Source organism: Camelus bactrianus, chromosome 2 (genome assembly GCF_048773025.1).
Source record: "Camelus bactrianus isolate YW-2024 breed Bactrian camel chromosome 2, ASM4877302v1, whole genome shotgun sequence".
In the NCBI taxonomy this organism is placed as follows: Eukaryota; Metazoa; Chordata; class Mammalia; order Artiodactyla; family Camelidae; genus Camelus; species Camelus bactrianus.
In genome coordinates, this window is record NC_133540.1 from 15172633 (window position 1) to 15316811 (window position 144179).

Genomic DNA, 144179 nt, shown 5'->3' on the forward strand with positions numbered 1-144179 from the left:
AAGGGTGTGGAGAAAAAAATCGTTGACTCACAAACTGGACGCATTCTGTGGTGCTGTGCAGCTGAAACGGATTTGATTTTGCTTCTGGGTTGTCCTAGGTTTTGGCACATGTGCCTGGAAATGTCTGTCGGGCAAAGATGCTTATTTAAGAAGGTTGTCATTGTAAATGTTCTTAAGAGTATTAAACAAATTCCACAGCAAATAAATGAACATGTTTGGAAGGTTTTCCACCCTCATGTAATTTCCAGAAAACAGACATGATTCACTTGCTAAACCAAACACACAGGTACAGTAATGAGCCTGGCTCACATGACTGGACAGCACGGAGGGAGCCTCATCTATTGGCGTGGGTTACGCTGCAGGAAGCGCAACTGAAATTTTAATTAGAATTTATTTACAGCGAGTGCTGCTTCCGCGTTTTTCTCCCCAAAGTAAGGAAGCGCCCTCAATGCCTGGCCATTAGTCTGCAGAGCCCCGCGGCTCACACACTCCCCTGCTCATCAGGAGGCTGATGGAGCCAGTTTGCTTAGACACACTTAGCTACACTCGCAGCGGGGATCATCAGTCTCTTCTGTGTGTTGATCTCCACGTGCAGGGGAGAAAATCGACTTTTGCTGCCGACAAACGCTAATTGACTACCAGTTGTTTCAGAGGGACTGTGATGTTGAAAACTGGTGTCCCATTCATTTTTATATGTTGGATGCTGACAAATTTCACGGCATCACCTTCACGGTAAGTACACCCACCAGGGAGGGTGTCGGAGTTTGAATCTGTGTGTTTTAGTATTCAGATCCTGGCACTGGTCAGTTTACAGTGTTCTCGCTGGGTTTGGGAGACTGTTTCTGGAGCGATTTCTTTGGCTTCCAATAAATTTGCAAAGCCGTCTCCTTCAGTCGATTTCTGATGAGTTGAGTTGGGAGGGGCATGTGAAATTGGGGCGAGCAGAGAGGTGGAATGAAAACTAGCCACCATCTGGTTACCTTTCATTTTTTGTGGGCCAAAAATGCTTGTCTTCTTTTCTTTTCTCCTCAATTCATCCCTTCAGGTCAGGGAGTCGTCTTCAAGAATTTCTTCCTAAAATGTAAAGTAATGATGAAGGCAGTGTGTTTCTGTGGTTGATTTCATTTGATTTGCTTTCATTGTTAAAGATTTTCTGGTGAGGTTCTTATGAGCTCTTAAAAGCTGGAAGAGCTGCAATACCAAGGAGAGAAAGTCAGAGAAATGAGTCAGCGGCCCCTGTGAGGTCTGGGGGACGAGGGCAGGAGGTGGGGCGGAGGCAGCACCGTGGCCTCACCTGCAGCCCTGAGGGCAACGTGTACATGTAAAGCCAGAGTCTCTTGTCACCATGTGTTCTAACAGGACTCCCACTAAAGGAATGCGAGGAGATTTGGGGAGGCCTTAACTTTTACCCTCTTGCCAAACATCTTTAATGCTGACTGTATTTATTCAAGATGACACAGAGATCACCTGCAGAGTGTGAGGAAGCGGTGCTTGCTTCCTGTCTTGCCCGCCCCAGGCTCACTCATCAGACACCTGATTCTTGCAGGCACTGCAGTGCCCGTGGGGGGAGCTCTGCTCCTCTGGGAGCTGGGCACGGCAGTGCGCACACTGAAGCCGGCCGCACCATCGCTGATCCCACTCCAAATGGTGAGATGAGCCCTTTGTGTAAGTAGTAGAGGTGGGATCCAGAGTCTTCCTGTGTTTAAGGAGTTCTGCAGTAAAGCCAACTAGGAGGAAAGAAAGAAAATGCCTACTGTTCCATGACTGTGTCCTAAGGGTTTAAAGCTCACTGTGGAGCACACGTGAGATCTCATTCAGTAAACACTCTGGGGTCTTGATTCTGACTTGTCTTGAATTTGGCATTCTCATGTTATTTCTCTTAAAATATGTCTAAGCAATCATTTTTGTTTGATGGTTATGTGTGCATAAGGGTCCTGAAGAAACTGTTGTGGATGGAAGTGTGGGTACCAGAAGGGCTGGTGGCCCTGGGGGCTGCCCGAGCTCCACACCATTTGTTACCAGCAGTCTTTCAGATTGCATCTTATTCCAGAGCTCATCGGGGCTCCCATCTCTCACTACGTGTCTTGAGAGAATATTTGTTCAGAGGGGAGGGGACGGGGTGCTTCCAAGTTTGGGTTCTGGGGTTCCCTGTCTAAAGGTGGCACTGGAACAAATCATTTATTCATGGAGTAATGAAGCCCCCCAGTCTCGTGGCTAATTGGGACTCCCTGTCCTTCTTCATTTTAGGAGCTGGAGGGCTTGGGTTAGGCCACCAAACCTGTTTTTTGGTGAGCTTTCAGTCTTATAACTCCACCTGGGTTGTCCCGTTTCAGTCACATGACTTTGATTTTTGCAGGTAGGTGTTAATCCTGGATAGTGCCTGGGACTTCCTGGTTTCCCCTACAGTAGGGACACTGAAGAAAGTTCACCCCATATGGTGTGTTCGGGGGCCTCGAGGACAAGTAGGGACCCACAGACAGATGTCTGGATGGGTGGCGATCAGGCCCAAGTCTTGGAAGAACAGAGATTCCATTACTGTTTTAACAGTGAAATTGAAGGAGTAATTCTGGAAGGTCTGATGCAACTGAGATTAAAATTATTATATGATTTTTATTGTTAGCAGGAGTGGTTTTTAACCCTTAGACCCAGTCCCCCCTATTGACAATAAATATTTTTTAACCTTTCTTTTCTGGTGCCCGGAAGTGAACGTCATAGAAAATGTAAAGTAACTATAAATATGATAAACAAATAGACAGGTAGATGGAAAGATGTTTTGCCTAAATTCTTATATTATGGGATATTTTATATTCTATGCTAATTAGTGACCACTCAGGACAAAAGGCACATACAAAGGGAGTCACTTCTAATAAACTATTTTTCCAACCCTTACCTAACTGGGAAACAAGTGGCTTCAGAATGTTAGAGCACCTCCCAAGTCCCTGGGGAAATCTCCTTGTCAGACTTACACTTGCTGATGGTGTCCTGTGCCAAGTGAAAGCAAATGCGGTTCGGAAGCTGCCCGGAGGCTGACTCCGGGGATTCCTTCTCCGTCGCAGCTGTGAGGGAGCCTTGTCTTTCCTGACCACAATCAAAGAGGCGATTTTGAATCTCTTAAAACTGCCATACCAGTGTATATCACAACCCTCACAAGATACATTGAATAAAGTAGAAAAATTTAAGTGTCTCCTTTAGGATAGAAATAGGGTATAAAAGAAATAAATTAAAAAATTCTAGTGCCCGAATAAGTGCTACATTACACTGGCTGCATTATAAGGTTAGAAAACTTCATTACCGCTTTACATACCACATCTTGTATTTAGATTTTATTTATCTTTTTTTCCCTAAAGAAAAAACAATCATTTGATGAGTTCTTGTGTCAGAGGTGATGAGAAGAGAGCAAGTGTAAAACCGGGAATCGTGGTGCTGGTTAGTCTAAGACCATCTCCGTCACTGCGCAGATCATCTTTACTCATTTTACTGCACTTTTTGGAATCACCTTCTCACTTGGAAAAACTCCCGTGTCAGTTGGATTTGCTAGTAAAACAATTATTTTTCTTACCTAGAACATCAGTGATGTTTTCAAGATGATAAAAAAAATTTGCCCATGGCATTTAAACAGTTGCTTGTTCTCGTAACTCATGGCTCACGGTCTCGTATTTGTCACAATTGGAACTGTGTTTTCTTTCTGCAAATTCTCATTGCTTTGGTGACGCAGGGACACTTGTCCTTACTGGATGGAGTATGATAGTAGTTTTTTGCATTCTCTCCCTAAATCTGGAGTCCTGTGTTATGTTTCCTGTTAACTTAAAAAATAGGAATATTGTTATTTACCTAAATATCTAACCTCACACCAGTGGTGCATATCAAATTGGTCCAAATGGGAATTCCAATATTAAATGAGACAGTAATTTCACAACCCACTTTTCCAAAAATTTGGATTGATGGTTCAATTATACCAGGGATATTAGCTGTTTTAATTGAATCAATCATTGCTTTCTTCAATAAAATTTTCCATTCCATCTGCTCTTTTGGTTTATTGTTCTTCAGTGTTTCATTTGCTTTCTTTCCCAAAAATATATGATTTTGGCTTTTGTCATTGAAAACCCTTACTGGTTTTGCTACCTCTTGCTGGAGAGGAAGGCTTGTGACTGTTTTATAGTCACTGGTTTCATGGTTGTATGAGTGCTTAATGCCACGTTGCAGGGGTGTGGAGACCTAATGAATTGTGTACATAAAAGGCTTAGTCTACACTGAGTAAAGGGTTAGTGTTCGCAGCCCATGTCATCAGTATCATAATTAATCCATTACAATCATCCTCTATTAATCAGTGTTTTCCTTCTAACGTCTCCAGGAGAGGAAATGTAGTAGTCTAAATGCAAATCTTTGCCAAACTTTCAGTCAATTCAAAACCTTTAAAGCTTTGCTGTCAATAGGACTGTGTGCCTTCTATCCCTAATTCTGCTCCTCCTGACCCAGGACGCGGTCTCCACAGCTGATGATCCATGAGACACTGGATTCTTGGTCCCATGGCTCTGTGTGTTCTGGGACTTCTGGGGACTTCAGCACTGTTTTAGGGGCTTTGGGTCCCACCTCTTCATAGCATTGCTGAGATGAGATCTGTGGATTCACCCTCATTCTTGACTGTATGGTGCATTTTTTCTAGAACCAACACACGCCACCGTGGCAGCACTACTTTGAACACGTGCTGGGGCAGAGTGTGCTTGTCATTTCTTGGGTTTAAATTTTCTGTTCTAATTTCTATAATGGGGTATATTGACAGATACACTCCATGTAAACAGAAGCTCTGTGGGGTTTTCAGCAACTTCTAAGAGCATAAATATTCCTGAAGCAGCTAATCTTCCTCCCAACAAGTGAGGAGCAAGCCGGCAAGTCCTGGGTGCCTGTGGCAGCCAAGCTGTGCAGCCCAGGCTGCTCACCGAGGAACAAGGAGAAAATCTTAAAAACCTACTTCCATGCTGTCTTTCACAGAATCTCAGAAATGAACGTTTTAATATCTAAAGAGGGGTGATTTTTTAAAAAACATTTTATTTTTTTCCTTTTTCAGTTTTATCAGGCAGAATTTTTACAGTTCAACTTCACATACACATATTGCATGTAAATACATGCATAGAGCATACTGCAGTTTTTAGTTTACATATATGTACTAATTATTGTTTCATAAGAACAGATTAGAGCTTTAGATTTTTAAAATTAGTTACCAGAGGAATAAGGACATCTACAAAAGAATAAACAGAATATGGTAATCCAATCACAAAGGACAGTCAGATGTGCTTGCATATATTCAAAAAATCAAAACAATATTTAGTTCATTTGTGGTCTTATTATTATTGCTATTAATTTTAGATTCCCCATAAATGAAGTCATATGGCATTTTTCTTTCTCTTTCCACCCCACTTCACTTAGAATGACAGTCTTCAGGTCCATCCATATTGCTGCAAATGGCATCTTTTATGGCTGAGTAGTATTCCATTGTATATATGTATCACCTCGTCTTTATCCAGTCATGTGCTGATGGACATTTGTGTTGTTTACATGTTCCCTGTTCTATGTCCCTTCTGGCAACAATTACGGATTTTAAATATTTTCCACCTTAAAATCCTTCCTGAAGGAGATGTGGTAACTGGAATCAAAAACAGTTACAGCACAGGGTTGTGTGTGATGGGCCCTGGGGGCTTGGTAGGAAGGTTGGCAGAAAGGATTTCAGATTCTGATCAAATGAGTCCTCCTCTTGTAGCCCTGCTGACCGCCTCTCTCACGGCCTGCCCTACAAGTCTGACCAGTCCCTTCTGTGAATCCTACTGTATTGTGCACAAATTTTGTCCAATTGGTGTCATCCAGTAGGGACCTTAAATGAGGCACCCAAGCTCCTGTGTTGGTTTCTTCCATCAGCCCTTACTTCCTTGGGAGCCAGGACTGTCTCATTGCCCCAAGGATCCCTAATGCCTAGTGAGATGCATGATAAAGCTGGTACTTAATGAGCACATGGGTCAAATGGAAAAACCTGATCAAAAAAAGCCCTCATTTTTCAGACATGCCTACTTGAGCACATAGGGTAAAATGACATGTCTTCTTGGATTTGCTGTCAAATACTCCAACAAAGGACAAATAAAAGAACAAAGGTCTGAATAAAGGAAATATGGAAAAGTTTGTGAATTCCTTAATCTGGGTGATTGGCTTATTGTACTATACTTACTCATGTATACTTAAGTTAGTTTATAATTTTACTGTCATTAGCTGAATAGCAAGTATTAATACGTATTAATTGAAATCCTTAGAACTGAACAAACTTACCCCACACAAAATCCTTAATATCCTAGTAGTTTGTCTTTCAGAAATCTTTTCCCACAAAGACAGGAAAAAATGGAAAGGCAGATCCGTGCAGTATTTCCACGTTGTCAAAAGACCAAAGGCCGATACAAAAGAAGAGATTGTAAAAAATATAAAGAGGCTGAAATCAATGTCAGGAAAACCTAGCTAAGGATCCTAAATGGCCCAACTTAACTAACCTCAGCACTGCTGCATCAAGAATGGGGCAAATAGCACCTAGTGGATTTTTTTTAATAAATAAATAATAATCCAGTTCCTACCACAGGCAATTATGATAAGACTGAGTATAATTTCTAACACCAACTAGTGTACAAATCATAATTTCTACTTGATTCAAACTGCTTCTATAAAATTTGAATCTTTTTATTCTTAAGACAGATTTGTGGCCTATGACCAAGTGATAAAATTTTCAACTGGCTTGTATTAAAAAAGTTCACCATAGTGAGAGTTTATTACATCAAGTATTCCTTTTTGGGAAACCCATGTGCCTTGTCACTCTCTTTCATAAGATTTCCTGTGGAAAATTCAATCCTTCATTCAGGAAAAGGCTGAGCAATATACCTCATGGAAAACCTTCATAAACTGCAACACAAGAAAATGAAAATGACAGTGAGCAGCCCGTGAAGCCGGCAGACACGCAGCGCACGGCTGTGTTCCCGCCTCGAATTTCTGTAACCAGCAGGGAAAATGTGCATTTCAAGAAATAGACATAAACAATTTTCAGGACCTGAGCACACAATTTCCCTTTCAGGGTTTAGTGGGCTTCCATTTAATTCTATGAGAAATGTTTAAAACAACAGAACAACAGCTGAGATAGGGTTTAAAGTAACTTTTATGTCTTAGTGAAAATAAAGCCAACTGATAGTTATCATTTTTACTTTATTTGATCTCACTCTCTTACTTTACCTCCCCAACTTCCTCCACAAAATGATTGTGAACATCCCCTCCTGTGTCAGAAGGCTAAGTAGAAAGTACCAATCAAATGGAGGTGTGCTTTGTTGTTTTATTTTTCAAAACAAACAAGTTTCATTCATGTGATTTAATAATTTACATCAGAAACAAAGTCTACTCAATAAATGGTAGCCAACACATGTCATCATAGCTGCTCATCAGGTTTGGCCCCATGTTACACACTTTTACATGGACATGTGCCATGTGCTGTCATGGGAAATGGTGAGTGGGAACAGGGCCTCTGCTCTCACAGGGCAGACAGCCTGGTGGGGGAGGTGGTGTTCAATCATTGCCCTTTTTTTTTTAATATACTTACAAATTATGGGAAATGCTATTTAAAAAGAACAAAATGAGTCAATGAAAGTGAAAAATACAAGGACAGTATTTAGGCTGAGGGAAGACAGGGAACCTCTTTGAAGAGCTGACACTCCACTGAGACCCAAAGGACAACTCCGGTGCTGCAGGTGAAGGGCAGGGACACATTGATAAGGGGCTGATATCCAGAATATACCAAAATCTCTTTAAACTCAACAAGAAGGATGAACAACCTGATTAAAAAATGAGCAAAATTCCTGACACAGATCTCATCAAAGAAGAAATCTACATGCCAAAGAAGTCTATGGAAAGATGCTCCACAGCATCTGTCATCAAGGGGATGCAGACTGAAACAGCGAGGTACCACTGCACACCTGTCAGGACAGCCAAAACGCAGAATGCTGACAGCACCGAATGCTGGTGAGGATGTGGAGCATAAGGAATTCTCATGCATTGCTGGTGGGAATGTAAAATGGCCCAGATACTTTGGAAGACGGTCTGGCAATTTTTTACAAAACTAAACGTACTCCTAACACATGATCCGGCAACTGTGCTCCTTGGTGTTTACTCGACGAAATGGAAACTTATGTCCACACACAAAACTGCATACAGATGTTAATAGCAGCTTTATTCATAATCACCAGAACTCAGAAGCAACTAAGCTGTTCTTCAGTAGGTGAATGGATTAACTGGTCCAGCCAGAAAATGGACTATTATTTGGTGCTAAAATGAAATGAGTTATCAAGGCATGGAAAGACATGGAGGAACCTTAAATGCATATTACTAAGTGAAAGAAGCCAATCTGGGAAGGTTCTGCAACTGTCTGATTCCAACTGTATGGTGTTCTGGGAAAGGGAAAACCACAGAGACTAAAAGATCAGTGGCTGTCAGAGGCTAGAGGGGAAGGAGCAATGAATGAGGTGCAGCCCGGAGCATTTTAAGGTCACTAAGACAGACTACTCTGTATGATGCTGTGACGGTGGATACATGTCATTGCACATCTGTCCAAACCCACAGAGTGCACACCACCAAGTGTAAATCCTAGTGTCAAGTCTGGGCTCTGGGTGATGATGACGTGTCAGTGCAGGTTCACCCAGTGTCGCAAATGCATGCTCTGTTGCAGGCGTCAATAATGAGGAGGCTGTGGGGACAAACTGCAGTTCATACACTGAATCCAGCCCCAGACACAGCTGTTAATAAAGCTCTGTGGGTGTGTGGAATGTCCGGATGCTCTGGCGTCTGAACAGCAGAGCTGAGCAGCTGCACCAGAGATCAGGAGGTTTGCAGACACTGAAATACTTACTCCCAAGCCCTTGACAGAAAAAGTCTGCTGAGCCCTATTCTAAACGAATCAGAATTCACCCTGATGAGACAGGACAGCAGGGCCCAAACCAGGCATGGTTAATGGGACTGAAGCAATGTTTTAGTTCGAACACCTTTGCTGAAGTCCTGCAGATCCAGCGACAGACTGTAGCCAGGTAGCGTCTGCAGAAGGAGTCTGTAGCAGGCCTTCCCGCCAGGCTCCGTAATGCCGGGGGCCACGCGCTGCACGGGGGCCACCCTCTTGAAGAAGGCGGACTTGCGGTGGAAGCCGATCAACTCATAGAGCTCGGAGAGGATGCTGCACTGCTGAATTCTCTCCTAGGAATGCTGAAGCACAGGGAGAAAAGCAACAAGCATTTGAACGAAACATGTAATGGAAAAAATACCCGTAAAAAATTTTCCCTTAAAACAGAGACCCAACGATACAGGAAGGAACAGGAAGGCTGACTTCATGCACTGATGGGACCGGATGCAGAAATGCAGGGAAGCAGCGCTGTGCAGATGCTCCAGACCCACTCTGGGCCCCACCTTTCCACGTTCCGCCTCTCCTTTTACTAGAAAGGTCCGTATTCCCTGAAACAGAGGAATCTGCTACCTAAACATGGGACACAGAGAAGGGAAATAGGAAAAGGACGGGAAAGTAAAGGAACAAAAGTTCATCTACACCCTAGGGTTTGGGCGGGACTTTCACCAAACACACAACCTCTCATAGCACATAGCACACAGTGAGAGGCTGACAGAGTGACTGCGACTTCTGCTCCTTAAACACCAGCTACCTGCCAGCACACGCTGTGACCGTTACTGAATCATTACAATCATTTCAGAAACTATTACTACCCCGGCTCACAGGCAAGGAAATCTGAATCTCGGGGAGGATTTATTATCATCCTGGACAAATTCCCATGGCCCAGAAGTGTCAGAGCCTCCGGCAGACCCTGGACTAAAATGCTCCTCATCACCACGGGCCCTGAGCCCAGGCTGAGGCCACGTTAGGTCTGCACGGGCCCAGAGCATGAGTCTGTGGGACAGGGAGTGGTCCCATTTGAAGTGCCAGGCCAAGGCCCTCAGGAACATATGTAATGAAACCAAATACCCAAACTCATTTCCAACGCACTTCCCTGTCCGGTAGGACTGCTCGGCACATCTGGCTTATCACCTGTGCACAGGCTGTGCAAGGGGCCCAGACAGTGACGTGACGTCCCCATGGAAGTGGCTCAGAGACCGCTTCATCACAGGACAGACTCTCCCGGCTTCCAACGTTAACTCTCCATTCCATTTCCAACTGGAAAGTAAGTTTAGACTTGTTTTCCTCTCCAGAAACAAAGACAGTGGTAACATCAGCGGGAAACTCAAGACTGAGGAAGAGTCTCCTGGACATTTGGAAGGATAGGCTGGGGAGGGAACAGAGATAGGGATCAGAAAGACCCGTGTTCCAGTCCAAAGTCTGCACATCACTCGCTTTGACAGTTTCCTTATTAATACAGGTGATAAAATCTAATTATGATTGTTTTGAAAACTAAAAGAAATAACGTATGCCACTAGCATAGGTGTAAAATCCTCCATGAGTGTTCCAGAAATGGACGTGACCATGGTTAGATACTGTCTGCCAAGTCTTGTTTGCTAAGCTCACATCAGCCAGCCAGAGATGTGCCAGAGAATGCCTCAACAGCCAGCAGCCTTCTCCAACTTGGAAACTCACAGTGTCCGAAGAACAGGCAGTGGTGGATGCTTTGGGACACTGTGGAGGTAGCACTCCAGTGATGACTTTAAAAAGCTGGGGAGAATTTAGGGGACCATACAGTTCAAATACAGTAAACTCATTCCATGTCTACAAATATTCATCTCTAGCCATGATGATTCAGAGAGGAAATACATATTCAAACGTACATCATTTTCCCACATAAGTGCATCAAAACAATTTGGAAAGAATGTAACTTTCTTCTCTAGATCACACAGTGGGGATTACAAGGTTTGTACTGACAGCACTACGTGTAAATCATATGCAAACGTAACTGGGTCCATTATCAGTCATCATCATTTGAAGGGAAGGATGGAAAAGAACAAAGCCAAGCTAATACGCTCCGGTATTTTGTTGGGTTACTATGTCACAGAGGAGACGGACAGGTCATCAAGGAACCACTCTGCCGTGATCACGGAGCCAGGGAACGGGATGGGCGGCAAGAAGTATGGCGCAGCCGTAGCTGTGCCCGCCCTTCTAGGCAGGTACCCAGTCACTTCGACAAGATGTCAAAAGTGTATGCCCACGTCCTCATCACCTGTCATGCATTAAAGAGAAATGGAAACCTATAAACGGCCAATAACCTCGGTGGGTACACCGTCCAAAGAGCAACGTCACAGTTTGACAACTGGCCATCCCGGTTCCCTGGGCTTCATTCTTGGAGAACCTTAAAAACCACTCCTCTGTCCTCAAGAAGTGCTGCCTACTTGTCCTATCTTTGGCTCAGGGATACAGCACGTTCACGTGGACTTTAATGTCTGCACAGATTTGACTGTCTTTCTCCAGGTTCACTTGTCCATTCTGAAGAGGCCTGAGTTAAGTCCAAACTCCATAAGATCAATTCCCTCCAGTGACAACTCAACGAGCCTGCAATTACAAACCAACTGAACAGGACTGTCCTCAGCTAAAAATGTCACCCGCCCTTCACTGCTTTCTTAATCTCCTCTCCTGGCTAATTGCAACAGACTAAAACCACCCTCCACCAAGTTCCCCAACTATGTCAAATAGAAAGTAAGGTCCATAAAAGAGGTGACAACTCCATAGTCACCTCTGAATTCCTAGCATATGTTAATGTTAATAAGTAGAACTATGATTATGGCTTCTTTCCTTTAAAACCTTTCTGGTTATTTAAATGAGACCATGGAAGGGAGGAGTTTGGGTTCAGTATCTTGATCCAGTAGACTCTGGAGACATTTTTCAGAATGGCTGTCCACTGATTCATTCAAAACACAACTTCTCTTTCCGGGAGGAGCTGTGATTTTCTGCCAGGAGCTTGTTGTCACTCTCATGCCAGAACAGATTTAAACTAAATACATACATTGGATATGTTATTTTTCCCCGCTTCCAAAAAATTTAACTTTCCTTACTTCCTTGCCTTGAGGAATGCTTTTTTACTTTTCATTCTAATTCACCCTTTTATAAAGCAGGATTCTCAGGATGTGCTTGGCCTTACATAAGAACAGCCATCCAACTCCCAGTGTGAGAGGCCTTGGGCTCATCTCCTGACCTCCTGTCAAGGCAACTGAAACTCAGTTCAGGAGCCAACTGGCCCCCCAGGGATTCTAAGGCTCGCGTATCTCCCAGAATTACTGCTTTCTGGTTTGACATGTCTTCTGAGGATTTCCCCTCACTTACTTCACAATTAGCTGTGCAGCTTGAAAGATGAGGAAGGAAGGTCTTATTTCTTAATCAGCATTTTAAGGAACTTATGTAATGAAGGTTTTCAAGACTTTCTAGAACCCTCCATTGCCAAGGCAGAAAACACAATAGATATTTTCTAAATTTAGCTATCATGTGCATTTTTTCTTTGCTTTTGTTTTCTTAACTGCTAACAGACATTTTTTAATTAAAAAATAAAATAAGGCCCCAAATAGGATAGAACATTGAAGAGGAAACAAAATTAAAGGGCAAAGACAGAAAAATGATAAGTACTCTACAAAGTTAATAAAAAACATACACTATGGATCAGATCAGCAATTCTCAGTAACAACTAATTGAAACCTGACTATGAGGTAAAATGTCTCTCCTGTCAGGAGACGGCCAACAGAAAGCAGAATTAAATCAACAAACTAAAATTCTAAGTCTGGCGAAGTAGAGAAGTCTACCAGCTAAATGTGTTTTCTTCTGGAAGAGAGGGAGACTCATAAGATCTTTTCTGTGGAGCCTGAGCCCAGGTGAGGATGGTGAAGTGAGCTCTGTAAGTACCCAATTAGCAAAGTGAGTGATGAATAAAGAGACGTGAGCTTTGATGACAGAGATGATACTACTATTCACTTGTCCTGTAAGTATGTCTTCACGTTCAATGATCAATACCTTGGCGTCCTCAGGGATTGAGATTATAGGAAAATGCACAGCCCGGGCCTAGACATCCTCTGTGATTGTGGCACTGCACTTAGATGTTTCAAGGGCACCTCCAACTCCACCTGCAAAGAGCTGACTTCATGGTGCTCCTCCCATGGCCGTCCTGCCCAGGGCCCCTTGTCGGGGTCAAGGTCTGTCTGCCTCTCCCAGCTCAGTCCCATCACTCACAGATGTGACTGGATCCCTCCTTCAGGGCCCAATTTCCTCAGTCAACGAGTCCTACCACCCACACCTCACCTACCAGGTTCTCACTGGCACTCCCTCAGCACTGACTCTGTGCTGGGGACCACACTGCACACTATGAACACGTTATCTCACTGGATCTCCACAGCAGTCCTGGGAAGTCGGTATATCACTGTTTCAATTAATAAGATAAATTGTTTCACTTCCTTGAGTGTGTCATCCAAAGTGACACGGCTACTGAGACACAAACATGGGACTGAAAATCACTTGAAAATTGAACACTGCTACACCTCAAAAACACCCTACTCTGACTTATCACATCACCTCCTGCCGAGCCTTCTAAATGTTTCTAAGCATTCTACAAGACAAAAGTGATCTACGAGAGCACCCTTCTCCCCTACTTAAAATCTGACAATGACGTTCCACTTCCCTTAGGAGAAAGCCCCACCGGGCCTGAGCAAAGCCCAACAGCCCGGCATCCGCGTTCCCTGCGCGGCCGCGCCGCCTCACCCACCACGCAGCGCTACACGTGCCGTGTCCAGGACAGGGATGCTGACTCCCTACAACCCGGGGATCGTCTCAATCGAACAATGATCACCCTCTTCAGTGGTCACCCTATTCATTGCTGACTCTCAGAAAAATATTTTCTCAGGGTGAATCAATATCTTTTTCCTTACAACTTCCCATCATTGATAATGAGCTCCCCCCAAAAGAGAGAAGACCTAATCCTCAGTCTCCTTATCTGCAATGTATGAATAACAAGGAAATATGAGAGGTTTTAAGCGAAATAATATTGATATGAAGCTGAGGGACAATTCCCAACATACAGTAAGCACTCAATATGTGCTTACTTAATATTAATAAAATAGATTCCATTCCAGCAACCTTAAATCAATGTTTTATGGCTTTGTCCAAAAGACTACTGACAAACTATTGGACGAACCCCTTTGAGCAGATCCGCCCAAGCGTACTGGGATAGGTAAGCCTTGACTCCAGTTACAGCTGCAGCCAACCAGCACTACGGGGCAGGGGCAGTTTGCTCAAACTCTTACATGTTGTTTGAGCATTTAGTTGTAGTTATTGAATAAAGACAGGTATTATATAGTCAAAGCTCCTGAAACATAAATCTTCAAAGATTGATTCAAATTAGGTTTCAAGTACAACACTCTCACTAGAAATTATTTGAAAATTATTGTCTTAGCTCCTCTGCACATCAAAAGGTCATGTTCTTAATGTATCTGACTATATACACTGAGAGGATTGTTTAAAAGAAATTAAGATTAAGCCATAATGAATAAGCTTTCATTATAATCTGCACAAAGCCCCACCCAAGGGTCTCACTTCTCACTTCCACATAGGAGTTCAGGTAGCTTAACCTGGGTCTTGGTTTCTTATGACACGGGGGTGGGAAGAATTGTGGATAGATTTATGTAGCAAATATAAATCTAGGGTATTTGCTGTGTAGGAATCCTAGAAATAAATAAATTGATATATAGTCCCACCCTTAGGAAGCTCAGCCTTTCAAATTACAACAGCATAAAAAATGAAATGAGAGATACATTTAAGAAAATTTTACAAGATTTTCACATTGAACATTTTGAAGTGTCACCAAAAAAATAATTAAAAGATCTACATATATGGAAGGCATCCCATGTTCATGGAATGGTAGACACTATTGTTAAAAATGTTAAGACTCCCGAAAGTGATCTACAAATTAAATGGAGTCCCTATCAAAATTCCAGCTGACTTCTTTGCAAAAATTGAAAAACTGATGCCAAAATTCATATGGAAGTGCAAGGGGCCCAGGACAGCCAAAACAATCTTGAAAAAGAAGAGCAAATTTGGAGGACTCACTCAAAGGTTACTACAAATCTATAGTACTAAAGTCATTATGGTACTGGCATAAGTTTGAATGCAAAAATCTATGAGACACAATAAAAAATCCAGGGGGGAAACTTACATTTACAGTCATTTTTCCAGAAATGTGCCAACAACACTCCATTGAAAGAATAGTCTATTCAACAAATGGTGCAGAGACACCTGGGTATCTGAAGGCAAAAGAATGATTCTGGAATCTGGACCCCCGTATTTTATATAACAAATAAAATATTAATTCAAAATGGATCACAGACAGAAACGTAAAAACTAAATGTATAAATTTTCTAAAAGAAGACATAGTTTAAATCTTTGTGGTCCTAGGATAGGCTATGGCTTCCTAGATACAATACCAAGAGCACAAGTGAAAAACAAGAAAGATAAGATGGACTTCATCAAAATTAAAACCATTTGTTACAAAGGACATCATCAAGAAAGTGAAATGAAAGGGGAAGGGGGTAGCTCAAGTGATAGAGTGCATGCTTAGCAAGAAAAATAAAATGAATAAATCTAATTACCTCCCCTAGAAAGAAATTGTTTTAATGTTTAAAAAAAGTAAAGTGAAACGACAATCTGCTGAATAGGAGAAAAATTTTGCAGAGCATATATCTAATAAGAGACTAGTATCCAGGATATAAAACAAATGCTTACAACTGACCAATACAAAGAAAATCGACCCAATTTTTAAATATGCCAAGTATTTAAATAGATACACAATTGGCCAATAAGCATATGAAAAGATGCTCAGCATCACTTGTGAAATCAAAATCAAAATGATATCTGATTTTACACTCACTAGGATGGTTATAATCAAAACATGGACAATAACAAGTGTCGGTCAGGAGGCAGAGAAATGGGAACCCTCAATATGCAGCCGTTGGAAAGGAGCAATGGTGCAGCTTCTTTGGAAAAGCCTGGTGTTTCCTCAAAAGGTTAGAAATATATGGCTCAGCAATTCCACTCCTACATATAGAGTCATCCCTCAGTATCCTCGGGGGGTTCGTTTCAGGAACCCCCCACCCTGGATACCATAATCCAAGGATGTTCGAGTCCCTTTACAACCAGCCATCTGGATCCATGAAGTGGAAACTACAGATATGGCGGGCCAACTGTACAGCCAACAGAATGAAAATATATTCTCACAAAAACTTACACATCAATATTCATGGCAGTATCATTCAGAGTAGCCAAAGGTTACAAACAATATCCATCCATCAATGAATGGGTAAACAAAATTACCAAGAATAGGCCCCCAAATTTTTGGTCATTGAATCTTTGACAAAGGAGGTGAGAACATACAATGGAGTAAAGACAGCCTCTTCAGCAAATGATGTAGGGAAAACTGGACAGCTGCATGTAAATGAATGAAGTTAGACTACTCCCTCACAGCATACACAAAAATGAATTCAAAATGGCTTAAAGACTTAAACATGTAGTCAAGACACTATGAACCTCTTAGAAGAAAACATAGGCAAAACATCTGACATACATCTCAACAATGTTTTCCTAGAGCAGTCTACTCAAGCAATAGAAATACAAGCAAAAATATACAAGTGGGATTTAATTAAACTTGCAAGCTTTAGCACAGAAAAGGAAACAATAAGCAAAACAAAAAGACAATCTATGGAATGGGAGAAAATAGTTGCAATAAATGAGACTGACAAGGGCTTAATTCCCAGAATATGTAAACAGCTTTTACACTTCATAAGAAAGAAAAACAAACAATTCAATCCAAAAATGGTCAGAAGTCCTAAAGAAACATTTCTCCAATGAAGACATACAATTGACCAATAGGCACATGAAAAAATGCTCAATATCATTATCAGAGAAATGCAAATCAAAACTGCAATCAAGTATCAACTCTCACTAGTCAGAATAGCCATCATTCAGAAGTTCACAGACAGTAAATGCTGGAGAGGCTGCGGGGAATTGAAAACCCTCTTACACTGTGGTGGGAATGAAGTTTGGTGGAGCCATTGTGGAAAACAGTATAGAGGTTCCTCAAAAGACTAAAAATTGACCTCTCATATGACCCAGCAATCTCACTCCTGGGCGTATATCCAGAAGGATCCGTAATTCAAAAAGACACCTACACCCCAACTTTCAGAGCAGCACTATTTACAATAGCAAGACATGGAAACAACCTAAATGTCCACTGACAGATGACTGGATAAAGAGTTTGTAGTGTATTTGTACAATAGATTACTATTCACCCATAAAAAAATAATAAAATAATGCCATTTGCAGCAACATGAATGGACCTGGAGAATGTCATTCTAAGTGAAGTAAGCCCGAAAGAGAAAGAAAAATACCATATGAGATCCCTCACATGTGGAATCTAAAACAAACAAACAAACAAAAAAACAAAAAACAAAAAATAAAGCAAAGAAACAAAAAGATAAACTTATCTACAGAACAGAAACAGACACAGAGACATAGAAACCAAACTATGGTTACCAGAGAGGAGAGGGTGTGGGAAGGAATATATTGGGAGTTCAAGATTTGCAGATACAGAGTATGTATAGAATAAACAGCAAGTTTATACTGTATAGCACAGGAGAATATATTTATTATCTTATAGTAACTTATGTTTAAAAAGATTATGAAAATGAATACAGGTATGTTCTTCTTTAACTGAAGTGTTGTGCTGTACAAAAGAAACTGACACATTATAAAGTGACTAGACTTCAATGAAAATGTTTTTAAATAGACCAAAAACGAAAAAAAAGAAAAAGGATATTATCAAACTAAAAGAATAAAGTACTGATTCAGGCTACAACATGGATGAACCTTCAAACTTTATGCTAAAATAAGCCAGACACAAAGGCCAAATAGTGCCCTTTAAGGTGAACTGTATCTGAGTGTTTATTGTACTATTCCTGTAAATTTTCCGGAGGTTTGAAGTCTATCAATATCAAAAAAAAGTTTTATTCATTAAAATCATAAAACGCTTCCTCACAGGAGGGCTTTAATTATTAAATGCAAAAATGCATGTAAAGCTCTTGAAACAACACTTTGCACGTCCACACACAGTCACTGCTTTCACTGCCACTCAGAGGTTGTTACCAGCGCTGATGAGAGCTACCTCCACTCGCTCTCCTGCATACAGGAGTGAGGACCTGAGCTCTAACAGGCAGTGTGAGCGTGAACCTGGGTCAGACACAGCCACATCCCAGACTCTGCGTTACCCAACTTTCTTATACAAACTGCAACATATAATGTAAACACGCTACAGGGATGTATCTTACAATGCAGGGAATACAGCCAATGTTTTACAGTAACTATAAATGGAGCATCTATTGTACACCTGAAATATATCATATTTTAAATCAGCTATATCTTTGTAAAAAATTAAAAATAATTTAAAAATGTTATCACTTTAAAATTCAATTCAGTTTTTAAGTAACTACTAAACAGCTTAGAATGTATAAAAGCATTCAAGTGTGCTGTTTGTTTACATATTTATTTACTTTTAGCCTCCTGCTAAAAGAGAAATTAAACAATTTTTTCAAACACAGCTTAACAACCATAACAACAAAAAGGCAAAACTGAGAGTGAAGAGAAAATGGAGATTCAATACTTAAATGAAACCAGGGGGAGGTAAAGTCATAAAAATGGATTCCATGAAGTCAGGGCAAGTGTTAAAGGCCGACTAGAAATTCAGGTGTAAGATTCTTGACAGATAAAGCAAAAAGAAAAAGATGATGGGGAGGGCGGTACAGCGTGTGCTTAGCGTGCACAGGGTCCTGGGTTCGAACACCAGGGCCTCCACTAACAGATAAATACACCTAATTACCTACCCCCCCAAAGAACCCCAAAGAAAAGAAAAAGAGAAATTTCTTTCCCAAATAATCCTGATATTAAATTTGGATTAAATACTTAAAAAAAAAAAAAAAAAAACAGAAAAGATGAGTGACACTGTGAAGGAAAAGCCCAGCTGGGCTAACAAGCTAAGTCACAAATCTAAGTGTGATAAGTGTCCGTTTACTGATGTAAGTTTTGCTGGGCTAACTCGTAAATCCGATGTCAACAATTGTCAGTAATGTGATCTGTTCCAAATTGATAAGCTTCAGTGTACTGATTCCTTGCTTTTTGTTGTTGGAGCCTTATTGGTTAATAGCCCCATACTTGTAATTAAACCTATAAAACCTCACGTGCAGGTCTTGGAGGTGCTCAGAGCTTCGGAACAGAAGCCCCTCTGAGCCCGCCGAGGTAATAAATCTCAGTACTCCAACCCTCTGTGTGGTGCTTATTTCTTGGCTGGCCTGTTGTTTCCAAAACAACACAAGCGACGATGCCCGTGAGATAGTTCTGCAGTGGGTGCTGGCAGGTCCCCATGTCTCAGGTGGGAAAATCTGAAACATCCTTCTCACCACTCAGAGTCATCATAAGCCCACACCTCACTTCCCGCTGTTAAATGCAGGAGCACAGGCAGGGCCCGGCCTTTGTTCTCTCTGTGTCATCACAGTGAGATAGGATGGAAGGGGGCAGAGCACATCCATTCAAGGAAGGCCACAACAATTAACATCATAATGGTGAAGGATTCAACGCCCAATAGGCCTTGAGGCACAGGATGAAGAGATTTAACTTCTAGCAGATCTTGAGCTTCATTATGCACCCACTGTAATAGTAACATGGTGAATAACATGCCCCAGGCACCATGGCAGTCCCAAGGCTAGCCACAAAAGGTCAAAGGGTGGGAAATGGTCAACTCTCTGGGAATACAAGCCCCTTGCCCTAAGGCTGATCCTTCTACTTATTAGCATATGAAACCACCAAGCCCAAGAAAAAAGAGCAACAAAACACCACCTCGGGGTCACCACTCTCTCTCCCTCTTCAGAGAAGGCCCACACTATGTGGAGTGTGTACCTACTTTTAATCTGAGCATCAAACCCCCACAACTCGTGAAGTTTCTCTTGCCTTTCAATGTATCTCTCTGAATAAATATACCTTTACTCAACACTGGCTTGCTCTTGAATTCTTTACTGCATGAAGCCAAGGAACAAAATCTGGTGGGGCACATCCCAGGGGCTCATCCAAAGCCTGAGACACAGCCCTTCTCATTCGTCACGTTTTTTTTTTCTTGTATCAACAGGACTGGGTTGTGAAGGGAGCTCTGAGGCCCCAGCTAAGGGACAGAAGCAGCCCCCAGGGCTCGAATTGGCGGGCAGCCTCTTCCCCAGCAGGGGCCCTGGGGTCTGCCCAGTTCTGTGTGTTTCCCTGTTGTGCTGACTCCCCAGACTGAGAGCGTTCTCACTAGGCCTGTCCCCACAAAACCCTTCTCTCCAAAATACAAGCACATCATGTCACAGTCCTCTTGTTCAACCAGGAAATGTTCAACCCACTGTTTCCCTCCCCAGTAAAGTACCTAACTGTCCTCCCTCCCATCCCACCACTTCTTTCTTTGTGACAACTCTGCACTCCCCACCCACCATCATGAACGCAGGTGCCTTGCTGGCTGGGACCGAGATGTTTCAGTCTCACACATCCTGCGTCCATTCACTTTCCCCTTGTTACCTTATAAAAGCCTTTCCTGAGTCACCCACGAATCTGATACTGAACATCACAAAGTGCTGAGTTTGCAGTCACTGTGTGCATACCTCCCAGGTTTTGAGTAGGTTTCCTTCACAAGATCTTCATTAAGGAGCTGCATCAAGAAGTTTAAAGAGTCTTTTCTTACATCTGAGCTGAGGGGCCTGCAAAAAATTTAAATGGCTTTGAAGAGAGGGTTAACCAGGGACAGAGGGTTCGCAGGTCCTATTCAACATTGTCATGAGGCAAAATGTTCTTCAAAGGCTCAGAGTGGCTTCTGAACGTGGAGTCAGCAAGGAGGAGGTGACAGGCAGTGAGTAGGGTGGGTGACACTGGGTGCGCTTCCCCAGCTGGGGAAGAATTGGATTTTGTTCTAGTTTTCCAAACAATTTCTTACTACCTTTTTCACCTATTGTCACATACCATTCCCTACGAATTAAGAATATCAATGTCAGTCATTTGGGCCACTTGGGAGAAGCAACACGATGCCATTCACAGGGCTGGGACATGACAGCCACACCAGTCTAGGTTGATAGACCAGTGGGGGTATTTCCAAGGTGATCACGGGCATGCAGCAAACTCCCCAGCTTCAATGACCTCATCTCAAAGGTGGGGCCAATAAAACTACCAAGAAAAGTGCGTGATGATTATGGAAGACATCTGTTTACTAGGTAATTGCCCGTGACAGCTGCAGCTTAATGGGTAATGTGTATGATAACAAGGCCCTGTCTACCTGGCCACACGCTCCCTGCCTTCCTGCCTTGGTGCAGCAGCAGAGTTTGTTTAGCCGATATGAACGCCCCCAGAGCAGCACTGATGGGAAAGCTCGCAGCTCTGCACTGCGAGGTGTGTTCCTTTCCTTCTCAGAGCTGATCACAGTTTGCTGTCATCTGTTTTTATGTTTATCCCTTTTATAACTGCCTCCCCCCGGAGTTTTTGCTCAAGCAGCGCAGGGCCAGTGTGTCTTGCGGCCTGCCAGATATTCTGGGCTGGGAAACAGCTGACCCCACATCTGGCTCTATTGCTGAACAGAGAGGGCAGAAGGCCCTGGGGCACATGCTGAACCGAGGCCACTGCACCCAAAATTATGATCTGACTTTGGGCAAATTACAGTCTTCTTTACCCTGAGATTCCTCATCTGTCCATGAAAATAAATGCCCATGGCACACAGAGTTACAAGGATTAAAGGAAATCACCAAATTCATAACCTAGCCAAGGGGCTACCAGTGCGTCCTCAACAGACAAATGCTGCCTTTACGAATCTGACACACGCGAAGTGGGGCGGCCGCACACAGTGAACACTGATAAATGCCAGTGTGTTAAGTGCTTCATGTGTGCTACAATACTCTTCAGAACTTACAACAATCCCAGGAAGAAACGAATAATATCATGCCCATTTCACAAATTCACCAACAGGTTAAGAGAGGTTACATTCTAGTCCAAGGCCCTATGGTGAGGAAATGGCGATTTAAACCGGATTCTGGGCCCAGGCCTTGTCTCCAACTCTCTCCCAGCCACCTGATCACTTGCCTATGAATTCCACCTGTCCAATACCTAAGTGTGCAGTCGGCCAGCTCTTAAATGCAATGTGTGCTACCGTTTGTCAATGTTGGTTAATTACCATAAACTGTTCTCAGAAACCACTACAGAAAAGAAAGGTGGACTTAAGGAATTCTGCATTGCGTTCTCCTGTAATGTGCAGAAACCCTTCCCTACACCACCAAATCCAAACGTATGCTTCCTCCATGTTTATGTTTGCACACGGCTTATTAAAGTAGAAGTACCTGCAGTAATTCCATCTCGGCTGCTTTCCAAGGTTGCAGATTATCCATAATCATTCCGTGAATGAAAATACTACAATGTGAATGAAAATACTGCAACCATGTCAGTAAGCAAAGAATGCTGAAACCAAGTCATTAGCGGCTGCTGCCACCCCCCAGCGAGGAAAGGCCTGCAGCCCAGCCGCTGCAGCAACTCACAATGGTGCCCTCTGAGCAGACTCAGAATAAGAAAGGACAGGATACTGGCCCTAGATAGCTAGGTGCTTGTCTAAAGAATGAATTCAGTGAGTCCAAAATATTTTCTTCCTCCCATATATAGAAAAGCACTAAATTATTGAACTTGAGATACCTGGCTTTCTTTAGATAACAAGCAATCTTTTATTGTTCCAACAACCTTGTCTTTGTTGTAAAGCTCCTATATATCCTAGCTCATCCCAAACCTCTTGGGAGCAGTCCCTCAGAGAGATCTGAGAGGCTGTCATCCCGGATCGAGTCCTCCCGCAAATAAAACATAACTCTTAAATTTTAGGTGGCACATGTATTTCAGTCAACTGTTTTGGACACCATGAAGGGACCCAGAGCAGACTTTCTCCACCTGAACTCTCCGAGTAACTGGGGCCTTTGTACCAGCAGTGGCCCTTTGTGACCATCCGCCTCCTCGGGGAGTCCAGATGAATTTGGGTGAGTCTCTCCTGGTTCTCGGATCTCATATATTGGTTGATAATCCTGAGTTTTATTTGGCGGTGTTTCCAGGTACCTGGCCCTCCAGTTGAAGGAGACTGGGGGGAATTACCCACCCAGTGAAGACATACTGGGTGGGACCTCGTTGAAAGGTAACGGGAAATACCCACATTGAAGAGACGTCAGAAGTGGGCTGGTGGAAACCTATTAGGAAAATACTCACCCAGTGGAGACGTCCTGAGTGGGTCCAAGTTGAAAACACTGGGTTCAGGACTGAGTGGTTAGGTAAGAGGCTGGTCTAATGTTTTCCTCAATTTGGTTACATCCATTGAATTTTTCAGGATAAAAGTAAAACTCTTACGAGGAACCTTTCAACTCCAAAAATGGGACCATCCTCCTGGCTGGTAACAGCTTTCTCGGGTGACAGAGAATCTTGCAGGAGTGGTAGAGACAAAGACTTCATGCCATAGAGTTGTCCCTGCGGGAAATCTTACTAGCAAATTTATTCTGAGTACCCGACCTTACAATGGGGAATAGAACTTTCAAAAAAAATAAAAAAAAGAAAAGAAAAGAAAAAGAAATGACAGATTGCCAGCCTCCAATTAATACCCCAGCCAGGTTTATGTACATACAAAACTTACAACATTAATTGGGAATTAGAAAAGAAAATCTCAATCTGAAAGTAAATAATCAGGCCTGATAGAAACATTTTTTGGAATTCTGAACTTATAAAAACTAAATCCACTTTAGGGGGAACTTGAATTTCTCTTCCTGTGTCCTTGAAATGTAAACGTTTTATCTTTCTCTGGGTCTTTTAAGTTTGTTTATGTATGTATATGTATGTTTACTTTCTTTTTAAAGGAAACCTTGGACTCTGCCATACAAAAGGTACAAGTATTGCGTACATATGGTGGCCACGTAAATAAATTGGATTCTAAGCAATTCTTTGTACCAATTTTCAGATATTTTGCCATCTTAAACTTTGTTGCATCAGCCTGGACCACAAAGGCCTTTAGCTTTTGGAGAGTAAAGCTTTGAATTTTATTTAGGCAACACCCCCACTCTCATGTGGAAAAGCCTCTTCATCTTATTCATTTAAAATCACTATATATATATATATATAAATTGATGGCCATATGATGGATCCTTTAATTTGGAAAAGCTTTTAAATTTGTGAAAGTTGAAAGAGATCTCATGATAAACAGCTGTTTAATTGGTACCTATTAAAATCAAGTTTAAAGATAGAAAAATATATCTAATTGTTAACCTAAGAACTTAGTTTAAAAAAAAAACTGTTTTGAAAAGCTACATTTGTGTTTTTCCTTTCCAATAAATGGTTCTAGAGATGTTAATAAAAACTTAGAATAATTATTGGTAATTAAGTTGAATAACTGGAAAAAGGATTGTAAAAATGTCAGAAAAAAAAAGATAAGGGCTTATCCCAAATGGATAAATATTTTTATATGGTTATTTTGAATGAGATAAATAAAATGGACATTTTTGGAATAGATACAAGGTTTTGATACTACACTAGTAAAGTTAAAAAAAAGGGCCAAAGAGATCACCTACTGTCCCCCAACATTAAAGTTCAAACAAGTCCATTTTATTTGCCACAGTTTAAAATATATGTATATATAGACTGATATACTTGATTAATGATTGGGACAACAGACCAATTAATCAAATTAAAAATTGAGTAGGACCTAAGCACTTTGGCTGAAACTTGGGCATCCTAGAGACTTTTCTATAAAATTAGATACAATGAACAACAACAACAAAAAGGTTCTGGCAATCCTTCTAGAAATAAAAATTATTGATTAAACCTAATAAATATAAAAATTAAAGGTATAAGATTTAAAAAATTTGAGATAAAAGTTTATAAAATTGGTATATTTAAATGGTCTTTATATAAACCTTTTGCTTAATTATGTTGTGGGATAGATCTGTTTCAATGGAAAAACGCTTCCCCTTCTTGGTATTATAAGGCTGGGCACATATCTGTCCCTCAGAAAATATTAATTGAACAAAGTAAAGGAAACCAATAGAGTTACATGAGCCATCCAATATAACGTAGAACTAAAAACTAATATACAGTGGCTAATAAAAAAAAATAATAAGAGGTTTACCCTGGGTTTAACTTATAACTCAAGGAAAAGAGACATCACTAAATACCTTATGCAAGCTTTGGAAGACATGATAAAGTAAACCTTAAAGTTTTAAAACATTGAATTCTTTGTTTACAGCTCTCCTGATTGATAAAAAAAATGCCAATTAAGGAGATACAATTGGTTCTGGGTGACAGAGCAGTTCTCTGGGGAACTGGAAGCGTGTGTCTTTGTCTTGCAGACCAGAAATGTAAATACAGAAACAGTGACCTAGGACTGAGCCTAGTTAGCTCAATGAGATAAAACTTAGGGCCAATAAATTTTTGGCATTTTAGAACTCAGAACTCTGACGGGTCCTTCAGACTTTGTCAAGAAATCTTAAATATCTGTTTCATAAATAGTAAGCCTTAGTGATTTGAGCAAGCAAATTCAGCCTACTAGAACTATTATTATACCTATATTATAATTAACTTTTAAAGTGAAGCTATGAGATCTCTAGCTTTTGTCTGTTTATAAACCTGCGTACACATTACAGATGTGAGATATTTATACAGCTAAAAAAAAAAATCAAAGTCAAAGATCTCTGCTTAATTGACGTAAAAAATAAGAGCTTACAAATTAAGTATTTTTAAAATAAAAACTGAACAAATTGACTTTCAGCATCACGTGAACTGGAAAAATTCAATATTAAGATAATATTTGATATTGTTTAGTTTAAGTTTGTTCTAATTAATATAGACATCTTTAAAGTCATCAATATTAAGTATAATACCTTTACTGTACCTAGGTTTAATGAAAGTCAAATAAGATTCTGTTATATCTGGTGAAGATTTGTCAAGAAAAAAATAACAGTAATGTGGTGTGGTAAAATTTTAAGTAAATTAAATGCAAATGAGATGAGAGCTTTGGGTAAATTTTTAAAATATATTTTTAAAATGTATGCTTAACATAATCTCTAAATGTTTGGTATCTTTAAATTCTAGAGTTGTGCTAAATTAAGTTAAATGATAGGATTTTATTTAATAGCTATGCCATTTTCAGATAAAATAAGATTGAAATATGAATTACTTAACATTTAACTTACTCTTACAGAGAAACTAAAGGTGTTTAGATATATTAATAAATGGTTGGTGCCACCCTGAAATAGACTCTATTTTTAAGGGAATGATCTCAGTATCCTAGGAAAGTAAGATAAATGTGTAAAGGAAGATATAAGAATGGAATTATATTTTGTTAATGAAAAATAGTGACTTTGTCCTGAAGCTGGTTATTTCTGAATGGAAGAGAAAATAAGGGACACACTAATATGAGAATAGAAAGCTGTGGAAGGCTTTTGGAAGAGGTACCCTAAGGAAAGAGTTTCGTACGTTGTCGGAATTGGCTAAATTTAGAATCAACTTGGGCAAAGTAAATGAATCTTAGAAGTAAGTTGGTACAAGACTAGATTTGGTTTTCTCGCTGTTAAGAGGAAACATGTTTTTTGAAATGTTAATCCACCTTCAGCAACAGATTGTAAACCTTCTTATACCACTTAACTGATCTGTTCTGCCTTTACCTTTGACGTATTTTCTTGTTAATGAATAAGTACTGCTTTACAGTGACCTATATGTTTATCTGACCAAGTGTTCTGAAATCTTTTAAAAAGATCCCCAGATATCAATTTCTAATTAAAGTTCTTTTAATCTCCAGTTAAGTTTGGGAAGTTACAGATGGCCCCTGAAACATCCCAAAGAGAGATTTTAAAAGAGTAAGTTTCAATTGGCGTGTTAAATAACATGATATTGTCAAATGAATAATAAATCTTCTAAGGTTATATTGTATGAGAAAATATTATTAATATAGATATTGTAGAAATTATATGGACTCCCTAAAATTCTGGTATATCTGAAATGTTACCAGTGATAATTCTGGGTATAGTGACCAGGTTTCTTTATCGATTATAGTGTAACGGTGTTTAACCATGATTTTAAATCTTTTGTCATTTATAGACAGTTAATGGTTGTCTTCTGATGGTTTTGCAAAATGCTTGCTCTTCAAGGAGATTTACTGATTTCTAATAAATTTCAAACTATAGCAGTGAACTAAACTGGGTAAGAAATTTTAAATTTCCAATGAAAACTGTGATTAAAAGAATTAGTTACATGGGACTGAGTAAACTGGTGAATATGTTTATAAATTTTGATTTTGTTTAAAATACTACTGGCTTTTAACCTGTTTCCCAGACATAAAGAATCTCTTCTCTTTAAGCTAGCTATGATTCACAGCAATTTGATAAATTATACCTATGTAATCAGACTTGGAACAGTTATCTTTTCTCTCTATCTGATCCCTCAATAGACTAAAAACTCTTAGGTCCCCAGTGGCTCTATCAGACAAATGAGGAAGATCATCTCCTAACAAATATAGGAATCTCAAGGTATTTTAAGGATTTTAAAGAGAAAAGAATTTACCTAAATCTGTAAGGCAGAAATCCATGACAAGCCGTTGACGGGGCTTTCCAGGCGTTAGCAAATCTTATTAACATTCTACCCTGAGACTCCTTATTAAAAGTTCCAACACAGCCAATTTAAAAAAGCCTATATGATCAAATAATCAGACTTGACTTTTAAAGAAATTAATCTTGATTTGGCTTTGAGAAAAATGAGGGTAATTTTAGAGAGAAAAAATCTATATTTTACTGGATATTAAGTTCTAGTTTTGTTAATTGAGGTCTATATTTACTAAGACACTTCCCAGATCATTCCTTGCTTTTATGTCATATTGCTGTACAGTTTAATTTAATTATGAAAAGGATACTCTAGGTTTGTTTCCGAAGCTCAGTAATCTATCCTTGTGTAAATTTCCAATGCTCCATGACCTAAGCCAGGGGATTATACATACTGGAACATGCATGACTTAAAGAACTGTCTCCAACCTGAATGGAAAGACCTTTTATCAAGTACTCTTAACTAGACCATACACACAAAAGCTGAAGGAAACGGAATTTCGGATTCATTTCCTGTCAGAAACAGCCCCTTCAGTGCACTGGCCTATAGAGCACTTGCTCACCTGAAAACAATGCCAAAATGGTGAAAAAGCTACCAGGCCAGGATGAGAAGAAGACGACATCTGAGCTCGACAGCTGACCCAAGACAACGGACCAGGCTTGTATACCAATTACTTTGACAATTTCTCCTACCTTTGATTATGAACTACTCCAATTGTTAAGTTTATGGTAAATTACCTATGTCTAGTACTTCTGTGTTACCTTGGTGGGTTTCCCTACTCCAAGGCTCTAACTAGATAGCCCTCAGAAACGTTATTCTAAAAATAATTTATAGTTCTCTTTAGGCCACTGTTGATCTTACAACGTGGGAGAACTCACCTGGCCAATTAATACCTGCTCGGAGCCTGACCATAAATATGAACTTTCTCATAAGATCACTCAAACTCAATCAGAAATACAAGCAAAATTTTAACCCAAATATACAACTTCTCTACTATTAAATTCTTACTCGTTACTTAAAAACGTTACTAGCTATATTAGTTATATGATCTCTATTTTATTAAATTGTTGTCTGTTACATTTCCCAACGTGTAACTAGGCCTACAAGATTGATGATGGCTAAACATCCTGAAGAAATAGATAAAATTTTTAACCCTGCATAAAATAAATGTAATAGTGTGATTCTAGGTATGGGAATGAGCAACGAAGGGCAAACATTTCCTGGATCATAATAGACTAGTAAGACAGGCGATCCAGAAAACTTTTAGTATCAACAGGCCCTGATAAAAAAACCTAACACCTTGAATGGCAGCTCAGAAAATTCTTCACCTGAAATAGGAATGAGCCATCCTAGCACCGTGGGACAAAATTGGTCATGAAATGTCTCTCAAAATATAGGTCGAATTTAGGACCAAGGGGGAGCACTGTGAATGAAAATACTACAATGTGAGTGAAAATACTACAACCATGTCAGTAAACAAAGAATGCTGAGACCAAGCCCTCAGCAGCTGCTGCCACACCCCAGCGAGGATATGCCTGAAACCCAGCCTTTCAGCCACTCACAGTGGTGCCCTCTGAGCAGACTCAGAATAAGAAAGGACAGGATACTGTCCCTAGATAGCTAGGTGCTTGCCAAAGGAATGAATTCAATAACCCATATGTTTGCTTCATCCCATACATAGAAAAGCACTAAATACTTGAACTAGAGATATCTGGCTTTCTTTAGATAACAAGCAATCTTTTATTGTTCCAAGTACCTGGTCTTTGTTGTAAAGCTCCTATTTATCCAAGCTCCTCCCCTACCTCTTGGGAGCAGTCCCTCAGAGATCTGAGAGGCTGTCATCCAGGCTCGAGCCCTCCCGCCAAATAAAACATAACTCTTAAATTTTAGGCTGAACGATTATTTCAATGAAGTCCCAGAATAGACACAACTCATCAATTCTGTAATGAAACACACTGAGTCAGGAACCAAAAGCATGTTCTAGTCCCGAAAAACTACGGTTTCCTCTTTCTTCCTGTCATTATACAATCCCACCAGAACTCATTAATTTGCTGTCTGCACGCTTGGCAACCAAACTCAGAGAAGATTCAACGTAACAGAGCTCCATGCTGGGAAGAACCCCCCGCAGAAGCACAGCGGTTGGCCTGCCCTCCCGCATGCTCTGCTGACCCCTAGTGTCCTCCGTGGAGACCAGGCCAACAGAACTGCTCCAAACAGCTACAAAGTCCCACAGATTAAATAAAAGCATTTTATTTTATACTATATGTTATGTATATACTCATCTCTGAAAACAGCTTTGCCAGAAGCCCAAATCTTCAACATTAATCTGCAAAGGCAAATCCGGTCCCCAAGGGAAAACAAGTTTTAAGATGATGCTATGGCCTCCAAAGTCCTCTTCAGGACCATCAACCAAACTGCCTGCAGGCCTGCAGCTGCAGGCGGCTACATGTCTGCTTTTAAAGCAACCCCTTCCTGCCCTCGGGCACTACAATGTCCCTCTACGCCCTCCCTTCTCAGGGTAAGAGCAGCTGCTGCAGAACCTTGCAGGGCAGCACTGACAGGACTGGACTAAAGGATCAGAGCTAAACTAAGCCTTCTGATGACACGAGCTGTGTCACTTTACAGATGAAGATATATATAGAGAGGGTTGGGGTGATATTGCTCAAAGTCACACAGCTAATAAGTGGCAAAGTCCATACCTCTGCTCCTCCCTCTGGCGTGATGCCCCAGCTGGGACGCCCACAGGGTTCTCTCGTGCCTGCCTGACCAGTCCTTTACTGTCACTCATAACCCACAACACGGTCTGACCCTAGCCTGCTTTTTCAGCATCTTTTCCTTCCAATCTTGCAGGAACAAGGCTGCTTGGGCCACTTTATGACTTCCGGCTTCCCAAAACCTCCATGCTCAGGCTGGTCTTGCCTGTGCATCCTTCCCCCTGCTCAGAGGCACTTCTTCCCCTGCAGGAGGACTTTTCCACTCTCCACAGGGACACCCCCTCAGGGGAGCCCTCTTCTTGCCCTCAGAAAGGCAGGTGTCCCAGGCCACATCCCGAGCTGCACCATTAGGTCTGCGGGTGCTCAGGTCTGCTAGTCAGACCAGCAGCCTCAGAGCCAGGAATTATGCCAGGGTCACCCTGCAAACCTACTGCCCGCCTCACAGCCCCCAGCCAGCAGGCCACCTGGAAGTCACAGCAAGTGCCCCACCCAATCCAGAAGTCTCTTCATTTGCCAGCACCGCTGATGACTTGTCTCCAACCTTTGGTCAGTTTTGCAAAAAAGAGCACCTTCCACAGTGAACAGGGGGTTTTCGCTTCTGCTCCCATCCTTACTGCAAATGTCAAGGGAAACCAAAAGGCCTTTTCTCAACACTTTTCTGATGACACCCTTCCACCCACTATACTCATATGCTCAAGAAAATTGGGTCCACGTGATTTTGTTTCCCTTACGCTAAGTGGCTCAAAACACTTTGTGATTTTTTTTTCCTTTTTTGAGGGTATTTGTACTCAGTTTCTCGGCTTTAATCTGTTTTCGTCTCTCTCTTCAGTATCCCAAGCAGTTACCACTTCTTAGCCCCTTCAGCAGCCTCCCTCCCAACATCTAGTCTAGGAAATCAGCTGTGATGAGGGGCCTGGAGGCAGTCACAGAAGAAGTAACTAAGGGACAGAGAGGCGACATAGTTTGCCCAAGGTGATCAGCCTCAACCCCCAACAGTGTGTTTCACGTCCCTCTGTTTAACTCTTATGCTAAACAAGCTAACTTTTTGTAGATTATGGTTATAAACAGATGAGGTATCAAAATACATACAAGGACACACATCAACTCTAAGATGTTCATTAACTTCACTATTTTGTTTCTATTTTTTTATTTCTATTAAAAAATAATTAAGAACCTCTGCAGTCAATATAGAAAAATGTTACTGGGTTTTAATCCAGAATATAGAGGTGTTGTGTGTCATTACTCATACTTATTTGTATGTTCACAAGACAAAATGATTTGAAGGTCTCTCTCCCCTCCTCCTACTCAGTACCTGCTCTCACCAGATCTCCCAGTCCACACATCTAACAGTCTTTCACTTCACCCACAGCTGAACTCATCAGTTTTCCCCCAGAGCTCCCTCTGCAGCTTTCCCTCCTCAGAGCACAGCAGGACCATCACTTACCTCATTAATCCACCCAGAAACCTGGGCCTTCCTCCATCCTACCTTCACAGACAGCATTCATCCTTTCATTTTTACCATCTAAACATGCCTTCAATCTGTTCACTTTTACACACTGACCGTCCCACCGCTCAAGTGGAAGCCACCAACACTGCACACCTGGACTCACGAGTCTCCCAAGTGTCCCCACAGCCGCTCTCACGTACTTGAGACAAAAGGGATTGTGTCACTCCCGCGGTTTTAGGACTCTTTTCAAACCCACTCTTCTTAGAAGAAACTCCCAGTTCTTCACCTGATAAAGATCTTTGCCATCAAATTGTCAGCTCAGGGAGGGCAGGACAAGCCCTCTCCCCTCGGCCCCTCCCTCTGGCAGAGCATCAGGTTGGGAGGACCTGCTGAGCTACACCAGCCTGTATTCTAACCCTGGTCTTGAGTTCTTAGCAAACTGCTTCACTTATCCATACAAACCCAAGGTAGATTAGAAAGATTTTAGATGTTGAGCTAGACTATTGATTTGGGGATTTTGCACTAGCAACCTGCAAGTACATGTTCTAATGATTCTGTCTTCTTAAAACCACACCCAGATTTAAGGAGTATTTGTGGAATGTCTTCGGAGTAAAAGGGACTGTACTTTAACAGACTATATGTTTTATAACATGAACAACCCTGACAGGGTCACAAATGGAACCACCTCACAAGTGACAGAAGACAGGTGAGAGGCAAAAAGCAACAGGTCACAGAGATGGTAAGAGCAAAGTTGTTTCTCCAACCCCCAAAAAATTTTTTGAAAGAACCGAAAACTCTGAATTTTGAAAGTAAAACACTATCATATAAAGAAATAAAATAAATAATCCTCTTCATCAGTGTTTCAAGATCTGACTGCAGAATTTTTAGCATGCCATACTGAATCCTAGCACAGAAAAATCAGATGGACTAGTGGTGAGTAAGTTCCAGGGAAACGGCAGCAATTCCTCCACTTGTAAGAGGACACACACTCAATTGTCGAAGGTGATTTTAAACCACATTCTGGAGAAATTCAGAAGATTCAGGCACCGATTCTAGATGGTGATGACACGGAAGGACGGGTTGGATGCATGCTTCTAACTGAGTCACCGGCATTCTTACACTGCAGGGGGAAACGGAGGCTCTCAGTTATGAGCAGAGATGTTCCTGTCATGTCTCCCAGGCCGTGCCTCGGGGACTCAGTGTCCTGCAGCAGCCTGGCCCCAGACGAGGACCCGCAGCGTGGCCCACTCAACCAGGAGGGGCACTGTGCTTGAGAAAGCCCATCCCCGATGGGAGAAAGAGGGGCTGGTGGGGTTGTGTGTACCTATAAATGATCATAGAAATACACCTGCATACATTCATTTGATACAATTAATATTAGCAGGCTATTTAACAAAATTTCAATTGTCAGTGTTAATTTTACCATTCCTTTCCTCTTGTCCCCTGCACTCTGAGACAGGCTTAGGCTCTCTCACACCTGCAGCTCTGATGCAATAGTTGTGAAATCATTTTACTTTGCTGCAAGTGTCCTCGCTCCCCGTGTCGCTGTGACTGTCGTCTCTTAACAGAGTCAGATGTCTTCCTGGATCTCTCCCTGAGTTCCTTGCTCCTGCTTCTCAGATCCTGAGATAAAGAACAGGTGAAGACACATGACTAGAAAAGGCACTGTGGACTTGACCAAGTCCTCAGTGACCCCCTAGGTGAGTGCTGCCCACACCTTACCTTCGATTCTCAACGTTCTGCCCAGGGTGACATCCAGACAGGAAAGAGTCTTGGGCCCAATTAAAAGCTGTGAGGCTTGGGTGCAGGGAAATGTGCAGGAGCTGGTTCTGGAGCCGGGCCCCTCCCCACCTCTGCTACTCTCTCTACCGAGGCCCTGCCCCCAAGCCCCCAGGCTCCCTGATCTTCTGTCCTTCTCTTCTACACTACTCCAAGCCCTTTTCCCCTTCCTTTATTCCCTGATTATCCCCAGCTGGAGTGATTTTTTCATCACAGCATCTAAAAAAAATTTCCTACAGCTGAAAAAGAAGTCTCCAGAGGTCAATGCCCACATGGTGGTTCCTGAAGAGAGCCCCTGGTTAGGGGGACTCTCACCAACACTCACAGGGCATCAGACATGTTGCAGGGTCGACCACCCCCAACAAGAATTTGCTGTGACCCCTATGCCCGCACAGCATCCCTGTTCACAAAACTGTAGTTGGGCCACTTATCCGTTATTAAGAAGCAAAAGTAAAAAAATTGCTCATGTTTCTTACTAAAATTATCTATGAGGTGGAAAAAGAAATTGTAATAGAAAAGAACAAATTTGACTCCATGTTAGATGTGTTCGTTTGTCTTTAAACCTGTACCCTGTTTTCTAGGCTAAGACTTGTTATCTCTGCAACTTTTGTAAAAGAAAGTTGCCTTTAGCCTGAAATATCCAGAAGGGCCTATTTTGCGGGCTCTGATCTTTAAGGATGTTAGCTCTTCTACACTTATGTAGAGATGGCAAGTTGCAAAATAAAGAATAAACTTTGTTTTTTTGAGGTTTTACAGGGGTGCCATGATTTGACCCACATGGACAGCTGCAAGAACAAAGGATTCCAAGGAAATCAATTCGTACAGCAAGAAGTTTGCAACAACCAACCACACCCCCGCCCCTTTTTAGTAAAAAAGGAGACTGAATTCTGACTTGGGGAAGAGGGTTCTCCAGGATATCAGTATGCCATCTTCTGGGTCTGCCAGCTTTTCAAATAAAGTCACTATTCCTTGCTCTAACACCTCATCTCCCAATTTACTGGCCTGTCATTCAGGAAGCAGAACTAGTTTTGACGTGGTAACTAAATGACTTCATTGGAGGTAGTATGTCTCCACTGTTTCCTCATTTCCTATATGTCACAACCTATCAATTTTATATGCTGTTTAACAACACAACCAAAAAACCTTTGTTAGGGAATTGATTCTATGGAAAGAAAGTTATTTCTACTCCTTCAAACCTTTTTTTTTCTTTTCTATTTTATTTTGTTTTGCTTATTGAAAAGAAAATAAAAGTGAAATCATTTTATTTCACGTATTTTTGTTACAACTACATATTTTAAATTCTACAGAAAGATTTAAATTGCATTATAAATTTGTTCATATATTAATATAAAGATATATACACAATCAATGCGGATTAGGAAAGGAATGGATATTTACTAAAAATCCACTGCACATCCAGTCTTTTACAAGCATATCCTGGAATATAATAAGCTCTAGAATCCAGGGGTCCCCCACCCCCTTTCTCCCTGCCGAGTGTCTTAGTAATCCACAACCAAGGCACCATCATAGAGCCACGCGATATGTATTTTAGGTATAAATGAGGAAATTAACTCATTCAACTCTAAATCAAAAACCTTAAAATAAATACTTAACTTATTTACAAACAAAGAAAATTGAACACAATTAAGTACAGTTTCTTCCCCAAGGTCACTAAGCTAATAACTGTAAAGGCAAGATTTGAGCTCATCTGCCTGATTCTAAACACTAAGGTGGAAAACACATTTGATTGTGGAGGGTCCAGCAGCAAAGCCTATCACCCTATCTTTATTCAGATCTAGCCTTAGACAGCCTGAGACAGCACCCCATTCCTATGGAACTCGAGGATAACACAAAGGATTTTATATCCAGTAGTTTCTTAGGTCTCATTTATATAAAGTGCCAGCAGGTCAGCAGAGAAAACTCTGGGAAATATGAGTGGGTCCAGAGCTTTTTGCTGATTAGTAACTTTATTTATCAGAATAGCGTGACCTTCCCATGAGAGGCCACAAGGACCTTAACTAAAGGCAGGTGAGCAATGAAAACTAGCAAGACCCTGGAACTCAAGCAAGAAGGATCACTGCCATCCCCCACCAAGTTGCCTCTTCACCCTCGTGGGCACGATGGCAGAAGATCCAGGTTCTTGTCCAAGTTACACTATCATGGATTCTCACCCATAAACAGATACGACTCTATGCTGTCTTAAGTCCTTCCCAACTCAAATATGATGACACCAATATCTGAGGAGAATGTCTATGTCTCCACTTCCTCTCTTCTGTTAGGAGAATAATTCTATGGCCACAAAGCAGAAATCCAACTAAAAACACCATGCATGAAGCCAGGTGAAAGTCTGCATAAGACACTTTGCTCTCACGGATAGTGAATGAAAACTCAGAATAAGTGGTTCTTCTTCCTCTGTAAGTGGGAGGTAGCCTGATTGTGTGTGTGTGCGTAAATCAAATACAATGAATTCTGGGATGTGTACAGATTTTTTTATGTTACTGTCATTTCATGAGGATGAGACAACCTTTAAAGTAATTTGAATCTAGTGTTCTGAGATATTCTCAGGTTCTTTTGGTGGAGGAGGGGAAAGGGGAAATGAAAGGAGGAAAGAAGTAAATGAAGCAAAGGAGTAAGAATACTGCTAGTGAAAGGCAAGACATTAATTTTGTTCCTACTTGCATCACACACAAATTAGGGACTGGCTTTCCCCAGGTGTGTTGTCGAACACTGAGTTGCAGAAGAGGCAACAGCCCATTTCTCACTGAACTTGTGACAGTACGTGGCATCTTATAGACACAAATCATTTACCCTGATCAAACACTCTAACAGCAGGCCGTAATTCTCCTATTTTGAGACACAAGAAAACAGGAGTTCAAAGCGGATATATAACTTGACAAAAGTCAGAGGACCATTAAACAAGAGAGGATGAATTCAAACTCAGATCTGAATGCAGAGTCTGCTCTTCTCACTCCCAGGACTGGAAAATCCTTAACACACAGGCTCCCCAGCTCCCCTGCAGTGTTCCTGGTGCCAAGCATTTCCCATGTTAATGGTCGCCAGTTCTCACAGTCACAGCGCTCTGTGCAGCCAATGGCCTCCATCGGACCTTGATCATCTACCTGTCACGCCCAACAGGCTTCTCCACAAAGGCAGGAATGCTGGCTTTCAAGTGCATAAAAAGCCATCCCTGGTCTAACCTGGGCTCTTCGGAGGCCTCTCCAGCCTAAAGGCAGCCATGAAAATGCTCACAGTTTGTACATGAGCCACACTACCTCTCTCCATCAGTCTCCCCAAATACACTACTTAGCTACGACCACTTTGATAATCTTGGAAACAAATTTTGAAAAACAGAAAAGAAAGGATTCTGGAACAAGTATTTAATACTTACAATTTTAAATGACAAGTTACAAAGTGAGTATTGACAATCCGAATCTGCCTTCCTAGGTGTCAATTTGAAGAGTTAAAAAATATAATTGCAAAAAATTCTCACTTACAAAATTAAGTAAAACATAAACAATAATCTGGGCTAAACTCAAAAATAATGCCCATGTTGTACATGGAGAAAAATACAGGACTATACTGAGGGGTAAATTAAGAGATGTGAATGTAGAGACATCAACATATTGCATGGAGGAAAGCAGCTTTGTAAAATGAATGCTCTTTTAAAGATAATTCAAAACTTACTAAAAAATCCTATGAAAACCCTTATCTGTTTTTATTCTTTAACTTGAACAAAGTATTTTAGAATTCTTCAGGAATAATAAAGTCATAATACTAGCCAAGAAAAATTGGGATGGAAGAAAAGAATCAAAAAAAAAAATCACACTGTCAGATATTAAATAAATTTTTACAGTATGTAAGTTATGGTGCTGGAGTAATAAAGTAAGATTGACAGAAATAAACCATGAGCTCAAAAAGAGACTTTAGTGTACATAAGTATTTTGTGCATGTGGGATTTCAAATCAAAGAGCAAAGTATGAATTCAATAATTGTCCTGGGAAAATCAGAGAATCACCTGGAAAGAACAAATTCTATTCCTGTCATAATAACCAAAGAAAAATTACAGATAGTGATGTAAATATTAAAAAGTACTAATAACAGCAAATGCAACTCTTTGCTCATATTAATTCAACTTCTCCTCACTATAACAAGTACTATTATCATCTCCATCTTAGAGATTAAAAAACCTACAGAAGAGTTTTGTAGCATTATAAGAAAGTATTTCTAAAATAATACCAAAAATAAAACCCAAAAAGAAGACATTTACTATCTTAAGTATATTTTGGGCCACAACAAAAGTAAACCTACTGAATAAAATGAAAGGCAAGAAATGACAAGTAAAAACTGCGTGATACATATTGATGAAGTCAAGGGGTTAATGTTCATAACATACAAAGAGCTGTCACAAAGCAACAAGAAGCTCCCTCACTTAACTGTGTGCGAAGGACAAAAGGGATCATTCACGTTTTAAAAGTCAGATGGCTAATAAGTGAAAAATGCTGAATACCTCATTGGTCATCAAATGCAAACTAAAACAATGAAAAAGCACTTTTGCTCATCATATTGGCAAATATTTTTAAAAGTTGTTCTAGCTAGTGTCCATCTGTGAGAGAACAAACTGTGAGCAACGTGTTTGGGGGACGACATGTCAATGGATATGTAAACTCTGATAAACGTGTGTACACACAGATTCAACTCCCCTTCTAGGAATCGTTTCGTTTAGAAAAAAATCAGTTCAAAAAGATTTACTCATCAGAGCATTTACACAGCACTTTTTACAATGGTGGGAAGAAAAGCTGAAGTGAAATCATATCCAGCGATAGAGAATTGGTTACATAAGTTATTCTACATCTTTTCATTCCCCGCAGGAGAAGGAATTTCTAGAGTCACTTGAAAGGAGCCTGTGATGTATGTAATTGTCACATCCAGGGACTAAATTCCCAGAAACCTTAACTAAAGGAATACTCATACAAGATCACAGGAATGTTTGTACAAGAAGGACGCCAGTCAAACACCCTTTCTGACAGTGGAAAATGGAGAAAACTTAAGTATCCACCATCAAGACAATGATGCGGTAAATCAAGGCGAGCTGTGGGCACTAAGGGGCAGGCGTTTTGGCGTGGTCCAAGGCCTTGTCCACAGTACTCTCCCACCAAAGGTGTCCTTACACAAGAGACCAAATCTACTGCACATCAGGAGACCCCTCTACTCTATCTGAAAGGACCGGGTGAGTCTGGAGTGGGAGGACGTCTATGATATACACCTCAGTGAATAAACCGAGCTGCACAAAACATATAGTGTGGCCTTATTTTTCAATACAGCATATATACACACACATATACATAGATTTCTCATATACATGTATGTATGTATGTGTATATATATATGACAGGCATAAAGGTCATAAAATATATACACCACATTGTCAGCAGTTTTTACTCTCAGGAAAAAAAGGGGAAGGGATGTAGGGGCCTTTCGGTACCACCACAGTTCTCTTTTCAGTATTTCAGTTAAATATACTTGGAATTTAAAAGTTTATTTAAGTCCGAAGTAAAATGGACGATGCCTCCACAAGACAGAATGCTATACTGGTCATTAAAAATCATGCCAGGGGAGAGAGAATACAGTAGAAAAACGTGTAATAAGCCGAATGGAAAATGGATGTCTCCACACAGTAAACAGGCACAGAGTGCTCGCTGGTTTTTATGACAGATGTAATACACACTGATGAAAAGAACAGAAAATAGATGTTAAAGTGTTAATTATTATCTCTGAGTAGTGGGACCAGGATAGACACTTTTGTCCCTTTTTTCAGACTTATTATATTAAATACACATTATTTTTCATCTGAAAAAAGCATTTTTAGATGTCTAGTACCACACATTGAAAAAATTACACTAGTACTTACAGAAATAACTAGGAGACACGGCAGCAGCGTCACAAAGTGTAGAACGGGCGATCCTGAATAACACCGCGCAGTTACATAAGGACCCACAAAGTAAGAGCACCTGCTGTCTTAGGGCGTAGCCCCCTTCTATTTGTCAGTTGTGTCTTCAGGGCTGAGGCAGTTCTGAGCACGGCCAGTGTCAGTGCTGGTGTCTGGATGGATGCCACTGGAGGTGAGGGCACCTGCAAGCCGAGAGGAAGAACAGAAATCATCCTCTGCTTTTTCTGTCTTGTTTCTTTGTTACTTTTGAAGAGAGGTGTAAATAAGATAAACTAAATCTTCCCTATTAAAATTTCAGTAATGAAACCGTTTTTAAAGGGTTCACAACTTATATTCTGCCTATAACTGTCTTTTCAACAAAGCATCATATTTCTTAAGTGTTAATTAACTCAGTTAATTAACTACCTGTTGAAACCTATTAAAGAACATGAAATGCACTATGTAAAATCACCACGCCTGCAGTGACTGGCACATCTGTCTTGATAGCAGTGCAGTCAGCCCCCACCATCCCGTGGCCCTGAGCTCCTTATGCTGCTAAGAGAGCACGCTGCCACCTCAGATGGAGAGAAACGGTGAAAGCATTTTCTGAAATCTACAGCACTGCCAAAACATAACTGACAAATCCCAGGCTCCTTTGAGGCTGTCATTTTCTGTTTCTGGCCTACACCCGTCAATGAGCAGAACCACCCCATTCCCGAGCCATGGTACTCACGTCGGAAGCAGTTTTGGAGAAATTTCCAGGTATAGAATGTAACCAACTATACATAGAACTCTGAAAAAAGAAAAGATGCAATACTCTGATTTTGGAAGAAACTCAAAATATTCTCCTAAGCCTTAGTAGCTGGAAAGGCTGGGCATCTCCTAAGCCACTTATTTATTTCACAGCCAGTGAGCATCTCCCACAAACCCTGTTTCCCTGTGTCTGCTGGGAGCCTCAGGCACACTGTTGCTGTCGATCTTATAAGTCACAGGCCTGAGGCGTGTGTCTCACGCCTGCAACTCTCACACAGGCTCGCCTCCTAGCCTCACTGTCTGAACTTGGCCCCATTTTCTCACCTGTTTATTTGGTATCTGTTCTTCTGTAAGCTGCCTGAAATGCTTTTTGGAACAAGTCAGAAGAATCAGTGGGTACAGAAATGGACAGATGGACAGGTGAGAGTTGGGGAGACAGAGTGACTCCAAGAAAAGGGGAACAAAGAAAATTTCCTTTGCAGAACCCTCTTCTAGTCAGGGAAGAAAACCACCACGGAGAAGTGTGAAGAGGCAGGTGGCTTAGGACGGTTTCCTGGATTCCATGAAAAGTCACACCAAGAGATGAGAGGGTAGAACTATAAATAATAAAAGAAAAAAGCATGCATGCTTGAAAAATATATCTACAATATGTACTTTCTAAAGAATAGATTCAAATCAGCACGGCCCAATAACACAATCCTTGGGTATTTACAGAAGTGAGAATCCCATCTCCAAACCACAAGGCATCCCTTCGGAGCACTAAGAGTCTACACGGGACGGTCATAAAGCTGTCATCGCAAAAGCGATGCTATCCTGCCCTTACGAGGAATGAGCAGCTGTGCTCGGGCTGCCCACGCGCGCCATTTACACCCCACAGCACCTCTACGGGAGAGGGACGCCTAGCGAGCCCCATCTCTGCAGGACAGAAAACAAGTCCGGGAGAGGCTAAGCCGACCTACCAGTTCTCCATCTCACAGGACTGGTCACTCCAGGGCAGGACTCGAACTCGGACCCACGTTTGTAACCGCAGTACTACCGTGATTTGTGTGCTTTTTGTGTGTATAATACATTTGTTTCCGGCATGAAAGGATATTTAACAAATGTTCGGTTGTCTTGTCTATCTCATTAGCTCACAATCTTTATATTTTTGAATTGTACTCTTTTCCCCTGGAGAAAGGAACGGAAAGAGCGGGGGTCAGAATGAGATGGGGCTCCATTCTTTATCTGTTACCTCATCTCTTCCAGTCCCCAACCAGGGAGAAGGAGCAAATGTTCTCTTCATCTTTAAAGAGAGAGCTCCACTGATGGTGACTTACTCAACTCCAAAACCATGTCTGGGGGAAGGGCACAGACAGCAACCAGAGAAGTATCACCCGTAGGAAGGAGAAAAGAGCTCAGGGTGTCAGCCTGATTTAATTTCAATGGATAATATAATACCACAGACTAAAAATACTAGCATGCAGTGAATTTGCTATTTCTTGACATCTAGCAAGTTTTCATAGCCCGCATGAAACATTATCGTGAACTAGTTAAAGGAAGAGTCCACACTCAGGGAAAATCAATGCCACAGGCAGGCTGAAACCGAGGCTGGAGGAAAGGAAGAGAAAAGGCATAGTTAAGAAGAGGGGAAAGTGTGGGAAAAAGACATCATCACAAGGACTCTCCAGCATCATCCAGCTATCATATAATCATTCATTCAAGAGAGAGTTACTTAGGTCCTATTTTGTGCAAGATTTTACACAGGGCAAAGCAAGAGTGCAGCGTCCATGGTGGCAGCAAGTGGCGGGGCTATAATACAATTCTGATCCTGGTACCTTGCACAATTGTGCTCAGTATAAAGGCAAAAAAATAAGGTAAAATAATACTATGTAAACTCTATGCATTGTTGAAAAAAATTAAAGAAGACCTAAATACCTGGACAGACACACCACGCACATTCCTGGATCAAATGACAGAGCTCTTGGGATGGCAGTGCTCCCCAGAGCGATCTGTATACTCAACGTGGTCTCGATCACAATCCCAGCGGGCTCCTCTGCAGTAACTGACTAGCTGCTGCTACTATTCATATGGGAATTCGAGGGACTCAGTAACCAAAACGTACTTGAAAAAAAGAAAAAAATGAGAGGACTTGTAATTCTCAATTTCAAACCTTACAACTGTATCTCCAGGTGAGATTAGAGGCCATTTTTAAGTTATTACTGGGTTTATCCTTATTTTCAAAATTCTCTACAATGAATATACCTGTTAGAATAAGAAAAATAAAAAGAAAGGTATCTTGTAAAACATGCACAGTGATTCATTCATTGGGAAAAAAATTATTTTAACTATAAAGAGGTAAACAAATATCTAGTGAAAAAGGACTACTTAAAAACAAGTGTGCATTTACAATTTTCATAATTTGAAAACTGAAAAGCACAAAAACATCAAGTTACTAGGGAGACTAGTGAAACATATTAATAGTTATTTTCAAAAATTCTAATTGAACAATGAAAACTCAAGAAAGGGAAAATTGTGATTGACACCCAAGTGCAAACACATGGAGAGCAAACGCCTAGAAATCACAGTTCCTTTAAATCTGCTTCTAACTCAATAGGAGAGGAAATTCCTCACTTAGGGGACAGTGGAATCCCATACATAAGACAGGATACACAGTACAAACTGCAGTAGTATCGGGAGTGAATTTCTTAGAATTCTAATGTTACAACATTGCTGAAAAACTATAAAAACACTGACAGACAGATTAAAACACACAGTCATATATATTATATAGAAACATATGAAGTCTGCTCCCATGTTGCATAGAAATACAAACATATTTGTTCATTTATAGGCACTGATTACTTTATCCCAGATAGAATATTTCAACTAAAACAAAAAATCAATAATACACTCCTCTTGTCAAATCTACTTGATAAGTTACTCTGCTATGCAACCATAATGTGTTTAAGATAGATCTAAAATTAGTGAAAAATCTTTGTATGGTTTTTTGAATTGTTCTCAAAATTCCAAGCTTAATTTTAAAATAGATCTGAGCAGTATTTCTATATTATCTTTTCCCTTGTGAAATGAACAACACAGTGTGTTGTCAAAATTCTGTCCTTACAATGATTCACAAGCACCGTTTCCTAACAAAACTGCTGAACAGCAAGGCACTATCCAGACACTGTGACCAAATAAATGAAACACAAGGAAGACAGTGACCCTATCCTGGAGGGCTTATAATCTGTGTCAACAGTGGGTTTTTATTTGATTGGTTTGATTGGGTAGCAAAATAAAATCAATCAAGTACTTTCTGCTTTTAGCATTCTGTAAGTCATGACTGTTTTTAGTGTCATGAGAAGGAAAGACTTAAGCATGACTTGATTAGTTCAACTAGCAACAATCATCACTGGAGAGTGAGTAATAAAGTAGTTAACTGATAGAAATACTTCTGACTACATGAAACCTAAAATAAATCTACACTGATATCCAAAAGGAAAATGAGGAGATGAGGTCCCCAATGAGAAAACAAACTAACAAGGAATCAAAAAAGGAAAGACGTTTTCATTAACGATTCCAGGCAGTAGTGGAGCATAGTGGTGAGGATCACAGATGTTTGGGACGAACATGAGTGCCTGAACTCCCACAGCACTGGGTAGCTGTGAAACTGATATTTCAGAGAAATTTTCTGCATCTCAGTCTTCTATCCATACACTGGGGACAACAACCGCACCCATCTCCTAGAACAGTCCAACGAATTAAGTTATTTTATATATAAAATTTTAAATAAAATACCTCAGATTTTAAATAATACCCCAAAAGCACAAGGAACAAAGAAAACAGAGATAAATTTGAGTTCATCAAAATTTAACACTTTGCTTCAAAGTGCACCATCCAGAAAGTGAAAAAACAACACACAGGAGAAATTTTTTTCAAATCATTTATCTGATAAGGAATTTGTATCTATAAAAAAAAAAGTACCTCCTACAACTCAACAATAAAAAGGCAACTCAATTAAAAGGTGAATAAAGGATCTGAAATGGTATTTTTCAAGGAAAATATACAAATGGCCAATAAGCACAAAGAAACGATGTTCAATATCTTTAGCTGTATGGGAAATCAAGTCAAAATCACTAGGAGAAACCGCTTCACACTCACAACAATAGCTTATAATAAAAAAAAGTGTAACAAGCACTAATAATGACACAGAGGAAGCGGAGCGCACAGCCCTTTCTGGTGAGGACGTAACACAGCGTGGCCACTTTGGAAAACAGCCTGGCAGGTCCTCAGAGAGTTGAACATTTGGTTTCTGAATGACCCAGCAACTCTGCTGTCTGGGCACAGACGTAAGAGAACTGAAAACAAATATCCACATAAAAACTCCTACAGGAATATTCATGGCGACACTACTCATCACAGCCAAAAAGCAGAAACAACCCAATTGCCTATCACCTGATGAATGGGTAAACAGTGGGGCCCAGCCATACAGTGGAATATTATTCAGCAATAGCAAAGCATAGAGTACTGACCCAGGCCACAACGTGGACAAACTTTGATAACGTTACTCAGTGTGAAATAAGTCAGTCACAATAGACGGTTAAACTTACATGAAGTGATTCGATTTAAATGAAATGTCCAGCACAGGCAAATCCACAGAGAGAGAAGAGTGGCTCCTTGGGGCTGGGGGAGGATGGGGAAGATGGGAATGACTGCTTATGCATACGGGGCTTCCTGTTGGGGGAATGAAAATATTCTAAGATTAAATGGGATGCACAATTCTGGGCATAGAGTAAAAACGACTGTATATTTAAATGGGTGAATTGGATTAAAACTGGTAAGAAAAAAAGCACCTCGGGCCAGTACCTTCCCTAGTAAATGCAAATTGCTAACTTTTATTAGAGGAAGAAGAAACTGCCCTCAGCATGAAAGTAGGAGATAAGCAAATGTGAGTTAACCGAAATTGGACAAGAGCATTTCACTTGAAACAGTTGCTGAGTGTACACGAAATATTCAGAAATAAGAAAATCTGTTTCACATCAGGAAGAAGCATTCTGCTTCAAATGCAGATCAAGGATTCGGCAAGCCCAGCTGCTACAAATGACCAGAGAAGAAACCTGGTTCTTAAGCACCAGAGCCAACAAGGAAATGGTGGTGAGGAAAGCAGGCGGCCGAATATCTGTAACAGTTTGCTACAAATAATTTCTCCACTGAAAATTTAAAAATAAAATGAAAGTGATAAAATGCTCTGTTGACCTCACGTGAATGGGCTTCCTTCGGTGCTCGACTGTTCTGTAACCCCGATTGAGAGACTCAGGAGAATCAGCATGTCTCCTGGGAGTCCCCAAAGGACTGCCCACCAGCACGCTGACCACCATCACATCTACCAGGGATGAATTGCAGAGAAGAGACCAACTTCTGAAAGGCACAGGAAATGTTGACAATGGAAGAAAAAGCTGCAGTCAGTCCTGGGACAGAGGCCCTCTGAGCAGAGGCCAGAAGGCTGCAGGTGAACTGCAGTGGCCGTTGGACAGGAAGGGACCATGGGGGAGCATATCTCTATTCTCTCCTCTCTCTCCATCGGGTAGGAGATATAAACCTGCATCCTTCTCACCTGGAACTGTGGGTTGGCTGGCAGAATTCTTACCGACATGGAATGATTATTCAAGTCTCTGTGGAAAAAGTCATTAAATCGAGAGGGAGTAGGGAGCCAACTCCACGAGCCTCTCAATTGCACCCTTATTTATTGTGTATAATCAAAGGAAAAATTCATTAACAGTTGTGTGATAGTAATAGGAACTTCGGGAAAGACAGTATGAAGCAGAGATTGTAGAATACACAATGAGTACAAAGGATTAGTGTATCTTTAGGGAAGTCATGGGGTGAGGGGAGCAAGATACATTTTTAGACATGTGAATTACAAAGCAGACCACCAGACCAGCCAGGTCCTTGTTCTGTGGATCATAGACTATCTAACAGCACACAAGCTCAGCGTTTATAGCTGAGGGCCTCGGTCCTTGCTTTGCAACCAGCAGAGTGCTATCTAAAAGCTCATCTATGCAAGCAAAGCTTTGTCTCTGCTTTTTAAGGCAAGGAGACTGGAGTGAGGATGTACAGGCACTTGCTTGCAAAGCAGTTTTTAAGCATATATTTTTCTTCTTAAAGTTCACAGGAGGCTGGAATGTGTTACAATTTGTTAAACCAATCATGGGGTCCCACATGGAACCATTATGGAGGACACCCTAGGATGACAAATCCTGCCTCTGGGTCTTTTCCTGCCATCTTCAGCCACTCTAGCAGGGTCTAGGCACATCCGTGAATAACGATCCTACAGAACTACCCACACTCTTAACTCCTGGTGCTTGAAACTTAATTTTAGCTCTACACAACTTACCGTAGAAAAGTTTCAGAAATAAAAGATATAATATTCCTTTTATATCTCATTATATTACTGATTTTTCTGATTGCTCTAAGTTGCTTCTAGTTGGTAAAGCACATAATTCTGCAGGTGAATTCAGTAATTTCCATTGGGCATATCTAGCCATTTTGGGCTCTCTAACTTCTATTGGTCAAATACCGATACACTTAATTGATTTCTTTGTTTATCAATTTCAGCCGGGAGGAGAGGGAGTGTCACTCTTTTCCTCAGCCCACCCTCAACCCTTTTCTCATCAACTCAGGCCTCCTGAAAACAAAACAAAGGATTTGTTTCCCTTCTACTCTTTCCACAAAAGCAACAGGAAACATCAGCCTGGAGAAAGAATTCAACACAAATATTAAAACAAAAATCTATAAACCTGGAGCAACTCCATCTCCGAATCATGATACACAATGACATGAGAGTAAGTGTGTCAGGCACAAAGCATGCGTGAGCCTGACCACCTGATTTCTATTCTTCAAAGGAAGGAAGGTTTTCATATTTTTTATTATCATACTTTGTCATTGTTTCTGATTATGCCAAAAAATAGTTTATGAAAGAATTATGCACTGCAATAACAGATTACTATTGTATCAATTATAGAAGGCATTCAGAGGGGATAGGAAAAGCCACCTCTGTAAAAAATGCAAAATTTCTTCCCCTGTTAAGAACACGTATACAAAATGCAACAGAGAATTCAAATTCTTGTGGAGAGGAGCAAAAGCCACAGAACCAAAGCAAAGTCAATAGAATGAGTTAATTCAGAATTCACTGGACAAACATGCTCAATGCATTCAAATAATTTTAAAGGCACACTGCAAACCATTCACTTAATGATCTGCAGGCTAGAGGAAGCATTTCCCGCTTTAACAGACAACAGAAATCAATAGGGTGCCCCAACAAACAAGGATCAAAGAACAATCAGGTTTTTAACAGCTCTGACAAATCAGCATGTTCTAAAGATCAAAATCCAGAAATTTTAAACATTCATTCACACCACAATGAAAGAAGCACTTAAAAAAAAAAAAAAAAAAAAACAAAGAAACTAAGCACATAGATCATGTACATAGATCAATGAGGACTTCATGTACCGCTGGAAGAACAAGCTATAGCCTTCTACTTGAAAAATAAAACTACTTTTAATGATAACTGCTAAAACACATTTCATCATTCATGTTGCCTTGAAAAATCTGAGGCACTTGTATCTGATCAGAAAAGCAATTCTGGTAATAGTAGGTTACAATTCAGTGCCAGTTTGCTTTAGAAGAAAAGAGAAAAAAAAGCTACTGTTTCTCATATCCTGCACAAAGTGTGAAGTGTCTCCCTGCCTCTTTCTCCTCCCGTTTTCTGAGCTCATGCTCCCCAACCCTTCTGAAACAAGTATGAGAAACTCTTATTCCCACCAATATGCCAAATGACAAAAGAATATCAATTTATTTGTGTAAATATATGCCTATACCTTGAACTGTAGGAGAAAGGTATCAGAAGTCCATATGAAACTTATTTCTAGATTCCTGAAGTCACACACACAAACGTTCACACAGACACAGACACATACCCCCTGGATTACTGGGCACTTCACAAGTTTAGGAATTCCAACTTCTAGAAGATAACTTTGTAGTTAGTTTAAAATACAAATCTGTCAGCTTTTGAAAGCCTTGATCATCTGCTAAACCATCCAAATATCAAAGAGATCCAATTAGCTTTCTCTGTAGAATGTAATTTCACTTGATGGCAAAACAGACCCTAAGAAGTACTGGATCAAAGATTCGTGTTTATCACTACCTATGATCGTTTTTAAGCACATTAACAGATTCAAAAATGTATGTCTCAACAACATTTATTCTTATTGAAAAAGCATACGTGTTCAACTCTCTATACAGTGACTAGGTCCCATGATGGTGTTTAAGAGCTATTTTGTGTATTGAAATATTTATTTTCAAGTGCAGACAAGGAGGGTGTGTATTACTCAGTTGTAGAGCACCTGCTTAGCATGAACTATGTCCTGGATTCAGTCCCCAGTACCTCCAAAAAAATAAATAAAAATAAGTGCATATTTAAAAATAAGAATAAAGTTATATAAAAAAAAGCAGACTAAAAAGCACTGCAATCTATGTGCTACAATTATAGTAAAAAAAAAAGTGTTTCTTTCAAATATTGACTATATGCCAATCACAGAGACAATCACAAATCACACCTGATAACCATCACGTGTGATTCTCAGCAACACTACTAAGTAGACATGGATGAGAATCCCGGCACTGCGGATGAGGAGACGGAGCTCGGAGGAGCTGCGGACCCTGACCGTCCTGCTCCCCGTGACACCGCGTCTACCCAGGGCAAGCTCTGACAGACCTGCTCTGAGGGGACACCCAGCTGCATGGAACCTTGGGGCATTGGGGAGTCGCAGAAAACACTAAAAATTGTTCAGTGAAAAACCAGCTCATATATATTACACTTTGCCACATCCTTTAAAAAGGGAAAATGACTGAGACCTTTTTGATGCCTCCGTGTTCTTTCTGCCATCATCAATTATTTGCCCTCTCAGGGTGACTAGTGATGAACTGGACCCCATATGAAATGCACTCATATGGAAGAGCTTTTAAAGTTATTTTAAGAAGTTTGTAAGACCCTGTCTATGCCTCACACAGGTGGTCATCCATCACTTCTCACCGGTGTGGACGTACCACCTGAAATCACTCCTTTCTGCTTTTTAAAATCCCTTCATCTAATCCAGGCTTTTCAACAGCAAAGAAGCACCTCAACCACAGACACTGGACAGCTTTTCACCAAAAGGACTCGAACAGCCCATTGGACTACCTGGAAACCCTTTTCTTCTATTAAAACCACTTCCAGGTACTTCATCATTTTCTGATTGGTGGACTTGGCCTCTGACTGGCCTACTCAGAGAGCTCCCAGCCTCACATGCGGGGGTGGGAGAGGACCCTGCTGTTGGGGGAAATCAGTGAGGAAGGCGGACATACTCCCGCCAGGTCTGCAAGGGTAGAAGTGCCACAACGTGCTCAGAAATTATACCGTCATCACCCCTGGGCTCCCATGGACTTGTTTCACATTAACCAAACTCATGACACACTGATGAAAGAAAACCAGAAACTTAACTTATTAATGTAACAGAAGACGTGAAACTATGAACCAGACTGAAATATCAGAGTTCAACCATGAGTACATTTTCTCAATGGCCTAATCACGGGGAGGCAGTCACATGGCAAGCATGGACAGAAACAGAGCAGGAAGGGTTTCTAGATTAACTCAAAGGACTAAATTTCTGTTATAAGAACTGATCTACTGCCTGGAAAACAAATAACGCCAATCACGATGCACTCTCGACAGTGGCCAAGACATGACTATGAGCATCTGTGTAACTCTCCTTTCCCTGTCCTTTCTGGGCTAACATATGCACAGAGGTACAAAGATTCAGGGATGCAGATAACTCTAAACACCCAAAGCCCATCTCTGGGAGCCTCAAACCAGTAAGCCAGGGTTTAAATACCAGCTCTGCCACTTACTATTTCTGTGATTTTGGCCAACTTACCCTCTGTTTGCCTCAATTTCCACACTGTAAAACTGGGATAACAATCAAACCTTCCTTACTCGCTTGTTGAGAAGCTTGAAGGATTCATTTCTGTAAAACTCTCAGAAAAGAATGTAGCACATTTTGGGTGTTCAACAAATGTCAACTTAATATCAAAGTGATTTACAAGTCTCCCTTCTAATCATCTTATGTGTTTCCTGGCTAGTCTAAGTCCCAAAGAAAATCCTTATTTCTCCTTTTATAAACTCTTGGGGAGGACCCTTCTCTTCCATCCCACCACCTGTTTAAACCGAGGGAGGGAATGCCTCCTAACCACTCCTCTGGGCCATGGAGAGTGCTTCTCCATTCACACCCCTGGCCCCTGGCCAACAGATAGCCCTCGTCACACTAACAGAGTGAGGTGTGAGTCCGGGAAGACAAGCAGGGCATTTGAAACCCTTCCTTTCCCTCCAGTGTTGATCACCATTGGGAAGCACTTGGGATGCTCGGCTCCATGGCAGGACAGCCTTGTGTATGAATGGGCAGGTCCTCTCAAGTGAAGGTTCGCTGTGTCACAGAGCTACATGGGACAGGGTGAGTCTCTAATTCTGGGACACAGTATCATGACACGCATTTTCCCACAGCCCTGAAGTTCATGGAGAACGTGGCTTCATCAGTAACAAATAAGACATTTATCGCCTGCCTACTCTTATGTGTCATCTCTCAGTTGGCTGCTGGAGACAACATGTGTATAAGTATTGGATCCCTTTAAGCCCCAAAATATATGAAGTAACAAAGAATTCTGTGGCTTAACGTTGGTTCAGGGCGACTGTGTAACAGTTCTGACTCTGCTGATGCTTAATTATGGGTATAGGAACTAAGGAACCTCCTCAAATATCTCTCAGCATAAAACCAGCTTTTCTTATTTTCCTGTTTCTTAGTAATTGCCAAAGACTCTCAAATGATGGCTTCACACAAAAAAGCAGCTAAAGTTTATGAGCCCTCTTGACATACCCACTGTGGTAAACACTTTACATAATTTCTAATTCTCACAATTCTGCAAAGCAGATACGAGCGTCCCCATCTCACAGACGAGGGAAAAACTCAGAGCAAACTGACTCAGGCTCACGTGGCTCAGTGGCAGCACGTGCACGCAAACCCAAGACAAAAAACTACACCCCTTCTTATATGTACAAAATCACCTCCCAACAAATGATACACAGCTGCTGGGTCAATACTCAGGGAACTCAGTACACTTTTCAGCTTTAAGGTGCTCCAGAGGCCGCTCTTAGCTGCTTTATAAAATTCCGGCTCACTGGTTGCTAACACTGGAAGAAAAGACCGATTTTGCCATTGTTTGCACAGCAAGTCTGAAATGTTCACAGCGAGATGACAGAATAAGTCTAAGACATAAGCAGAATAATTTTTCCAGGTAGACAGACATAATGGACATTGTGCTATTCTGAAGCACTAAGCAACGGAATCAAAACAAAATAACATTTGTTAAGCCTTCTTTTGCAAAAGGAATATTAAGACTGTTAGAAGGTGCAACAGCGCCACCTATGGCTAAAATGACCTTCCAGGTTGCCGGGAAAGATGCAACACAAAAATTGCCTGTAGGATCAGAAAAGAGAATCAGATAACTAAAAGCTTATGTAGCACATACTGCACTTTGCTTCGGGGGAAGGGAAGGGTATTCAGTATTTAATCTGATATTGCTAATACTCCTGAATATAAACAAAAGACATAGGTTCATGGAAACTCATCTTAGAAGAGGAAAGAATCCAGTCCAGCCACTTCATTTTACAGGAGGGGAAACTGAGACATGGGTTCTGTCCTGCAATCGGCAGCAAAGCTCTCCCAGGCCTCATGTCTTGCACTGTAGCATAAACCAACAGATCTGTACTAGGCCTATATTCATAAAAGTCACGTTTGTATTTTTCCAACATTAGGTTATCTAAGTATCTTGCAAAATAATTCACAAAGAGCCAGGATATCATACAAGATTGATGAAATACAAAAACATTTATTTATATAATAAAACAGCATGAGCTTTATTCTATTATAAAAGTGACTTGTTAAATCAATGTTTTGATATTTTAAACCTGTTAAGAGTGCAGGAAAACAAATCAAAATTTTACTTAATCACAAAAGAGAGAAGCTTATTCCCTGAAAATGATCAATGTGGATTTTACTAAACTTAATGAATCTGGTCAGAATCCCACGAATTTAAATGTCTGTGTGGATGGTTACACGGCAACATGAATTCTGAGTTGTAACAATACATATTCTGTGTAAATAATATTCAAGGTCGTCTGATTAAGGCAATTTAACTAGTCCCTGTCTCACTAGTATGATACAGATTTCATTAAAACTTCATACTACACTAAAAAAAAAAATGAATCCTTGTTACTTTAAACCATATTCAAATATATCATATATATAAATATTATAAATATTGAATATGCATCAGAAATAAGCGACACTCTTTAGTATTCAGAGTTGATCCTTCTAAAATATCTGTCATTCTGACAGCACATTTTTATTAAGCACCTCTTGGGTTCTTTGTATACAAGGCGTCTAACTCTCACAGTCAGACAAGTTAAACGATATTACTCAAATTTCACAAATAAGGAAATGTACTTAAGCCATGAAAACAACTTACATATTCACCATCAGGAAAGAAAAGAGTAAAGATTTTACTTATAATATTCACTGACAATCTTTTCTTCCATATTAAGACTACATAAAACCAATTCAGTCTTTGTAAGTATTTCTGTCAATAAGGGCCACTAGAGAAAAACAAGTAACATCATTAACAGTGGTTGGACTTTCAAAGCCCACTTCTCTTTGGCACTATAATTGTTTTTAATGTTTTGTTTTTTGTGCTAACAGACCACTAAATTAAAAAAATTAACTTTTTAAGTAATTACCTGAGAATTAAACATTTGTGAAAATGTACAATTTTAATTTATGACACTCTGTCTCACATTCTCACTGGTGTCTCTCCTTTGAAGGCCTCATAAGGCTGAGATCACAAAAATCGGCCATTTATGGAGTCACAGCAGTTCGGGTAACCACTCAACGGGAGGCTGATTAGAGGAGCAATTAAGAATGCATCCTGTGCAGCCTGGGTTCCAGCACCGAGCTAGCCACCGCCAGCTGGGTGTGATTTAGGACAAGCTGCTCCATCTCTCAATCCCTCAGCTGCAAAAAAGGAGACACTGATACCTACCCTCAAACACCTGCTATGAAGTAAAACATGAGGAAAGCATTTTAGTGTTAGGTAGGTGTCCACTCAGAGCGAGTTTGGTCATTATGATGATGAGGATGGCTGTTAATAAATTAAGCTAGACCAAAAAGGAGAAATCACCTTAAAGGAGAAACATTTTAATTCAATCAGCATTTCCTTTTGGATGGATTGCAGAAAGTTCTATTGATGTTTTTAATAAACCAAGTTTTGTCCATTAATTATAGATTTACAGGTTCATGGACAAGTCTCCAGAAAAAGAATTAGAGGCCTCTAACTTCTGAATACTAAGAAAGTAAATTAAAAAAAAAATCATTTGGGAGATTATATCTCATTTGGGAGAGTATGTGCTTAGCATGCATGAGGCCCTCAGTTCAGTCCCCATAAACTCCATTTAAAAACTTTCTTTTTTAAGAAATGGAGAATTAAAGCAAAAGGATGGAGGAATACAGAATTTTTTAGAGAATCATCTCAGATTTAAGATGGGGAGAAAACATCCATTTCTCAGAGGAAATCTTGAGAACTATGTAAACAGGATCTGAGATGTCTAGTCTTCTAACATTATTCATGAATTCATATTACCAAGTCTTAAAACTACCTGATAACCCACAGAGGTTATACTGATCGTAACACCTGCCAACACGGATCGAGCTCCCGCTAGGACTGCTCTGTTCTGACATCTCTGCTCCTGAGGCCAGACCAGGCTGAGAGCACTAAATTCGGTCATTCATGAGCATCTCGTGTAAGTCCTCCATGTGTGCTTCTAACTCTCCCCTCACCAGCCCCTCTGAGGGAAGCACTGTTATCATCATCCCCACCCGCAGATAAGGCCACTGAGGCACAGAGACTAAACCCTTTCCAGGTCAAATTGGCATTAAAGGACGTCTGTATTTCTGCTGTTTTCCTTTTGACAAAGTAATCTGAGATATCAATTCAAGGGAGACTGTTAAATAGTCAAGTCTGTCAGTTCTTCACCTCAAAGAGCAGATACTATAAATTCCTGATGTAGGATGAGGCTGCTGCCACATACTGACTCAGCTTGAAATTAATATCCAAGATGAAGCAGCGGATTCATGTAAATATTCACGACTGTCAACTCCGCTCTCGGGTCTGGGCCCTTCACTGCCTGAACGGGGGTGAAATCCCCACCCGTGTCAGGGAGGGACGCGCAGCTCTTCCGGGACTCACCCAGGATTCACGGGCTGTTTCCCCCCACAGGCTGTCCTCAACGATTAAAAAGCTCTCAAGATTTTTACACCATGCAAAACTAAAAGACATTTCTGCAGATGGAGCACTTTCTCAGGCTTAAACCTTTTTTGCCTACACTCAGCAAGGGGCAAAAAAAAAAGAAACGTGACTCTACAAAGTCTCTGACCCTCACCACTCACGGGAGTAGAACGGCCACAGCAGCAGATGAGTCTTCTCATTGCACGATGAGAACAAAATAAAGCCGCCCCAACAACAGGCACTCCCAGAGACAGAGCTCAGCAGTCTTCTGCACACTCACAGTTGTGCAGCCCTCACCACCATCTATTTCCTGAACACTTCATCACCCCAGAAGAAACCTCCTGTCACTAACAGTCACTCCCTAATCCCCCTCCACCCAGCCCCTTTCAACCATCACCTGCTCTCTGCCTCTGCATGTGCCTTTTCTGGGCATTTCAGATCACTGAAATCAACAATATGTGGCCGTTTGTGTCTGCTTCCTTTCACTTAAAATGCTGTTTTCAAGGCTTGTCCATTTTGAAGTGGTATCAGCATCTCTCTCTCTCTCTTTTTTTTTGAAAACGTTAAAGTTTATTAGAAGGTAGTAAGTACTATCAAAAAGAGTACGGTGGAGCATAAGTGATTGGGTTTCAAAGGGAAAAGTGCGGGTTGAACAGTCAGGGAGGAGTTCCCAGAACAGGTGGCCTTTTTCATTTTCCTCTTTATTTGTTTTTTCTTTTTTATTCACTCTTACATGTGAATAATGTTCCACTACATGGAGATACTACATTCTGTTCTTCCATTCAGCAGCTATTTATGGACGAAGTCCAGTAGAATGAGTGTAAGAAGTGACTACCATGGATGGCATTTAAGCAAAGGGCAAGACGTGCTTTCAAAAAACAAGCCAACAAACAGAGGCACAAGGAAATTCAGTGCGTTTCTGAGCAAAGAACATGCTTGCTTCGGCAGGACTACCGTGCAGGGCTGGGGCGGATACTGGCAAGAATCACGGTGAGGGAGTCACCTGAGAAGACTCCCCACTGCAAGCAGCTCAGCCAATTCTCCCTCACCCAGTATTGTTAGAGCCATGTTTCTAGGTTACTCTTATTTCAAGTAATAGTACTTTAACTGCACATCTGATCATCTGCCTCAGACCACATTACCTAGAAGCCACAGAAAATCATTCACTGTCCGGAGCAGCTCCAGGACATAACGGTGATGGATCAGGGAGTCCAGCAGCATTCCAGCCTGCAGGCACAAACCCCACATGTGCCCTGGTGATGTCCGGAAAATAAAATGCATGGAAATATCTCATTGCTGGTACACGACATCTGCCCTCAAATTGACCCAAAATCATGCTGGCAAAGCACTACTCAAACTTTTCACTCCAAAAAAAAAAAAAAAAAATGCTAAGAAGGCAAATTTAGGCCCTTCCATTAAAAACCAGCAACTATCACTGCCAGTATCTGAGCTGGAATTCTCCTGACTTCAAAAATCACCGCGCAGTTACTTTTCAAAAGTGAAAGTCATATATGTATTCCACGTAGATGATATTACAGTAGGATTTTTCTTTTCAAAATTTCCAGTTGCAACATTAGCACAAGAAAGTTTATGTTTCAGCTTTAAAAAAATCAATTATCCTCCACTTTCTTAATTTTGAACCTATTATTATTTTATAAAGGGAGCTATGCTGCATATTATAAACCAACTGTTTGGTTTCTGCAAATAAGACCTTTATGGCCTCACTATTTCAGAGCAAACTTTAATGATGTTTTGAGAGGTGGGGCCTGGGGCGCTCACTAACAGCTCTTTAAATACTGACAAGTATGTGCTCTTAAGTAATGCAAAGGCTCTAACTCCACACTAGCTCAGAAAACAAAGAAACTGCACCAAAGACTTACTTTAAAATTTTAATATATTCCTATTGTTTTGAATATTAAAGTTCTTAAAAGATATGATTTTTTTTGAGAAAGCCAACAGCTGTATTAAATTTCCTCTCACCAAGAAAGCAATCTTTATCAAGAATAAAAACCCCTATAGAAATCGAAATGACGGGACGTTTCTAGCTAAGTGAACATGCAGATCTGAACACAAACCTAAATCCTATCAGATCTCACTCGAACGAGCTCAACAAAGTCCTGGGCTACCCTGGAACTTAGCTCTTCTTTTCCAAAAGCTGGCTGAGCTAAGATCATCACACAAGGCAGGGAAGGAGAGAAGACGAAAGTCCACCTGGCAGCCTCCATCTGTTTTCTTCCAGCCAAAAGTCGCCTCTAGGGTCGCCCTGCTAACAAGCCCTCCCCATAAGGAAATCCGGCATCCACACTGCCCCTGCCGTCCCCAAGCAGTCCCGACGCCTCTCTCCCAGCCTGTGAATGTTCTTCTAATGACCCCCTTGTTGGTGGCACCCTTCCCCTCTTCCCTGCTACACACACACACACACACACAGAGCCACAGCAGTCTTCCCAAATCACAAATTTGATTACATCACCCCCACTTCAAACCCTTCAGAGGCTCCCTGGTGGAATTCTAGCCCCACCCCAGACACTGCTTGCCCAGCCTCACCTCAGTACACAGGTCCCCAGTGACCTCAGGGGCCCCCTGACTTGCTCCTACTTCCCACTTGTCTCCAGGCTCATTTTGACTGTTTCCCAAGGAAGCCTTCCCTCCTTCCAACTACCACAATTTGTTCCTCTATTCCTAGAACATTCTAGGCTAAGTCTACTTCTGACAATGCTAAGCTCACAAGAAGCAAATACATTTTGCTTACTAATGTGGCTCCACCCTCTCTCCCCTAGACACACAGAAGTGCACGTGTTATGAATAAATGAATGACGGGGTGGGTCTCAAAGGGACAGACATACCTACTCTCACCCGTCCCGACCCTTGTGTCTGTAGAATATCAGAAGAAAAACCAGAATTACCTTTCCTGAGGGTCACTTTCTGATGACACCCTTCACTGACTACTGTGTCAGTTCTAGTAAAACCCAAGCTCTTCCAAAGCCCTCCATCCCGGACTCTCTCCAGTGTCCTCACCAGCAGGGGCACCTTAAACCCTGGACCACACAGGGCACTCTCCCCGTTTCCCCACGCCAAAAGCCTCCAGGCATCTGCCCGGGCTGCACCTGCCACCTGAGCCACATTCTTGACTACTTCTCCTGGCTGACACTTTGTCCTCACAAATGAATGTAGAGATCATTTCTTCCAGGAAGTCCTCTCTGATAATGTCCTTTAGGTCTTGGTTGGGCTTCATCTATAGCAGCAGTACATGGTGACCAACTGGGTGTTTGCCCGCTCCTTTGAGACCACGAACTCTTGGGGGCCACGTGGGAAGGAGTGAGAGATTACAAGAGGGGTGCGGGAAGCAAAAAGCAAAAATCACAGCCCAAGTCCCAAATTCAAGGATACTTTCTCAGGAAAAAGTATAAACAATTTCACACGTGTGCAATTTGGCTACTGTTTTTGTGGCTTGTGGACAGCAAGAATTTGGTGTTCTAGTCCAAACCCAAGATTACATGCAAAGAAATGTATATATTCATATCCAAAGGAAACCAGAGCTGCTCAACAACAGTTTGCAGTTAGAATTGAAAGGAACTTTGATAAAGGCAATCTCTCTCTCTCTCTTCCTTCTTTCCTGGCATCATATAATTTTAGAAGTATTTGCGTGACCAAGAGATGGCTACAGCCCGTGATTCTTCACTGGAGTGTTTGGGGCTGAGGAAGACCAGATTACATTCACTGGGTAAATGCAATCACACCAACACACTGATAGGTGCCGTGGTGGTGGAGATGATGTTCCAAAGCAGGCAACCTTTTTCTGTAAGAGAACTCTAAATAGAAAGTAAGAAATGCAATGTTCTGTAGTCAATTTCATTTGCTATATGGGTCATTAATTGATAGTATATCTTGTCTAATGAAACCCAAAAATAAATTGTCAAAGTCGATTTTCTTCATCTGACCATTTTATGCTAACTTTGGATATTAAACCCTCACTCCATAAGTAAAACTCAGGCCTACGCTGCAGCATAGTTACATCCCGTGGAAGAAAGCCGATCAAGGGAGAACTGGAGAGTTTCCCTTCAGAAGCTGCTAAGTCTGGTTTTGCACCTGTACGTGATTTGCAACCACGTCATCGAGAATGGAGAAAACCTAACAACTGTGGGGCGAAAAGCACTGCGGTGCTTCAGAAAAATCAAAGAACGCTGAGCTTTGTGAAACAGTCCTGAGGCACTTAAATCGTACTTTTTCTGAAAGGCTCCAAAACTGACCCAATTCACCATTCCAGGTTCAACAGGGAGGTACCGGAATTAGTAGAGAAAACATGCCCTTGAAGTCTGACAAGGCCTTGCTTGAATTCTGCTGCAGCATTTACTAGCCACTAAACGGACCAATTCCTTAACCCTCTGAGAAGGCTTCCCGATCTGCAAAAGGGGGCTGCCACCGCCCACCTGGGAAGCATGGATGTGAATTCAACACGCAAGTAGGGCGGCCGACTGGTACCTGACACGGGGCCTGGCTAGTTTCCCTCCACTGCCCTTCTCCCCCTTTAAACTTGCACTGTTCCCCCGGTAAGGATCAAAACCACGGAACAGAATGCCCGATTTTTCTGTGTATCCCCGGATACATGACTTACCCTTAGGAGGCCAGAAAAACTGCTTCCTCCCCAGTCACTATCAACGTTCTTAAGATTCTGGGTATTTTTAACTCTATTTTCCAGGGAGACTATTCCAGACCTTTCCAAGCACCATTCTCCAGGTTGGCTCCCCTCCCAGCACCCATCCTTTCTCACTTCAGATACTCTGTATGATTGCCTTCTGTTCATGGGAAAGCGAGTCCGGTAGGGTGGGGACTCCCAAGGACTCCACCCTCCCTCACAGGTGAGTGTGACTACCTTCTGCCCACTCCTCACTCCAACTCCAGCTTCTAAGAAGTCTACCCTCTAGGACCCTGCAGACTCTGCATCTTCCAAAGACACACACGTGGCCACGACCCTCCCTTCAGATTTCTTCCTGGCTGGCCCTGCACACACCCCAGCCCCTTAAAGATAAATGGCATTAGGCTGAAAATCGCAAATGCCGCTGACTGACACACCAAAGCTGCATGGTCTGGGCTTTCCTCCAACCCAGGCAGGGCCCTGCCCCCCCTCAGCCTCAGTCTGCAGCTCTCGAGATGATGTAATTCACATGCAAGGCTATGAACACCAGCTAAGAATGACGATTCTCAACGTGTATCTATAGTCCGGCTCCTTCACCTGAGCCACAAACTCATAGACACGAGTGCCTCTTTGAAGTCCTAATTTGGATGACAAATGGCATCTTAAAAATGCCTCATGTTCACCATTTACTCTGGAATTCGATTCCTGGCAGGTACCTCCCAGACTCCCCATTTTAGTAACAGCCCCAGCACCCAACAATGTGTTTGAGGTCACATTCAATTTCCAATGTTCCCTCCCCTAATCCCTGCCCTGGAATCAGTCCTATTATTTCCGTCACTAAGCCCATCTCAAATGTGGTTCTACAGGGACCATGGCCGTAACCCCCCAAGTTCACAGCATGGTACACTGACTAACAGTCCTCCGTAGGGTGCTCCCTGGAGGGGGAGGCATCTCCTGCCGCTGGTCACCTCAGAAGGCACTGGATTCTCACAAAGGAGGCCCAGGAGAAGGGACTCAAGGTTCTCCCGTGGTCTGAGCTTTGAAGGGCCCGAGGTCTGGGGGAGCTCCTAATTAGCAGCCACACTTGCCAGTGAGCAGATGAGGATGGAGGAACCCAGGCAAGGCTGTTCTCACTCCAACCCCTGGGCTCTCGGGAGCCACGGGAAAGGCCTGTGTCCAGGGCACAGCCCGGCCATCACAGATCCCAGCCAGCATTAGCCAACACGGACAGCCTAGACTCCATCTAATTGTGACACTTACTTCTGTTCTGTTCCCCACCCAGAATGTGATGGACTCATTCAGATATTATGGCCTGTCTCAAGCGATACAAATTCAGTGATAAATGAAGTGTCCACATTTGGACCAGAGCATGAAAGGAGAAACAAGGCCTCATGTTCAGCATGATGTTGGTGGCCAAACCCTTCCACCGAGTGAGATGAAGCATGATGGGGGTGAGAATCCAAGGTCCTAGGTCGGCCAAAACATCTTCCTTCAAGGTTGGCTGGGGTGTTGCAGACTCCCTACCGCAAACTAACTACACGGCCGTCAGTGGTGTACATCAGCTGCAACAGACACGGAGTCAGCTATTTATGCCAACATGGGTTAAAAGTAAAGGCCGGGGCAGGGAGGCCTGCACGGCTGCTGAGGCAAAGCACAGACCCGGCTCTGAATGCCCACTGGCTGGAGAAGAGAGGAAGCTACGGTCCCCTTTAGCGGTCGCTGTGTCAACAAGATCCAGGTAAGCCAGCTACTTAGGAGAAGGCCATGTTTTCCTGATACTCAGAAAAACCAGCCTCGTAAAGGGAACACAAGAGTGGCATGGATTTTAGACCCCCCTAAGCCACTTTATGAAGGCAAAGTAAAGTAAATGGCACAGGGATGTTGAATGCAAAAAAAAAAAAATTAAATAAGTAAACGGTGACTGCTTCCTCCAACAGCGTCCCCTGCAGCTGCACACCCATGAGCCTGCCACTTTCTCACCAGTGACCGCTGGTCAGGAAGTGCCATCACGCACGTCACACAGTGACAGCCAGGAACCGCGTGAAGAGCACGTTTGTGTAAAAGCAGGAATCGAGCAAGATGCTGCAGAATTTGACTTTACAAGTTTAAATACTCCATGAAAAGAATCCCTCAGCAGCCGCCTAAATCAATTCGCATCTCACTTCTTCAAAACAATCAAACAAATTTAATAAGGGCGCATTTGTCACCAAATATAAGGAGGACCAAACAGGTTCCTCAAAGCAAGGATTTTAACAGGTATCAAACACCAGTGGGTGATGTGCTAACAAAGCAAATATTCCAAAAAATTAGAAAATAAAAAATGACTAGGATAATACATGGATCAAGGCAACTGTTAAGTTTTTGCTCTTTAAAGCGATGGAGACAGTACGGAGGGCAATCTGGATATTTCCAATGCAGGGTGTGCACAGCCCACATTTTCAGACGCAACAACATGCTCACTTGGCAGTACAAGAGAAAAAGAATAAAGAAAAAGGAAAAGAGGAACAAGAGAAAATTAGAAACACACAAGAACAAAAATGATTTTGACAGCATGTACAAGAATTTATGTGAGTGTGTGAGGCCAGGGATGCTGGGACGGTGAGACCCACACTCACCTCCTGCTCCGGGGAAGGCAGGGGCCTGAGGGGAGTGGCGCTGCCGGGGGACCCCAACATGATCAGCGCCCCTAACCAAAACTCCACCTATATGCGTCTAGGCAGATTTTGAGCTACAAATTGTGGTCGCATTTCAGGCTGGACAGTTTTACTCACTTCCACCAAGAGTAGCAGGAGAGAATTAGGCTGTTCCTGTACCAAAGCATTGTTTAAAAAATTAATGACTGTGGAATAGTAAAAGCAAAAATTCAGTAAAAGTGACTGGAGGAGAATGTGCTTGACCCGAGCTCACTGGCCACGTTATCTCACTGACGTTAAGATGCTGGCTGAGCCCTTATGGTACCAAAACAGACAGACCCACCAGGAGGGAGGTTTAATGCGCTGCTGTATTTTGATGCCGAGAGCCATGCCTGGAACACGAGGTTCTGGGTAAACAATGGTGACAGTGTCAACCATTATGGGCTAAGCACATATCGAGCTACTCCGCCAAATCCCAAGGGCAGACTTCAAAAGGCAAAAACAAGTTGGCATTCTCTGGTGGGTCTGCAGAGTCAGAGCCAAGCAGTTGCTGAGCAAAAATGTCACCAGTGCCTCCTATGACAAAAGAGGAGGCACTGGCCTGGGGCTGGGGCAGGGCTCTAGGCTTCCACTGCTCACCAACCAATCTGTCCAGGGGGAGAACGTGGTCTCTGCGTATGTTGCACCTATGCACCTACCTTGACTGACGCCTGGGGGCTCAGCAGGAGGTGACATGTGAGGTGAACGGAGCCAGCCTCGGTGTAGCACGGTGCTGGCAGCTATGCCCTCAGCAGCGCCCAGGCTCCTAAACCTGACACCTTGTCTCCAAGGAGCAGAAGGGGAGTGTGGGCATGAAGATCACAGGGCCCTGTGAGGACAAGTACAGGCCATGACATGCCTTGCCCATTCCTTAAGCCATAGAGTTATGTCCGGGAGGAACAGAAAATTCATCCAGAGCCCGCTAGGCACCTCACACACGTGGGGGACTCGGGTCCCCTGTGCCTATCACTCACAGGGCTGGTCTGGACATTCTTTTTATCAATTCTCTGGCATCTTCTCCTCCAACTTACCAACAACCAGAAAGTAGAATCTGATCTTAGTTAAGTTCAAGAATCACAGAGCACCGCCTCCACAGTGGGCCCGGCAGCCGTGCCAGGTCCTCCGACCGTCACCTGTCAGACCGCCATGAGTATTCTCCAGACTCAATGCCTGAGGCCGTAGGCCGTGGGCACACAGCTTCCCTCACTCTCCCCAGCAAAGGGGGACCACCTCTCGGCAAAGGCATGTCACCCTCTTCTGCACGAAGGACAGCACTATAGATACACGGGGAAACAGAGCAGATGGTGGGGGGGGGTAGGCAGCCCAGAAGAGCTCGTCTGTAATTCCGAGACAAAGTGGGGCCGTTGACTTAATCACAGGGACAAAGTGAGGATGAACATTTCCCTGCTCTTTCCCATACTCCGTGATACGCCTTTCCCTGCATAAGGAGTTCATTCGGAGGTCCCTGGCGGTGATTCTGATGTCCTAACATGGCATGCTGGCTGTCGGGCAGGAATAGAGGGCCTGAGCCGAACAGGTGCTGGGCCTGGGAGGCAGGAGACAGCGGCTCCAGCCCCAGCTCAACCAGCGCCTCGTTCTGCCTCTCGGGATTCAGCATCTCATCTACAAGCAAAGGGATGAGACTATCTTAAGACAGGCTGCCCAACATAAATGAAATGAGAGCCATGTAAAGAAAGTTTCCCAGTTGCCACATTTAAAACGGTAAACAAAGAAACAAACCAAGAAACAAAAAACAAATACTAGAAAATGATTTTAAGAACAAATCTTAACCTACTGTATGTAAAATACTATCATTTTGACATGTAATCAATATAGGAAGTGATAAGATAGTTTACATTCTTTTTACTAGACAAGTCTCAGCGTCTGATGTTCATTTGACCTACAGCAAATCTCAGCTCAGAGCAGCCTCCTCCCCAGCTCTCCTAGCATCAGTGGCTGTGGCTACTCTATTGGACAGCAACTCCAGGGGTCCCACCAGGGTCCTGGCTGAAAACCTGGAGTAAGTGTCCACAATAACCCTAAAAGTATCTCTCTGAAACAAAGGCGGATTCACTTTTAAATGTCTGTAAACCGGCGGGCTGCACCTCCCTCCACCCTTGGCTACAAGAGAGTCCTCTTCCTTGCTGATCCCTTTCTGGATGTAGGGAAGAAACCCGGCACACAGCCAGGGTGGACTGGCCTCCAGGTAAACTTACCTGCTTTCTGTGTCCAGTCCCATGATGTCCTCCTTCTCAAATGGGATGCAGAGAAGGAGGATCTTGTCCCCAGAATTGTCGGATGCACAGTCCAGCCTCTTGGACTTGGGCAAGATGAAGAGTGACTCAGTGAAGTCCTTGATCCTCTTCTCCACCACCCTGCATTCCTCGTAAATTGAAGGCCACTTTGGTGCGCGGCTGCTCGGCCACCTCCCCATGCAGCAGAAGTCAAAGTGCTGAGGGTCATAGAGCGTGGTGCCATACAGCTCCTCTGCACGTGGAGCTTTTCGAAGCCTTGGCCGAGAGGCAGTCAGTAATGATGACAAGGCCCAAGACCTTGCGGTGTGTCTGGAAGTCGCTCCACCCATTCTTGGGCGCATAGTGGTGCCTGTAGTGGATACAGTTTGCCCACTGGGAGCCGCACGGACTGATCTGACTCACCAAGGTGATTCACTTATAGATGCAAAAGAAATTCTCCTCTGAGATGATCCCCACCTGTTCGACCACCACGGGGAAAGTCTGGTGGTCCTCAGCACACTGCACGTAGTCAGGGATGCTCATGTTGCAGGCCCTGACGAGAGGGGAGAGGAGATCGAGGTACATACTGTACTGTGGGCTGCAGGCCCATCTGGGTTGCGGTGACCTGGTGTGTACCAACCAGAAGGCAAGGGAAGCTCAAGTAAATCCAGGGGTACAGTTTGTCCTCAGAGTCTTCAAATGGCTACCGTAGCTCGGATCACATTACCCAGCTTTTGGTCTAGGCTTTCTGCCCTGCAGAGAAGGGTCATTTCTTGTTTTCTGTTTCCAAGCACCTACCAAGGCCCTGATGCAAAGTCACTGCTGAAAAATGCTGAATAAGGAAGTGAACAAAGGAAGTGCTTTCCCCAACCTCCTTCAGCAGAATATAAAGAAAAGGACTACAGTGGGATCAAAAGATCTGGTTTTCTATCCAATTTATTTGAACTCCTAAGCTTCAGAATAATGGATAAGAAAACTTGCCTTGGGGAGGAGGGTACAGTTCAGTGGTAGAGCACGTGATTAGCATGTACGAGGTCCTGGGTTCAATCACCAGTACCTCATTTTAAAAAATGAAACAAATAAATAAACCTAATTACCCTCCTGAAAAAATATTTTTTAATTCAAAATTCAAAAAAAAACCTTGCAATTGACACAACATTGTAAACTTGACTATACTTCAATTAAAAAAAAAAATCTTTGTCTTACATGAATATATCTGGATTACAGAAGTTTGCAAATGTAAAATGCCTAGGGTACCACCTGCATAAAAAGGGGTGACTGTACAAATTTAGTATCGCTCCTTTATGAGCTATATTTCATTTGGGGGGGTTATAACTTCTTAGAGCTAATTTTCTCAGATTAAAAAATATAAACAATACCTGATTCTCAGGACTGCTGAAGAATCAGATAACCCTATGAAAACATCTGACCCACAGAGGTTACTCAATAATGTTTGTTGAATGAATGAATAAACCAGCAAAATGAATGCTGCTCCCTGCCACAGACCATCATAATGGTACTGCCTGGAAATCCCAAGCCCACGTTCCACCCGTCTCGACACTAACCATGTGGGTGACCTGGTCAGGCCTGTGTGATTCTCTAAGCCCCAGTTTAATCGTGAATAAAATTAGGGCAATAAAACAAACCTCAAATTGTTAGTGAGTCAGTAATGAATTGTACCCCAAACTTGCAAGTTGGAACCATTAAGGAAAACTATACAAAGGGTCCATAGGCCCTCTCCATATTATCTCTTACAACTACATGGGAATCTACATTATATCTCAAAATAAAAAGTCTAATTTTTTAAAGAGGCTATTGAGGTTAAATGAGCTCACTGTCTCAAATAAGGAACACAAAGCACAAATAGGACAATGCCCAGCACATGAGATACACTCAGTTAACATTCCCACTCAACCCATTGGTCCCTCCAACTTCAGAGCAAGAGGATGGGTCCTCGTGGCAAGAGGCCACTGCACCTGAAGCTAACAAAACTAATGGTGCCCACTTCCAAGAGCTCCTGTCATCACCCTTGTTCTAATTTTCTATTTGTAATTTTTTTCTTTTTATTAAATAGAAACTCCCAATTGCATAGCCTTCACCTGACTAGACATCATGATGGCAGCCCTTCAAAACCTGACCACAGAGATCATGATGGCAGCCCTTCTTGGTGAAACAATAAAATGAAAAGCCATTTCCACAAGACCTCTGTGTAAATCTACTAGGGAACTTAATCCTGGACTGAGGAAGAGGACTGGGGAGGAGGGGGCAATCAGGTGCACAGAAAACTATGGGCCACCTGTCCCACGATGGACTTTAGACTCAACCCTCACCCTCCAGGAAATTCAAAATACACACCGACAGATTGCTATGGACAAGATTTTTTTTTTTTAAACAAATCCCTGAATCCCTAGCAGGTCTTATTTCTACCGAAACACCAATGGATTATGTGTATAATGTTTCACAAAAGCCCTAAAATATTATCACGCCAACTTGACACATCAAGAAAAACTGAGGTAGAGAAGTTTATCACATTGTACATGATTAGAGAGAAGCCACGTCAGACACCGTATTTAAATCCAAGCCACTGCTCCAGTGCTCACACTAGAAAGTGTGACATACTGCACCTTTCCTGCCCTCTCCCTGCAATAAATCTCTGAAGAGTCTTTTCTGTGCCACCTGGAATCACAATCACATCAATTTTCCACAAAGTGCTTTGTCACTCCTTGGAGGCTGTATCAAAATCTAAAGGGTTGGGATGGGAGGAGTGATTTGCATTTTCTGTTTCTCAAAGGAAACATGGCTTTAAAAGAAACTGAAAAGCACATATCTAGTCTAAGACCTCATTGTGCAGAGAAAAAAATGGAAGCTCAGAAGAGATGAGGAAAGGTCCTTATTAATAAATATATCCTCAGCGCAGCACCAAGCCAGCACTGGGCACTGCTGGGGGAGGATCTGGGAGACCCAGGAGAATGAGTGTTAGAAAAAGGAAAGAGAATAAGCATAAAAGGCCCTGTCTCTACACCACCATACCATGGAATTCCACCAAATTACCAAGTAAGGGTGCAGCCAATATTAAGGTGGGCTAAGCAGGTTATAGAAACCTGGAAGTCTCAACCATATTGGAAATTCCAACATTTACTATGTTTTTTTCCCGGTTCAAGCATCAACTCAGTGGGAACTCTGTACCAGGGACTACACGAGGCCTGGAGTTCTCCCAAATACAGACCTATATTACCACGTGTACAAACCACATAAAGGCCACCAGAAGAAAAGCACCCACAGATGGAATTACTGAAACTGAAAGCAGCCAACCAGCATATATTGCTAAGAAAAATGTTGCTCCTAGAAATGGACTCATGGACATAGAAAGCCAACTGTGTTTAGCAGGCAGGAAAGGGGGGATTAACAGATACACGTTAATAAATATAAAATAAATGACAAGGACCTACTATATAGCACAGGGAACTATAATCAATTTCTTGTAATGAGTTGTACTAAAAACAATCTAAAAGATATATAGATACATATGCATATGTTTATAACTGAATCTCTGCTGTACATCTGAAACTAACATTGTAAATTGACTACACTTCAAAAAAATTAATTTAAAAAAATAAGTAAAAATAAAAGCAACGCCATTAAGAAAAAATAAAAGAACACTCTAATCCCCTTAGCTGTAGCTGCCGAAGAATTTTGGTTGCAAGCACCAAGTCCACTAGATCACTCCAGCACTGGCTGTCACTCTTTCTGACCATCAGAGAGTCACTTGGCTTCACTGAGGTTAATTTTCTCTTCTGTGAAAGGCTACAGTTGCAACTAATGATGTATAGAATCTCATCATTCACAAGCCCAACAATTAGTGAGGACTTCCCATGGGCCAGGCTCTGGAGAGGTGAAAATATAGGGTCCCAGTTATATTCATGGGTAGAAGAAGTTTATGCCATAAAGACATTAATTCTTCCTATTTTGATAGACAGATTCATTGCAATTCTGATTAGAATTCCTACCAGATTTTTCATGGAATGTAACAAGTTAATTTATGGTCAAGAATAGGCAAGAAACTTCTTTAGAACCACCACTGGGGAGGGGTGGATTGGTCATTCATTTCCACTGGTCTTTCTGATGTGATGAAAATGTTCTGGAATAATAATTGTTGCACAAGTGTAAATATGCTAAAAGCTGCTGAATTGTACCATTTAAATGGGTGGACTTCATGGTGTGTGAACAATATCACAATAAAGCTGTTATATGAAAAAATATTTCTTGACAATTATTTTTCCCTCTATACTACTTAGTCTGCCCCACAATTTAAGAAAAACAAAAAACCAAAACAAACCAAACTGTGCCAGGAGCTCTTTAGGACTGCAATGTCCCTGGGTCTCCAACGCCTCTGGTGGTGCTGTTCCTGTTAACACACCAAGCTGGGCTGGGCTAGTTAGGGAATGTAACTGTCTTTTTAAAATCGATGGTCACACGTTTCACCCTGGGAGAGGGAAGGAAGGAGGATGACACAGCCTTATGCCTTCAGCTCATTTTTAACTGAACCAAGCCCTGCTATCAACACTGTAATCCCTCTCACTATAAAAACACATGACACCAACAAGCATCGCCATCATAACACCTGAAAGTGTTCAAGGTACTTACCTGGGGCAGAAACACTGAGGGAGGAGACAGAAGCTCGCTTGGCACTGAGGATCCCTTTTCCCAACTCCACCAGTAGCTGGGCTTTACAGCCGGAGGCTCTCAGCCCAGGGAGCAGCGCAGACGCCACTGAGCTGTTCCTCAGGGAGCGGGAAAGGAAGACCAGGGCAGCCCCGGAGTCGCGGGGCAGGGAAATGGGTGGAAACGCGGGCTGCAGCCCCGCTCGGTGGCCATCCCCAGCCCCAGCCCCAGCTGCCCCGTCCGGGTCCGCAGACCCCGCCCGCCTGGGACGCAGCCCGCCCGGGACGCAGCCCGCCCAGTTGAGGGGACGGGCCGGTGGCCGAGGAGAGGAAGCCCGGGAGGAGAGGACTCGCGGGCGAGAGAGGGGAAGGGGACGCCAGCAGCGGACTGAGTGGAGGCCGGCTGGGTGAGAGGCGGCAGGTGCACACCTGGCCCCGGGAAGCTGTGGCACTGGGGCACTGGGGCAGGTGGCGCGGGCAGAGGGGTCTGGCCCGAGCAATTCAGCTGAACACAGGCTGACTCGCGCCCTCGTGGTCTGTGACACGCGGACCGCCCTCCCGCAGCCACCTGACCCCTTTCCCGGGAGACCCCACATTGCACTTCCACAGCCAGAGGCACCGGCCCCAGGCAGGAGCTAAAGGCCTGCCGGGCGACAGAGCTGAGAAGACTTTGGGGCTAATCCCCGGCTCGGAGCTGGAGCTTCCAACCCGCGGTCCAGCTGACACCGACCGCCCATGCGCAGGAGGGCCAGCAATCCGCTCTGGGTTCTGCGAGAGAAGGTGGGGCAGTGAGGGAGGGAAAAGATGGGAGGGGGAGGAGAGGAGGGAAAAAGTGGAGGGAGACAGATGGACAGGAAGAGCAGAGAGAAGGGAGGGATCTGGAAAGGGTAAGGTCCTAGCGGGATGGAGAGAAAAAGCTTTACCTCTGGTGGCACCCTGAAGAAGGCGGCAGTCCTGCCTCTGTACCCTTCTGTAACACTTCAAGGCCCGCAGCTCAAGTTTTACCTCCCTGATCCAGCCCTCCATCCGATGCTGCTGCAGAACCCCTACGGGTATCACACCTGTTGCCCCCACGCGGAGCAGGGTTTTCTGTTGGTCTGGGAACCAAGCACCCGCAGGTGTTGTCGCTCAGAACTACCTTGGGAAGAGTACATATTCCCCTTTTACACGCTGGGAAACAGGCAGGCACGATCTTTGCCTTAGCTCCACTGTCCCAGGTGTTGGGCTGGCAGGGAGCGGGGTGGTTCAAGATCAGAGCCCCAGATAGAGCAGACTGCCTGAGTGTTGGTGCATAGTCCCCATCCGTCCTGGGTAAACCACACTCCACCCTAGTGGAACCATCAAGGGCTCACAGTAGTTCCCTGGGTGTGGGAGAGCTGTCCTCATGTGAAGGAAAAGCCCAGCTGGGCTAACAAGCTAAGTCACAAATCTAAGTGTGATAAGTGTCGGTTTACTGATCTAAATTCTGCTGGGCTAACTCGTAAATCTGAAGTTTAGTGTCAGTTTACTGGGCTAACAAGCTAAGCCGTAAATCGAAGCTCAACAAGTGTCTATTACAAGTTGACAAGCACCAGTGTGCTGATTCCTTGCTTTTTGTTGCTTGAGCCTTATTGGCTAATACACCCTTACTTGTAATTAACCCTTTAAAACTTCATGTGTATGTCTTGGATGTGGGTGCTAAGAACTTCGGAGCAGAAGCCCCTTTGAGGCCGCCGGCATAATAAATCTGAGTACGCCAACACTCCGAGTGGTGATTGTTCCTTGGCTGGCCTGTTGTTTCCATAACACTCAGTTCCAGTGCCCAGCTTGCTAGGTATATAGGAGTGCTACCAAATCCAAATTCATTGTCTTCAGTGCAGGACAGGCCAATAAGTTGGGAGACCAGGTGTTGGGGCATGGAATAGCAAGTTTCTGTAGACCTAGATGGCAAACTAATGTCCTGGAAAACCATCTCCCCAAGTCAGAATTCAGGCTCTTTTCCTACGTGCTTGGTTGTTGCAATCTTCTTGGTGTAGGAATTCCTTCTTGTTAGAATCCTTTGTTCTTGCAGCTATCTGCCTGGGTCAAATCTCTGTAAACCTCTAACAAAACAAACGTTATTTTCTATTCTGCAATTTCTTATCTTTTTATGAATGAAAATGTGTTAAATATACTTAAAGATCAGAGCCTTCAGAATAGGTTCTCCTGTATATTTCAGGCTCTAAGCAACATTGTTTTACAAGCAAGATGAAGCCTAGGAGACAAAGCATAGGGTTAAAGTCAAAGGAAAAGATCTAATATGGAGTCAGATTTGTTCTGTTCTATTACCCAGGCAGAAGCCACTTGAGGATTTAAATCACTTTAAGTTAAAAATAACTAAAACTTTAAAGGAATTTACATACATAGGTGGGAATGTGCATAGCATATCTGGAAAAGCACCCAAAGGATAGTAAACAGTGGCATCTCCAGGGAGGGCTGGAAGAACAGAGGATGAGGGAAAACTTCTTTCACTTGTGTATTTTTGTGCTCTGTTTGAATTTTTTTTAACCATTTGCATGTATTTCTTTTTCAGTTAAAAAAATGTGTAATGGAGCAAAGGAGTAACTAGCTCAGCAAATACAGCAGCCATGGAATCACTGAGTCATCACTTTTGATTTAAGCCAGGAAGCATTTATTGACTCTCACCTATGTGCCCAGTGCTGTTTTAAAAATTCTTTTATTATTATTAATATTATTATTATTATTATTATTATTATTACTATTATTATTTTTATTATTACTATTTTTATTATTATTATTATTTTATGAAATAATAACAAGGTATCCCTCACTCCTGCCCATGGCTGGTGGAAAACCAACTGAGTTTTTATTGAGTTGTTTTCCAAGGAGTAGAGATGAGTTATAAACTGAACACATCTTCAGGGCAAAAGAGTCGGAGTGGTTTTCCAGCAGGCCAGACAGCTATGAAGGGTTTTCAATAGAGGCCCCCAGAGGCTGAGAGAGAAATCCTCGAGGACCCTACAAAAAGCTGCCCAAACTGTCTTCTCCATGGCAATACTGAAATAGGAAAGAACAAATCTGACTCCATATTAGATCTGTTCCTTTGACTTTAACAAAGCCAAGTTAATACTCTCCGGTCTTTTCATGGGTTATGATGTCACAGAGGAGATGGACAGGTCAACAAGGAACCACTCTGCCGTGATCACGGAGACGGGGAGCGGGATGGGCGGCAACATGTGTGACGCAGCTGTAGCCGTGCCCGCGTTTCTAGGCAGGTACCCAAATTCGCCTCGACAAGATGTCAAACACTTGTGCCCACGTCCTCATCACCTGACATGTATTAAAGAGAAATGGAAATGTATAAAAGGCCAATACCCTTGGTGGGTACACCGTCCAAAGAGCAAAGTCACAGTTTGACAACTGGCCATCTCGGTTCCCTGGGCTTCATTCTTGGAGAACCTTAAAAACGACTCCTCTGTCCTTAAGAAGTGCTGCATATTTGTCCTATCTTTGGCTCAGGGATGGAGCACGTTCAAGTGAACTTTAATGTCTGCACAGATATGACTGTCTTTCTCCAGGTTCACTTGTCCATTCTAAAGAGGCCTGAGCTAAGTCCATTCTCCGTAAGATCTATTCCATCCAGTGACTGCTCATTGAGCCTGCAATTAAGGGCCAGCAGAACAAGAATGTCCTTAGCTAAAATGTTCACCCACCCTTCACTGCTTTCTTAATCTCCTCTCCTGGCTAATTGCAACAGACTATCACCTCCCTCCACCAAGCTCCCCAACTATGTCAGTTTGTCTCCCCAAAGAGAAAGTAAGGTCCATAAAAGAGGAGACAACTCCATAGTCACCTCTGAATTCCTAGCATAAAGTAATGTTAAGAAATAGAACTATGATTATGGCTTCTTTCCTTTAAAACCTTTCTGGTTATTTGATTGAGACCTTGGAAGACAGGTGTTTGCAGTCAAGTATCTTGATCCTCAAGACTCTGGAGGCCTTTTTCGGAATGGCTGCTCACTGATTCATTCAAACCACAGCTTCTCATTCCAGGAGTAGCTGTGATTCTCTGCCAGGAGTTTGTGGTTACTCTCATGCCAGAAGAGCTTTAAACTATATCCTTACTTTGGATTTGTTATTTATCCCCTCTTCCAAAAAAATTGACTTTCCTTACTGTCTTACCTTGAGGAATTTTTTTTCATAGTTAACCCTTTTGTAAACCATGCTTCTCGGGATGGGCTTGGCCTTACATATGATCAGTCATCCAACTCCCAGTGTGAGAGGACTCGGGTTCACCTCCTACCCTCCTGTCAAGGCAACTGAAACTCAGTACAGGAGCCAACAGGCACCCCAGGGCTTCTAAGGCTCGTGTATCACCCAGAATCCCTGCTTTCTGGTTTGTCTTGGCTTCTGAGGATTTCCCCTCACTTTCTTCACAATTAGCTGTGCAGCATGAAAGATGAAGAAAGAAGGTTTTATTTCTTAATCAGCATTTTAAGAAACTTGTGTAATGAAGGTTTTCACGAGTTTCTAGAACCCTCCGTTGCCGAGACAGAAAACACACTAGATATTTTCTAAGTTTAGCAATCATGTGTAATTTTTCTTTTCTTTTGTTTTCTTAACTGCAAATAGACATTTTTTAATTAAAAAAAATAAGGCCCCAAATAGGATAGAGACTTCAAGGGGCATACAAAATTAAAGGGCAAAGACAGAAAAATGATAAATACTCTACAAGGTTAATATAATACTTACACTATGGATCAGATCAGCAATTCTCAGTAACAGCTAATTGAAATATGCCCATGAGGTAAAACGTCTCTCCTGTCAGGAGATGGCTAACAGAAAATAGAATTAAAACAACAAACTAAAATTCTAAGTCTGGCGAGGTACAGAATTCTACCAGCTAAATGTGTCTTCTTCTGGAAAAGAGGGAGGCTCACCAGCTCTTTACTGTGGAGCCTGAGCCCAGGGGATGGCGGGGAAGTGAGCTCTGTAAGTACCCAATAGCAAACTTGTGATGAATAAAGACATGTGAGCTTTGATGACAGAGATGATAATACTATTCACTTGTCCTGTAAAGTATGTCTTCACGTTCAATGATCAATACCTCGGCGTCCTCAGGGATTAAAATTATAGGAAAATTCACAGCCCGGGCCCAGACCTCCTCTTTGAGCTCATGACAATGCACTTAGATGTCTCAAAGGCAACTCGAGCTCCACCTGCAAAGAGCTGACTTCACGGTGCTCCTCCCATAGCCGTCCTACCCAGGGCCCCTGGTCGGGGGGCAAGGTCTCCCTGCCTCTCCCAGCTCAGGCCCATCACTCACAGATGTGACTGGACCCCACCTTCAGGGCCCAGATTTCCTCAGTCACCGAGTCCCACCACCCACACCTGACCTACCAGGTACTCACTGGCACTCACTCAGCACTGACTGTGTGCTGGGGACCACGCTGCACACTGTGCACACGTTATCTCACTGGATCACCACAGCAGTCCTGGGAGGTCGGTACATCACTTCTTCAATTGATTAGATAAATTGTTTACTTCCTTGAGTGCATCATCCAAAGTGACACAGCTACTCAGCCACAAAACTGGGACTGAAAACCACTTGAAAATTCTACACTCCTACACCTGGCAGCCACCCTAATCTGACTCATCACATCACCTCCTGCAGAGCCTTCTAAATGTTTCTAAGCATTCTACAAGACAAAAGTGATCTACGAGAGCACCCCACTCCCCTACTTAAGATCTGTCAATGACGGTCCACTGCCCTTAGGAGAAAGCCCCACCAGGCCTGAGCACAGCCCAATGGCCCGGCATCCGCGTTCCCTGCGCGGCCTCGCCGCCTCACCCACCACACAGATCTACACGTGCCGTGTCCAGGACAGGGATGCTGACTCCGTACAATCCGGGGCTCGTCTCACTCAAACAATGATCACCTTCTTCAGTGTTCAACCTCTTCACTGCTGACGGTCAGAAAAATATTTTCTCAGGATGAATCAATATCTTTTTCCTTACAACTTCCTGTCATTGATAATGAGCTCCATCCAAAATACAGAAGACCTAATTCTCAGTCTCCTTATCTGTAAAGTGAGAATAACAAGGAAATATATGAAGTTTTAAGTGAAATAATATACATGTGAGGCTGAGGGACAATTCCCAACATACAGTAAGCACTCAATATGTGCTTACTTAATATTAATAGGAATATTTTGCATTCCAGCAACCTTAACTCAATGTTTTATGGCTTTGTCCAACAGACTACAGACAAACATTTGGACGAACACCTTTGAGCAGATCAGCCCAAGCGTGCTGGGAGAGGTAAGCACTGACTCCAGTTACAGCTGCAGCCAACCAGCACTACTGGGCTGGGGCAGTTTGCTTAAACTCTTACATGTTGCTTGAGAATTTAGTTGTCATTAATGAATAAAGACAGGTGTTCTTTAGTCAAAATTCCTGAAACATATATCTTCAAAGATTGATGCAAATTTGATTTCAAGTACAACACTCTCACTAGAAATTATTTGAAAATGATAGTCTTAGCTCCTCTGCACATCAAAAGGGCATGATCTTAATGTATCTGACTACACCAAAAGTGTTGTTTAAAGGAATTTAAGATGAAGCCATCCTAAATAAGCTCTCAGTATCATCTTCACAAAGCCCCACCCAAGGGTCTCAATTCTCACTTCCACATAGGTGTTCAGGTAGCTTAACCTGGGTCTTGGTTTCTTATAACATGGGGGTGGGAAGAGTTGTGGATAGATTTATGTAGCAAATATAAACCTAGAGTATTTGCTGTGTAGAAATCCTAGAAATAAACAAATTAATATATAGTCCTACCCTCAAGAAGCTCAGCCTTTCCATTTACAACAGCATTAAAAATAAAATGAGAGATACATTTAACAAAAATTTACAAGATTTGTACATTGAATATTTTGATGTATCATCAAAATAATACTTAAAAGATCTACATATATGGAACACATCCCATGTTCATGGAATGGTAGACAATATTGTTAAAAATGTTAAGACTCCCCAAAGTGAGTTACATATTCAGTGGAATCCTTATCAATGTTCCAGCTGACTTCTTTGCAAAAATTGAAAAATGATCCCAAAATTCATATGGAAGTGCAAGGGGCCCAGGTCAGCCAAAACAATCTTGAAAAAGCAGAGCAAAGTTGGAGGACTCACTTTAAAGGGTACTAAAAAGCTATAGTACTAAGTCAGAATGGTACTGTCATAAGTTTGGGTAAATAAATCTATGAGACATAATAAAAACCCAGGGGGGAAAACTTACATTTACAGTCAGTTTTCCACAAGGGTGTCAACAACACTCCATTGAAAGAATAGTCTATTCAACAAATGGTGCAGGGAGTGCAGAGTATCTGCAGGCAAAAGAATGAATCTGGAATCTGGACCCCCATATTTTAAATAAATAAAAATTAATTCAAAATTGATCACACACAGAAACGTAAAAACTAAACCTATAAACTTTCTAAAAGAAGACACAGTATAAATCTTTGTGGTCCTAGGATAGGCTTTGGTTTCCTAGATACAATACGAAGAGCACAAGTGATAGAAGAAAAAAGCAGATAAACTGGACTTCATGAAAGTTAAAACCTTTTTGTTACAAATTACATCATCAAGAAAGTGAAATGACAGGGGAAGGGGGTATATCAAGTGACAGAGTGCATGCTTAGCAAGAAAAATAAAATAAATCAATACATCTAATTACCTCCCCTGTAAAGAAATTGTTTTAATGCTTAAAAAAACTAAAGTGAAAGGACAATCTGCAGAATAGGAGAAAAATTTTGCAAAGCATGTATCTAAGAATAGACTAGTATTCAGGATATATAAAAAATGCTTACAACTGAACAATACAAAGAAAATCGACCCAATGTTTAAATTTGCCAAGGATTTAAATAAATACACAAATGGCCGATAAGCACATGAAAAGAAGCTCAGCATCACTAGCCAAATCAAAATCAAAATGAGTTCTCATTTTACACCCACTAGGACGGTTTTAATCAAAACATGGACAATAACAAGTGTCGTTGAGGAGGCAGAGATACCTCATTTGCGGCCAGTGGAAAGGGACAATGGTGCAGCTTCTTTGGAGAAGTCTGGTGTTTCCTCAAAAGGTTAGAGTTATATGGCTCAGCAATTCCACTCCTACATGTAGAGTCATCCCTCAGTATCCTCGGGGGGTTGGTTTCAGGAACCCCCCACCCTGGATACCATAATCCAAGGATGTTCGAGTCCCTTTACAATCAGCCATCTGGATCCATGAAGTGGAAATTACAGATATGGCGGGCCAACTCTACAGCCAACAGAATGAAAACATATTATCACAAAAACTTGCACATCAATATTCATGGCAGTATCATTCAGAGTAGACAAAGGTTACAAACAATATCCATCCATCAATGAACGGATAAACAAAATTACCAAGAATAGGCCCACAAACTTTTGGTCATTGAATCTTTGACAAAGGAGGTGAGAACATACAATGGAGTAAAGACAGCCTCTTCAGCAAATGGTGTAGGGATAACTGGACAGCTGCATGTAAATGAATGAAGTTAGACTACTCCCTCACAGCATACACAAAAATAAATTCAAAATGGCTTAAAGACTTAAACACGTAGACAAGACACTATAAACGTCTTAGAAGAAAATATAGGCAAAATATCTGACATACATCTCAGCAATGTTCTCCTAGAGCAGTCTACTCAAGCAATAGAAATACAAGCAAAAATATACAAGTGGGATGTAATTAAACTTACAAGGTTTTGCACAGCAAAGGAAACAGTAAGCAAAACTAAAAGACAACCTATGGAATGGGAGAAAATAGTTGCAATAAATGAGACTGACAAGGGCTTAATTCCCAGAATATATAACACCTTTTACACTTGATAAGAAAGAAAAACAAACAATTCAATTCAAAAATGGGCAGAAGGCCTAAAGAAGCTTTTCTCCAATGAAGACATACAAATGGCCAATAGGCACATGAAAAAATGCTCAATATCTTTATCAGAGAAATGCAAATCAAAACTGCAATCAAATATCACATCTCACCAGTCAGAATAGGCATCATTCAGAAGTTCACAAACAATAAATGCTGGAGAGGCTGTGGAGAATAGGGAACTCTCCTACACTGTGGTTGCAGTTTGGTGGAGCCATTGTGGAAAACAGTACAGAGGTTCCTCAAAAGACAAAACATTGACCTCCCATATGACCCAGCAATCCCACTCCTGGGCATATATCCAGAAGGAATTGTAATTCAAAAAGATACCTACACCCCAATATTCAGAGCAGCACTATTTACAATAGCAAGACATGGAAACAACCTAAATGTCCACTGACAGATGACTGGATAAAGAGGTTGTAGTATATTTGTACAATAGACTACTATTCAGCCATAAAAAAATAATAAAATAATGCCATTTGTAGAAACATGAATGGACGTGGAGAATGTCATTCTAAGTGAAGTAAGCCAGAAAGAGAAAGAAAAATACCATATGAGATCGCTCACATGTGGAATCTAAAAAAACAAACAAACAAAAAGATAAACTTATCTACAGAACAGAAACAGACACAAAGACATAGAAACCAAACTATGGTTACCAGAGGGGAGAGGGTGTGGGAAGAAATAAATTGGGAGTTCAAGATTTGCAGATACTGAGTATGTATAGAGTAAACAGCAAGTTTATACTGTATAGCACAGGAGAATATATTTAATAACTTATAGTAACTTATGTTGAAAAAGAATATGAAAATGAATACATGTATGTTCCTATATAAATGAAGTGTTGTGCTGTACACAAGAAACTGATGCAAAATTATAAACTGACGCAACATTATAAACTGACTAGAATTCAATGAAAATATTTTTAAATAGAGAAAAAACGAAAAAAAAAAAGAAAAAGGATATTATAAAACCAAAAGAATAAAGTACTGACTGAGGCTACAACATGGATGAACCTTGAAAGTTTATACTAAAATAAGCCAGACACAAAAGGGCAAACAGTGCCCTTTTAGGTGAACTGTATCTAAGCCTTTATTGTACTATTCCAGTAAATTTTCTGGAAGTTTGAACTCTCAAAATCAAAATAAAATGTATTATTCATTAAAAACCTAAAATGATTCCTCACAGGAGGGCTTTAATTATTAAATGCAGAAATGCATGTAAAGCTCCTGGAACAACACTTTGCACGTCCACACACAGTCACTGCTGTCACTGCCACTTAGAGGGTGGTGCCAGTGCTGATGAGGGCTGCCTCCAGGTGCTCCCCTGCAGAAAGGAGTGAGGGCCTGGGCTCTGACAGGAAGGGTGACCGGGAACATGGGTTAGACAGAGCCACGCCCCAGACTTTGTATTACCCAACTTTCTTATACAAACTGCTCCATGTAACATAAACACGCTACAGGGATGTATCTTACGACACAGGGAATATAGCCAATGTTTTACAATAACTATAAATGGAGCATAACAATAAAAATTGTGCAACTATTGTACACCTGAAACTTATATCATATTGTAAATCAGCTATAATTTTATAAAATGTTAAAAAATAATTTTAAAATGTTATCACTTCAGTATTCAATTCGGTTTTTAAGTAACTAATAAACAGCTTAGAATGTATAAAACATTTAAGTGTGATAAGTTTGTTTACATATTTATTTACTTTCAGCCTCCTGCTAAAAGAGAAATTAAACAATTTTTAACACAGCTTAACAACCATAACAACAAAAAGACAAAAGTTAGAGTGAAGAGAAAATGGAGATTCAATACTTAAATGAAACCAGGGGGAAGAAAACTCATAAAAACGAATGCCATGAAGTCAGGGTAAGTGTTAAAGGCCGACTAGAAATTCAGCCGTAAGATTCTTGGCAGCTAAAGCAAAAAGTAAAAGATGATGGGGCGGGTGGTAGAGCTCAGTGGTAGAGCATGTTCTTAGCGTGCACGGGGTCCCGGGTTCAACCGCCAGGGCCTCCTCTAACAGATAAATACACCTAATTACCTACCCCCGCAAAAGAGCCCCAATGAAAAGAAAAAGAGAAATTTCTTTCCTAAGAAAACCTGATGTTAAATTTAGATTAAATACTTGAAAAAAAAAAAGAAAGAAAAATAGAAAAAGATGAGTGACACAAGCGATAATGCCCGTGAGATAAATCTGCGGTGGCTGCTGGCACGTCCCCATGTCCCACGTGGGAAAATCTGAAACATCCTTCTCACCACTCAGAGTCATCATCAGCCCACACCACCCCTCTCCATGTTAAATGCAGGAGCACAGGCAGGGCCCGGCCTTTGCTCTCTCTGTGTCAACACAGTGAGACAGGATGGAAGGGGCCAGAGCACAGCCATTCAATGAAGGCCACAGCAATTAACATCAAAATGGTGAAGGATTCAACCCCCAGTAGGCCTTGAGGCTCAGGATGAAGAGATTTTACTTCTAGCAGATCTTCAGCTTCATTATACACCCGTTGTAATAGTAACATGGTGAATAACACGCCCCAAGGCACCATGGCCATCCCAAGGCTAGCCACAAAAGGTCAAAGGGTGGGAAATGGCCAACTCCCTGGGAATCCCAGCCCCTTGCCCTTAGGCTGCTCCTTCTAATTATTAGCATATAAAACAACCAAGCCCATGAAAACCAGCAACACAGCGCCACCTCGCGGTCATCACTCTCTCTCCCTCTTCGGAGAAGGCCCACAATTTGTCTGTGGAGTGTGTACCTACTTTTAATCTGAGCACCCAACTCCCACACCTCGTGGAATTTCTCCTGCCTTTCAATGTGTCTCTGTGAATAAATCTACCTTTACTCAACAGTTGCTCTTGAAACCTTTCCTGCATGAAGCCAAGGACCCACGTCTGGAGGGGCACATTCCAGGGGCTCAACCAAAGCCAGGGACACAGCCCTTCCCATGCCCCACATATGTTTTCTTGTATCAACAGGACTGGGATGTGAAGGGAGCTCTGAGGCCCCAACTAAGGGACAGAAGTAGCCCCCAGGACCAAAATGGTGGGCAGCCCCTCCCCCAGCAGGGGCCCTGAGGTCAGCCCGGTTCTCTGTGGTTCTCTGTTGTGCTGACTCCCCAGCCAGAGAGCGTTCTCCTAGGCCTGTCCCCACAAAACCCTTATCTCCAAAATGCAAGCACATCATGTCACAGTCCTCTTATTCAACCAGGAAATTTTCAGCCCACTTTTTCCTTCCCTAGTAAAGAATCTATCTGTCCTCCCTCCCATCCCACCACTTCTTTCTTTGTGAGAACTCTGTACTCCCCATACACCATCCTGAACGCAGGTGCCTTGCTGGCTGGGACCGAGATATTTCAGTCTCACACAGCCTGCATCCTTTCACTTTCCCCTTTCTACCTTAAAAAGCCTTTCCTGAGTCTCCCACCCCTCTGATTCTGAACTTCACAAAGTGCTGAGGTTGCATGCAGTCACTGTGTGCATACCTCCCAGGTTTTGACTAGGTTTCCTTCACAAGATCTTCATTAAGGAGCTTCATCAAGAAGTTTAAAGAGTCTTTTCTTACATCGGAGTGGAGGAGCCTGCATAAAATTTAAATGGCCTTGAAGAGAGAGTAAACCAGGGACAGAGAGGTCATAGGTCTTAGTCAACAGTGTCACGAGGCAAAATGTTCTTCGAAGGCTCAGAGTGGCTTCTGAACACGGAGTCGGGAGGGAGGAGGTGCCAGGCTGTGAGTGGGATGAGTGACACTGGGTACGCTACCCCAGCTGGGGAAGTATTGGATTTTGTTCTAGTTTTCCAAAGAATTTCTTACCACCTTTTCCCTTATTGTCACATACCATTTCCTACGGATTAAGAAAATCAATGTCAGTCATTTGGGCCAATTGGTAGAAGCTACACGATGCCATTCACAGGGCTGGGATGTAACAGCCACACCAGTCTAGGTTGAAAGACCAGTAGGGGTATTTCCAAGGTAATCACGGGCATGCAGCAAACTCCCCAGCTTCAATTACCTCATCTCAAAAGTGGGGCCAATAAAACTACCAAGCAAAGTGCGTGATGATTATGGCCAATATCTGTTTACTAGGTAAGTGCCCGTGACAGCTGACACTGGATTAGGAATGAATATGATCAACGAGGCACAGTCAGCCTGGTTACATGCACCCTGCCTTCATGCCTTGGTGCAGGAGCGGAGTTTGTTTAGCTGAAATGAACGCCCCCAGAGCAGCCCTGAAGGGAAAGCTCCCAGCTCTGCACGACGAGGCGTGTTCCTTTCCTTCTCTGAGCTGATAACAGTTTGCAGTCGTCTGTTTTTACATTTATCCCTTTAGTACCTGCCTCCCCTCCGGAGTTTTTGCTTAAGCAGAACAGGTCCAGGTTTGTGTTGCTGCCTGCCGGATATTCTGGGCTGGGAGACAGGCGACTCCACGTCTGGCTCTGGTGCTGAACGGAGAGGGCAGAAATCCCAGGGGCCCATGCTGAACAGAGGCCCCTGCACCCAAAATTATGGTCTGACTTTGGGCAAATTACACCGTCTTCTTTACCCTAAGATTCCTCATCTGTTCATGAAAATAACTGCCCATGGCACGTAGAGTTTCAAGGATTAAAGGAAATCACCAAATTCACAACCTATTCAAGGGGCTACCAGTACGTCCTCAACAGGCACATGCTACCTTTACGGCTGTAACACACGCTAAGCGGGGCGAAAAGACACAGTAAACACTGCTAAGTGCCTGTTAAGTGTTTCATGTGTGTTATAATACTGTTTAAAACTTACAACAAACCCAGGAAGAAACGAATATTATAATGCATATTTCACAGATTCACCAACAGTTTAATGGAGGTTACACTCTAGTCCAAGGTCCTTTGGTGAGGAAATGGCGATTTAAACCTGAATCTGAGCCCAGGCCTGGGCTACACCTCTCTCCAATCCACCTCACCACTTGCCTATGAAATCCACCTGTCCAATACACATTTGCACAGGTCAGCTCTTAAATGCAAAGTGTGCCACCGTTTGTCAATGTTTGTTAATTACCATAAAGTGCTCTCAGAAACCGCTACAGAAAAGACAGGTTGACCCACATCCCTGCCAACAAAGAAGAGATATTCTGCCTTGCGTTCTCCTGTAATGTGCAGAAACCCTTCCCTACACCACCAAATTCAAATGTATGCTTCCTCCATGTTTATGTTTGCACACGGCTTATTAAAGTAGAAGGTACCTGCAGTAATTCCATCTCGTTTCCTTTGCAAGTTTCCAGATTATCCACAATCAGTCTGTGAATGAAAATACTACAATGTGTATTAAAATACTACAACCATGTCAGTAAACAAAGAATGCTGAAACCAAGTCATCAAGGCTGCCGCCACCCCCCAGTGCGGACAGACCTGAAGCCCAGCCTCTACAGCCACTCACAATGCTGCCCTCTGAACAGACTGAGAATAAGAAGACAGGATAATTGCCCTAGATAGCTAGGTGCTTGTCTAAAGAATGAATCCAGTGAGGTCAAATGATACATACAAAGGCACTATATTCTTTAACTTGAGATGCCTGGATTTCTTTAGATAAAAAGCAATCTTTTATTGTTCCAACTCCCTGGTCTTTGTTGTAAAGCTCCTATATAATCCTAGTTCCTCCCCTACTTCTTGGGAGCAGTCCCTCAGACAGATTTGAAGGCTGTCATCCCGCCTCGAGTCCTCTCGCCTAATAAAGTGTAACTCTAAACTTTCAGGCTACATATTTCTTTCAGTCGACAAGTCCCAGAATAGACACAACTCATCAATTCTGTAATGGAACACACTGGATCAGGAACCAAAAGCGTGTTCTAGTCCAGAAAAACTACGGGTCCCTCTTTCTTTCTGTCATTATACAATCCCACCAGAACTCATTAATTTGCTGTCTGCTCATCTGGCAACCAAACTCAGAGAAGAGTCAACTCAGCAAAGTGCTCTACTCGGGAGAACACCCCGCAGCAGCACTGCAGGCTACCTGCCCTCCTGCACGCTCTGCCGACCCCTAGTGTCCTCCGTGGAGACCAGGCCAACAGAGTTGTTCCCAACAGCTGCAAAGTCCCACAGATTAAATAAAAGCATTATATTTTCTTCGATATGTTATGTATATTACCATTTCTGAAAACAGCTTTGCCAGAAGCCCAAATTTTCCACATTAATCTGCATAGGCAATTCCGGCCCCCAAGGGAAAACAAGTCTTATGACGATGCTAAGGCCTCCAAAGTCCTCTCCAGGACCATCAACCAAACTGCCTGCAGGCCTGCAGCTGCAGGCGGCTACATGTCTGTTTTTAAAGCAACCCCTTCCTGCCCTCGGGCGCTACAAAATCCCTCTATGCCCTCCCATCTCAGGGTAAGAGCAGCCACTGCAGAAACTTGCAGGGCAGCACTGACAGGACTGGACACAGAGGATCAGAGCTAAACTAAGCCTTCTGATGACACGAGCTTGTCACTGTGTCATTTTACAGATGAAGGTATATATAGAGAGGTGGGGTGATCTTGCTCAAAGTCACACAGCTAATAAGTTGCAAAGTCTATAAATCAGCTCCACCCTCTGGAGTGACGCTCCAGCTGGGACACCCACAGGGTTCTCTCGTGCCTGCCTGAGCAGTCCTTTACTGTCACTCATAACCCACCACAGTGTCTGACCCTAGCCTGAATTTTCAGCCTCATCTCCCTCTAGTTTCTCAGGAACAAGGCTGCTCGGGCCACTGTGTGACTTCCGGCTCCCCAAACCCTCAGTGCTCAGGGTGGTCTTGCCTGTGCAACCAGCACCCTGCTCAGAGGCTCTTCCTTCCCTGCAGGAGGACGTTTCCACTCTCTGCAGGGACACCCCCTCTGGGAAGCGCTCTTCTCCCCCTCAGCACGGCAGGTGTCCCAGGCCACATCCCGAGCTGCCCCATTAGGACTGCCTGTGCCCAGGTCTGCTAGTCAGACCAGCAGCCTCAGAGCCAGGGATTATGCCCGGGTCTCCCTGCAAACCTACTGCCCGCCTCACAGCCCCCAGCCAGTAGGTCACCTGGAAGTCACAGCAAGTGCCCCACCCAATCCCGAAATCTCTTCATTTGCCAGCACCGCTGATGACTGGTCTCCAAAGTTTGGTCAGTTTCACACAAAACAGCAGCTTCCACTGAAGCTGAGGGTTTTCACTTCTGCTCCCCATCCTTAATGGAAACGTCAAGGGAAACCAAAAGACCTTTTCTCAACCCTTTTCTGATGACACATTCCCACCCACATTACTCACATGCTCAAGAGTTTTGGGTCCACGTGATTTCGTTTCCCTTATGCTAAGTGGCTCAAAACACTGCAGGATTCTTTCTCTTTTGAGAGTATTTGTTTGTACTGAGTTTATTGACTTTAATCTCTTTTTGTCTCTCTCTTAAGTGTCCCTAGCAGTTGCCACTTCTTAGCCCCTTCAGCAGCCTCACTCCCATCATCTAGTCTAGGAAATCATCTGTGATGAGGGGCCCGGGGGCAGTCACAGAAGATGGAACAAAGGTACAGAGAGGCTACATAATTTGCCCGAGAAGATCAGCTTCAAGCCCCAAAACTGTGTGTCACGTCCCTCTGTTTAACACTTATGCTAAACTAGTTAACTTTTTATAGATTATGGTTATAAACAGATGAGGTATCAAAATACATAGAAGGACACACATCAACTCTAAGATGTTTATTAACTCCACTATTTTGTTTCTATTTATTTTATTTCTATTAAAAAATATTAGGAACCTCTGCAGTGAATATAACAAAATGTTAATGGGTGTTAAATCCAGAATATAGAGGCGTAAGTGTATCATTACTCATAATTATTTGTATGCTCACAAGACAAAATGATTTGAAAGTCTCTCTCCCCTCCCCCTACTCGCTACTGGCTCTCACCTGAGCTCCCAGACCACACATATAACAGCCTTTCACTTTATCCACAGCTGAACTCATCAGCGTTCCCCCAAAGCTCCCTCTGCAGCTTTCCCTGCTCAGAGCACAGCAGGACCATCATTTACCTCATTAATCCACCCAGAAATCTGGGCCTTACTCCATCCTACCTTCACAGACATCATTCATCCTTTCCTTTTTACCATCTAAACATGCCTAAAATCTGTTCGTTTTTTCCCGGTGACTGTCCCACTGACTGTCCCACCGCTCAGGTAGAAGCCACCAACACTGCCCACCTGGACTCACGAGTCTCCCAAGTGGCCTTCCAGCTGCTCTCCCCTACTTGACACAAATTGGATTTTGTCACTCCCGTTCTTTTATGACTCTTTTCAAACCTAGTGTTCTTAGAAGAAACTCCAAGTTCTTCACATGGTGAAGGTGTTTGCCATGAAACTGTCAGCTCAGGGAGGGCAGGACCCCCCTCCTCCTTGGCCCTCCTCTTTCCCTAAGCCCCGCCCTCTCCCTCGGCCCCGCTTTCTGGCACAGCACTGGCTCAAGAGGACCTGCTGAGCTACACCAGCCTGTATTCTAACCCTGGTGTTCAATTCTTAGCAAATTGCTTCACTTATCCATACAAATCCAAGGTAGATTAGAAAGATTTTAGATGTTGAGCTAGACTATTGATTTGGGGATTTTGCACTAGCAACCTGCAATTACATGTTCTAATGATTCTGTCTTCTTAAAACAACACCCAGATTTAAGGAGTTATTTGTGGAATGTCTTCGGAGTAAAAGGGACTGTACTTTTACAGACTTTATGTTGTATAACATGAACAACACGGACAGGGTCACAAATGGAACTGCCTCACAAGTGACAGAAGACAGGTGAGAGGCACAAAGCAACAGGTCGCAAAGACGGAAAGAGCAAATTTGTTTTGCCAACCCCCCCAAAAATGCCTGAAAGAACCAAAAATTCTGAATTTTGAAAGTAAAAGATTATCATATAGTGAAATAAAATAAATAATCCTCTTCATCAGGGTTTCAAAATCTGACTCCAGATTTTTTAGCAGGCCATACTGAATCCTAGCACAGAAAAATCAGATGGACTAGTGGTGAGTAAGTTCCAGGAAAACTGCAGTAATTCCTCCACTTGTGTAAGGACATACACTCACCTGCCGAAGGTGAATGTAGACTGCATTCTGGAGAAATTCGGAAGCTTCCAGGCTCCGCTTCTGGATGCCGAGGACACGGACAGCTTGGAAGCATGCTTCTAACTCAGTCACCGGAATTCTTACACTGCAGGGGGAAAAGGAGGCCCTCAGTCGATAGCAGAGATGTTCCTGTCGTGTATCACAGGCCGTGCCTCAGGGACTCAGTGCCTTGCAGCAGCCCGGCCCCAGGTGAGGACCCAAAGCGTGGCCCACCGAAGCAGGAGGTGCTCTGTGCTTGAGAAATCCCATCCCCGATGGGGGCAAGAGGGGCTGGTGGGGTTGAGTGAACCTATAAATGCCCACAGAAATATGCCTGCATTCATTCAAGTGATACAAGCAACAGTAGCAGGCTATTTAACAAAATTTCAATTTTCAGTGGAAATTTTGCCATTCCTTTCCGCTTGTCCCCTGCACTCTGAAACAGGCTTAGGCTCTCTCACACCTGCAGCTCTGAAGCAATAGTTGTGAAGTCATTTTACTTTGCTGCAAGTGTCCTCGGTCCCCTTGTAACTGTGTCTGTCCTCTCTTAACACAGTCGGATATCTTCCTGGATCTCTACCTGAGTTCCTTTCTCCTCCTCCTCAGATCCTGAGATAAAGGACAAGTGAAGGCACATGACCAGAAAAGGCACCGTGGACTTGACTGAAATCCACAGTGACCCCCTATGTGAGTGCTGCCCACCCCTTACATTCGATTTTCAAGGTTCTGCACAGGGTGACATCCAGCCCAGAGAGGTGTCCCAGGCCCATTGGAAGCTACGTGGCTTGGGCACGGGGACAGGTGCAGGAGCTGGTTCCGGGGCCAGGCCCCTCCCCACCTCTGCTCCCCTCTCTCCCGAGGCCCCGCTGCCAAGCACTCAGGCTCCGTGATCTTATGTCCTTCTCTTCTACTCTACTCCAAACCCTTTTCCTTTTCCTTTTTTCCCTAATTATCCCCAGCTGGAGTGATTTTTCAATCGCAGTATCTGAAAAAATTTCCTACAGCCGAAAATGAGGTCTCAAGAAGTCAAAGCACATATGCTACATCCTGAAGAGTGCCGCTGGCTATGGGGACCCTCACCAACACTCACGTGGCATCAGACATGTTTCAGGGTCGGCCACCCCCAACAAGAGTGTGCTGTGACCCCTATGCCCGCACAGCATCTCTGCTCACAAAAATATAGTTGGCCCACTTATCGGTTATTAAGAAGCAAAAATACAAAATTGCTCATGTTTCTTACTAAAATTATCTATGAAGCAGAAAAGGGAATTGTAAGAGAAAAGAACAATTTTGACCCCATGTTAAGTCTGTTCCTTTGGCTTTAACCCTGTGCCCTGTTTTCTAGGCTCAGACTTGCTAGCTCTGCACCATTTGTAAAAGAAAGTTGCCTTTAGACTGAAATATCCAGGACAGCCTATTCTCCTGGCCGTGATCTTGAAGGATGCTAATTCATCTGCACTTATGTAGAGATGGCAAGTTGCAAAATAGAGAATAACCTTTGTTTTTTTTTTTTTTGGAGTTTTCACAGGGGCAACATGACTTGATCCGCATGGACAGCTGCAAGAACAGCGGATTCAAAGGACAAGCAATTCATACAGCAAGAAGTTTCCAACAACCAATCAAAACCCCGCCCCTTTTTAGTATAAAAGAAGACTCAATTCTGACTTGTGGAAGATGATTCTCCAGGACATCAGTCTGCCATATTCTGGATCTGCCAGCTTTGCAAATAAAGTCACTATTCCTTGCTCCAACACCTCATCTCCCGGTTTATTGGCCTGTCATTTGGTGAGCAGAATGAGTTTGGACTCGGTAACAAAATGACTGCATTGGAGGTAGTATGTCTCCACTGTTTCCTCGTTTCCAATATGTAACATGCACATTACTTATGATCTAGTGCAAATAATTCATCAAAGACAACCACAAAAAGAAACTATACTCACCCAGCTATCAACACTGAACACAAAACCTGTCAATTTTATATGCTGTTTAAGAACACAACCGAAAAACCTAACATAGGGAGTTGATTCCACGGAAATAAAATTATTTCTACTCCTTCAAAATTTTTCTTTTCTTTTCTATTTTATTTTGTTTTGCTTATTGAAAAGAAAATAAAAGTCAGATCATTTTATTTCACGTATTTTTGTTATAGCTACATACTTTAAATACTACAGAGACTTAAATTGCAATAAAAAATTGTTCATATATTAGTATAAAGATATATACACAATCAATGGGGATTAGGAATGGAGTGGACATTTACTAAAAATCCACTGCAATCCAGTCTTTTACAAGCATATCCTGGAATATAAGCTCTATTATCCAGGAGTCCTCACCCACGTTCTCACTGCTGAGTCCCTTAGTAATCAACTACTAAGGCACCAGCATAGAACCATGTGATCTTTATTTTAGGAATAAATGAGGGAATTGATTCATTCAATTCTAAAACAAAAACCCTAAAATAAATACTGAACTTATTTACAGATAAAGAAAATTGTTCCCTCAAAAAGTAAAGTTTCTTCCTCAAGGTCACAAAGCTAATAAATGGTAAAGGCAAGATTTGAACTAATCTGCCTGATTCTAAAAACTAAGGTGGAAATCCCATTAGACTGGGGAGGGTCCAGCTGCACAGCCTATCACCCTATTTTGTTCAGATCTAGCCTTAGACAGCCTGAGACAGCACCCCATTCCTATGGAACTCGAGGGCAAACGATAACATTAAGGATTTTATATCCAGCAATTTCTTAGGTCTCATGTATATAAAGTGTCAGCAAGTCAGCAGAAAATCTCTGGGAACCATGAGTGGGTCCAGACCTTTTTGCTGATTAGAAACTCAATCTATCAGGACATAGTGACCTTCCCATGAGAGGCCATATGGACATAAACTAAAGGCAGCTGAACAATGAAATCTAGCAAGACCCTGGAACTCAAGCAAGAAGGATCCCTGCCATCCCCCACCCAGTTGCCTCTTCATCCAAGTGGACACGAAGACAGAAGACCCGGGTTCTTGTCCAAGTTACACTATCATGGATTCTCACCCATAAAAAGTTACAACTCTATGCTGTCATAAGTCCTTTCCAACTCAAATATGATGACACCAATATCTCAGCAGAATATCTATGTCTCCACTTCCCCTCTTCTAATAGGAGAATATTTCTATGGACACAAAGCAGAAATCCAATTTAAAAAACCATGCACGAAGCCAGGTGAATTTCTGCTTAAGAAACTTTCCTCTCATGCTCAGTGAATGAAAACTCAGAAAAAGAGTTCCTTCTCCTTCAGCAAACGGGAGGCATCCTGATTGTGTGTGTGTGTCTGTGTGTGTGTGTATAAATCAAATATAATGGTCTGGGATGTGTACAGATTTTTTTTAATGTCACTGTATTTTCATGGGGATGAGCCAACATTTAAAGTAATTTGAATCTAGTGTTCTCAGACAATCTCAGGCTCTTTTGGTGGAGGAGGTGAAAGGGGAGAGTAAAGGAGGAAAGAGGTAAATGAAACAAAGAAGTAAGAATACTGCTAGGGAAAGGCAAGACGTTAATTTTGTTCTCATTGCATCACAACAAATTAGGGACTGGCTTTCCCCCGATGTCTTATTGAGCACTGAGTTGCAGAAGAAGAGGCGACAACCCATTTCTCACTGAGATTGTGGCTGTACGTGGCATCTTATAGACACAAATCATTTACACTGATCAAACACTCTAGCAGCAGGCCGTAATTCTCCTGTTTTGAGAGACAAGAAAACAGGAGTTCAAAGAGGATGTATAACTTGACAAAAGTCAGAGGACCAGTAAACTAAAGAGGATGAATTCAAACTCAGATCTGAATGCAGAGTCTGCTCTTCCCACTCCCAGGACTGGAAAGTCCTTAACACACAGGCTCCCCAGCTCCCCTGCAGTGTTCCTGGCGCCAAGCATTTCCCATGGTAATGTTAGCCAGTTCTCACAGACACAGCGCTCTGTGCAGCCAATGACCTCCATCGGACCTTGATCATCTACCTGCCACTCCCACCAGGCTTCACCATACAGGCAGGAAAGCTGGCTTTCAAGTGCATACAAAGCCACCCCCGGTCTAACCTGGGCTCTTCTGCGGCTTCTCCAGCCTAAAGGCAGCCATGAAACTGCTGACAGTCTGTACATGAGCCACACTACCTCTCTCCATCTGTCTCCCCACCTATACTACTACTTAGCTATGACCATTTTGAGAATCTTGGAAACAAATTTTTAAAAACAGAAAAGAAAGGATTCTGGAACAAGTGCTTAATACTTACAATTTTAAATGACAAGTTACAAATTGAGTATTGACAAACCGAATCTTCCTTTCTAAATGTCAGTTTTAAGCATTTAAATATATAATAGCAAAAAATTCTCACAAAATTAACAAAAACATAAACAATAAACTGGAATAAATTCAAAAATAATGCCCATGTTCTAAATGGAGATACTTCAGGACTATACTGAGTGTTAAAGTAAGAGGTATGAATGTAGAGACATAAACATATTGCATGGAGGAAAGCAGTTTTGTAAAGATGTAAGTTCTCCTAAGAATAATTCAAAACTTACTAAAAACTCCCATGAAAATTCCAATCTGATTTTTTTTAACTTGAACAAAATATTTTGGAACTCTTCAGGAATAATAAAGTCATAATACTAGACAAGAAAATTTGGGTCGGAAGAAAATATTCAAAAAAAATCAGACTGCCAGTGATTAAATAAATTTTTACAATATGTAAGATATGGTGCTGGAGTAAGGAAGGGAGATTGACAGAAAGGAACCATGAGTTCAAAAAGAGACTCTAGTGTATGTAATTATTTTGTACAGGTGTGATTTCAAATCAAAGAGAAAAGTATGAATTCAATAATTGTCCTGGGACAATCAGAATCACCTAGAAAGTATAAATTCTATTCCTGTCATAATGACCACAAGATAAATTGCACATAGTGATATAAATATTAAAAAGTACTAATAACAGCAAATACAACCCTTTGCTCTTATTAACTCAACTTCTCCTCACTATAACAAGTACTATTATAATCACCACCTTAGAGATTAAAAAAACCTACAGAAGAGATTTATTCCATTATAAGGAAGTATTTCTAAGAATGTCAAAGATAAAACCCTTAAGGAAGACATTTACTATCTTAAGAGTAGTTTGAGCCACAACAAGAATAAAAAACTTCCTGAACAAAATGAAAGGAAAGAAATGACAAGAAAAAGCTCTGTGATACATGTTGATGAAGTCACGAAGTAAATTTTCAAAACATACAAATAGCTGTCACAAAGCAACAAGAAGCTCCCTCACTTAAATGTTTGCAAAGGACAAAATGAATCATTCATTTTAAAAAATTCAAAAGGCTAATGAGTGAAAAAAGCTCAAAACTTCACTGGTCATCAAATGCAAACTAAAACAATGAAAAAGCACTTTTGCTTATCATATTGGCGAATATTTTTAAGATATTCTAGTTAGTGTCCATCTGTGGGAGAACAAATCATGAGCGACTTTTTCAGAGGATGACATATCAATGGATATGTAAACTCTGAAAAACGTACATACCCACTGACTCAACTCCACTTCCAGGAATCGTTTCCTTTAGAAAAAAAAAATCAGTCCAAACAGATGTATCCATCAGGGCATTTACACAGCACTGTTTACAAAGGTGGGAAGAAAAACTGAAGTGAAATAATATCCAGCGATAGAGAATTGGTTACATAAGTAATTGTGCATTTTTTCATTCCCCAATGGAGAAGGAATTTCTAGAGTCACTTGAAAGGAGTCTGTGATGAATGTAAGTGTCACATCCAGGGACTAAATTTCCAGAAGCCTTAACTAAAGGAATATACATACAAGATCACAGGAATGTCTGTACAAGAAGGATGCAAGTCAAACATTCTTTCTGACAGTGGAAAGTGGAGAAAACTTAACTCTCCACCATTAAGACAATGTTACGGTAAATCAAGGCGAGCTGCGGGCGCTGAGGGAGCCGGCGTTTCGCCGTGGTCCAGGGCCTTGTCCACAGCACTCTCCCACCAAATGTGTCCGTGGACAAGAGACGACACCCGCACATCAGGAGACCCCTCCAATCTATCTGAAAGGGCCGGGTGAGTCTGGAGTGGGAGGACGTCCATGATATACCCCTGAGTGAATAAAGCGAGCTGCAGAGAAACATATAGTATGGTCTCATTTTTAAATAAATCATATATACACACAACTATACATTGATTTCTCATATGTGTATATATATGTATCTCATAGGCATAAAGGTCATGAAATATATATACCAAATTTTCCACAGCTTTTACTCTCAGGAAATAATGGGAAGGGAGTTAGGGGCCTTCCTGTACCACCACAGTTCTCTTTTCAGTATTTCAGTTAAGTATACTTGGAATTTAAAAGTTTATTTAAGTCCGAAGTAAAATGGACGATGCATTCCTTAAGACAGAATGCTACACTGGTCATTAAAAATCATGCCAGGGGAGATAGAATATTGTAGAAAAACATGTAATAAGCCGAATGGAAAATGGAGATCTCCGCAGAGTAAACAGGGACAGAGTGCTCACTGGTTTTTATGACAGAGCTGATACACACTGATGAAAAGAACAAAAAATAAATGTTAAATTGTTAATTATTATCTCTGAGTAGCGGGACCAGGATAGACTCTTTTGCCCCTTTATTCAGACTTATTATATTAAATGCAAATTATTTTTCATATGAAAAAAGCATTTTTAGGCGTGTAGTACCACGCATTGGGGAATAATACATGAATACTTACAGAAACAAGTAACTAGGAGACACCGCAGCAGCGCTACACAATGTAGAACGGGCGATCCTGATTAACATCGTGCAGTTACATAAGGACCCACAAAGTGAGAGCACCTGCTGTAACAGGGCGTGGCCCCCTTCTATTTGTCAGTTGTGTCTTCAGGGCTGAGGCAGTTCTGAGCACGGCCAGTGTCAGTGCTGGTGTCTGGATGGATGCTACTGGAGGTGAGGGCACCTGCAAGCGGAGAGGAAGAACAGAAACCATCGTCTGCCTTTTCTGTCTTGTTTCTTTGTTACTTTAAAAGAGAGGAATAAATAAGATAAACTGTGTATCTTCCCTACAGAAATTTCAGTAATGAAACCGTTTTTAAAGTCTTCACAGCTTATATTCTGCCTATAACTGTCTTTTCAACAAAGCATCATATTTATTAAATGTGAATTGACTCAGTTAATTAACTCCCTGTTGAAACATTCTAGTAAAGAACATGAAATGCCGTATGTAAAAGAACCACACCTGCAGTGACTAGCACAGCTGTCTTGACGGCAGTGCATTCAGCCCGCACCATCCTGTGGTCCTGAGCTCCTGATGCTGGTAAGAGAGCACGCTGCCGCCTCAGATGGAGAGATACTGTGAAAGAGATTGTACTCTACAGTACTGACAAAACATAACTGACAAATCCCAGGCTCCTTTGAGGCTGTCATTTTCTGTTTCTGGCCAACCCCCGTCAATGAGCAGAACCACCCCATTCCCGAGCCATGGGACTCATGTGGGAAGCAGTTTTGGAGAAATTTCCAGGTATAGAATGTAACAAACTATACATAGATCTCTGAAAAAAGAAAAGATGCAATATTCTGATTTTGGAAGAAACTCAAAATATTCTCCTAAGCCTTAGTAGCTGGAAAGGCTGGGCATCTCCTAAGCCTCTTATTTATTTCGCAGCCAGTGAGCATCTCCCACAAACCCTGTTTCCCTGTGTCTGCTGGGAGCCTCAGGCACACTGCTGCTGTCAATCTTATAAGTCACAGGGCAGACGCGTGTCTCTCATGCCTGCAACCCTCACACAGGCTTGCCTCCTAGCCTCACTGTCTGAACTTGGCCCCATTTTCTCACCTGTTTATTTGGTATCTGTTCTTCTGTAAGCTGCCTGAAATGCTTTTTGGAACAGCTCAGAAGATTCAATGGGTAGATAAATGGACAGATGTACAGGTGAGAGATGGGCAGACAGACAGAGAGACTCCAAGAAAAGGGGAACAAAGAAAATTTCCTATGCAGAACCCTCTTCTAGTCAGGGAAGAAAACCACCACGGAGAAGTGTGAAGAGGCAGGTGGCTTAGGACTGTTTCCTGGATTCCATGAAAAGTCACACCAAGAGAGAGGGTAGAACTATAAATAATAAAAGAAAAAAGCATGCATGCTTGAAAAATATATCTACAATATGTACTTTCTAAAGAATAGATTCAAATCAGCACGGCCCAATAACACAATCCTTGGGTGTTTACAGAAGTGAGAATCCCATCTCCAAACCACAAGGCATCCCTTCGGAGCACTAAGAGTCTACACGGGACGGTCTTAAAGCCGTAATCACAAAAGCTATGCTATCCTGCCCTTACGAGGAATGAGCAGCTGTGCTCGGGCTGCCCACGCGCCATTTACACCCCACAGCACCTCTAAGGGGGAGGGACGCCTAGCAAGCCCGTCTTTGCAGAACAGCAAACAAGTCCGGGAGAAGCTAATCTGACCTAACATTTCTCCATCTCTCAGGACTGGTCACTGCAGAGCAGGAATCGAACTCGGACCCACGTGTGTAATCACGTTACTACCGTGCTTTGCGTGCTTTTTGTGTGTATAATACATTTGTTTCTGGCATTAAAGGATATTTAATAAATGATCGGTTGTCCTGTCTATCTCATTAGCTCACAATCAATGTTTATAGTGTTGAATTGTACTCTTTTTCCCTGGAGAAATGAATGGAACGAGCGGGTGTTAGAATGAGGTGGGGCTCCATTCTTTATCTGGTACCTCATCTCATCCAAGTCCCCAACCAGGGAGAAGGAGCAAATGTTCTCTTCATCTTTTAAAGAGAGGGCTCCACTGATGGTGACTTAACTCCAAAACCAAGTCTGGGGAAAGGGCACATTCAGCAACCAGAGCAGTATCACCTGTAGGAAGGCGAAAACAGCTCACGGGAGGGCTCAGGGGGTCAGCCTGATTTAATTTCAATCGATAAAACAGTAACACACTCTAAAAATACTAGCATGCAATCGATTGGCTCTTTCTTGACATCTAGCAATTTTCCACAGCCCACATGTAAAATGATCGTGAACCAGTGAAAGATAGTGTCTACAGACAAGAAAAATCAATGCCACAGGTAGACTGAAACCCAGGCTGGAGGAAAGGAAGAGAAAGGGCATAGTAAAGAAGTGGGGAAAGGCTGGGGAAATAAAATCATCACAAGGGCTCTCAAGCATCATCCAACAATCATACAATCATTCAAGAGAGAGAGAGAGTTACTGAGGTCCTATTCTGTGCAAGATTGTAGAGCGGGTGAAGCAAGAGCGCAGCGACCATTGTGGCAGCAAGTGGCGGTGCTCAAATACACTTCTGATTCTGGTACCTTGCACACTTGTCCTCAGTATAAAGGCAAAAAACAAAAAGTAAAATAAAACTCTGTAAACTCAAAGCATTGTTGAAAAAAAAATTAAAGAAGACCTAAATAACTGGACAGACACACCACGCATATTCCTGGATCAGAAGTCAGAGCTCTTGGAATGGCAGTGCTCCTCAAAGCGATCCGTATATTCAACGTGGTCTCGATCACAATCCCAGCGGGCTCCTCTACAGAAACTGACTAGCTTCTGCTACAATTCATATGAGATTTCAAGGGTCTCAGTAACCAAATCGTACTTGAAAAAGAAGAACAATTTAAGAGGACTTGTAATTCTCAATTTCAATCCTTACAACTGTATCTCCAGGTGAGATTAGAGGCCATTGTGAAGTTATTACTGTGTTTATCCTTATTTTCTAAATTCTCTACAATGAATATAACTGTTACAATAAAAAGAATAAAAAGTAAGGTTTCTTTTAAAATATACACACCGATTCACTCATTGGGAAAAATATATTTTAACTATAAAGAGGTAAACAAATATCTAGTGAAAAAGGACTACTTAAAAACAAGAGTGTATTTACATTTTTCATTAATTGAAAACTGAAAAGCACAAACACATCAAGTTTCTAGGGAGACCGATGCAACAAATTATTTTCAAAGATTCTAATTGAACAATGAAAACTCAAAAAAGGGAAAATTGTGATTGACACCCAAGTGCAAACACATGGAAAGCAAAGGCCTAGAAATCACAGTTCCTTTAACTCTGATACTAACTCAATAGAAGAGGAAATTCCTCACTAATGGGACAGTGGAATCCCATGCATAAGACACCATACACAGTACAAACTGCACTAGAATCTGAGGTGATTTTCTTAGAAGAATTCCAAAGTTACAACATTGCTGAAAAACTATAAAATCACTGACAGACAGATTAAAACACACAGTCATATATATTATATAGAAACATATGAAGTCTACTCCCATGTTGCATAGAAATACAAACAGATTTGTTCATTTATGGGCACTGAATATTTTATCCCAGGTAGAATATTTCAACTAAAACAAATAATCAATAATACACTCCTCTTGTCAAATCTACTTGATAAGTTACTCTGCTATGTAACCATAATTTGTCTAAGATAGATCTAAAATTAGTGAAAAAGATCTTTGTATGGTTTCTTGAACTTTTCTCAAATTTCCAAACTTAATTTTAAAATAGATCTGAGCAGTATTTCTATATTAACTTTTCCCCCGTGAAATGAACAACACAGTCTGTTGTCAAAATTCTGTCCTTAGAATGATTCACAAGCACCGTATCCTAACTAAACTGCTGGACAGCAAGGCACTATCCAGACACTGTGACCAAACAAATGAAACACAAGGAAGACAGTGACCCTATTCTGGAGGGCTTACCGTATGTTTCAACACCGGGTATTTATTTGATTGGTTTGATTGGTTAGCAAAATAAAATCAATCAAGTACTTTCTGCTTTGAGCATTCAGTAAGTCATGACTCTGTTGTTAGTGTCATGAGAAGGAAAGACTTAAGCATGACTTGATTAGGTCAATTAGCAAAAGCCATCACTGGGGAGTGAGTAATAAAGAAGTTAACTGATAGCAATGCTTCTGCCTACATGAGACCTAAAATAAACCTACACTGATCTCTTTAAGGAAATGAGGAGATGAGGCCCCAATGAGAAAAACAAAAACTAACAAGAAATCAAAAAAGTAAAGACTTTTTCATTAACGGTTCCAGGAAGGAGTGGAGCATGGTGGTGAGGATCACAGATACTTGGGACAAACATGAGGGTCTGAATTCCAACAGCACTGTGTAGTTTTGACACTGATAAGTCAGTGAAATTTTCTGAATCTCAGTCTCCTATCCATAGACTGGGGACAAAAACAGCACCCGTCTCCTAGAACGGTCCTAATAATTAAGTTATTTTATATATAAAAGGTTAAATAAAATACCTCAGATATTAAATATTACCACAAAGGCACAAGGAAAAAAGAAAACAGAGATAAATTGGAGTTCATCAAAATTAAAAACTTTGCTTCAAATGACACCATACAGAAAGTGAAAAAACAACACACAGGAGAAAATTTTTTCAAATCATTTATCTGATAAGGAATTTGTATCTATAAAAAAAAAAAAGGACCTCCTACAACTCAACAATAAAAAGGCAACTCACTTAAAAAATGAATAGAGGATCTGAAAAGTATTTTTCAAGGAAAATATACAAATGGCCAATAAGCACAAAGAAACGATGTTCAATATCATTAGCTGTAAGGGAAATCAAGTCAAAACCACTAGGAGAAACCGCTTCACACTCACTACAATAGGTTATAATCAAAAAAAGAGTAACAAGCACTAATGAGGACACAGAAGATGCAGAGGTCGCAGCCGTTGCTGGTGAGGATGTAACACAGCCTGGCCACTTTGCAAAAACGCCTGGCAGGTCCTTAGAGAGTTGAACATTTGGTTTCTGAATGACCAGGCAATTTTGCTTCCTGAGCACACACGTAAGAGAACTGAAAACAAATGTTCATATAAAAACTCCTACAGGAATATTCACGGCGCCATTACTCATCACAGCCAAAAAGCAGAAACAACACAAATGTCTATCACGTGATGAATGGATAAACAGAGGGGCCCAGCCATACAGTGGAATATTATTCAGCAATAGCAAGGCATACAGTACTGACCCAGGCCACAACTTGGACAAATATTGAAAACGTTACTCAGTGTGAAAGAATTCAGTCACAATAGATGGTTCCACTTACATGAAGTAACTAGATTTACATGAAATTGCCAGCACAGGCAAATCCACAGAGAGAGAAAAGTGGCTTTCTGGGGCTGTGGAGGATGGGAAAGATGGGAATGTCTGCATATGCGTAAGGGGCTTCCTGTTGGGGGGATGAAAATTTTCTAAGATTGACTGGGATGAACAATTCTGGGCATAGAGTAAAAACCGCCGTACATTTTAATGGGTGAATTGTTATTAAAACTGGTAAGAAAAAAAGCACCTCCAGCCAGTTACCTTCCCATAGTAAATGCAAATTGCTAAATTTTATTACAGGAAGAAGAAACTACCCTCAGCATGAAAGCAGGAGTTCAGCAAATGTGAGTTAACCGAAATTGGAAAAGAGCATTTCAGTTGAAACAGTTGATGAGTGTACACAAATTATTAAGACATGACAAGGAATATCAGTTTGACATCACGAAGAAGCATTCTGCTTCAAATGCAGATCAAGGATTCGGCAAGCCCAGCTGCTACAAATGACCAGAGAAGAAACCTGGTTCTTTAAACAAGCGCCAGAGCCAACAAGGGAATAATGGTGAGGAAAGCAGGCGGCCGAAAATCTGGAACAGTTTCCTACAAATACTTTCTCCACTGAAAATTCAAAAACAAAATGAAAGTGATGTGATGTTGTGTTGACCTCACGTGAATGGGCTTCCTCCGGTGCTCGACAGTTTTGTAACCCCGAATGAGAGACTCAGGAGAATCATCATGGCTCCTTGGAGTCACCAAATGACTGCCCACCAGCTCGCTGACCACCATCACATCTGCCAGGGTTGAATTGCAGAGAAGAGACCAACTTCTGAAAGGCACAGGAAATATAGACAAGGGAAGAAAAGGCTGCAGTCAGTCCTGGGACAGAGGCCTTCTGAGCAGAGGCCAGAAGGCTGCAGGTGAACATGAGTGGCCCTGGGGCAGAAAGGGACCACGGGGGAGCAGACCTCAATTCTCTTCTCTCTCTCCCTCGGGTAGGAGAGATAAAGTCTGCATCCTTCTCACCTGGAACTGTGGGTTCTGGCTGGCAGAAGTCTTACCAACATGGAATGAATTACTCAAGACTGTGGAAAAAGGAAAGAAAGCGAGAGGGATTAGGGAGCCAACTCCAAGAACCTCTCAAATGTTCCCATATTTATTGTGTATAATCAAAGGAAATAGTCTTTAACAGTTGTGTGATAGTAAGGAGGAACTTCGTGAAAGATGGGATGAGGCAGAGATTGTAGAATCCGCAATGAGTAAAAAGGCTTAGTTTACCTTTAGGGGAGACATGGGGAGAGGGGAACAAGATAAATTCTTTAGATATCTTCATTACAAAGCAGACCACCAGATCAGCCAGGTCCCTGTTTTGGGAATAATGTACTATCTAACAGCAAGCACGCCCAGCGTTTATAGCTGAGTGCCTGGGTCATTGCTGTGCAGAAATCTTCCACGCAGATCCGCACAGGTAGAAGTGCCACAACGTGATCAGAAATTATACCGTCAGCACCCCTGGGCTCCCATGGACTGGTTTCACATTAACCAAACTCATGAGAGACTGATGCAAGAAAACCAGAAATTGAATTTATTAATGTAACAGGAGATGTGAAACTACAAACCAGACTGAAATATCAGAGTTCAACCATGAGTACAGATTCTCCTCAACAGCCCAATCACAGGCAGGCAGTCACATGACAAGAGTGGACAGAAGCAGAGCAGGAAGGGTTTCTAGATTAACTCAATGGACTAAATTTCTGTTATACGAAAAGATCTGCTGCCCAGAAGACATTTAACGCCAATCACAGTGCACTGTCCGTGGACTGTGGCTGAGACACGACTGTGAGCACCTGTGTAACTCTCCTTTCCCTGTCCTTTCTGGGCTATGTGATGCACAGAGGTACAGATATCCAGGGATGCAGATACCTCTAAACACCCAAAGCCCATCCCTGGGGGCCTGGGAACCAGACAGCCAGGGTTTAAATACCAGCTCTGTCACTTACTAGCTCTGTGACTTTGGCCATCTTACTTACTCTATCCATGCCTCAATTTCCACATTGTAAACCTGGGATAACTATCAAACCTTCCTTACTCACTTGTTGTGAAGATTGAAGGATTCATTTCTGTAAAACGCTCAGAAAAGAATGTAGCACATTTTTGGTGCTCAACAAATGTGAATTTAATAAGAAAGTGATTTACAAATCTCCCTTCTAATCATCTTCTGTGTTTCATGGCTAGTCTGAGTCCCAAAGGAAATCCTTATTTCCCCTCTTATAAACTCTTGGGGAGCACCCTTCTGTTGCATCCCACCACCTGTTTAAACTGAGGGAAGGGAGGCCTCCTCCACAATCTGGTCCAGGGAGAGTGTTTTTCCCTTCACACCCCTGACCCCTGGACAACGGCTAGCCCTCCTCACACTAACAGATTGAGGTGTGAGTCCGGATCTACAAGCAGGGCATATGAAACCTTTCCTTTCCCTCCAGTGTTGGCCACCATTGGGAAGCACCAGGGATGCTCAGCTCCATGGTAGTGCAGCCCTGTGCATGATGGGGCAGATCCTCTTAAGGGAAGGCTCACTGTGGCCCAGAGCTAACTGGGACTGCATGAGTCTCTAGTTCTGGGCCACAGTATCATGACATGCATTTTCCCACAGCCCTGAAGTTCATGGAGAACGTGGCTTCATCAGTAATACAGGAGACATTTATCGCCTGCCTGTTCTTCTGTGTCATCTCTCAGTTGGCTGCTGGAGAAAACATGTGTATAGGTATTGGGTCCCCTTAAGCCCCAATATATATGAAGTAACAAAAAATTCTGTGGGTTAACATTGGTTCAGGGCGACTGTGTATCTGTCCTGAACCTGCTGTTGCTAAATTATGGGTATAGGAACTATGGAACCTCCTCAAATATCTTTCAGCATAAAACCAGCTTTTCTTATTTTCCTGTTTCTTAGTAACTGCCAAAGACTGTAAAATGATGGCTTCATACAAAACAGGAGCTAAACTTTATGAGCCCTTTGACATTCCCACTCTGCTAAACACTTTACATAATTTCTAATTCTCACAATTCTGCAAAGCAGATACGAGCGTCCCCATCTCACAGACGAGGGAAAAACTCAGAGCAAACTGACTCAGGCTCACGTGGCTCAGTGGCAGCACGTGCACGCAAACCCAAGACAAAAAACTACACCCCTTCTTATATGTACAAAATCACCTCCCAAAAAATGATACACAGCTGCTGGGTCAATACTCAGGGAACTCAGTACACTTTTCAGCTTTAAGGTGCTCCAGAGGCCGCTCTTAGCTGCTTTATAAAATTCCGGCTCACTGGTTGCTAACACTGGAAGAAAAGACCGATTTTGCCATTGTCTGCACAGCAAGTCTGAAATGTTCACAGCGAGATGACAGAATAAGTCTAAGACATAAGCAGAATAATTTTTCCAGGTAGATAGACATAATGGACATTGTGCTATTCTGAAGCACTAAGCAACGGAATCAAAACAAAATAACATTTGTTAAGCCTTCTTTTGCAAAAGGAATATTAAGACTGTTAGAAGGTGCAACAGCACCACCTATGGCTAAAAACACCTTCCAGGTTGCTGGGAAAGATGCAACACAAAAATTGCCTGTTGGATCAGAAAGAAGAATCAGATAATTATATCTTATGTAGCACATACTGCACTTTGCTTCGGGGAAGGGAGGTGTATTCAGTATTTAATCTGACATTGCTAATACTCCTGAATATAAACAAAAGACACAGGCTCATGGAAACTTCTTAGTAGAGGAAAGAATCCAGTCCAGCCACTTCATTTTACAGGAGGGGAGTCTGAGATCTGGGATCTGTCCTCCTGGCAATCAGCAGCAAATCTCTCCTAGGCCTCATGTCTTGCACTGTAGCAAAAACCATCAGATCTGTACTAGGCCTATATTCATAAAAGTCACGTCTGTATTTTTCCAACAGTAATTAATCCAGGTATCTTGCAAAATACTTCTCAAAGAGCCAGGAAAACATACAAGTGTATTGAAATTCAAAAACATTTATTTGCACATTAAAACAGCATGAGATTTATTCTATTAAAACAAGTGACATGTCAAGTCAATGTTTTGATATTTTAAAATCTATTAAGAGTGCAGAAAAATAAATCAAAATTTTCTTTAATCACAAAAGAGAGAAGCTTATTCCCTGAAAATGATCAATGTAGATTTTTCTAAACTTAATGGTTCTGGTCAGATTCCTACGAATTTAAATGTCTGAGTGGATGGTTACACGGCAACATGAATTCTGAGTTGTAACAACACACATTCTGTGTAAATAATATTCAAGGCCGTCTGCTTAAGGTGATTTAACTAGTCCCTGTCTCACTAGAATGATAAAGATTTCATTAAAACTTCATACTGCACACACACACACAAAACCCTGAATCCTTGTTACTTTAAGCCATATTCATATATTCATAAATATGCATATTGAATATGCATCAGAAACAAGCCACCCTCTTTAGTATTCAGAGTTGATCCTTCTAAACTATCTGTCCTTGTGACAGCATATTTTTACTAAGCAGCTCTTGGGTGCTTCATATACAAGGCGTCCACCTCTCACAGTCAAACAAGGTAAAGGGCATCACTCAAATTTCACAAATGAGGAAATGTACTTAAGCCATGAAAACAACTTACATATTCATCATCAGGAAAGAAAAGAGTAAAGATTTTACTTACAATATTCACTGACAAAACTTTCCTCCATACTAAGACTACATAGAACCAATTCAGTCTTTGTAAATTTTTCTGTCAATAAGCACCACTAGAGAAAAACAAGCAACATCATTAGAAATGGTTGGACTTTCAAAGCCCACTCCAATTTTGCACTATAATAATTTTTAATGTTTTGATTTTAGTGTTTACAGAGCACTAAAATAAAAAAATATAAAGTTTTTAACTCATTGCCTGAGAAAGCAACATTTGTGAAAATGTACAATTTTAATTTATGCCACTCTGTCTAACATTCTCACTGGTGTCTCTCCTTTGAAGGCTTCATGAAGCTGAGATCGCTAAAATCGGTCATTTATGGACTCACAGGTGTTCGGGAAACCACTCAACTTGGGGCTGATCAGAGGAGCCATTGAGAATGCATCCTGTGCAGCCTGGGTTCCAGCCCTGAGCCTGCCAGCGCCAGCTGCGTGAGATTTGGGACAAGCTGCCCCATCTCTCAACCCCTCAGCTGCAGAAAAGGAGACACTGATACCTACACTTAAACACCTACTATGAATTAAAACATGAGGAAAGCATTTTAGCCTTAGGTAACTGTCCACTCAGAGCAAGCTTGGTCATTATGACGATGAGAATTACTTTTAATAAGTTAAGGCAGACCAAAAATTAGAAATCACCATAAAGGAGAAACATTTTATTTCAATGAGCATTTCCTTTTGAATGGATTGCAGAATGTTCCATTGATTTTTTTAATAAATCAAATTTTGTCCACTAATTATAGATTTACAGGTTCATGGACAAGTCTCCAGAAAAAGAATTAGAGGTCACTAACCTCTGCATACAAAGAAAGTAAAGTTTAAAAAAAATCAGGGGGGAGATTATACCTCACTTGAGAGAGTATGTGCTCAGCATGCATGCGGCCCTCAGTTCAGACACCAGTAACTCCATTTAAAAACTTTTTTTTTTAAGAAATGGAGAATTAACTCAAAATGGTGGAGGAATGCAGAATTTCTTTAGAGAATCAACTCAGATTTAAGATGGGGGAAAAAATATCCATTTCTCACAGGAAATCTTGAGAACTATGTAAACCGGATCTGAGTTGTCTAATCTTTTAACATTATTCATGAATTCATATTACCAAGTCTTAAAACTGCCTGATAACCCACAGGGGTGATCCTGATCATAACAGCTGCCAACACGGATCGAGCTCCGGCTACGAATGGTCTGTTCTGCCATCTCTGCCCCTGAGGCCTCACCAGGCTGGGAGCACTAAATTCGGTCATTCATGAGCATCACGTGTAAGTCCTCCCTTTGTGCTTCTCACTCCCCCCCCCACCAGACCCTCTGAGGGAAGCACTGTTATCATCTTCCCCAACCGAAGATAAGGCCACTGAGGCACAGAGACTAAACCTGCTCCAGGTCACATCGGCAATAAAGGACGTCTATAATTCTGCTGTTCTATTATTGACAAAGGAATCTGACATATCAATTCAAGGGAGACTGTTAAATAATCAAGTCTGTCAGGTCTTCACCTCAAAGAGCAGATACTATAGATTCCTGACGTAGGATGAGGCTGCCGCCACATACTGACTCAGCTTGAAATTAATATCCAAGATGAAGCAGCGGATACATGTAAATATTCACGACTGTCAACTACGCTCTCGGGTCTGGGCCCTTCACTGCCTGAACGGGGGTGAAATCCCCACCCGTGTCAGGGAGGGAAGCGCAGCTCTTCCGGGACTCACCCAGGATTCACGGGCTGTTTCCCCCACATAGGCTGTCCTCAACGATTAAAAAGCTCTCAAGAATTTTACACCATGCAAAACTAAAAGACGTTTCTGCAGATGGAGCACTTTCTCAGGCTTAAACCTTTTTTGCCTACACTCAGCAAGTGGGAAAATAACACATGTCTCTGCAAAGTCTCTGACCCTCACCACTCACAGGAGTAGAATGGCCTCAGCACAAGATGACTCTTCACGGATGAGAACAAAATAAAGCCGCCCCCAACCACAGGCACTCCTAGAGACAGCGCTCAGCAGTCTTCCGCACACTCACTGTTGTGCAGCCCTCACCACCATCTATTTCCAGAACACTTCATCATCCCAGAAGAACACCCCTGCCACTAGCAATCACTCCCCAACCCCCCTCCACCCAACCCCTTGCAACCATCACCTGCCCTCTGCCTCTGCATGTGCCTATTCTGGGCATTTCAGATCACTGAATTCAACAATATGTGGCCGTTTGTGTCTGGTTCCTTTCACTTAACGTGCTGTTATCAAGGCTCGTCCAGGTTGAAGTGGTATCAGCATTTCTCTTTTTTTTTTTTGAAAGTGTTAAAGTTTATTAGAAGGTGGTAAGTACTATCAAAAAGAGTAGAGAGGAGCATAAGTGATTGGGTTTCAAAGGGAAAAGGGCGGGTTGAGCAGTCAGTGTGGACTTCCCAGAGCAGGTGGCCTTTTTCATATTCCCCTTTATTTATTTTTTCTTTTTTATTCAATTTTACGTCTGAATAATGTTCCACTACATGGAGATACTACATTCTGTTCATCCATTCAGCAGCTATGTATGGACGAGCTCCAGACGAATGAGTGTAAGAGGTGACTAGGCAGGGATGGCATTTAAGCAAAGGGCAAGATGTGCTTTCAAAAAAAAAAAGCCAACAAACAGAGGCACAAGGAAATTCAGCGCGTTTCTGGGAAAGTGCATGCTTGCTTCACGATGACTGCCGTGCAGGGCTGGGGGGGGAGTGACAGGAGACACAATGAGGGAGTCACCTGAGAATATTCCCCATGCAAGCAGCTCAGCCAATTCTCCTCCCTCATCCTGTATTTTAGAGCCATTTTTGATAGGTTTTCTATTTCAAGTAACAGTACTTAGTTACACATCTTATCATCTGCATCAGATCACCTTACCTCCAAGCCACAGAAAGTCATTCACTGACTGGAGCAGCTCCAAGACATAACGGTGATGGACCAGGGAGTCCTGCAGCATCCCGGCCTGCAGGCACAAACCCCCACATGTTCCATGGTGATGTCCGGAAAGTAAAATGCATGGAAATATCTCACTGCTTGTGCACGATATCTGCCCCCAAATTGCCCCAAAATCATGCTGGCAAAGCACTACTGAGCCCTCTCACTACAAAAAAAAAAAAAAAAAAAAAAAAAAAGAGAGAGAGAACAGAAAAGAAAAGAATAAAGCTAAGAAGGCAAATTTAGGGTCTTCCATTGAAAACCAGCAACCTTCACTGCCAGTAACTCAGCTGGAATGGTCCTGACTTCAAAAACCACTGCGCAGTTACATTGCAAACGTGATAGACATATATGTATTCCACGTAGATGATATTACAGTAGGATTTTTCTTTTCGAAATTTCCAGTTGCAACATTAACACAAGAAAGATTATGTTTCAGCTTTAAAAAACTCAATTATTTTCCACTTTCTTAATTTTGAACCTATTATTATTTTATAAAGGGTGCTATGCTGCAAATTATAAACTAACTATTTGGCTTCTGCCAACAAGACCTTTATGACTTCACTATTTCAGAGCAAGATTTAATGATGCTTTGAGAAGTGGGTCCTGGGGCGCTCACTAACAGCTCTTTAAATACTGACAAGGATGTGCTATTTAAGTAATGCAAAGGCTCTAACTCTACATTAACTCAGAAACCAAAGAAACTACACCAAAGCCTTACTTTATCATTTTTAAATTTTGCTATTCTTTTGAATATTAAATTTCTTAAAAGATAAGATTTTTTTTGAGAAACACAGCAGCTGTATTAAATTTCCTCTCACCAAGAAAGCAATCTTTATCAAGAATAAATACCCCTATGGAAATCCAAAAGACGGGACGTTTCTAGCTAAGTGAACATGCAGATCTCAACACAAGACTAAATCCTATCAGATCTCACTCGAACGAGCTCAACAATGTCCTGTGCTACCCTGAAACTTAGCTCTTCTCTTCCAAATGTTGGCTGAGCTAAGATCATCGCACAATGCAGGGAAGAAGAGAAAATTCCACCTGGTTGCATCCTTTTTTTCCAGCCACAAGGTGCCGCTAGGGGGTCCCCGTTAATAAGCCCTCCCCATGAGGAAATCCGGCATCCACACTGCCCCTGCCGTCCCCAAGCAGCCCCGATGCCCCTCTCCCACTGGTGGCCCCCCAGCCTGTCAATGGTCTTCTAATATCCCTCCCAGTTGGTGGCATTCTCCCCCTCTTCCCTGCTTCACACACACACACACAAACACACACACACACACACACACACACACACACACACACACACGGAGCCAGGACAGCCTTCCCAAAGCACAAATTTGATTACATCACCCCCACTTCAAACCCTTCAGAGGCTCCCTGGTAGAGTTCTAGCCCCACCCCCGACGCTGCTCGCCCAGCCTCTCCTCAGTACCCAGGTCCCCAATGACCTCAGGCGCCCCCTTACCTGCTGCTACTTCCCACTTGCCTCCAAGCCCATTTTGACTGTTTGTCAAGGGAGCCTTCCTTCCCTCGAACCTCTACACTTTGGGTTAGGTGCCCCTGCTGTGTTCCTAGAACATTCTACGCTAAGACAACTTCTGACAATGCTAAACTCTCAAGAAGCAATACATTTTGCTTACTACTGTGAGTCCACACTCTCTCCCCTGGACACTCAGAATTGCATGTGTTATGAATAAATGAATGAAGGGGTGGGTCTCAAAGGGACGGGCAGAGCTGCTCTCGCCCACCCCGACCCCTTCTTTCTGTAGAACATCAGAAGCAAAACCAGGAGTACCTCTCCTGAGGGTCACTTTCTGCTGACACCCTTCACTGCCTCTTCTGTGTCAATTCTAGTAAAAAAATCAAGCTCCTCCTAAGCCCTCCATCCCTAGGCCCACTCCAGTGTCCTCCCAAGCAGGGGCACCCTCCACCCTGGACCACACAGTGCACTCTCCCCGAGTCCCCACCCCATAAGCCTCCAGGCCTCTACCCGGGCTTCTCCTGCAACCTGAGTCACCCTCTTGATTCCTTCTCCTGGCTGACTCTTACTCTGTCCTCATAACTGAATGTAGAGCCCATTTCTTCAAGGAAGCCCTCTCTGATGATGTCCTTTAGCTCTTGGCTGGGCTCCCTCTACAGCAGGACTGCTTGGCGACCAACTGGTGTTTGTCCACCTGCTCCTCTGAGACCATGAACTCTTGGAGGCCACGTGGGAAAAAGGAGTGAGACGATAAGAGGGGTGGGAAGAACAAAAAGCAAAATCACAGCCCAAGTCCCAGATTCAAGGATTCTGTCTCAAAAGAAAAGAATAAAATGTTTAATACGTATGTCATTTGGCTATGATTTTTGTGGCTCATGGAAAGCAAGAGGTTGGTGTTCTAGTCTAAAATCCAAGTTACATGCAAAGAAATGTACATATTCATATCCAAAGGAAACCAGAGCTGCTCAACAACAGTTTGCCGTTAAAATCAAAGGAAATTTGATAAAGGCAATCTCTCTCTCTCTCTCTTTGTTTTTTTTTTTTTTGTATCATATAGTTGTAGAAGTATTTGTATAACTAAGAGATGGCTAAAGCCTATGATTCTGCACTGGAGTGTTTGGGGCAGAGGAAGCCCAGATTACATGCACTGTGTAAATACAATCACACCAACACACTGACAGGTGCCCTACTTGCTGAGCTGAAGTTCCAAAGCAGACAACCTTACGATGCAAGACAGCTCTCATTAGAAAGTAAGGAATGCAATGTTCTGTACTCAATTACTTACGTTATATGGGCCATTAAGCGATAGTGCATCTTGTCTAATGAAACCCCAAAATAAATTGTTAACGTCGATTTTCTCCATCTGACCCTTATTTGCTAACTTTGGATATCAAACCCTCACTCCATACAGAAAGCTCAGACCTACGCTGCAGCAGGTTACATCCAGTGGAAGAAAGCCTATCAAGGGAGAACTGGAGAGTTTCCCTTCAGAAGCTGCTAAGTCTGGTTTTGCACCTGTACGTCATTTGCAACCACGTCATCGTCAAAAGAGTAAGACCTTACCTCTGTGGGGCGAAAAGCACTGCGGTGCTTCTGAACCATTAAAGAACACTGAGCTTTGGGAAAGAGTCCTGAGGCACTTAAATCGTACTTTTTGTGAAAGGCTCCAATACTGACCCAATTCACCAATCCAGGTACAACAGGGAGGTACCGGAATTAGTAGAGAGAACATGCCCTTGAAGTCTGACAAGGCCCTGCTTGAATCCTGCTACAGCATTTACTAGCCGCGAAATGGACCAATTCCTTAACCCCTCTGAGAAGGCTTCCCAATCTGCAAAAGGGGGCTGCCACCGCCCACCTGGGAGGCACGGATGTGAATGCAACACGCAAGTAGTGAGGCCGACTACTACCTGACACGAGACCTGGCTAGTTTCCCTCCGCTGCCCTTCTCCCCCTTTAAACTTGCCCTGTTCCCCCTGGTAAGGGTCAATCCACGGACCAGACTGCCCGATTCTTCTGTGTATCCCCTGATACATGTCTTACCCTTAGGAGGCCAGAAAAAGGACTATCTCCTCCAACGTCACTATCAATGTTCTTAAGAGTCTGGGTTTTTTTAACTCTATTTTGCAGGGAGACTATTCCAGAACTGTCCAACCACCATTCTCCACTTTGGCTCCTCTCCCAGCGCCCGTCCCTTCTCACCTCAAATCTTCTGTCTGCTGGCCTTTTGTTCGTGGGAAAGAGAGTCCGCTAGGGTGGAGACTCCCTAGGCCTCTGTCCCTCCCTCACTGGTGAGTGTGACTACCTTCTCAACACACCCCACTCCGACTCCATCTTCCGAGGAGGTTCCCCTCCTGGAACATGCAGCCTCTGCATCATCCCCAGACGCGCACGCGTTGCCACAACCCTCCATTCAGATTTCTTCCTGGGGGGCCCTGCCCACCCCCAAGACCCTTAAGGATAAATGCCATTGCTCTGAAAATCCCAAAAGCCACTGACTGACACACCAAAGCTGCATGGTCTGGGCTTTCCTCCAACCCAGGCACAGCCCTGACCCGCCTCAGCCTCAGTCTGCACCTCTCAAGATGAGCTCATCCACCTGCACGGCTGTGAACACCAGCTAAGAATGACGACTCCCAACGTGTATCTCTAGTCCGGCTACTTCACCTGAGCCCCGGGGCCATAGAACCGAGTGCCTCTTTCAAGTCCTAACTTGGATGACAAATGGAATCTTAAAAATGCCTCATGTCCACCATTTACTCTAGAGTTCGATTCCTGGCAGGTACCTCCCAGGCTCCCGATTTTAGTAACAGACCCAGAACCCACCTAGGTGTTTGAGGTCACATTCAATTTCCCCTGTTCCTCCCCCCGGCCCTGCCCTGGAATCAGTCTTGTCATTTCTATTGCTAAGCCAGTCTCAAGTCTGGTTCTGCAAGGACCACGGATGGAACCCCACAAGCTGACAGCAAGGTGCAGTGCGTCACAGTCCTCCGAAGAGAGCTCCCTGGAGGGGGAGGCATCTCCTGCCACTGGTCACCTCAGAAGGCACTGGATTCTCACAAAGGAGGCCCAGGAGAAGGGACTCAAGGTTCTCCTGTGGTCTGAACTTTGAAGGGCCCGAGGTTTGGGGGAGTTCCTTGTTAGCAGACACACCTGCCAGTGAGCAGATGAGGATGGGGGAACCCAGGCAAGGCTGTTCTCACTCCGACCCCTGGGCTCTCGGGAGCCACGGGAAAGGCCTGTGTTCAGGGCACAGCCCAGCCTTCACAGATCCCAGCCTGCATTTGCCAACCCAGAGAGCCTAGACTCCTACTTGCGATTCTTGTGTTCTGTTCCCCCCCAGAATGTGATGGGCTCTTTCAGAACGTCTGGCCTGTCTCAAGCGAGACCAAGTCAGTGAAGGATGAAGTGTCCACAATTGGACCAGGGCATGAAAGGGGAAACAAGGTCTCATGGCCAGCATGACGGTGGTGGCCAAACCCTTCCCCCGGGTGAGATGAACCAGGGTGTGGGTGAGAATGCAAGGTCACTTCACAGCTGACTAGGGTGTTGGAGACTCACTACCGCAAAGTAACGACACGGCCGTCAGTGGTGGACGTCAGCTGCAACAGACACGGAGTCAGCTATTTACTGCCATCATGGGTTAATAGTAAAGGCTGATGCAGGGAGGACTGCATGGCTGCTGAGGCAAACCACAGACCCGGCTCTGAATGCCCACTGGCTGGAGCAGAGAGGAAGCTACAGTCCCCTTTAGCGGTCCCTGTGTCCACCAGATCCAAGTGAGCCAGCTACTTAGGAGAAGGACATTTTGTTCTGATACTCAGAAAAACCAGCCTCGTAAAGGGAAAATAAGAGTGGCAAGGGGTTTAGGCCCGCTCCTGCCTCTCTATGAAGGCAAAGTAAAGTAAATGGCACCGGGAAGGTGAATGAAAAAACAAAAAACAAAAAAACGGTGACTGCTTCTTCCAACAGCATCCCCTGCAGCTGCTCACCCCCGAGACTGCCACTTTCTCACCAGTGACCGCCGGCCAGGAAGCTCCGTCACGCACGTCACACAGCGACAGCCCTGAATCGCGTGCCAAGCACGTTTGTCTAAAAGCCAGAATCAAGGAAGATGCTGCAGATTTTGACATTCCAAGTTTAAATGCTCCTTGAAAAAAATCCCTCAGCAGCCGCCTAAATCAATTCACATCTCACTTCTTCAAAACAATCAAACATATTTAATAAGGGCGCATTTGTCACCAAACATAAGGAGGACAAAACTGGTTCCTCAAAGCAAGGATTTTAACAGGTATCAAACACCAGTGGGTGATGTGCTAACAAAGCAAAAATTCCAAAATCTAGAAAATAAAAATATGACTAGGATAATATATGGATAAAGGCAACTATTAAGTTTTTGCTTTTTAAAGCGATGGGGACAGCACGGAGGACAATCTCGCTATTTCCAATGCAGGGTGTGCACAGTCCACTTTTCAGACGCAACAACATGCTCACAGGGCGGTACAAGATAGAAAGGGAAATAGAAAAAGGAAAAGAGGAACAGCGAAAATTAGAAACACATGAGAACAAAAATAACTGAGAGCAATTACAAGAATTTACGTGAGTTTGGTGAGGACAGGGACGAGGGGATGTTGAGACCCAACCTCACCTATTGTTCCAGGGAAGGCAGGGGCCTGAGGCGAGCGGCGCTGCCGGGGTCCCCAACATGGTCAGCGCCCCTAACCTAAACTTCACCTAGATGCGTGTAAACAGCTTTTGAGCTACAAAATGTGGTCGCAATTCAAGCTGGACAATTTTACTCACTCCCACCAAGAGTAACAGGAGAGAATTAGGCTCTGTTCCTGCACCAAAGCATTGTTTAAAAAATTAATGACTGTGTAATAGTAAAAGCAACAATGGAGTAAAAGTGACTGGAGGAGAACTTACTTGATCCGAGCTCACTGGCCGCGTTATCTCACTGACGTTCAGATGCTGGCTGAGCCCTTACGGTACCAAAACAGACAGACCCACCAGGAGGGAGGTTTAATGCGCTGCTCTATTTTGATGCCGGGAGCCATGCCTGGTACACAAGGTTCTGGGTAAACAATGGTGACAGTGTCAACCACTATGGGCTAAGCACACAACCAGCTACTCCGCCAAATCCCAAGGACACACTTCAAAAGGCAAAAACAAGCTGGCATTCTCTGGTGGTTCTGCAGACTCAGAGCCAAGCAGTTGCTGAGCAAACATGTGACCAGTGCCTCCTGTGACAAAAGAGGAGGCACTGGCCAGGGGGCTGGGGCAGGGCTCTAGGCTTCCACTGCTCACCCACCATTCTGTCCAGGGGGAGATGTTGGTCCCTGCTTACGTTGCACCGATGTACCGACATTGACTGACGCCTGGGGACTCAGCAGGAGGTGACAGGTGACGGGAATTGATCCAGCCTGGGAGTGGCACGGTGCTGGCATCTGTGTCCTCAGCTTTGCCCAGGCCACTACATCTGCCAGCTCATCTACAAGAAGCAGAAGGGGAGAAAGCCGTGTAGATCACGCGGCCCTGTGAGGACAAGTACAGGTCATGGCCACAACATGCCTCGCCCCTTCCTTAAGATATAGAGGTATGTCCGGGGAGGAAGTGAAATTTCATCCAGAGCCCGCCAGGCACCACAAGCAGGTGGGACTCGGGTCCCCTGTAACTGTCACTCACAGGACTGGTCTGGACTTTCTTTTTATCAATTCTCTGGCATCTTCTCCTCCAACTTACCAACAACCAGAAAGTAGAATCTGATTTTAGACTCACAGAGAATCGCAGAACACCTCCTCCACAACGGGCCCGGCAGCACTTGCCAGGCCCTCCGACCGTACCTGTGGGACCGCCATGAGCCCTCTCCAGACTCAAGGCCCGAGGCCGTAGGTCGGGGGGGCACAGATTCCCACACTCTCCCCAGCAAAGGGGGACCACCTCTCGGCAAAGGCATCTCACCTTCTTCTGCCCGAGGGACATCTCGATAGATATACAGGGAAACAGAGCAGAATGTGGGGGGGTAGGCAGCCCAGAAGAGCTCGTCTGCACTTCCAAGGCAAAGTGGGACCGTTGACTTAATCACAGGGACAAAGTGAGGACGAATCTTTCCCTGCTGTGCCCCATGCTCCGTGACACGCCTTTCCCTGTGTAAGGAGCTCATTTGGAAGCCCCTGGCAGTGTTTCTGTTGTCCTAAATTGGCATGGTGGTTGTCAGGCAGGGAGAGAGGGCCTGAGCCGTGCAGGTGCTGGACCTGGGAGGCAGGAGACAATGGCTCCACCCCCAGCTCAACCAGCACTTCATTCTGCGTCTCAGGATTCAGCATGACATCTATAAGCAAAGGGATGAGACTGTCCCAGGACATGCTGTCCAACAGGAATGAAATGACAGCCATGTAAAGAAAGTTTCCCAGTTGCCACATTTAAAAATGTAACCCCCCAAAAAAACCCCTAGAAACTGATTTTAAGAACATATCTTACTTATTCTACAGTATGTAAAATACTATCATTTTGACATGTAATCAATAAAGAAAGAAACAAGATAGTTTACATTCTTTTTATTAGACAAGTCTCAGCGTCTGATGTGCATTTGACCTACAGCACATCTCAGCTCAGAGCAGCCTCCTCCTCAGCTCTCCTAGCATCAGTGGCTTTGGCTACTCTATTGGACAGCAACTCCAGGGGTCACACCAGGGGAATTGGCTGAAAAGCGGGAGTAAGTGTCCATAATAACCCTAAAAGAATCTCTCTGAAACAAAGGCGGATTCACTTTTAAACGTCTGAAAACCGGCGGGATTCACCTCCCTCACGCCTTGGCTACAAGACAGCCCTCCTCCTTGCTGATCCCTTTCTAGATGTAGGGAAGCAACCCTTCACACAGCCAGGGTGTCCGGGCATCCAGGTATACTTTCCTGCTCTCTGTGTCCAATCCCACAAGTCCTCCTTCTCAAACAGGATGTAGAGCAGGAGGACCTTGTCCCCAGTCTTGTCGGATGCACAGTCCAGCCACTTGGACTTGAGCATGATGAAGAGAGACTCAGTGAAGTCCTCGATCCTCTTCTCCACCACCCTGCAGTCCTCGTAAATTGAAGGCCACGTCGGTGCGCGGCTGCTCGGCCACCTCCCAATGCAGCACAAAGACAAAGAGCCGAGAGTCATAGAGCGTGGTGCCATACAGCTCCTCTGCACATGGAGCTTCTCGAAGGTCTTGGCCAAGAGGCAGTCGGTAATGGTGACAAGGCCCACGACCTTGCGGTGGGTCTGGAAGTCGTTCCACCCATTCTCGGGCGCATAGTGGTGACTGTAGTGGATACGGAGTGCCCACTGCTAGCCGCAAGGGATGATCTGCCTCACCAAGGAGATTCGCTTATAGATGCAAAAGAAATTCTCCTCTGAGATGATCCCCACGGGTTGGACCACCACTGGGAGAGTCTCGTGGTCCTAAGCACACTGCACGTAGTCAGGGATGTTCATGTTGCAGGCGCTGACGAGAGGGAAGAGGAGACCGAAGTACATACTGTGCTGCGGGCTGCGGGCCTCACTGGGTTGCGGTGACCTGGTGTGTACCAGTCAGAAGGCAGGGGAAGCCCAAGCAAAGCCGTGGGTACAGTTTGTCCTCAGCGTCTGCACATGGCTACCGCAGCTTGGATCACATTACGCAGCTTTTGGTCTAGGCTTCCGCCCTCTGCAGAAAAGGGTCATTTCTTCTTTTCTGTTTCCAAGCACCTAGCCAGGCCCTGATGCAAAGTCAATGCTCAAAACTGCTGAATAAAGGAATGAATAAAGGAACTGCTTCCACACCCCTCAGCAGGATATAATGCAAAGAAACACATTAGGATCAAAAATTGGATTTCAACTCCAATTTATTTGAACTACTAAGCTGCAGAATACTTGATAAGAAAACTTGCTTTGGGGAAGAGAGTACAGTTCAGTGGTAGAGCACATGCTTAGCATGTATGAGGTCCTGGGTTGAATCCTCAGTACCTCATTTTAAAAAAAAATGAAACAAATAAATAAACCTATTTACCCCCCTCAAAAAATATTTTTTGAATTCCAAATTCAAGAAAAAATAAACACCTTGCAATTGACACAACGTTGTAAACATGAGTATAATTCAATTAAAAAAAAAATCCTTGCCTTACAAGAATATATCTGGATTATGGAACTTTACAAATGTAAAATGCCTAGGTTACCACCTGCATAAAATGAAGGAAATGTACAAATTTACTATCCCTCATTTATGAGCTATATTTCCTTTGGGGGGTTTATAACCTCTCAGAGCTAATTTTCTCAGATTAAAAAAAGAAGGAAACATTACCGGATTCTCCATAGTGCTGAAGAATCAGATAAACCTATGATAGCATCTGACCCACAGAGTTTACTCAATAAATGCTTGTTGAATGAATGAATAAACAAGCAAAGTGAATGCTGCCCCCTGCCACAGAGCATCATGTTGGTACTGCCTGGAAATTCCAAGCCCACGTTTCACCTGACTCTACACTAACCATGGGTGACCTGGGCAGGCCTGTGTGCTCCTCTTAACCCCAGTTTAATCATGAATAGAAATGAGGGCAATAACACAAACCTCAAAGGGTTAGTGAGTCATTACTGAATTGTATCCCAACTTTGCAAGATGGAACCTTTAAAGAAATTTGGGCAAAAAGTCCGTAGGCCCTCTCCATATTATCTCTTACAACTACATGGGAATCTACATTATATCTCAAAATTAAAAAGTCTAATTTATTAAAGAGGCTATTGAGGTTAAACGAGCTCACTGTCTCAAATAAGGAACACACAGTACAAATAGGTCAATGCCCAGCCCATGAGATACACTCAGTAAACATTCCCACTGAGCCCACTGGTCCCTCCAACTTCAGAGCACGATGATGTGTCCTCATGGCCAGAGGCCCCTGCACCTGAAACTAACAAAGCTAATGGTCCCCACTTTCAAGAACCCCTGTCACCACCGTAGGACTAATTTTGTACTTGTAATTTTTTTCTTTATATTAAATAGAAAAACGTAATTGCATAGCCTTCAGGCCACCAAAACCTGACTACAGAGATCATGATGGCAGCCCTTCTTCGTGAAACAATAAAATGAAAAGCCATTTCCACAAGATCTCTGTGTAAATCTACTAGGGAACTTCATCCTGGACTGAGAGGAAGAGGCCTGGGGAGGAGGGGGCAATCTGCGGCACACAGACCCATGGGCCACCTGTCCCAAGATGGACTTTAGACCCAACACTCACCCTCAAGGAACTTCAAAATAGACACAGACAGAGTGCTGTGGACAAGATTTTTTTTTTTTTTTTAAGAAATCCCTTATTCCCTCGCAGGTTTTGTTTCTACTGAGAAACAAATGTCTTATGTGTATAATGTTTCACAAAACACTTAAATTATTATCACCCCAACTTGACGCATTAAGAAACTGAGGGAGAGAGGTTTATCACATTGTGCAAGATTAGAGAGAGGCAAAAAAAAAAAAAAAAGTTTTGAGAGAGGCCACGTCGGACACCGTATTTAAACCCAAGCCCCTGTTCCAGTGCTCACACTAGAAAGTGGGATATACTGCCCCTTTCCTGCCCTCTCTCTGCAATAAATCTCTGAAGACTCTTTTCTGTGCCACCTGGAATCACAATCACTTCAATTTTCCACAAAGAGCTATGTCACATATTGGATGTGTCAAAATCTATATGTTGAATGGGAGGAGAGATTTGTATTTTCTGTTTCTCAAAGGAAACATGGCTTAAAAGAAACTGAAAAGCACTTTTCTAGTCTAAGTCTTCATTGTGCAGAGAAGGAAACGGAGGCTCAGAAGAGATGAGGAAAGGGCCTTATTAACAAATATTGCCTCAGCGCAGCACCAAACCAGCCTTGGGCACTTCTTGGGGAGGATCTGGAAGGCCCAGGAGAATGAGTCTTAGAAAACGGAAAGAGAAGAAGCATACAAGGCCCCGTCTCTACACCATCATACCATGAAGTTCCACCAAATTACCCAGTATAGGTGCAGCCAACATTAATGTGGGATAAACTGGTTATAGAAACCTGGAAGTCTCAACCATAGTGGAAATTCCAACATTTACTTTGTTTTTTTCCCAGTTCAAGCATTAGCTCAGTGGGCACTCTGTACCAGGCACTACACGAGGCCTGGGGTTCTCCCAAATACACAACTCTTATATCACGTGAGCAAACCACACACAGGCCCACCAGAAGGAAAATGCCCACAGATAAGGTGGAATTACTGAAACTGAAAGCAGCCAACCAGCATATATTACTAGCAAAAACGGTGCTGCTAGAAATAGACTCATGGACATAGAAAGCAAACTGTGGTTAGCAGGCAGGAAAAGGGGGATTAACAGATACACGTTAATAAATATAAAATAAATGACAAGGACCTACTATATAGCACAGGGAACTATATTCAATTTCTTGTAATGAGTTGTACTAAAAACAATCTAAAAGATATATAGATACATATGCATATGTTTATAACTGAATCTCTGCTGTACATCTGAAACTAACATTCTAAATTGACTACACTTCAATAAAAAATAATTTTAAAAAATAAGTAAAAATAAAAGCAACGCCATTTAGAAAAAATAAATGAATACTCTGATCCCCTTAGCTGTAGGTGCTGGAGAATTCTGGTTACAAACACCAAGTCCACTGGATCACTCCAACACTGGCTGTCACTCTTTCTGACCATCAGAGAGTCACTTGGCTTCATTGAGTTTATTTTCTCTTCTGTAGAAGGCTTCAGTTTGCAACTAACAATGTATAGAATCTCATCATTCACAAACCCAACAATTAATGAGGACTTCCCATGGGCCAGGCTCTGGAAATATGAAAATATAGGGTCCGAGATATATTCATGGGTAGAAGAAATTTATGCCATAAAGACATTAATTTTTCTTGCTTTGATAGACTGATTCAATACAATTCTGTTTAGATTTCCTACCAGATTTTTTATGGGTAACAAGATAATTTATGGTCAGGAACAACCAAGAATCTTCTTTAGAACCAGCACTGGGAAGGGGTGGATAGGTCAATCATTTCCACTGGTCTTTCTGAAGTGATGAAAACGTTCTGGAATATTAATGGTTGCACCACTGTGAATATGCTAAAGCTGCTGAATTGTAGCATTTAAGTGGGTGGACTTCATGGTGTGTGAACAATATCACAATAAAGACGTTAAATGAAAAAATATTTCTTGACAATTATTTTTCCCTCTATACAACTAGTCTGCCCCACAATTTAAGAAGAACCAAAAAAACCAAAACAAACCAAATTTTGCCAGGAGCTCTTTAGGACTGCAATGTCCCTGAGTCTCCAACGCCTCTGGTGGTGCTGTTCCTGTTAACACACCCTAGCTGGGCTGGGCTAGTTAGGGACTGTAACTATCTTTTTAAGATCGACGGTCACACGTTTCACCCTGGGAGAGGGAAAGATGGAGGATGTCACAGCCTCATGCCTTCAGCTCATTTTTAACTGAATCAAGCCTTGCTTTCAACACTGTAATCCCTATCACTATAAAAACAGTGACATCATCAAGCACCGCCATCATAACACGTGAAAGTGTTCAAGGTACTTACCTGGGGCAGAAACACTGAGGGAGGAGACGGAAGCTCGCTCAGCACTGACGCTCCCTTTTCCCGACTCCACCAGGAGAAGCTGGGGTTCACAGCCGGAGGCTCTCAGCCCGGGGAGCAGCGCCCACACCACTGAGCTGGTCCCCAGGGAGAGGGGAAGGGAGACGAGGGCAGCCCAGGGGTCGCGGTGCAGGGAAAGCCGGGGGGGGACGCGGGCTGTAGCCCCGCTCGGAGGCCAGCCCCAGCCCCAGCCGCCAGCCCCCATCCGGGTCCGCAGACCCCGCCCGCCCGGGACAAAGCCCGCCCAGGGGCGGGGACGGGCCGGCGGCCGAGGAGAGGCAGCCCGGGAGGAGAGGACTCGCGGGCGGGAGGGGGGAAAGTGACTCCAGCCGCGGACTCAGGGGAGCCCGGCTGGGGCGAGAGGCGGCAGGTGCACACCTGGCCCTGGACAGCTGTGGCCGGGGCGCCGGGGCAGGAGCCAAAGTCCTACCAGGCGAAAGAGCTGAGCAGAATTTGGGGCCGATCCCATGCTCGGAGCTGGAGCTTCCAACCCTCGTTCCAGCTGGCACCGACTGCGCATGCGCAGGAGGGCCAGCGATCCTCTCTGGGTTCTGCGAGAGAAGGTGGGGAAGCGAGGGACAGAGAAGATGGGAGGAGGAGGGGAGAAGGGGAAAAGTGGAGGGAGAGACATGGACAGGAGGAGCAGAAAGAAGGCAGGGATCTGGAGGGTGGAGGAGAGTAGCAGAGATGGAGAGAAATAGTTTTAACTCTGGGGGCATCCTGAAGGAGGCAGCAGTCCTGCCTCTGCACACTTCTCTAACCCTTCAAGGCCCGCAGCTCATATTTTACCTCCCTGGCCCAGCCCTCCACCCAAGGCCTCTGCAGGACACCTAAGGGGATCACACCCGTTGCCCGAAAGTGGAGCTGGGTTTCCTTTTGCTCTGGGAACCAAGCACCCGCAGGTGTTGTCGCTCAGAACTACCTTGGAAAGAGTACCTATTCCCCTTTTACACCCTGGGACACAGGCAGGCAAGATCTCTGCCTTACCTCCACTCTCCCAGGTGTTGTGCTGGCGGGGAGCGGGAGGTACGAGGTCAGATCCCAGAAGGAGCATACTGCCTGAGTGTTGGTGCATAGTCCCCATCCTTCCTGGGTAAACCACACCCCACCCTAGGGGAACCATCAAGGGCACACAGTATGTCCCTGGGTGTGGGATAGATGCCCTCAATTCCAGTGCCCAGCTTGCTAGGAAGATAGGAGTGTTACTGAGTCCAAATTCATTCTCCTTAGTGCAGGACAGGCCAGTAAGTTGGGAGACCAGGTGTTGGGGCATGGAATAGCAACTTTCTGTAAACCTAGATGGCAAACTAATTTCCTGGAAAACCATCTCCCCAAGTCAGAATTCAGGCTTCTTTCCTACGAGCTTGGTTTTTGCAATCTTCTTGATATAGAAATTCTTTGTTGTTAGAATCCTTTGTTCTTGCAGCTATCTGCCTGGGTCAGATCCCTGTAAACCTCCAACAAAACAAACGTTATTTTCTATTATGTAAATTGTTATCTTTATATGAATGGAAAAGTGTTAAATATCCTTAAAGGTCAGAGCCATCAAAATAGGCTCTCCTGTATATTTTAGGCTCTAGGCAACATTGTTTTACAAGCAAGATGAAGCCTAGGAGACAGAACACAGGGTTAAAGTCAAAGGAACAGATCTAATATGGAGTCAGATTTATTCTTTTGTATTACCAGGGCAGAAGACACTTGAGGATTTAAATCCCTTTAAGTTAAAAATAAGTAATACTTTAAAGGAATTTACATACATAGGTCGGAATGTGCATAGAATATCTGGAAAACACACAAAGGTTTGTAAACAGTGGCATCTCCAGGGAGGGCTGAAAGAAGAGAGGATGAGGGAAAACTTCTTTCACATGTGTAATTTTGTGCTCTGTTTGAATTTTTTTAACCACATGCATGTATTTCTTTTTCAGTTAAAAAAATGTGTAATGGAGCAAAGGATTAGCAAGCTCAGCAAATACAGCAGCCATGGAATCACTGAGCCATCAATTTTGATTTAAGGCAGGAAGCATTTATTGACTCTCTCCTATGAGCCCAGTGCTGTTTTAAGACTTCTTTTATTTATTTTTTTATAAAATAATAAAGTGCTAATCCTCACCCCTGCCCATGGCTGGTGGAAAACCAACTGAGTTTTATTGAGTTGTTTTCCAAGGAGTAGAGATCAGTTATAAACAGAACACATCTTCAGGGCAAAACAGGAGGAGTGGTTTAACAGCAGGCCAGATAGTTTTGAAGGTTTTTCAACAGAGGCACACAGAGGCTGAGAGAGAAAGCCTCCAGGACCCTACGAAAAGCTGCCCAAACTGCCTTCTCCATGGCACTACTGAAATATGAAAGAAAAAATCTGACTCCATATTAGATCTGTTCCTTTGACTTTAACCCTGTGCCCTGTTTCCTAGGCTTAGTCTTGTTGGTTCTGCACCTTTTGTAAAACAATGTTGCCTAGAGCCTGAAATATACAGGAGAACCTATTCTCAAGGCTCTGAATTTGAAGGATATTAACACTTTTCTAGTCACATAAAGATAACAAGTTACAGAATAGAAAATAACATTTGTTTGTTGGAGGTTTACACGGATGTGACCCAGGTGAAGAGCTGCAAGAACAAAGGATTCTAACAACAAAGAATTCATACACCAAGTTTGCAACAACCAAGCATTCCCACTTCCCATTTTTAATATAAGAAGAGCCTGAAATCTGACTTGGGGTGATGGTACCCCAGGACATTATTCTACCATTTCTCAGCTGGCTTTCCAAATTAAAGTCGCTATTTCTTGCCCCAAAACCTGGTCTCCAGATTTATTGGCCTGTAATGCACGAGCAGATGAAGCCTGGACTCGGAAACACAGACATTGAAAGTACCCATTTGGTATATTAAATGACCTGCTTCTACTCATCTTCCTGATGTTTTATTCTCTTGACCACTCCTGCAATGTTTATGAAAAACCTGTCATGTGGACACATTTCCACCTCTAGCCACTACCCTTCCAGGTAAGAACTGATGCCAAGAAGGCAATGGAAGTTGCTAGAAGGTATTACCTGGACAAAATAGAGCAGAAGTGGGTTCTGGCTGATGTTCAGGAGCAGGCTGGAACACATGACAAGATGTTATAAGTACGGATAGACAGCTGGGCACCAAAGGAGAAGCTTCTAAACTTCCATGAGGGACTTGTTGGATAGGAAGGAAAAGTCCCAGACTATAGCTAGGATCCCACCACGAGCTTCCTGGGCGAGTCTGGGCAAGTAATTTAAAATCTCTAGGCCCGTGCTGTCCAACATGGGAGCCACCAGCAGCATGCAGGAGTATGAAGTTATTCTGTAGCCAGACAGAATTATAAAAAGACATTTTATTGCAAAGGCCCAGCAGGTATAATATTTAAAAACTTTATTGGTTATCTTGACCTTACGAGTTATTTTTGTATGTGTAGGTTTCTGTGGTTTGTAAGGCCTGTGACTAATGATTCCGTTACAGTGAAGTATTTTGAAATTATAAGTTACTAGACACAGTATCCTCATATCACAGTTGAAAAAACTGATCCACATAAGCAAGGTGATCTGACTTATTAGTTATGAGCAGGGGCTCTTGGGCCAGCCTGCCTAAGTATAAATTCTCACTCTGCCTCCAGGGGGTTCTGTGTGAATCTTGGACAAATTATTGTTGTTTTTGTTGTCGTTGTTATTATTTGTGCCTCTTTTTCCTTACCTTTTAAGTAGCGAGGAATATGTGGACTCTATCTCCTACTGTGTTGGCAGGATTAAATGAGTAAACGTCTGTGCTGCCCACTTCCCTGGGTTTCAGCATTCTCCAGGCAATCAGTGCCAAACTCAGAGGCATTCTCCACTGTCTTCGTCAGTCTGGGATGCTGTAACAAATTACCGTGTGTCGGGTGGCTTAAACAACCAGCATATTCCTTATGGTTTGGAGGCTGAGACTTTCAAGGTCAAAGTATCCTTGAGAGGATTGCCAGCTCGAAGATGGCTGTCTTGCCAATATCTTCATATCCCAGAGAGCAGAGAGAAGCAAGCACTCTGGGGGCTTGTATAAGAACACTAATCCCATTCATGAGGGCTCTACTCTCATGACCTCATTTTATCCTACAAATCACCTCCCAAAGGCCCCGCCTCCCAATACCATCACCCTGGGAGATTGGGTTTCGACATATGGATTTTGAGGGGATGCAAACATTCAGTCCACACATCGGCTAAGTCTCCCCAACATGCAGTCATCAAACCTGTAGCTAATTTCAAAGTAATATTTATATCTCTCTGCCCATTTCCATTCCTACATCCACTATCACTGAAGCCCTGTTACATTTTATTCCTTATTTTTCTGGTAGAGATTTAATTGATTCCTCTAACTCCAATGCTCCCCTCGCTCCAGTCTGCTTAACAGCCCTGCCAGGTAAGTCTTCCTTAAAACACCTTCCCATTTCACCTGGTTGTTTTTTAGGTATAAATGTCAGAATCCTCTCCACACCCCATCCTATACCTTTAATCCGTTACACTACGGCTCACTATGTTATTTTCCTTTTACCAATGTAAGAAATTTCCATAAGCTTAAGAGCTTAAACCAGCACAGATATATCAGCTTATGGCTGTGGAGGTCAGAGATCCAACACAGTTCTCACTGTGCTAAATTCAAGGTAGCAGCAGGTTTCCTTCCTTCTAGAGGGTCTAGAAGAGAATGTTTCCTTGTTGTTGTTTTTTTTTTCCAGTTTCCAGAGGTAACCCACCTTCCTTAGCTTGTGCCCCACGACTTCCTCCATTTTCATGGTCAGCAGCCTTTCTGAACATTGCTCTATGGCTACACCTCCCTCTGAATTTAAACTCAGCTGGGAAATGTCCTCCATTTTAAGGACCCCTGTGAATACATTCGGCCCACCTGGACAATCCAGGCTACTCACCCTATTGTCTCATCTCAGGATCCCCTTGTCCCATCCCATTCAGGCATTATGAATGTGGCTGCGACACTCACCTGTGTAACATTTCCTCTCATGAGCATTTTATGGTTCAAGGGACTTATGAATGACTTTTTGTTTTTCTTCCTTAGCCTTTCTGCATTCAGTATGTCTGGTGGATTATATGAATCCTTTTTATTTGTCCCCCTGCACTAATCTTTAATAATGTATCATGGGTTTAAAACGCTAACTGATAGACAATTTAGAAGACAGAAATCCTCTAAGATTTTTGTCCTAAAATATCTGTCATGCATTTTGCCATGTACAGTAACATGTCACAGGTGGCTACTCTGTGGCCGGGGAGGGACATGATTCTGCCATCACACTCCCCTCATTTTCACCAATGTGCTGATCACCTAACCAAGGATCTATGCTCCCCACTTCGCTCACTTCCTCCTCCTTTCCATTGACTACCCTGTTCCCATCACTTCCTTCATTCAGCACATCAGTATTTCATGACCATATTCTTCTCTAAATGGAAAGGGTATCTTGAATCTAATGTCTTACAACACTTCTTACTCTATATGCACACAGTGACCTGCACAGAACCCCGTCCAGCTCTTTATTTTCCTAGAATCTCCCAGAGGAATCAGTTCCATGATGATGGTGATGATGATGATGATATTGACAATGATGACAGGGACCGCTCAAGGATTCTGATAAAGAGGGAATCAATAAAGGGAGGGAATCATTGCAAAATTGCCCCAGAGACAGGCTTAAAAGTAAATAACTGCTATAGTGTTTAATGAAATTGCCTAATATTTAACTATTTTTAAAAATTTATATCGCTGAATTTAAAATTTTAATGGGAATTCTCATTCACCAGTAACCAAGATTCAACTCTAGGGCCAAAGTCTAAGGATTTTGATCTTCTAACAAATTGTCCACTAGCCTTTTAAACACGTGATCCTTTTAAAAAGCTTAGTGCTGGGCTGAAAATAAGCAGGATTCATATAATCTCACCAGACAATGTGAATGTGGAAAGACTAAGGAAGAAAAACAAAAAGCCATTCATAACGTCTTGAACTTCACGTTGCTCACAGGAGAAAATGTTAGCCAAGGTGAGCGTCACATCAACATGACGCCTGAGTGGGATGGGGAAGCTGATCTTCCTCATCAGACATTTATCCTGATTTGTTAGATGCCAACTCAGTTTCCTCATTTGATTTGCTTCTAACAAGTATGGAAGAATTTACGTTCTACCAAAAGCAGTCTAAACATTTTCCCCTGCTGTCAGGTCTCTGGACTGAATGTCTCCACAAGAAGGACATGAATATGCTTCATAGGGAATTCTTCCTGAGAAGCAACAGGATTTTCGAGGGCAGAACTGCAGGCCCCCCATGGAGGGCTGGAGGAGGGCTACAGGGGGCACTGGAAAAACAGCAGGAGTGAGTTCAGATACTACCACTCAGGTCGCCAAAGACAGCATTGCTATCTCTGAGGATATGACATTCTCCCAAAAGTTCCATGAGTGAAGGTACCTGTGAACACTAAGCTGGTTGTTAAGAAACAGCAGCACATAATTTGCGTCACAACTCAATTACAGTATGTTTTGATATTTGGAAAATAATTAGCCCATTGTCCTTTGAAACTGCAGCAGTAGCAATAGAAATAAAAAAGGCTGAGCCGTCTTGGAGACAACAATCAATAAACAATTCTAAATCTGCAGGATTCCTTGACGATATGCAAGCAAAGAGCTAGATGTGTCTTGCAGATACCTCTTACTGCAGGGCGCTCTCCTGCAAAGCATAGAACTAGTTTTCTCAGCAGACAGAGGGAACCAAGTCAAGATTCCAAATCTTGAGATATTTACTATATGGCAGGAAAGATCACACAAGTACATCCAGCCAAATATGAATAAATGTAATCAAATATTATCAAATGTGATTGGAGCACAGATGAAACAGAAATTCCTTTCACCTGGGATGTAGAGAGACTTCTTCAGAAAATGTGGCTTTGGAGATGGCCAAAGACATGGGTGGAATTTTGGCAGAACAGGATGTAAGGAATTTTAAAACTGATTCTAAAATTCATATAAAAATACAAAGGATCCCAAATATCCAAAATAATTTTGAACAAGAAAAACAAAGTTGGAAGACTTGCACTATCTGATTTTCAGCTTTTTTTTTTTTTTAAACTACAGTAATCAGAAAGTATGGTGTTGGTGTAAAACAGGAAAATAGAATAATGGAGCAGAATAGAATGTTCAGAACTAAACCAACACTTATATAGACAATTGATTCTCAAAAAGGATGCAGTGGGGAAAGGATCTTTTCAACAATTGGTGCTGGAAGAATTAGAGAGTGATATGCAAAAAACAATAAATAAACTTTGATCCACACCTCACAAAATATACAAAAATTAACTCACAATGGATCATAGATCTTAATAGGAAATCTAAAACTACAAAACAGCTAGGAGAAAAAGCATAAGCTTAAGCTTTATGACCTTGGGTTTGGCAAATATTTCTTTGCTATGACACCAAAAGTATAATCTATTTTATAAAGAAACTGATAGAGTGAACTTTATCAAAATGAAGACTCTTCAAAGCTGTTCCAAACACTGCTAAGCAAATGAAAAGACAAGCCATAGTCAGAAGGTATTTGCAGATCATATATCTGATAAAGGTCTCTCTTTGTATCTGATCCAGAATAAAGATGTCTCAAAACTCAATAATAATGCAAACAACTGAATGAATGAATGAGGCCAGAAAACACACTTCAGTAAAGATATCCAGATGGATAATAAGCATATGAAAAGATGCTGATTAAAGGTGCCATTAGTCATTAGAGAAATGCTTTTAAAAACCACAGTGAGATACTAGTACACATACATACAAGAATGAATACGATTAGAAAGACCGACCTTACAAAGTGCTGGTAAGGAAGTAGAGCAAGCAGAGCTGATACACACAACAAGGAATTTACAATAGTACAACCATTTTGGAACAGTCTTTAACAGTTTCTTTAAAAAAGGTAAATACCTATCTACCATATAACCCAGATATTCCTCATCTGGTGCTTTAGAAAAGAAAAGCATATGTCCATATGAAGACTTGTAACAAAATATTCACTGCAATTTTATTTATAATAGCTCAAGTTGTAAATAACCCATGCATCCATCAAGAAGTAAATGGAGAAACAAATGATGGTCTATCCAAACACTGCTCACAACAAACTATTCAGTAAAAACCCAGCACAAAACAATACTCTGCTATAAGAAAAATAAGCTATTAATACAGCAACACAGATGACTCTCAAAATAATTACACTGAATGAAAGAAGTCAGACAACATAGAGTAGATACTGCATTAATCCATTCATACAAGGATCTTGAAAATGCAGACCAATATGTTGTGATGGAAAGCAGATCAATGGTTTCAAGGGGAAGAGATGGGGAGGGAGGGAGGGACAACAAATGGCAGGAGAGAAGCTTTGTGGGTGATGGGTATGTTCACTCTCTTGAATGTGGTCATGGTTTCTTGGGGATATACTTATGTCAAAACGTATTAGCTGTACACTTTATACGTGTGAAAATTACTTTGCCAAGTATACCTCAAAGCTGTTTTAAGAAAAAAGGCACTTCAGTCCTGATCCACCTCAGCGCCTGATTGGAGTGACATGATCAGTCCCTCACCCTGTTTGCCTAACAGGAAGGTAGAAAACCTCTCACGGAAAATAACATATGGATTTTTCATTTGCAATGTCTGCCATGTAATAAAGAATTTCAAGACATGCAACATGTCAAGACTATATAACGGATAATATGAGAATAAGAAACATTAGACAAAGGATGCAAACCCCCAGGTGATGTAGGCATCAGATTTACCAATAAAGGCTATGAAATACTTTTTATATTTTCAAGAAAATAAGGAAATTATGGGAGAAGAGATAACAGGGTAAAGACTTTCACCAGAGAAATATACTGGAATGTATTTTTAAGAGAAATCAAACAGATACTCTAGAACTGAAGCTTTCAACTCTGGAAAAAGTTAAACAGAGCTAATTAGGATCTCTTTTAAGTAAAACTTTCAGTAATGCCGGGTAAAATACAACAACAAATGTAACACAGAGCTAACTATGGAAAGAGAAGTTCCCAGGTGACAATACAAAGAGGACACTTAAAGCCCAGAGTGGTAATCTTGTGAGCTGATGCCACCACACCCTGGAGGGAAGGGGTTTTAATCTGCACATAAATAGAGATACAATGTCCATTTAGGAAAAAGGGTCCATACCAGATGTAGAAGACTCTTCCTTTATATCTATATAGGCAGAGACAGAGATGTAAAGTGGCAGCAGAGGTCACAGTGACACAGGGCCCTGGGCCAAGGAGTGTGAACACCTCTGCAAGCTGGGAATGGTAGGAGGACGAATCCCTCCCTAGAGCCTCGGTGTGGAACGTAGCCTTGGCCACACGTTGGTTTTAGCCCATGACAATGACTTTGCACTTCTGCACAATAGAAGAGTGAGACGATGAATGTGTATTGCTTTAAGCCACTGAGTCTGTGGTCCTTTGTTACAACAGCAAAAGGAAAGAAACTCAGGAACCAACATGAACATGAACCCCAAGCTGCCTGCTGTGCTGGCAGGAAGTTCTTTGTCTCTGATCCTGAGGGAGTCTCCTGTCTTCTGGCAGCATCCACAAACTACCTCATGCTAACTTGACAGCTTGCAGAGGGTTAAATCTTAACCCTGCACATTTCTTGATATTTAGTTAATAAAAATGATGGTGTCATCATGGGTATTTTTCCATCTTTTAAATACCCTTCAGTCTTCTAATAAAGCTACCTCTAATTGAGAGACAGTGTAAATAATTTTCAATCTTCATAATAAATAACTGTGGTTTTATTTGGTTATTTAAATTATGAATAATAATATTCACATTAGTAAAAGTTATTAAAATCAACATTGTTTAATGAAAATATCATTTCTCTTTGCATGAACATGTATTAACTACAATAAATGTTCCATGCTTTGTTCTACGATTTACTGTTAGAGCCTTATAGAATAATATATGCCTCAAAAGATTTTATGGCAAAGGGATTTCTTTTGGTGGAACAGTTCCTACATCAAATCTGGTGCATGGCTCAGGCCACTGGGAACCTAGAGTTGATAGAAATTAGGAGGCATTATAAACACAAAATGATTTTTAAAGGAATTAAACAACTGGATGTGTGAAAACAAAGAATCCGAGAATATTCTAGTGAAATAAATGTATTTTTCAGCTTAAGCAAGACACTGGGTGAATAAATCTAAAATGAAAAAAACACCCAGAGATCAGCAGTGAGTCATGCATGCAGTGTGACTGATCAAATCCAAGTTGTTTCCAAACCAGTGTGCAGGCTTGATGCCTTCATGAATCAAGTCTGTGTGGCACCAGGTCACCTCAAATACATGTTGATGAGGTATTTATAAGCCCTTCACCATCCCAGCACAAAGCCCACACATGAGCCACAAGACCATCACCTACACATCTGCAAAAGACACAGCATGGTGAATAGCACTTTTCTTGTTCAGTAGCCGGTGGCAGGGCACTGTGAGCAGACAGAGATACAGGGACACAGAGACACAGAGGCACTTCCCCTCACTCAGCTGATAACCTTCCGTGCATTCCTGGGGACAGGATTGTCATAAAATGCACCATGGATTGATCCTCCTCCTAGGAAAGGAACGGTAGGTCTGTCCTCAGGTTGGAGCAAGGGTGGCCGGAGGATCTCAGAAGAGCTCTTTCAGCACAACCAATAGAATTTTCGGCCACCGTGACCACGAGAGACAGGTCTCCTGCCATCCCGGTAGGCACTTGGGCTCCTGACAAAAGCTGGGCTCAGTAAAGGCTTGAGTAGAAGGCACAGACCTGAGGGTTGCCCCAGCAAGAGACAGGAGGTAGGGCCTGGTTTATACTGCTCTGGGTGTATCCCAGCCTCATCCGAATACGAAATCAGAAATTTGCAAAACAGCAGAGCTGGGATGGATCATCTACTCCAGACTCCTCACATTACAGTTTAAAGGGTGGCAGCCCTGGGAGGCAAAGCAACGTGCTAAAGGCAGAACGTGGAAGAGGCAGCGCGAGATAAAATGCACCGTGCCAACCCCTGTTCAAGGATGCTGACACTGAGTGTGGGGCCAAGGTTTCCAATGAGGAGAATGAGACAGTGTAAATACTTTGTTCCCCCCAATACCCCAAATATTTTTTAATGGCACAAAACTCACCTTAACTAGCTCTCTTCTGAGGGGGCTCTCTTCTGCTTCTTCGTCTTTCTGTCTGTATCCATTTCTCTCTCTCAGACAAAAACACATACAATTATGTGAAAGGGGACTTCCTGCCATACAAAGACAAAATTCATATCTTCAAAAAGACACCTGACAAAGCACGTTTCTCAATTCAAGTCTTTGTGTGGGGTCTGGGCAACTGGCTTATTTTCTAGAACATTCGGTGTTTCGAAAATCAGATCATCTTCCCCAAAGGAAGAGTTCTGGTCCGTGTTGATGAAGTTGGGGATGTCACATTTCATGAGCAAGTTCGGCTCCTCCTCTGGCCACCTGCTGCATCTGAAGGCTTCCTGGAGCCGAACATCACTGTCAAGGGCTATGGTTGGGATACCAGCTTTGGCCTTGTCGAAGTGTCCCACTTCATTGACGTAGCTGTGAAAGATGGACCTAGATTCGTCATTGACCTGCCAGAGAACATCTTGGGCACCAGCGGTCTCCCAAATTCTGACACAAATCTGTTCAGGCTGAATCTGTTCTCGGGAGACTCTGCATTGCTATAAAGAAAGCCAAAATAAAATATCGCTCACACTCTAGCTCGGTGACCTGAAGAATCATAGTTTTTGCCATCTACTGAGAGCAAACCCCTGCAGAGAGCATGCTGACAAGCACTGGAAGTGAAAGACATCACTTCTGAACACATACAATTACACCCAAGGCAAAAGTCTCAAGTGAGGACCCTTGGAAAATCCTGAAAAAACATCGCTCCCTGAGAATCCTCAATATTGGTGTCTCGCACACCAGTGTTTCTCAGTGGGACAATCAGATCATCTTCATCAGATTTAGTTAAAGTGCTTCTTAAAATGCAGAATTCTGGTGTGCACACCGTCAGAGTCTCAGAGGTAAGGACTGGTAGTCTGTATTTTCATAGCCACCAAGATCACTAAACATGCTCAGGTTTAGCACCGCGGTCTACATCGGGTCACCTCAGCATCGACAATGCTGTCTCATGTGGTGGGGTGGCCATGTGTGTCAGGGTGCTGTCCTACCCACGTGACTCCCCTGATTCTCAAAACTCACAGTGCAGCCCCATTGGGCAAGAAATACTACCATTTCACAATGCATACTCAAGGCGCCCAACTGACAGATACAATCAGTGATAGGAGAGGGGACAAAACTCAGTTTCCTGATACCTTCTTTCACTTACTGTGGGACAAATGATCAATTCAATGGTAATAAATTAGTGAATGAGTGAATAAGATGACTCGTTAGTCCCACGAGTGCCTGGAAGAGCGAGCCTGGGCACACTGAGAACCGTAACAGCCCATCTACTTAATTGCCATCCTCCCCAGATCTATGTAAAGGTTACTACCACGCAGGCAGTGTCTCCTGAAGGGCAAGAATCATGTCTGAACACACTCTCAAATCCAGAACAGAACCTGACAACAATTAGGCTCTGGAGTCTGTGTTTAGCGAGTGTGGAATCTCAGTGATTTCAGCCCTTAGACCTTGTCTTCCCATCCCACCCCTCATGATATGGCTCCTAAGACCAGTTCTTTCAGGGCTGGGGCCACGGAACACATTTACAGGACTGGAAGAATCTGATCATATAAACCATCCCCCAGATTATCATCAAGTGTCACCTGCATTTCAGGGATCAGTAATTCCAGAAGCTTTGCAGTTCAGGCAGCTGAGGGATTTTTATATCAGCTCTGTCTTCTACTGTGACTGCCTGGGTGACATCCGACAAGGAATTCTCAAAAGCCTGAGCTTTTCCTTTCAGGAATAATCTAATTAACAAATCTCGCCGACCACTCAACCAATGTGATGTGAAGATCAATGATTTACACAGGAGTACAACATTCACTAGGTCGTGGATTTAGAATCAGAGAAAAATCATTTGAGAAAGATTGACAGAATTTAGCTTTAATGCAAATTTAAGTATTCTTACCTTTCAGTAAATCATCTTCCCCTACTTATCACTTCACCCAAGTTTAAAAGATATTTGAGAACAGGGATGAGTGTGCCAGCAATCTGTGACCCAATAACCTAAAATGTCACCTAGGAAAAAGAGAGGAGTAACACGTTTTTAAAAAGCATGGTGAGGATGGCGGGGCCATCCCCCAACTCCACACTAAGGAGCTCTGAGTAATAGCTTTCCTGCCTGCCTGGGGCATCAGCTGATGTGAAAACCCACACAGAAACCTCACTGTCCAGCAGCTCTTCCGTAACACAGGCTACACTTCCCCAGAATTAAGAATTGGGTCAAGTAACCCCTTCGCTGAAGAATAAAGACAAAGGAGAACAAGAGGTTTCTGCCCCTCCCCAGGGGAGAGCCCAGACCTTGGGCTGCATGCACTGCGCCCACCTCCCAGGAGAAGAATTAACTGGAGAAGGGCGTTCTGCGAAACTGGGGCAGCAAAGTTTGAGATGTGAACAAATTGACCAGCTCGCCAGGGACAGCCCCCTTCGTCGCTGCCTTGGCAGCTGCCTCCGCCCCCTCAGCACATTCTGCCCACCTCCAGTGGCTAAGCTGTCAGGGAAACTGTGCTTTGGGATCTGGGGCAAAAGAGGCTGCCCCCCAGGCCAAGCTGCGGAAGAGATGGGAGCTTAACCACCAGCTCCCAAGCGGCAGGCTCCATACCCCCGCCAACATCCCGCCGCCCCCTCAACCTACTGCAACCCCGGGGCAATATGACCCGGAGAAACGTGACCTGGGAACGAGGGTCGGCCACGTCAGGCCTCCAGAGAGATGGGAGCTTATCCTCCACCTCCCCAGTGGCAGCCCCTCTCTCCTCTCCAACACCTGATCTCACCGCGCCCACCTCCCAGGAGCAACCTGACCGGGTGTGGGGTGTCAGGCGAATCTTGCTCGGGAGAGGCCATCCCCAGGCCAGGTCAGTGGAGAGGAGAAGAAGTGGCCCCATTAGGCAGGGCAGCCGGACATCGCAGCTGCCTCTGGCCTTCGAACGCATCGCGCCCTTCTCCCAGGAGCAAGCTGACCTGGAGACGGGCATCCGGCTTCTTGGGCAACAGAGGACGCCCCCAGGATTGGCAGCGGGGAAGAGGAGAGCAAATTGACAGGCTCAGCGCTGCAGGTCTTCTACCCTCGCCGTCGCCACCCCCGGACCTTAAAGGCACCGCCAAGGACACCACTCCCCCAGCAGGTTGAATGGGACAGGTGTGTCTGGTGATCTGGGGGAGGAGAGGCCACTCCCACACCAGGCAATCGGGGAGACGGGAGCCAATCCACCAGCTCCCCAAGGCAGCCACCTACCCCCGCAGCAGCCACCTCTCTTGCCCCCTGACCTCACGGTGGCCTCCTCTAGGGAGCAGGCTGACCTGGAGATGGAAGTCCGGCGAACTTGGGACAACAGAGACCGCCCTCAGGGCAAACCATGGGGGGAAATGGGAGCAAATGGACCGGCTCCATGGGAAAACCTGCCGCTGCTGCCACCACCCCCAACGTACCACGCCCGCCTCCCGGGGTCAGGCCGACTAGGATACACGTGTCCCGTAACCCAGGGCAACAGAGACCGCCCCCAGGACAAGCCGCGGGGAAGATGGGAGCAAATGTGCCCGCTCCCCCGCTGCAGGCCCCCGACCCCCGCCACCCGTGCACCCTGACTACCCTGCCTCCCGCCCCCAGCAGGCAAAGTGGGACAGGGGTGTCCGGGGACCTGGCGCAGCAGATGCCGCCTGCAGGCCACGTGGCACTGACATTGGAGCTAATACACAAGCTACCCCGGGGCAGCCTCCCTATCCCCGCAGCCACCACCTAACCAGCCCCCTGACTGCACCGCACCCATCTCCCAGGTACAACCTCACCTGGAGTCGGAACGCAGGCAAATCTCCGGCGGCAGAGGTCGCCCTCAGGCCAGGCCGCGCGGGACAGAAGAAATGGAGCTACTCCCTGGAATGGACCCCCTCCCCCTGCAGCCGCCGCCGCCGCCTCCCAGGGGCAAGCTCACCTGGAGACCGGCGTCCCGCCTCTAAGCAGCAGAAGCTGCCACTGGCTCCGCCGCGGGGGAGAGCTGAGCGAACTGACCGGCTTCCGCGCGGCAGCCCCCCAACCCCGTGGGCCCCGCACATTAATGGCACCGTCCCCACTCAGCAAGCTGAGTGGGACAGGCGTGTACGGTGACCAGGGGCAGCAGAGGCCGCTCCCAGGCCCGGCAGCCGGGAGAAGGCAGCTATTCCACCAGTTCGCCAGAGGCAGCCGCGCTCCGCCCCCCTGTCGCTGCCGCTGCCCACTGACCTAACCGCCCCACCTCCCAGGAGCAAGCTTACCTGGAGTCCAACATCTGGCGAATCTCCAGCGGCCAAGGCCCCCCTAGGCCAGGCTGCAGGGAAGAGAAGAAATCGACCGGCTTGCCCGGGCAGCCTCCCACGCACCGCTGCCTCCGCCGCCCCAAACGATTGCACTAGCCTCCCGGGGTCAGGCTGACTGCGAGGATGTGCACTTGCCTTCTAATCCTGGCCACATGCCTGAGCACCTCCCTGCATCCCTACACTCCCTGCACCTCTGCACCCCTGCCACTATCTGCACTTCTGCACTGCCTGCACTTCTGCACCCCTGCACCCCCGCATCCCCTGAACTGCCTGCGCCCTCCACAGCCCCTGCACCCCTGTCACCAGTTACATTTTTGCACTGCCTACACTCCTGCACCCCTGCATGTCCCACACACCACCTCTTGGGCCTGTGGCAGAGTCTCTGCTGTTAGACCAATGCACAGGAACTCACATCTTTGCCAGTATATGATGCATCAGTGGACGTCTGGGGTTGGCTGCAGGAAGGTACATGTTCCCGGTCACTAGTTTGGGCCACTAGGGTGATCTCTCTGAGGTCACCAAGGGCGGGCTCAGAGATGCTGTTTTCCAGGAAGAGAGGAGTTGAAACAGGTCTTGAGGGCAGAGCTGTGCTCACCAGGCCGTCCACGCTTCATGTTTTACACAGGGCTTCAGAGAAGTGAAATGGATCCCGCCAAGTAAGACCGGCCTGCTGTACGCCCACCTCAGTCCTGGGCTCTGAGTCAGACCGACTGGCTCCCACCCTCACGGCCCAGTTTTGGTACCTGAATGGTCCCTTTGAGGCATCCCATCAGTTCTCAGGAAGAAGTCTGGCTGCTTCCACCCCATGGCCCTCCCTCCTGTGCTGGCCTCAGGAAGTTTCCTTATTTGGGGAAGAAGGCAGCCCACCCCCTACCCCACCCCTCACCATGCTCTCACCCAGGCTGCAGCTCTCTCTGCCCATCAGAGTCTGGAAAGCCATCCCTCTTCAGTTATGTCCCTTCTGAGATGGACTTGCTTCCACTCAATTCTAGGCGAGGATGCACCATGGAATGCACTGGGTAAGAGAACCAAAATAAATAATTTCTTCTGTGAGGTTTTCTGTTTATCTACTGGGATGGGCTGTGTGTAGTTTGCTACAGCTATTGGTGTGAGAGGCTAAAACAGCCTGTGTGTCCTTGTTTTCATCTCCCCGCTGTCTTTGGGTTTTCCCTTGACACTCCTGAGACATTTACTTCTTTTAGTTTTATTCCTGTTATTACACAGGGGACCTACTGACATGGAGGTAAGGTGTTGGGGGAGCAGGACAGAGCAGGGCATCTGTAGTCCTGTGATTAGTTCTCATTGAGCCTATGCCCTGAGCTGTGACCTCCACAAGTGTGTCTCTTTCCCCCCACCCCAATTTGGGTGAGACAGAAGGGATTTCCCTTCTCCCAGGTTGGTTAGGCTCTGGTAAAATAATTTCTCATTAAAAAAACAAACAAACAAAAAACAACTTCCCCAAATGAAACAGAATGTTTTGGGTATATTTCAATAGAGTTATTTTCTCCTTTCCAGGCAGGAAGCATGAGGAGTTATCCTCTGAGGCCTTCATTCTGAGAACAGGACACTGTCCTGGAGGTAAAATGCATGAAAAAGGGCAGGGGGACCCTCTGACTGGCCCCCTGGAGTTGTCACACTCGGACTTCCCCATGCTGAGACTTCCACTGGCCTCAGGGACCTGTTAAATCTGCCTGCCCTGGGGGTTGTTACAAAAGCGGGTTCTGCCCTGGGAGCTGTGACTCACCAAGCCTGCCTGGCTGCCTCTCTGTGTTGGGAGCAGATTTTCCCCTCATTTTTCTGGGATCTAAGAAGTACAGTGGGATTGCAGCTAGCTCAGCTCTGGTGTTGTTTTCAGGACAGAAGGAGCAATTTCTGAGCTCCACACGAGCTGGAACAAAGGCTGGAATCCTCCCCTCCTCTGCCTCCGTGCAATAAGTATCTGCGGTTCTAGCCGAGTTTCTGAAGATGTGGATTTAAACACACACATCCCAGCCCCTACAGGAGCACACAGTCCCATAAATCCCCCCAGTTTCCTCTGGTAACTACTAGGCTGATGGGGACACGGGTTTCGGTTCCACAGAGGCCTGACTGCACTACTTGCTCCGTGGCCTATTAACGTGGTTGCTCTGGGTCTTGTCTGAAGTGGCTTGCTTACCGCACCTGGTACATGGGAAACACAAAATAAGTTCTAGAAACTTCACTTTTTCTCCCTCCAGGGCCTTCAAACATAGAAAGTATTAAGTGAACTCAGACGGCCTAGTCACCGCAATGAGGTCCGTCCAGCCTGGCTCTCCTGAGTGATGGGCACTGACTTGCACCTTAACTCGGAACAGTAGGGGAACCGCCTTCTTCTAACTGGGCCTCTCCCCACACCGGGCACGCCCTCAGCTGAGACGGTGTCAACTCCCCCATTGAGGTGTGTGCTGGTGGCTTCAGTGTGACCTGGCCCTGCCGGGATATGAACCTGCAGTGAGTGAGGTGGAGGGTCGGGTGGAGAGGGATCCCTTCTGGGGTGGCAGGGGGCCCGGTAGCACCCAGCCCGGCCTGGTGCCTGGGGCTCCCTAACACCTCCTACAGCTCCTGGGTTGGCTCCGGTCCTGGCCAATCCATACACCCTCCCAGCATCTTCTCATTAAGTCCCTTTTTGCTTTTATCAGCGAGAGGTGGCTTCTGTTGCTTGTTCAGTGAAACAGTACATAGGGAAATCAGACTATTTCTAACATCAGTAAAATACCAACCTCAGTTATCTCGCCGGGCAGACCGTGCAGCACAAAGGCCTGCAGAGGGCTGTGCGAACGGCTTACGTGAAGGGTCCTCATCATCTGTCTTCAGAGATGCAGAAGCTGGTGGTTCAGGTAAAACCTCAGGGAGGGATTGAGGAATCCAAAGCTGGTTGGTTTCAAAGGCTAACTGGTCAGACCAGACCCCTGAGCTGTGGTCAGAAGCCTAGCTCAACATCACGCAGACTCAGCACCCTAAGTGCCAGGTGGGGGCGGTGGTGTTCCCTTTGCAGGCTCTCATTGGGGATTCACTGTAGTCCCTTAAATGCAGCAGAGATTCCAGCCCCCTTAGCCCCCACCCTGCGTGTTCCATGACACAAATCCCGGGAGTGTTTAATTTTCATCTTTGTTTAGGAGGATGAAGGAGGGGCAAGAGGAGACATAAATTCATACTGACTGACACAAGGTCACAGCCAGTACCTCCTCCTTGGAGAGATACGTGCTCCCAAAGTGGTGGCTGGGGGGCTGGGCGGAGACCCTCCACTGGTCCCAGAGGGACTCCCTCATCTGGCCACAACTGATGGGTTGGACAACAGATCCAGAGGGAGACAGAGCATCTTTCCTGGGAATTTGGAACTGACACACAGAAATCAAGTTCACCCATCTGGGGATTGGCGAGGGTGAGGGGCGGTGGTTGGAAGTCAAATGAAACCAGAGCATGAGAGAAAGTTAGAAGTGAAAGAGAGAGAGACAGAGAGACTGAGCTTGTGAGAGCAAATAGTCAGAAAGAAGGAAAACAATCTGGAGACAGAGGAATTCCAGCTCTTGACTGTCTAGTCTGTCCTAGCCCATCAACGACCCCGCGGGATGGTTAATAAAATTCCAGTTTTGCAGATAAGGATAAAGGCTGAAAGAGGTGGGGGCTGGGTTTGGGTGCACAGTTAATTCAAGTGCCGCTGGACCCCTCATTTCCCATTGCCTGAAGGCACTGTAATCCTCACTGGGACCCCTGCGGTCCCCTGACAGCCCAGCACCCTGATCAAATGGCCCCTGCGGGAGTGGGAACCCCTCTGAGCGTGAAGAGTTCCCTGAACCGAGATGCCATGCATCAGCAGGCTCCTGCACACCCCAGGTTAACATCTCCCCAGCTGTGCAGTCTCCCGACACACTTCCCTCCCTGCCAGGCACCCCTTCCTTACCACCGAGTGTACTGCAGGAATTCAGACACAGGGATGCCCAAAGCAACACGAGCCCACCGGCTATACAAACAGCAGACTCCCAGCCCCACCTGGGTTCCGAGGGGACAGTAGGCGTCCTCAGCTTCCATGTGTCTAAGATAATCTTCTTCAGCTGGAGGTTTTAGAGAAAAATAAAAGGTCCAAAACATAGTTCAGTGAGGAATTCCTCCAAGGACCTGACTCCAGAGACTACAACCAGGGGTCCCTACCCCCCGGACTTGGGGTGAAGGTGGATTATTGATCAGCACAACCTCCGGTGGCCCAGCTCCTCAACTTGGCTGCCCAGAGTGGGCTGGGGGAATGGGTAAAGCCAGGGCACTCAGGAAGAGCACAGAGGACCTGATCTCCCCTCTCCGCACTTGTAAACCCTTCCTCAAATCTCAAGGCATCTGACAGAGAGCAGCCACCACAATGAGATGCTCCCATCTCTTCACTCACTCCAGTCTGTTCACTTACGTGCTGAGCATCCACTGGGTCCCAGGACATGACACATAGGATGGCCGATGGGACAGGCTTGGTCCTTCCCCCTGGACCCTGTTCAATCTGATGGAAGAATGATCACTCATAAAGAGTTTCTCAAAATTATACAGAGACCAAAGACAAACTGCAGAGTGAACCAAATTTAAAAATATATATGAAGATCCCCCAGTCTCCCCGCCTAAAGTTAACAGCATAAAGCAAAAAGATCTTGCCTTTGATCACCAAGGAAGTTGTCACCCCCTCTCAGGTGGAAAGGACAGTTATTCTTTGAGCAGGACACAGAAGTGCTCCATCGGATTGGACCAGGGCATCTACAGTCATTCAGCAAATGTGTATAAGCTCCTACTACGTACGGGAATCTCCTAACTAGACCAATTCACAAGGTTCTCGGGCTTTATCAGTCAACAAAATAGACATGACTCCCCATCACTGGGGGCTCAGAGTTTTAGTAGAGGAAACAGGCAGCATGTTGGGGGTAGTAAGAGCTTGGAAATATTAAAAAAAAAAAAAAGAGTGATATGAGCAAACTCCGGTGATGGCGGTGGGGTGGGAGGCAGGCAGGAGGGAATAAGGCAATCCTGGCAGATCTCACGGAGTAATGAACTTGAAGCAGAATAGATCCGGAGGAAGAAGGAAGAGCCGGAGCCAGAGGCCCGCTGAGTGAGGGGGAGAGTGTGGGCAGAGAGGCAGAGCACGCCGGGTCCTGAGGCCTTTGTGACGACTTTGGCTCCTAATGAAATGATGACCCGTTTAGTGAGTTTTGAGGGGAGGGGTGATATAGTCCAACTTAAGCTTTTGTGTTTGTGTTTTTTTGTGGGAGGTAATTTATTTATTTTAATGAAGGTGCTGGGGATTGAACCCAGGATCTCTTTTTTTTTTTAACATTTTTTATTGATTTATAATCATTTTTGAACCCAGGATCTCTTGCATGCTAAGCATGCGCCCTACCACTGAACTAAACCCACCCCATCAATGTATGCTTTTGCAGGCTCCCTCTGACTCTGTGTGGATGAGAGATTGTAGGAAAGCAAAGATGGAAACAGGAGGCTATTGGTGTCCAGGAAGGGCTAATGGTGGCTCTTAGGAGGGCGGGGAGCAGGGAGCAGGTGGTTAAGAAGACAGAATACCCAGAATTTTCTAACAAGCTGGATTTGCTGTCTGTGTGTGTAAGAGAAAGACAGAAAGAACATTGTTCCAACATCTGGACCTGGACAATGGGAGGGATGTCCTCTCCATCCACAAGGGATGGGACAAGGTGGGGCTGAGCAGGTGGAAAGGGGCTGGTATCAGCTCAGATCTTCAATGTCATGGTTAAGGTGTGTATTACATATTGCCACAGAAATGCCTAATAGGTAGAGGAGTCTGTTTTCTTTTTCTTTTTAACATTTAAAAAATATAATTTAAATGTGTTAATTGTATTATGTGAATGATTTGGGAAGTTTGTTTCATGCCAAGGTATACGTTATATATAGCCAAATGGAAAATATATCAGAAAGGGGAGAAATGAGGGCTTTCACATAAACTGACTGTCCATAACGTAGGTAAAATTTCAATAAAACCAGTGTTCAGTGCAAAAACCTCATCTTGGTGTTACATAAAAATAAATGAAAAAGGACTATGTTAATGTATCATTATTTCATGTTACATAATAGCCCCAAACAAACACACTGTTTAACTATGAGGCTTGTAGAAATGCTATTCGCTTTTTTCACATAAATACAGAAATGCAGAAAGGTTCTAAGGTAGAATAAGCATCTTAGTGGAAATAATACAGATTTGAGCATTTTACATGATATATATATTTACTGATACAAAATTTGGAAAAGTAATTACATAGTAGAACATATGTATGAATGTGAAAGCAAGATTAATGAAAGAAAAAGAATGTGAGTCTCAGGGATAAAGGTCCAGATGGAAAGGGCAAATCAGGGAGTTTTGGAGAAATCGAGAAATTGATGGCATGCCAATTTCCAAGGCTGGGTTGCTTCCACCAAAGGAATAGCAGAGAGAGAGATGAGAGGCCCAGGAGCCAACACTGGGGCACACCCACAGTGTATGTTTGGGAAAAAGAGGAGACATTGGCAAAGGACCAGCCAGTAGACCAAAAGCAGAAAACAGACAGAGCGATGGGCTGGAGTTTAAGTGAAGCAGGAACACTGGGGAGGAGGGATGGAAGAGCTGGGTCAAATGCTGCCGAGGGTCTACGCATGATGAGGACTGAAAATTGACCGCTATATTTAGCAACGTGTGGTCACTGATGGCCATGACAGGGCAGTTTCCATAGAGCGAGGGATCAGGGGAAGAGCCAGAGTGGGTGTAAAATGGGATGGCTCAAGAGAAGATGCAGACAGTGAGTTTAAACAACTCCTTAAAGATTTGCTGCAAAGACACAGGGTGGCAATTGGTGGGGGTGAATTAGGGTCAAGGAGTGCTGTTTGTTTCTTTTAAGAAGATGGACGTTTATATACTGATGGGAGCCAACTAGCAGGAGAACAAAATAGTTGAGGTAGTGAAAGAGAGGATGGTTTTGGGAGTGACAACCCAGAGAAAATGGGAGGGATGGGGCCCTGGGGACTTTTCGAGGAATTGGCTTTCGATGTCACCTGTAATAAGAGGTGGGGCACCGAGAGTGAGGTCACAGACAACACTAGGTGAGCGGATGTGCTGGGAGTTGCTTGTGAAACTTCTCTTCTGTTGGCTTGTTTGCTTGTTCAAAGTAGAAAAGTAACCTTACCAGCTGAGGGATGAGGAGGAAGAAAGAGTTACTGGAGCCATGAGAAGAAGATAAGAAAGAGCCTTCCAGGGAGAATGGGACAGTGAAAAGAGCAGGGGGAGATGGGGGAGTGCGCTCCCAGAAAGTTACATTTTCTCTTTGACGTCCCCAAATGTGTGATGTGTGATTACACTTCCTGCTGTCTACGAAATTAAAATTAAGTATGGTTCAGAGGAAATGCCATTTCATTCTAAGAGGCTACCTGTTTCTCAGGAATGGCCATCTTAAACTGCAAATATTACAAAAAATGTTGAAAAGATGTACCTGTGTACCTAAAATCCCCTATTTTCTATTAATCTGGTTACTATTTAATTCCCCTATCAATAACTCATAACCAATACTGCCATGATGGAGGTACACTGATGCTTAAAAGGAAATGAGATCTGTATCCTTTTCCTAAATTCCATGGCTTCCTTAATATACAGTTCCCCTTGGAATTTAGGAATGTCTGGTATAAGAAGTGAGAAACAGTTTGAGAAAATCCCGGCTCAGAATTACACAGCACAACCGCATCTCAGAAGTATATACAGCCGTAAAGGATTTTAGAAGCAAAACTCCGTAACTACTCTTAAAGACTTTTGCAAACCTGGGCCTGCCCAGATGTTTCCAAACTGGAAAGGGACTCCAATCACTTGCCTGGTACCGGACCAGAGGCTGGCCAGCCTTTTCTGTAAAAGCGAGAGAGTAAATATTTTCAGTTTTGCAGATCATTTTGTTGTAACCATGCAGGTCTGCAATAAGAAAGCTAAGAGCACTGGGAGACAGGAAACAAATGGGCATGCCCTCACCCTCCCTTCCACTCAGGGCAGCTTCTCTGTGGTGGGCAGTTTTGCCACAATAACTTGTTTCTTTGTTTCCATTGGTTTCTTTTTTTCCACCTTACTGCTCAAGCTCAGAAATTCAGGTGGTCCTGGTCCTTCAGCATCCATGCAGAGAGAAGGCTGAGTGGGGTTGGGAACCCCACCTGATGGAGAAGAGAGATTGCTGGGAGGGACACTACGGTGGCCACCATGACACGAGACAATCACACCTTCTGGGGTGAAAGGGAATGAAGACAAGGGAGGGACAGAGCAGTGGGACCCCTAGGTCGCCTTCCAGGCTTTCTCTCCCTCCACAGCCACCCTGGGTGCCTGGGGGGTGTTGGGATTCAGCTACGGATATTAGGCTGAAGGGACTCAATATAAAGGCCCATCCAGCTCCTCACTAGGTTCCAAACGCAGCCCCTCAAATTCCACCCTCTGAGTTTCTGGAACTCAGCTGGAAGAATAAATGAGCAGGCCAGATCCAGAGCCCAAGCCAAACACGACGGTGGTCACGTGGGGTTGTAACCCCATGCTCAGTGGTAGGGGACGCCTTGCAAATCTGCAGAAATCCCTGTTCCACCTCATTCCTGGGGGAAACCCCAGATCTCCTTCTGCTCTGTCTGTTCTTCTCTTGATGCTATTGTCCTGGATGGATGCAGAGTCTTTGAACCTGGCCCTCCAAACGTACATAAGCAGCCTGTTCGATAAAACAAATTATGCACTTTTTCACATTTGCCAGTTTTTTGATTCCAGAAATTTTGCGGGACTCATTCTCACAGTCTCCTGTGC

The 144179-nt window shown here is 43.4% G+C and overlaps 1 protein-coding gene and 2 long non-coding RNA genes across 18 annotated transcripts; all 3 read right to left on the bottom strand.

The window, feature by feature from the left end:
* Window positions 1-7337: 7337 nt before the first annotated feature.
* LOC141579539 (uncharacterized) lies at window positions 7338-120529 on the bottom strand. Of its 16 annotated transcripts, XR_012511112.1 has the most exons (14): window positions 119814-120528; window positions 113534-113713; window positions 94200-94313; window positions 93696-93920; window positions 86908-87031; window positions 76952-77199; window positions 64223-74962; window positions 42213-42398; window positions 41258-41465; window positions 40279-40338; window positions 39528-39748; window positions 20695-20790; window positions 10094-10328; window positions 7338-9264 (listed from the first exon to the last, which is right to left on the bottom strand). XR_012511112.1 is itself a non-coding variant. In XM_074375965.1 (12 exons), the coding sequence occupies exons 1-4, from the start codon at window positions 120073-120075 to the stop codon at window positions 93826-93828; spliced, it is 615 nt and encodes a 204-aa protein (XP_074232066.1). In that variant the 5' UTR covers window positions 120076-120520; the 3' UTR covers window positions 7338-9264; window positions 39528-39748; window positions 40279-40338; window positions 41258-41465; window positions 42213-42398; window positions 64223-74962; window positions 76952-77199; window positions 86908-87031; window positions 93696-93825. The 16 variants fall into 16 exon arrangements, 2 of the variants coding, with proteins under 2 accessions (XP_074232066.1, XP_074232065.1); XR_012511116.1 differs by lacking the exons at window positions 10094-10328; window positions 20695-20790 and adding an exon at window positions 33264-33463 and having other exon boundaries at window positions 119814-120529; XR_012511102.1 differs by lacking the exons at window positions 10094-10328; window positions 20695-20790 and adding an exon at window positions 113149-113296 and having other exon boundaries at window positions 113570-113713.
* Window positions 120530-122925: 2396 nt separating this feature from the next.
* LOC141579317 (uncharacterized) lies at window positions 122926-125631 on the bottom strand. The gene is made up of 3 exons (XR_012510464.1): window positions 125377-125631; window positions 123584-123743; window positions 122926-123196 (listed from the first exon to the last, which is right to left on the bottom strand). It is a non-coding gene; the product is annotated as an uncharacterized LOC141579317 (long non-coding RNA).
* Window positions 125632-136098: 10467 nt separating this feature from the next.
* LOC141579318 (uncharacterized) lies at window positions 136099-139425 on the bottom strand. Its single transcript, XR_012510465.1, has 3 exons — window positions 139296-139425; window positions 138115-138238; window positions 136099-136391 (listed from the first exon to the last, which is right to left on the bottom strand). It is a non-coding gene; the product is annotated as an uncharacterized LOC141579318 (long non-coding RNA).
* Between the last annotated feature and the right edge of the window lie 4754 nt (window positions 139426-144179).

What these genes read in the sequence shown, in the direction of transcription:
- LOC141579539 (XM_074375964.1), bottom strand. Translation starts at nt 120,075, where the DNA reads ATGGGGGCTGGCGGCTGGGGCTGGGGCTGGCCTCCGAGCGGGGCTACA. An exon ending in CCTCAGTGTTTCTGCCCCAG is followed by an intron (nt 113,714 to 119,813) that starts GTAAGTACCTTG and finishes TGCTTCTTGTAG; the next exon opens with ATGAGCTGGCAGATGTAGTG. An exon ending in ATCTCCCCCTGGACAGAATG is followed by an intron (nt 94,314 to 113,533) that starts GTGGGTGAGCAG and finishes TCTCTTTCACAG; the next exon opens with TATCTCTCCATCTGAGGCGG.